The 144,179-nt window shown below is 38.5% G+C and overlaps 5 protein-coding genes, 1 long non-coding RNA gene and 1 pseudogene across 30 annotated transcripts in view; 6 read left to right on the forward strand and 1 right to left on the reverse strand.

The window, feature by feature from the left end:
• Positions 1–8,044: 8,044 nt before the first annotated feature.
• Positions 8,045–10,587, forward strand: LOC148868060 (EPIDERMAL PATTERNING FACTOR-like protein 5). 2 transcript variants are annotated; one of them, XM_088973782.1, is made up of 3 exons: positions 8,045–8,641; positions 8,833–8,882; positions 9,923–10,587. In XM_088973782.1, the coding sequence occupies exons 1-3, from the start codon at positions 8,518–8,520 to the stop codon at positions 10,169–10,171; spliced, it is 423 nt and encodes a 140-aa protein (XP_088829908.1). In that variant the 5' UTR covers positions 8,045–8,517; the 3' UTR covers positions 10,172–10,587. The 2 variants fall into 2 exon arrangements, with proteins under 2 accessions (XP_088829908.1, XP_088829909.1); XM_088973783.1 differs by having other exon boundaries at positions 8,085–8,641; positions 8,836–8,882.
• Positions 10,588–18,101: 7,514 nt separating this feature from the next.
• LOC148868061 (mini-chromosome maintenance complex-binding protein-like) lies at positions 18,102–24,496 on the forward strand. Of its 4 annotated transcripts, none has more exons than XM_088969208.1 (11): positions 18,123–18,441; positions 19,045–19,189; positions 19,845–19,942; positions 20,106–20,224; positions 21,106–21,180; positions 21,345–21,436; positions 21,543–21,745; positions 21,860–21,995; positions 22,143–22,370; positions 23,314–23,381; positions 23,471–24,496. In XM_088969208.1, the coding sequence occupies exons 6-11, from the start codon at positions 21,413–21,415 to the stop codon at positions 23,661–23,663; spliced, it is 852 nt and encodes a 283-aa protein (XP_088825334.1). In that variant the 5' UTR covers positions 18,123–18,441; positions 19,045–19,189; positions 19,845–19,942; positions 20,106–20,224; positions 21,106–21,180; positions 21,345–21,412; the 3' UTR covers positions 23,664–24,496. The 4 variants fall into 4 exon arrangements, with proteins under 4 accessions (XP_088825331.1, XP_088825333.1, XP_088825334.1 ...); XM_088969206.1 differs by having other exon boundaries at positions 18,234–18,441; positions 23,302–23,381; XM_088969205.1 differs by having other exon boundaries at positions 18,102–18,441; positions 19,045–19,942; positions 23,302–23,381.
• Positions 24,497–31,800: 7,304 nt separating this feature from the next.
• Positions 31,801–46,793, forward strand: TAFII21 (TATA binding protein associated factor 21kDa subunit). 18 transcript variants are annotated; one of them, XM_088971000.1, is made up of 6 exons: positions 31,801–32,143; positions 32,259–32,294; positions 32,490–32,590; positions 34,482–34,564; positions 44,590–44,907; positions 45,941–46,793. In XM_088971000.1, exons 5-6 carry the CDS (start codon positions 44,641–44,643, stop codon positions 46,208–46,210), a joined length of 537 nt encoding a protein of 178 aa, XP_088827126.1. In that variant the 5' UTR covers positions 31,801–32,143; positions 32,259–32,294; positions 32,490–32,590; positions 34,482–34,564; positions 44,590–44,640; the 3' UTR covers positions 46,211–46,793. The 18 variants fall into 18 exon arrangements, with proteins under 18 accessions (XP_088827126.1, XP_088827115.1, XP_088827121.1 ...); XM_088970990.1 differs by having other exon boundaries at positions 31,825–32,143; positions 32,259–32,315; positions 34,482–34,629; XM_088970992.1 differs by having other exon boundaries at positions 31,825–32,143; positions 32,259–32,315.
• A 569-nt stretch (positions 46,794–47,362) lies between these two features.
• Positions 47,363–89,087, forward strand: LOC148868063 (TLC ATP/ADP transporter). Of its 3 annotated transcripts, XM_088969209.1 has the most exons (14): positions 47,363–47,480; positions 49,642–49,920; positions 50,457–50,621; positions 57,751–57,849; positions 57,950–58,084; positions 58,207–58,275; positions 58,355–58,451; positions 58,569–58,671; positions 66,322–66,532; positions 74,140–74,253; positions 87,630–87,761; positions 87,849–87,929; positions 88,128–88,244; positions 88,785–89,087. In XM_088969209.1, the coding sequence occupies exons 2-14, from the start codon at positions 49,819–49,821 to the stop codon at positions 88,869–88,871; spliced, it is 1,512 nt and encodes a 503-aa protein (XP_088825335.1). In that variant the 5' UTR covers positions 47,363–47,480; positions 49,642–49,818; the 3' UTR covers positions 88,872–89,087. The 3 variants fall into 3 exon arrangements, with proteins under 3 accessions (XP_088825335.1, XP_088825337.1, XP_088825336.1); XM_088969210.1 differs by lacking the exons at positions 47,363–47,480; positions 74,140–74,253 and having other exon boundaries at positions 49,648–49,920; XM_088969211.1 differs by lacking the exons at positions 87,630–87,761; positions 87,849–87,929; positions 88,128–88,244 and having other exon boundaries at positions 47,365–47,480.
• Positions 89,088–92,874: 3,787 nt separating this feature from the next.
• Positions 92,875–98,971, forward strand: LOC148868064 (uncharacterized). The gene is made up of 2 exons (XR_016107874.1): positions 92,875–93,023; positions 98,317–98,971. It is a non-coding gene; the product is annotated as an uncharacterized LOC148868064 (long non-coding RNA).
• Positions 98,972–102,403: 3,432 nt separating this feature from the next.
• Positions 102,404–104,652, forward strand: SR1 (serine/threonine protein kinase 1). Its single transcript, XM_088968282.1, has one exon. It carries the CDS (start codon positions 102,914–102,916, stop codon positions 104,204–104,206), a length of 1,293 nt encoding a protein of 430 aa, XP_088824408.1. The 5' UTR covers positions 102,404–102,913; the 3' UTR covers positions 104,207–104,652.
• Positions 104,653–144,045: 39,393 nt separating this feature from the next.
• Positions 144,046–144,179, reverse strand: part of LOC148868066 (adenine/guanine permease AZG1 pseudogene) — a 2,623-nt pseudogene continuing 2,489 nt past the window's right edge. The window contains exon 1 of the transcript XR_016106806.1: positions 144,046–144,179. This exon is cut by the window's right edge and continues 2,489 nt beyond it. The product of XR_016106806.1 is annotated as an adenine/guanine permease AZG1 pseudogene (transcript).

Consider the following 144,179-nt stretch of genomic DNA (forward strand, 5'->3'; position numbering starts at 1 on the left):
TTATTAGTATTTTCATTCTTCTTTTTTTAGATCAAAGTAGTAATGTTTGATTTTTTTCAAGTCCACGACCATTATGTGCATATCGTTTCTGAATTTTGATGATGATTGAGTGCATGGTTTATGGGCTTAATAAGATCTCGCTAGACCCATTAGTCCATTTCAATAGACGATTCATTATGCATGCAGATTGCAGATGGATGTACCCCTATTGTTTATTTATTTTTACTTGTTTAACATTGGCAGGTAAAGTTTTAAACATACAAATATATAGAAGTGAACCCAGTCATTCCTACAATCAGAAGGAGCTAGGGCTGTTAATTTTGGCCCTGACCCTTTTGATCCACCAATCCATTCGCTTCAAAATTCACCCATTCTAGCAGTGGGTTATATTGGTCAAGTGACCTATTAGGATCAAGAGGAAGAGGGTCACGGTGGGTTGAGTGGAGGGTACCCATTAAGTCATAAAGGGTCAAGATCAATTAGGTGAAAGAGAGGGTAGAGAGAGAGAGAGAGGGTGAGGAGATATATACTTATATAGTATATGTCTGGCATTGATGTTGCAGATGTGTGGGTTGAAAGCATCGTTTTTTTGGAAAACAGTGTTTTTTTTTTATTTGAAATGTTGCTGTTAGATAAGACAATTCCTAGAGCAACAGCAATGCCTTATGTTTGATACCAATCATGGTTTTTAAAATCGGCCTGATGACCGAACTGGTCAGGGGTTCATTACCGATTCGAACAGTCCTTCCATTCGACCCGAACGGTCAGTCCATTTTGACAAAAAATTTAAAAAATTAAAAAATAATTCGAATGGTTAACCGACCGGTTCAGCGGTTTGCTAACCAAAATCAACGATTTTGGGGAAAAACAGAACCAGTCAAGTGATTGGTTCCCGGTTTTCGGTTTGGTTTTGTAAAATATGGTATCAGTTCTCCATATTTGTTTTCAGCATTGATACCCATTATAGAAAGTTCACGTCACTACCACATCATGTCCTTATTGGCAGTAACAAGCTCAAATTTATAAAAAATATTGAATTTAATATTACTCTAAACCACGCCTTCATGACTTATAGCACTATTTTTTTATAAAAAAAAAAAAACAGTTTCAAATATATTAACATTTTATTAAGCACCGTTTTTTCGAACGTAACGCTGATATGTCATCATTTTTTAGAGCAACGGCACCGATGACAAATAGACGTATAATTAAAACGAAACGAGTGTTGCTTCACATCTAACAAGGATTAACAAGGGACTGTTGCTAGTGGCTGGTTTTAATTTTGATATACTTGATTGACAGTGAGACAGAGATAGACAGAAAGATAGGGATACCTACTGACAAGATTCTTTATCTCTGTTTGGTGGCTTTTGTAAAAGTCGAGCTTTGATTCTGAGGGAAGGCCCCTTCCTTGAACTGTTTACTAACAAGAAAGAAAGACTCCATCCCCCCCTTCCCCAACCCTAGGGCTATAACCTGCTAGCTGCCCTCTGTTTGTATGCATATGCAGTGCTTAAAGTGCCAACTGATGGTGGCTCGGATGGTAGGTTGCCTGATTCGTCGGAGTAGAGACCTGGAATCAAATCCCGCTGCCACTGCCCACTCGGGGTTGGAAGGTTAATGGAAAGGGGATGGACTGCTACCCCTGTTGTCTAACCCCATGAAGCGAAAAAAAAAACTTGCTAATCTAAAGTGCGGGTTAACGGGTTGCCAACTATTCTCGCTATCCGCTAAGTTGCGAGCTCCTGTCTAGTTCCCCCAGCCCCAAGTCAAAGTCAGATGGTTGGCCTAACTTCCACCCGGATTTTGGTTCAATGAGTGCGGGTTCTACTTCTACCCGAGAAACTCAAACTCGACGTGCCTAAAAGGACATACACATTAGACCTTCTGTACGGTAATTTTAACTGCTTACAAGCTATCCTAGTTTGGGTCGGCCTGCAGAACAGCAGAACTATCATTTGGGAGTTGGGACGGTAAAAAACCAAGTAGAGAGAGAGATTAAGGTTCTCCAAAGTAAAACACTAAAACATGAAGACAAGAGCTAAGGAACAAAGGAAGAGTGAGACCCATGCACCACCCCACCCATCGCCATCTGTTGTGTTATCTATATCTAATGAAAATTACCACAAACTACAAAATGACACTGCCCATGCTTGCGAAGACTTGGCACAGCGACACTTCATTACTTGTTAACACAGAAGAAAAAGAAGGAGAGAATAAACCTAGAATGCGATGTGTCCATCCTTCAAACTCCAAATTAACCCCCTCCCCCTCCCGCCCCTTTCTTTTATCCCTTTCAGGGCTCTAAGAGGTCTTTTTCTCTTTCTCTATCCGTTGTCTTTCTCACTCGATTGATGTAACACTAGCTAGCTTACACCACCTAGCTATTTCCCCTTCTTACACCCACCAGCACCCACCATTCACCAACTACGAGTATTGAGCAAATAAACCCTATTACTTCAATGGGGGCCCACCAAGTACTAATTCTACCTGATATCCCAGGTTGTAGGACCCATTATTCAATTTCCCAATGTAACCAAGTCCGCAGACCATAGCTTGCGTTTTAGCGTTGGATCAAATAAATAATGTATTGTTATTGCTTTGAACCATTGGATGGGATAGCCTAGTGTCCTGTATTCGACTGGCCCCAACTCTGTAATCTCAAGTCTGAAGTCATCTGCGCGCCCTGCCTTAGATGGGTCCTTATCCTTTCTACAACAGACAACTCGTGGCCAGTCATGTGGTACAAGATAGTCTATACATGGGACGATTCCAGTTTGTTTCTCATTCAGAAAAGATAAAGCTTCTCAGAACTGATCTTCACTTTTCTTTTTTCCTACACACAACAAGAGGCGATTCATGATCGTCCTGCACCACAAGATGGTACAGTGGGAGACTTTGGGTAAACGTAAAATTAACTGGGTTTACTACCTTGATAATTAAGGAAGATCATATACTTGTTTCTTCCCAATGGCTACCCGACATTAATTCAACTGACGCTACCATATATGATATATCTTTCCACCTTATTCCTCACTCTGTTTGTTTCAACCTGAAATGGAGTGAAGGTGTTTTTTCACTCTTTTTGTTGTCAAGCTCATCAAGTATTTTGAATTGAATTATGTTTTGTTTTCCCCCCGTCTTAATAAAGAAAACTCTGTTTTCCCTGTCATGCATTAATCAACATCAAAACAGATTCAAAGAGGCAGAAACCATTTCTGAAATGTTTAATTCTTCTTTCTGAAAAAAAAAAAAAAAAAAAAGCATCCATCGATCTTACAAATTAGAGAAACAAAACAAATGAAGCCTAGCCTTAAAAGGTCTCATTTAGGGTCAAATTAATGCGCCTGCAAATAAGAACATAACATACCAGGGACACTTGGGGTGAAGAAAATAGTCCAGTGTTCCATCATTTTTCGCTTGACTGCTCGGTTGATGATACATTGATACTTACTTGAGATGCTGTAGCTCTCTCCCTACAAGAACACTGATTTCTATGACAAATGTCCTCTTGCTTGGGTTGGGGGTGACTCTAGACGTCCTTGAATTGTGTTTGTCTCACTAGTTAGGTGACATTAGGTAGACCTGGTCCCCAACCTATAAGAAAACCCCCTAGCGTTTATTTTATTAGATCATACACTCGCTGATCATAAGTCATAACTGACCCTTTATATTTTTAATCTGGTTTTATCTGATTATATATATTTGACTGGTCTATCATTAGTAAAGCTTTTACTTTTTTTTTTTCTTTGTTAAAATTCTTCCTCGAAGAATCTCTATTTGAATACTGATCAGTTATGAGCAAATTAAAGAAAAAAGTTTTTCCTTTGAAGCAAACCTATAAAAGAAGGTTTTCACAATTCACAAACCCCAACTTGGAAGTGTTTCTTAAAATACAAAGTTCATCAGAATTAATTCTTTATTAAAAGCATGACAAACGCAGCCTAATTCCCTTGGGCATGCAGTTTTATTTATGTAGTTGTTTAGATAATCATCCTTAATGCTTGTGTAGACCAAGAATCGGTCCACTCCTTTTATTTATTTATTTGAAGGTAAGATTTACACACAAGTGTGGTCTGGTGGATGGCAGGGCGGAAGAACAATATTTGTAAGCATACGGTCAACTCTGTCTTGGAGATAGCACCTTATACACTGTAGATTTGGTGCGGGATCTGTGTTCAAACCCAAAATTGACAATACACTGGAAACTGGATGTCTGGATGCTATTCTCTATTCCCCATTCCTACCCACATTACATGCACACGTTGTTGGACCAGAGAGCAGAAGACAGAGTTGACCGAGTATTTGCTGCTAAGTAGTTAGTATGGTTCATTATTTTTTTTTGTTTTTTAACAACTATATATCACCTTTTGCATCTTCTAAAATTGCACAGCAAGAATGTCAAGTTAATTACGCCTAACAATTAATTCATCAAATCCTTTGCATTCCCGAAGATATATATATATATATTAACAAGTAATTCTTTAAACCACCCAAATTCTAATTGATCTTTTAAATCGTTATTTTTAAAAGAATGGTAAAAATAATCTTACTTTATTAAAGTCGATTGCTTATTTTATTTATTTATACTTTTGGCATAGTTAATTATTATTAGGCCTAAAACGTATGTTTTGTTTTGAGCTCAGATTTTCTAATCGCGTACAAACAATGATAATTAGATGGTGAGGATTCAATATTGAATACACTCCCAAAGCACTATGCACTTTGCATTCAATGTTAATATAGATTGAATTCATTACCATCACCATCATCTGAACCTTATTTCTTCATATCTGTATAAATCAGTTACATGAATCTTGTTTGGCCAATCTATTCTATTTCCACTGTTGATTGTTAAATTTCAATTAAATTTCAATGTCACTGCCAAACGGACACAACCCTCCTCTTATAAGGGTTATGGGATGAGACGAGCATCAGCAGCGTAAAGACTAAAAGGCACCCTTAAAATTTCACAAATTAATACATTTCTATAGTCGATTGAATGAAGGGAAAATGCAGCGGTAAGCAGAAATGTCCATTAAGTAATTGGATCACCGCTCCACAGTCTACAGTGTTTACTGGGCATGCGTGCAATTAATGTAATTCATCCACTGCTGAGGGTCGTGCCATCCCATCCTAAGACGTCGGCGTCAAGCGATACCGGAATTCAGTTCATCAGCTGAGAAACCTGAAGGAGATTCCCACGTAGTCGTAGATATTGGAATATATTAATTTAATGGAGAGAGAGAGAGAGAGAGAGAGAGAGAGAGAGAGGGGTATGAGATCAGTGTATCACTTATGAGTTATCAGCTGGTCTGGTGATTGAGGGTGAAATACAAATACTGAAAATAAGCAAGGTCAAAGAAAAAACGAAAAGAGTCATAAGCAAATTCATAGGGATTGACGAACAACTTACGTCTTCCCGACAGGAGGTCTCGGGATGCCCCACATCGACGGACCGACTGCAGATTCCAACAACCGATGTGCGTGTGCGTGTGTGCTTCCCTGTCTCTTCTTACCTCCTTTTCTTAACAAAAAATATATGTAATTATTTGCTTTCCCATTGGACGGATTTAACCTCCAAATTCTTGTGAATTACCTGCCCTCTTCCCTAGCCCTAATCTGAATTAACATGATGGCATGATGTACATAACATAACAACGTTAACGTAAAAATTAATCCAAAATTAATGTGGGGCGCGTTAGTTATGATATATGAAACCACCTGTGAGGCTGTGACCTGTATATGTTGTTGAATGACTTCATTCTGATTTTGGAGCAGCTAACGCACTTCCAACTTTTAAATCATTTCAATATTCCCCGTGTAAATTTAGACATTGGCATCCACTCTCATCTTATAACAATTAAGGATAACATTTACTTAAATTAAACAAAAAACACTTTTCAATACTACTTTGGTTTTGTTATTCTACTCACACAATAATAAAGTTGTTTTGTATCCGTGTATCGTATTAGTATGATTTTTGTTGTGAACAGATCCTGTTCCATCTAACCCATAATTTGGAAGTTGTCTATGAGTAGGGTCAGGTGAGGATGATGGATAAATTAAAACACTCTGCTAAATCATATATACCACCAGCTGCTAGCCCTATCAAATGTATAGGGGGGGCTCAAAATTCACGACATGCCGCATGTATATATAGACAATTAGGTCTCGGGTCTCATTGTTCGTTCATAGCCAGACGGAACTTGGAGTTTGATATGATTGGACAACGTTTGTTTTGTTTTTGTTATTTGTTCAACCCACAATTCTCGTAACCTCCCTCTCCCGGCCAACAAAGTCATCTAGATCCAGGCCCAAGTTTTCTCTATCTTCCAAAGAAGTAGTATGAAATACTTACAGCCAAGGGTGTGGCAATTGTATTCTCCAAGTTGAAGAGTATCATCTTCAGTGTGCCCCACAATATTGTCCGAAAAAGCCCACATATTGACTTATATTTGTCATAGTATAAGATGACATTATTCATTTCTGATTTGATTTGATGTCTCTATGTTTTATATGTCCGTAATTGTTGTTCTTATCCTTTATGCTATTATATTACTGCCTTCATCATATCGTTGCTTCTTTATTTGATGTTACTGCAGTACTCCTACCACTACGTAATCATAATTCTTCCGATTAATCTTGCCCTCTAGTTAAGTATATATTCCGCCTTGTGCATCTTCTTCACTAAACTAACACCAACGTTAAAATCAATTCTTGTTACAAGATGCATCGTGTATGCTGTACTGACATTATACTTATAATTTACTAGTTTGGTGATAAATGCCTACAATTATCCTTTTTTTCAATTTAATAAATTTAAAATATATACATTATAAAACAAAAAAAAAAATCATTCTCATCCCTCTGCTATTGCTGATGGGGTCTTGGTACACCAGCATACACTCAGCTTCCACTGGACTTTTGCTTGTTTTTCGCTAGTCTACAACTCTCATTGTAGAAGGACAACCTTATTTGGCAAGTTCCACAGATGAAGCCGAAGCCTAGGCAGTCATCAGAATTCAGAGGCTCAAGGAAGATGCTTTCTGAAGGATCCTCCCAAGTTATCATCTTTTCTAATGCAAAAGAGATTTTTTTATTTAAGCTAAAAGGATCCTCAAGAAACATCGAATAGCATAAGCAGGCTTTGTTTGATCACATCTAGCATTCTCCCTCTCTCTCTCTCTCTCTCTGCTAATATATTATTAGTTTATGTTAATAGGGAAGATGTAATTATAATGAATCAAAGCTCCAAAGGCCAGCATTGCAACCAAAAAAAGGGAGAATGACCAATGAGCCCAGGATCAGAATTTGTAAGTTCAAAGTACAGTTGGGGTGGATGCTAAGTGAGAATTGATGCCAATTCATAGACGGACATTGGTGTATAAATTGAAAGTTTTTGACATTTTGAATGTTTATAGCTCTGCAGTAGAAATCAAAAACTTGCATTGGATCTATCCATACTTTTTCGAAAAAGAAAAGAAAAGAAAAGAAAAGAACCTCTATGTACCCTTGATGTTTGGTAATGGTTCCTTCTATTTTGCCAAAAAAAATAAAAAAAAATAAAAGAAATAAAATGCTTAATTTCAAGGTTGTCCATATCTTTAGCAGTGTGTAGACGTTGGGGACTCTAGCCTCCAAAATGACCATTCCCCTAGACAACAACATTATATTAGGGTTTTAATTTGTTAATGCTGTCAATGGAGAGTGAACTTTGTATTTATTTGTTTTATTTAATTATTGTTTTTCTTCACCAACATATATAAGGGCATGAGGCAACTGCCATTCCTTTTTATTTGTTCACTATTTTAACTACTCATCCAATTTCTTGGTGGCTCGAATGTTGCATCTTTGTGACCGATAATATTAAATTATTAATATATTCCGAAACTGGAAAACGACATTTTCAAACATTTCCACCTATTTATTTGCATATATGCGTCGTTTTTAGAAAGTGCAAGGGGCAATACCGTCCCTCTAAAGACGCTAAGTAGGGCTTAAACGAGTAAAACAATTACTACGTAAACTTGTTTTATTTCTAAGACATAGAATAAAACTTGCAAGTTAGAACTTGGATGGAAGAACGAACACATAGAAACTATAGCTAGAAAGGGTCGTCTACTGCTTACCCTAGTTTCCGAAGATTCCAACTCTACACGGTGAGGGGGAGTGGGAGAGATCGATGTAACTGGATAACTGCGACATGATGCATTACATTATTTGGTTTCTCTGATTCTTTTGGTAATCGGAAGATCCATGGTTCTTGCTCTCTACCTTGTTAGCCCTCTAGGATAATTTTCCAACTGAAGCAGGAGAGGGACGGGAAGATAAGAGGAGAGTTTTCAGGCGCACTGGAATATTGGTTTCTACCAACAATTGCATGAGCCGGGGCCAGGCCGATAAGTAGATCTCAACAGGTCGATAGACGGAGAAGAAGGATATCGAAAGAAAGATCAGAAGTGGGTTCTTTAGTGTGTGTGTGTTTTTTTTTTTTTTTTGTCTTTTTTCTTCTTCATGGATTTGAGGACAAGCAAGCAGAGGTTTATGTCCCAAAAGCTTATTTTCTACTGTGTGTCCATCTGTTTCTTCTCTATCTGCACTATCGTCAGCATTTCTAGCACCAAAAGTCCGTGTTTGGGTAAGAAATTAGAAAACTGTGATTTCTTCCTTTCTTTCCTTCTTTTTAAAATTTTTTTCCTGAGATATGGATATATACCCATCTCGTTGTTTCGCCATCTGTTATGTTATTTATGGTGCGATCTACAACACATACCCTGATAAACTTGTTTATTGATGATCAGTCTTAACTTTTTCCTTGTTATTTTGCAGAAGATGTCATCACAAGCCCGTCTGTTAGAAAACTGGGCTTCCATTCCCAGGTAGGTTTGCAGCTCCAGCTTAAATGGAGTCTATTAATCTTTTGTTAATTTGTCCCTCTTCTATACACCAGTGTACTCTTCTTTTTTCTCTTAGATTACGCCGATGGCACACAGTGCTCAAGAGTCAAGCTAGGCCAGGCCAAGACAGTGGGGATTCAAGATGAGAAAGCCATTATTGGTGGTACGAGCAACGGATTATCTTCCAATGGCTCGGAAATTTACCAGTAAAAGCTACCGGCGCAATATTATCCCGTTGGCTGTGGCTAGGGGAAGGAGTAGTAAGCACGGACCACTTATCCCGTTCGCCTCGAATTCCTGTTGTTTGAGGGGTGAGATTTATTTGGGCACATCCCATATTTGATAAAAGGCGGCTCCATTTTAATAAAACATGGGATGTGCCCAGATCACTCCCCACATTTAATTCTTTGTTACAAGAGTTAACGGCAAAAATGCGCCGGAAAAACCCATGGGATCGCTCCTTACTCCTTTGACGCATTATGATTATTTATGGTCTATCGAACGACTAGGGCCAAGTGGGATCACAAAGCCGCAGAACCACACAAGTGGGAGAGGTGGCACATCGAAGCAAAGCTCTTTGACGGTTTTAATGGGAAAAAAAAACGAAAGAAAGAACCAATAACGTACCGGGAGGGGGGTGAAGGGGTGAGTGGAGTTCAAAATATGAAAATTTTCCTCGTCTCTCCTCTTTTCCAAACTCCAAAGTTGGGACTTGGGTAACACGCGCCGGTAGCTTCAGCGCGGTAATCGGAGGCATGTTTTCTCGAAGCTGAAGTTTCTCCCGTGAACCATGTCTTATAGTAAGATGTGATTAGAAATGCATTGGCACTTTTGTTGGATGGGGAGGGGGTGAAAATACGTTTTTGTACAAGAATCTTAAACTCGATATAGTACTAATTGCTTGTTATTTGATAGGAAAATTTTGATATTACATTTTGATATTACCCCCCCCCCCTAAAAAAAAAAAAAGGAAAATAATTAATAGATAGTAAGAAATGATTTGAACATTCAAATTAATGCAGAAGTTGGAGAACGCTACTGCAAATGGAAGAGGAGCAGAACCTTTAGTCTCTCCGGGCAAAAGCGGGCTCTCGAACAGGAGGTATCTGAGTGGACCGGGATCTTCTCCACCTCGATGTACGTCCAAATGCGGCAAGTGTACGCCATGCAAGCCGGTTCATGTGCCTGTCCCTCCGGGAACGCCGGTGACAACAGAATACTATCCGGAGGCCTGGAGATGCAAATGCGGCAGCAAACTGTACATGCCTTAGAAGTTAGAGCTTAACAACATTTCTTTCCAGTCCCCCCCTCTCTAACCCCTCTCTCTCTCTCTCTCTCTGAGTTTATTTATAATATTGCCTATATTTACATTTTGAGTTCGTGCCCTCAATTAATTTCTCCCCCCTTGCACAGTTGCACTTGCCCAGGCCGGGCTGATTGTACCTTTGGAAGAAAGTAGGTGAGAACATTATAAACCACCACCTGCCTAAAGTATTAAACTAGGCACAATATGCAGTAGCCTAGGGAGGTCTTGTATGGGAATGGGATCACAAATTCACAGTCCTCCTCATATATATCTGCGTATTTATTAACTAATTATATTATTGGAATGTCTGATGATTGACGTGTATGAAGGAGAGATATAATATACAGTACTTTTTTCTAATGGTATACTACTTATTTCGTCCATCTTTCTCCTTAATTTCCTTCATTGTTGTTCTTGTATTTGGCTTCATTCATCTAATATTAGAAGTGGTAATAACAAATTGAATCACACATGGCATCGGTATGTGCAGCATCATCGATTATCATCATAATTTGCGTCAGCTGGATGCATGAGAATAAAGGATTATAAAGAGTTTTAGTATATATTTGAAATCGATGCACCAATTTCAGAAAATGGTGCTACTGATGTATGGTTTGGAGTATTATTTTTTATATTTTTTGGAACAATAACTTTTTTATGTTTGGTACTACTGCTCCAAAAATCATTTTCAGTACTGTTACCCATTATCCAATGCCACATCAATTCTCTAACAACAACCAGTTGTAGTTTCAAGAAATACCAAATTTGATATTACTTCAAATCATGACTTCTCAATTTCCAAGACATAATTTGAAACATACAATTTTTTATAAAAAAAAAAATAATTCCAAACAAATACCTGAACAACGATGCCAAACAGCCCATGAATATTACATGCGCTTCAACTTAACCAAACCGGCCGACAATGCTATAGGTTGGTGTTGGGAGGTGTTGGTACTTTGGTAGGTGTTGCGGCGGCAGCAGCAGCAGCGGGGAGAGGGACATGTAGAGAAAATATAATAGAAAGGAACTTGTTCCATTCTACGATATATATTCTTTATCCCACACAATAAAGTATATATGCGAATCTGTTTCTCTTTTTACCTTATTAGAGAAATTGAATGCATTTCCCATCATTCTAGGACTTATAGTCCACACACCGGAAACAAACCAAATGACACGACACGCTATTATTCCACTCCAGCGGCCCCCACCACAACAGTGCCGCCTCCGTTAGTCCTTCCGCAATCCCATGCCAATCCGCCTTGTTGGTGTCAAACGAAAAATATATAAAACAAGAGTAAACAATTACAACGTGAAGCTGAATAGCTAATCTATCTATCTATGTAATATTTGATTTAGTTACTGTAAAGTTTATAAAAATAAAATTCAAAAGTCCTATATAATAAAAGTCCTATATAGTAATTGCTATTATACTTAATTAAAAAAATAATATTAGCATTTTCGGAAAAATGCTTTCAAATTAAAGTAAATATATTGTAGTGTGGTTCAGTTGGCATCTTGGAGTCTAAGGCCCGTTCATCTTTTGGTAAGTTATTTATCCGGGTAAATTCAATTACCTAGATAATTGAGTTTTTTCTGATAAACACTTACTCAGATAAGTTCATTTTGTTTGACAGTTTGTATGCCATTATCTTCAATTAGAATGATGTACTTTATGAGTTTATTGTAAATTAATAAATGTGCATATTTGATTCATGTTTTCTTTGTAGGTTTCTGTGTAATACCCTTAAACTTGATACTTAATGAGACTCGTGTTAGTTTAGAATGTTCACAGGCAGTGGATCGGTTTGGGGAGACCTATCTTGATAAGGCTAACACTGTTGTGCCACCAAATCGGTTGGGGTGGCCTGTCTCAACTGCCAGGGTGAGACCCTAGACACATACAATGTATGATTAATTGAATCTTTGAATTAGACTAGATTTCCATTATTGCCCTAGACCTTGGAGATTAATGGGCAAAACTGGAAAGTTACACCCGACCCCTAGACTCGATTATGATACTGCACTAGGTGTCAGATTGGGCTGTCTTTGATGTATCAATCAGTGAGATCCTTAGCAAGGGTCAAAACATAGGTATGTTGGGACAGTCTGAGAATTCATCTGAGTGGATAATCATAGTGGCAGGATCAGCCCCTTTGTCGGGCAAAGATAATGATCGGGGATGTGCTCTCACTGATGGAAACCAAGACTGTCGGCAGCCGATTTCAATCGTTGAGATTTGTTTTACAAAGTATATTTTATAAGAGATATAAAAGTATATATACATTATAGTTTATAAAATGTTTGCAAAGGTTTTAATTCCCGGGATCTATATAAGTAGAGAGTGCAACACTGTTCCTTGTAGCCGAGGGAGAGGTCATCTTTTGTCGGGCGTGTTTGATCATTATGAGCTAAGAGGTTAAGTGTAAGACCATTGAGGATAATACCTGATGGGCTAATTTTGCATCTGCCCACAGTCCTTGGGTTGTTACAAGGTGGCTTGGCCCAATGACCACTTAGGGTAAGTGTTAGGCCCATAGAGACCAATTGATGGGTTTCAGAGGGTGCACTGTCTATAACAATATATTCGGCCAGGCCTTACAACAAAGGTTGGGCCGAACCCATGTGGCTGATGTGTAGATCAATGCTTGGGTCCCACGCCATACAAGGAAGCCCAACTAGGCAACAGTTAGGAATGTTAAGTGAGCACATAAACTTAATGGGCCTAAAGCCCATTTCAAACTATACTTATTTAATAAGTTAAATATGGGCAAATTCTGAAATGGATTAATAGATAGGAAAAGATCTTATCCCTATCCACTCAGAGAGTCCAGATCTAAATGTGATTTGAATATGGAAACCTCCTAATAAGATTAGGAGAAGGTTGATCAAATCAGCAAATAAGATAAGGGCTTATCCTTATCACCTAAGGAGATGTTTTGATTCAAATGAGATTTGGACCAGTAACTCCTAATTGGATTAAGAGCTGATCCTTTGGGGTTATAAAGAAGGAGGGGACGGCGGCCTTTAGGGAAGACATTCACACATCCTCTTTAGAGCTGAAAATCACATAATAAAGATTTCTACAATCCCTACGAAAATCTTTCTTGCCGCCAGACATCAAATTCGATCTCCAACTCTGTGGGAGAAGTCAAGATTCGATCTTGACATCAGTTCTTTGTGAAAGAATTGATTGGAAGTTGTGCTCACGTGCCATCCTGTTGTTTCTTGCGAAGGACAAAGTTCTTGGAGATGAACACCTCCGTTGGGAGATATTATTTCTCCGTATCAGGTATAATCATCTCCTACTCCTTTTAGTTCAGATCTGGTTCAGTTTATGATTCAAGATTGATCATTGAAAATATGATTTTCTAAATAGGGAATGTAATTCCTAGTTAAAGGGAGAGAAAAATTTTTGAAAATTTCCCCTTTATTCCGCAAGATTTGAGCGTCCATACGATAGATCCCTCATCCCTTCACAATTATCCATATTCTTTTATTTCTCAGGTAAATAAAGCAATGACTATTTTAGCCATATAAAACCATTATTAAAAGGGGCATTTTTGTCCCATTCAAGTGTTGGCAACTTTCCCCCTATGTGGAAAAGTTATTTACCCACTTAGGAGATAGTTATTACTTTCTTGGGAAGTGATGCCTATGAAAATAAACTTTCCATGATCTCTACATAAAGCTTAAAAAGAACATGGGATTCTTAGTCAATAAGAACCAAAATACCATTGACCAACTTTCCCCCCTCTCCAGATCCAAAGAAAGAAGGCCCCCTAAGATCGACCTGCATCTAATTTCAATTCAATTAACAACAGTCCTACACGGACGAAACCCATCCAAAATCTAGTAGTAATATAATTTGAGGTCTGTTACGCTATGTTTAGGAAAAGCACAAATACAAACTAAATATGTTTTAATGCAACATCGTGTATGCTGTCCATATTTGTATTCGTAAACCATCTATTTGCATTCTTTCAGAATCATATCAGATTCTTTCTAATACTTCTTGATTTGCTAAACCATCTTAATTATAGAACTAAACATAGAAAATACAAAAACTAGAAGATCAATAAATAATTAATGATTATTGTCCTTGCACTTAAAATAAATTTGTTTGAATGTTATAAAATATGCAATTTAATAATTCTAACCTCTATAAAATTATATATAATTACAAAGAGTTTGTGTATATTATAATTGTAATATATGTGCATATGCGTAATTATATAATTTCTTATATAAAATATAACCAGACTAGAGTATTAATCATATCAAATATGGGTGTATCCAAATACATCCTGCTTAGCAACCTCTTAGATGTAGCAAGTGCCTTTCTTCTATAGATTTTAGTTTGAGGTTAGGGTTGAGCATGGATTAGTTCGATTCAATTCCAAGGCAGGCCTTGAGACTTGCCTTTTAAGTGTCGATTCTAGGCTTTAGGAATCAGAACCACTATTCTATCAAAATTAGATCTAGGGTCTACCTTTGCAACCTATTATTTTTTACCCCCCTCCAAAAAAAAAAAAACTCTTCTTTAAAAGCATGATTTTCAAATAACAACAATATGGTTTAAAATTTATAGTACATTTATTGATTGATTAAATTGAGTAATTTAATATGTATACTATCATAATATCTTAATATATAGTTCACAACTCAACATTACAAACTACATTTTGTAAATATTACTTTTTACATTACTTATTTCAAGGCAAACTTGGTTCCAAGGTCAGTTCTATCAGGGTCAACCAATCTTCTTTGGGTTAGTTCAGAAAGGGTAAAGGGTAAACCCCTGGGCCATGAAACAGATTTGGTTGAAAGTTGGTTCCAAGAATTTGGAACCAAACGCTACCCCATAGCAGATTGGGTGGGATCGATTCAAGGTTGATTCCATTCAGTTCCAGGTAGAATTTACCCATTTGCCTACCCTTAATAAGAGCTATGGTTGAGTTTTCATAGCTATCGTGGAACTAAAGAAAATCAATGAATGTATTGATGTTTGACGAGAGTCATGAGACTACAATTGATATCCATCCAACACACAATTATTTTTTAGTTACAAAAAAAAAAATCTTATTTTTCTAAAAAAAAAAAAAAACAACTTAAGATGAGGAAGCTATGTGGCTGACCTTGAATGAGGTGTTAATAGTGAAGAGGAAGTATCTTTGGAATTTAAGGCAATGGTAGGCAATAATACAAAATAAATATATTGGTTGTCCTTCGTATTTAAAGTTCCAATGGTTGAACATGATATAGTATGTGCAAAGTTGAATCAAACTGCAAAGATAACTATAAAATTTTGAAGCATTTATAATGGTATAATTTCCCTCATGTACCAACCACAAAAGTATGTTTTGTTCATGGGAAAATAGGAAAGATGTGATATGGAGTGAGTTTTGACCAATCAAAATCCACCCATGAATTTTGATAAATGACACCTAATTCGCTACCACGTTTATGATTTCAATTTATTGGTCAATTGTTTTTTCGATATCATATCTTTTCCATATCATAGTTGAACCCTTTGTTCACCACTTTCTCTTAACTACAAAGCAACCATAAAAGTAAATTATATGTATGCTTGTTTTTCTGAATTTGAGAGGGGAAAAAGTTGGTCAATGAGATTTTGGTTTCCATTAATTATTTTCCTTTTTTCAGATTTATGTGGGGTCTACATAAAATTCATTTTCCCTAGGTATCACTTACTTGAATAAATGATACCCATCTTCTTGGTGGGTAAGTAGCAACTCCCCCACCTGGTGGCAAAGTTGCCAACACTTAGATGGAACAAACAATGCCCCTTTTAATAATGACCTTTTATGGATAAAACAGTCATTGTCTTATTTACCTAGAAAATAAAAGAATATGGGTAAATGCAATTACAAAATAGGGGAATTGGGTATGGGGACTTCACTACCCATCCTCATCCCTAATTGGGGATCTTTGTGAATCTCCATCCCAAACCCCATCAAAATAGGGGAGTTGGGTATGGGGATGGGGAAAATTACCATCACAACATTACCCAATCGTAGCAGTATGTGATCATAGGTCTCTTCTACGACAATTGATCCATAAACACATTTATGGTGTATCTTATTAGTATTGGTGCATACATATATGCACTACAAACAAGGAGTATCCCTTAAGTTTGGGCCAATATGGGCCCATATTAGCAAGCGTTGCATTGTATCTTATTTGACGAGGGATAAATTGGCTCGACTAGGGACATGATGACACGTGGAGCGACCTATTGACTTGGTGACATCTTAGCATCTTCAGACACCTTGGCGGTCCAAATCACCTCGAGCACCTTAGGTCATTTAGCTAGTACCAAAGCCCGAGCAACTTGCCACATTCACCGACCTACCGAAGTGCCACGTAGCCTCTCTCTAGAAGCAAGCCAGCTGTCTTCGATCTCCTCAGGATCACGTCGCAAGCCCATAGGTCTTATCTCTATCCTGCCCGAAACTGGACGAACCTGAATAAGCCTTATCAATTTACATGAAATTCATATTTGGGTAAAGAACAAGCTCTAGATTAAATGGGTTGGTGATCTTTGACACGTTTTTTGAGGCCTACAGTAGCTCACCTATATAAAGGCATCACTTCCAACCTCACAAGGTACGCACGATTTAACTCTCTTACTAGCACTCTCAAGCTATTAGCTCTCCATAAATCTCTTACACTAACTTAAGCCTCGGAGTGCCCTCACCGACCATGGGACCTTTGAAGCTTTATTCTCTTGCAGTTCGACCTAACAACGTAGCAGTTCGACATCCAAGTTGCCTTCCAGTAGAGAGCGACCAGATCGCGCTACATCAATTCGATTATGCATCCTTACTATGTGCATATGCCACATTTCTCTATTTGATTACGCATCCATATGCAATCTAAGCAAATACATATGTTTATGTTCAACAGCTCCAACTAAAAATAAAAAAGAATGATATTCAAAAATGACATTTTATAAATTAATTGAATAAATAATCTATCAAATCCACATTTATATCAAAAAAATTATTTATAATCTCAAGAAGTTTATACAAAAATATTAATAATAAAATAATTATTTTAGTATTTAAAATTTACAATTTTGCAATGATAAGTATCTCACTTTTTATATATTTTATAATTATTAATTATTATTTTAATTTACATTAAATATCAACATATTTATTATTTAAAAAAATAAAAGCATTGCTTGCAAAATATTCAAGAATATAATATTAAATTAAATATATCAAATCAACTTATCAAAATTTATATAAAATTATTTTTATTTCAGAAAGATCTAGAAATATAAATGAATAATGGAATAATTATTTTAGTAATTTAAAATTATGAAAACCTTAGAATTTTTACCAATTTTGATAATATATTTATTGTTTACAAAAATAAAAACATTGTTTACCTGATATTTGAGAATATAATATTTAGTTGAATTTTTAGTTAATGTTAAAATTAAAAATAGTAAAATAAAGTACTGATATAATAAGTAAATTATAATAGTTGCATTTTTTTGCCTTGTTCTTAAATAGAAAATAACAAAATAATGACTATGCATATATTAGTTTGTAAAAATCTATATAATATATGTTTTAGATTCATGATTGTTGTATTATCAATAAAATTATACGACCTTTATGCACTAATATATTTCTTTATATATATCATTAAAATGTAAATGTTTCATTATTTGTAACTATTTTAATGTTAAATTTGATGTTGTTAATGTATTTGTGAAATAAGTAAAAAAAAAAAAGTATTTGTGAAATGTGTACGTATTTCACTATTGGACCGAAGTATTTCCCATCTCTAGATTAATATATCCGCGTATGTATGCCTATCGGAATTATCAGATACAATGTCCATTAAGATACTTTGTTCTTAACAAGTTTTTCGGTATCGAATGGACGAATGGGCAGTACCAGTACCCCAAAAAGTTTGGCGGGAAACTGAACTCAGCACTCAGCGCGGGAATTCATCTTCCTGCCTCACCAGGTACGATTAACTTCACAATGCCTGTACCGCCGCCCCCCACCAAAACCAGAGAGAATGGTCGGTCTACCTTTCGATTGCCTTGCGAATTCTCTGGGAGCCGTACAAATGACCTTTGAGAAGGCAGTGACATCAGGCACCGACCCGGCAACCTTCGATGGCAGAGACTGGGGCGCCATCGATCTCTTTCGCTAGTTTTTCTTCGACAAGGGCGGGCTTTCTAAGGTCAAATTTATCATTTCCTATCTTCGATCCGATATCTTTGATTTATTATTCGTTTTCCTCTTGAGATAACTATCAATATCTCGTTTTGAAACCCTAAATGGTTCGTTTGAGTGAGTTCGAACTACTAGTAAACACGAGATATCTTTTAAGTTCTGTGTATTGATATCTATTTATTTTCGTTAATATATGTCTTTCGGTTGTGACATGTGTCGGGATCCGACTATCTGTAAAACCCTGGCTTAATTTATCTCGTGAAGATCGATATTACTGTTGACTTGTATCAAATATAAATAAGACTCGAAATTTCTGTGTTATAAAACCCTTCATTAGTTTTGTTCCCCTACAATAGAGGTGGCTAGGTTTGATCAATTGGTGGGAAGCACTGTCACCTAGGCGATCCTGGTTAGATCTTACTTGTAGCATTATGGAACAATTATTCTTGAGGGGCCGTGAAAATGGTTGTTCCCACCTTCTAATCGAAGCGGTTGCCATGCTATGGTATCTCCATATTCATTTTTTTAGTCGGGAATTGTATTGATTTCGCATTTATGTCCTGTTCTTTCTACTACTGTTGAATCTCACCTGGTTTAAACATTAACGCAGGTTCCTATCCTTGACCACGAGAATGTCAGATGTACATACTGGCTTGTTGGCACAAATGAAGGGAAGTAGGGCCTGACACTAATGGTCTTTTATAGGAGATCTCTTGTGCCGAAAGTTCACATCTATTGGATGATTTTAAGCATATGTATACAAGTTCCTAACAATTTCAAAGTTTTGTTGTTTATTTATAAAAAAAAATCAAAGTTTTGTTGTTTATTTATCAAAAAAAAATTCAAAGTTTTGTTGTTGGGCCTTTTAGTTAAGGATTGTACCATAGTCTCAAATAGGTGTGGTGCATTCCAGACTGCTGGGTCCTACTGTACTGTACTGTCTCAAATAGGTCTGGAACTCACCACACTGTTGGTGATGCTTGGTACTGTGGTTGTATGGTGTGTTCTTTATGATCGAGGTGTGGTACATTAGGTCAAAATGTACCAAATCAATGTTATATTAATGCACCAAAGTGTGGTGTTATTGAAACATGACAAATTGGCGTGTTCTAAAATTTTTTAGATATTGTGTTCCAGAATCAAGCTTTGCCAGTTCCAGAACACAATACGACTTAAAAGAATGCCTTTTTTCCAAGGTGCATTCTGAAACCATGTGAAATGAGATTTTACCACAGTACTGGCTTCACCTAAGATGGTTATTTCCCCAACGAGTTCCTTATTCATCTGTTGTCACATGTTCAACTTTCTCCAAATGTCCTTGTGTTGTATTGAATGAAGTTGTTTACTTTTGGTTATAAACTCGTCACATGTTTCTTCTTGATAAAGCTGTACTTCTTTACAATTGTGAAGGCACACTTCCTTCTTGGACACAATAATCAGCCAGCAGCTCTTCTAAATTAAGCATGATTCCTGATTTTGACCAAAGTTCCCTTCCATGTCTTGTTAAGGTAAATAAATCTCGTTAAGTTTTTGTTTTCTTTCAAATTGCAATAACTTCTAACCTTACAGTTTGAAGTCCTAGAATCTCATCATGTCTTCCTTCTCACTCTCTTCTTTTCATGCATACCAAAGGATCTTTTCTAAAGTTTTGGCTTTGAACTGTTTTTGCAGATATATGATTTGTTGGTGTCTTCACTTTTAATCCAGAGCTTGCAGTTCACATGGATGAATCCGATGAGTTTTCTAATGGTGTTTGTGAAAATGCTCTGGTTCACTTGCCTCCTAGCAAGGTCTGTGCCTCAGTTTTCTGTCTCTTAACAAGTGTACCAAGAAAATAGATGTTTCTATTCTGTTCATTGTATTTAAATCAGAGCTATCTTGTTTTGTATACTGCTTTGGACCCTATGCAAATAAATATCCCACATTGTTATAAATGCTGGAATTGTCATATTTGTATGAGTTAGTATGACTTTATGGTGTATTTTGTAGCTGAAAGCCACCCATAATTAATTACTTTTTCTTGGGTAGATAAAGAATGTACAGGATTGTACATTAGCAAAAAAAATGTTATGGCTAAAATTCAACCCTAGGATCTTATATGTCATATAAAAAATATTTTTAGGGGAATCCTCAGATTACATGCTTGTCTTGCGAACAAGGGTACATTATCAAGGGGGATGCAATTATGTTTGTTTTATATGTAGTTGATTCAAGAAAGAACTACCATTTTTATAAAGGAAGAAAGTGCAAGGCCTTGTGAAGTGACTGAAGCATCTAATGGCTATTACACCTTGACACTGTATGCAGTCATCTGATGGTGACTGTTATTTTGACATATGATGTTCAGTTTGCATGACCATGGAATGTTTTGTTAATTGCAAATGTGTATTTATGGTTTTATGAAGTATTTTACACCCAAAATTTTCTCCCTACTAAATGTTTACATGCTCATATTGTAAATGTGGAAGGTTTACTTTGGCCTGTTTTGTGTTCATGCTAATGTCTTCATATATCAATTGGCAAATCGTGAACTGGGAATCAGGGAATTTATTAATGCTGTTATCAAATATATGGAACCAATAGGAAATACTGATATGTTTGATTCTCTTGCAAAAATTCTAGCATAATCCTGAGTCAAATCAAAATTGCATGTTTACAATTTTATTTGCAGGTACCACGCCTTCATTGTTTTATCCATTGAAAGCTTGGAGTTCATGATTTCCTTCACGGTCCTCCCATTACTGAGGTGATTATCCTTTCTTTGACCTAAAATGATTTGCTTTTTTACACAATAACTGATTGTATTCTTAAATATATGACTTGGTTGATAATTCATGCTTCTTTTTCCACGTGCCATTTATTTAAAAAATTGTTATTCATGCCTCGAGCCAACACCACATTTGGTTATAGGGATAAGAGAAAGTCTGCTAGGGCATCTTACAGCTATTCTTGGCAATGATGGAGTAGCAGCTCACTGCATGGTATTGCATCTTCTGTCTAAGGTGATTGTTTTTCTTGTTCCTTTTACTATAATCATATCATTCATTCACCACTCCTCTCTGTGATGTGCATTTGTGGAAGGAGCTAATGTAATTTCATTTTTTGAAGGTCCATGCTAGAGTTGGTACTGTTGCAGTTGGAAAGCTCTCATTAAACCTTACAGGTTTTACAAAAGAAAGTGCATCTATTTTTGGAAATCAGCTTAATCTTGCAATCCAGAACCTCCTACCTTTTACACGATCAATACCTCTTACTGTGGAGTACCTTAATAGTGCTTCAATTGCCCCAAGAAAAGATTACCAAACAGACAGGCAAGTTGGCTCATATTGATATGTTTCTTTTATGCATCTTTTTAAACAGAGGATGCTAGTTTATTGACCATGTCTTCAGGATTTATTTATTTATTTTTTTGCGTTTCATGTCAGGTTGGTCATTGGAGTTCTGCAGCTAGCTGAAAGAACCCACTTAACCATTGATGAGACTCAACTAAAAGCAGGGACTCTTAACTCCATTGGAGTAGAAAACATGAGGTTGCTTAAGAATTTAATGGAGTGGCAGAAGGTATTTAAGATGTTCTTTTTGTTGATCCTACCTGTGAATTTGTGGGGTAATCCATCCCATGGTTGTGTATAATGGTATGCTGTCCTCAGTTTCAGTGTCCATTTGGTTGTTGGAAGTTCCTAATATTTAAGTATATGCTTATTTCAGGTTGACTATGATTTTGAGTACTACAAAATGGAAATGACCAGTGATGTCCAGATACTAATTCTCTCTGAGGGGAAGTCAAACATCTTGCCTGCAGATTTAGTCTTACCTTTCCTGCCTTCTGCCATGTCTTCTTGTGAAAATAAGGGTACAGAAGTGCTGCAAGCTTGGAGGTGGTATTTGACTACTCTAAGATCAATGCCACATTCCATAGAGCCAGAAATGCAGAAGGTATGTCTAGGTTACTCCCTCTTCTCCAGTAATCAAATTCTATGCCCATTACTCTGTTGCTCAAATAATTGTAACCTTTTTTTTTTATTTTTTTTTGGCACTAGATCTTGATTAAACCATCATAATGGTTGGGCATGGTCTCCAATGTATCTGCATACTTAGATTTTCTAAGTGGCCCAGCCCAAATCCCGGGTCAGACACAGTTGAAACTCTTCTACTTGGGTGCCTTTATTTGCATTCCCCTACTAATTGTACCAACCATCAAATTTCTCACAAGTACAAATATTTGAGCAATCTATCCATTTCTTTTACATCAAGGATACTGAATGTGACTAAAAAATTCCAAAGCTTCCTTCACTGTATTTTAAAAGCTTTAAGAAGTTTTACGTCTGGGCTTTCTGCTTCTCCTTGACAAAATTTCTTATTTTGCTCAGTGAGAAGAGACATTTTTATGTATCTTTGTGTGAAAGGCTTCTTAATTGGGTCAAGCTGAGAGCTTCTGCAGCATGGAGGAATCCTCTGGCTGATCAAGACTGTCCATAAAGTAGGAGATCTATTGGGTAGGTGTTTAGTTGCATACTTCATATCAGCCTTATACCCAATCTAAGTATTGGAATTTTACCTGATTGATAATAGCTGTCTATACGTTCATTTTTTTACTATGTACAAGTTGTCCTTGGAATAGATGCCAAGGTATCTTGGACTAAATTTTTTTCATGAATAAAAGGTCTACACAGATGAGCATTTTCCTTTTCATCTGATACTTGCATGCATTGTAATAGATGCATTAATAGCATACTTCGTGCTTTGTTTCTCAGTTTTGTCATTTGAAACTAATTAATTTGGGATGCATCTCATAGCGATCAGTCCAAGCCCTGTGCTAGCATATTCTGGGAGCTGTCATTTTAAAGTTGTGTAACATGGGTTCTAGATATGTTTGCAGGCAATAGAGGATGATCTGGTTGCTGCTAGGCAAGCAAATCGGAGCTTAGGCAGCCAGGATTTCAGCAGGTTTGCAACAGGGATCCACATTGATTTGTTTAGATTATAGTGTATTTTTTGTTGGTTTTCTTGAGCCATTGCAATCTCACTGTCTACAGGTGGTTGGCAATGGCCCGCTTAATGTCAGCTAGCTTTGGTGAAAGCTGCCTATCACTGGAGCATTGGCAAATGGTCAAGGAGTTAGAGAGGCAGAGGAGGGAGAGACGGGGGTTATGGATGGAAATGTGTTTACTGGGTCTAAGGTTTGCAGAAAGAAGGAAATGGGAGTCTGCTGTTATGCAGGTCAGTTAAGGATCATCGAGATCTGTACTACAAACGTGGGTTTCATACTTGCGGTCAAAAGAAGGATATATCCCAGTAACAGATGGCAAAAATAAAATCGCCATGCCAAGTCTAAGATTCGACGTCAACCATCTAGATCCCATAAATGCTAAGCTAAACGAAAGCTGCATATTTAATACACATCCATGACCCAACCACGCGTTGTTGTCTCAACTCTCATTCTCACGTTCTGACTCCCTCTGTAAGGTTGTCATTAGAAACTGACTTCTGTATGCTCATGTCCAAGTGGTTTTTGCTGTACCGCTTGATAGGCCTTTTCATTACTGAGATCTCTGAAAGGATCAAGCGCTTGCGGCCATTTGCTGACGATAGTTTTTGGCTTGGGAGATGTATAAATTCCTTTTTATATTTGCAGCTAAATCAGCAGATAGCAGCGTTTAAACATACTTTCAAATCTTCTCCCTTACGGATTAGGGAATGGTCATTCCCATCTCCTCCCTCCCTTGGGAGAGAGAATCCATATTCCAGTTGATTTTGGATTTGGTTCTGCTTCTGATTTTGTTTTGAACCAATTATGAGGGATTGCATTTCCCATTTCTACTGCAAATCAAATGGATCCTTATGCCTCCAATAAAGACAAATGCTATGGTTTAGGAAAAGCTTTTCCTTTTAATGTAAAGGGAAAATTATGACCCAAACCTAGGGGTGTCAATTGTATTCAATAAACCTATTCTGTATTCTGTAATCTGTATTTGATGGATTTGAATTAAATTGGGATAATTTGATTTAAGATAATGGTTACTTTTTAATGTAATTTTTACTCATTATTTTATGGTATCAAATTTGAATCCACATTGATTCGATTTATTAAATTTCTAATTTGATTAAATATATCATAATATACAATCACTCTTCAACTTTCATTCAATTAAACCTAATTTATTGATTAGGGGATATGATATCAATCCAACTCCCCTTTCCTTCATTCTCCTTAATTCTCTCTTTTCCCATTTCCATCACTCGTAATATGTGTCATCCATCTTACCCCACTTTTCATATTCCTAAGTTCTCTTCTAAAATCTCTCTTTTATGCCCCAAATCATTGGTTTGCTAAAAATTGGTCTCCACTGTCGTTAAAAAAAAACCTTTATCTACTACCTATAGGTAGTTTCCTCTTTTAAAATCCCTTGAATATAGGGGTTGGGTTGAGTTGTATGTCAACCTAGGCCCACGTTTAATTTAAATTATTATGTTTTAACAGAGTTGTAGGTAAATCCCTAGGGGTGGAACTCAGGTGGGTAGGGTTGAGTTGTAGGTCAATCTAGGCCCAATCCTAAAGGTGCAACCCTTAGGTTTAAGCCTAGGCCAACCTGATGTTAAGCCTAAATTTATCAACCCAGGCCAACCTGAGCTTAACCCAACACCTAAAAAACTTATGTATATGTTTTTTATGCCCATCTTTTATTGTCTTTTATTGGCTTTATGGCTTAAATTAAGAGTAAAATTTAGTGAGAGCATGTATAGAGTCTAATAAACAAATGCACATATACATTGAAAAAGATATCTGTACACAAACATAATACACATATGTATGTATTTGTTCAAGCCATGGTTTTTAAAACCGACTCGGAGACTGAACCGATTAGGAGTTCAGTTATCGAGTCGAACGGTCTGATTGTTCAAACGAATGGTTGGCTCATTTTGACAAAAAAATAAAAAAAAATTAAAAAGTAAAAAATGGTCAAAACCGTTCGAATGGTTAATTGCCCGGTTCAGCAATTCGTTGACCAAAATCAATGGTTTTTGGGGAAAACGGACCTGACCAGTTCCCGGTTTTTTTGGTCTGGTTTTGGAAACCATGATTCAAGCAGGCTTGGGTTACGTTAGGCTTAGGTTGGGTTCAAGCTACTAGATACCTCAACCCACGCTCATCCAAAGTTTAGGTTAGGCCCAAGCCTAGCTCGTAACCCTAAAACTTAGACCCACCTCGAGAAAAAATTAAGGCCTAGGCCCAACCCAACCCATGTAAATTTGTAGAGTGGGTTGGTTCAATCTTGAGCCGGGCTCGCTCAAGTTGCATCCCTAGATATAGGTCCTTTTTTTAGTTTAGACACATCCTACATATGTGTCCATTAGTTTGATGCTAATATGGCTCCATATGTTATACAACATTTATAAATACAAATTATTTAATAGGCTTAGATTTAGGTTACCTATTTAATTAGGTAACTTATTTATGTGGTTAAACAATCCTAATTAACTTAATTAGGTAGCATAATTATTGATTGTTATTACTAATAAAACTATAAAAGTTATAACTTTAATCCATTTAAAGTTATAAAATTAATTCAAAATTGTTAATAAAATAATAATAATAATAATTTTTAAAAAATATTAATTAAAAATCCAATAAATTACTAATATTATAATAAAATTTATAAAAAATATTAATCTTATAAATTTAATTTTGCTATATGATATTTATTAATTTTAAAACTATTTTTTATTAATTTAAGTTTTGTTAAAAACAATTACATTAATAAAGCCTTATACTAGGCCCATAGCCTAACTTGGTCCATGATCACACCTAATTAAGAATGTCATATGGCTTTTTCCACTTCATTTTCTCTCAAAAAGTCCATACATAATAAAAATATAGCATAGAAGAATAAGGATGTCAGCCCAATAACCCATAAACTAATTTCAACTTAAATTAATAGCTCTTAACTTTTCAAAACGTATTACAAAAAATACAATTGAAAGACTATGACATGGGTATGATTCAATCCGACTCAATACCATGTGGTTTATGAACCTGCCTTAACCTATAGGGTTCAACTCAATACCAATCCAACCCGACTTGCAGTGTTTCAATTGTATTTTTGTGATACTTTTTGAAAACTAAAGAACCACTATTAATCTAAGTTGGAAATTGGTTTATGGGTTCCATGGTATCACTTCTCCAAAGTGAGAGAAAAAAACAAAAGCAAATAGTGAAATTAACGTTAGGGGTTAAAAGTCGTATCAAATTACAAGAATCCCATGTTTTCCAGCCGTCATTCTTGCTTTGTGAAATCTCTTTCCCTCTTCCTCTCCTTGTTCCAAGATACTCTCTCTCTCTCTCACACACACACACACGCTGCATATGTTTATTGTGGCACCACTCATGGGAGTGGCACAATCATTGAGACAACCAACTACAACCAAGGAAACATAAGCAGCACCAACTACGGTGGACGAGGACTTGAGGAGGCTAGAAGGCTATTGGAGAAGAGACGTAGGGAAGGTGCTGATAGGAAGGCCGATACATGACTATAAACTTGATTCACAGTCAGATTAGGGTATGTTATTTTCATTTTTTTTGTCTCTCTTTCTCTATAACAATTTTTTTATTCAAATCAGATAGTCAAATTTGAATTGAATTAAAATTTTAATTATTTAAATGAAATCAAATTCCGTTAAGTATTTTAAATATTTGATGAATATTGGATCAAATTTGAATAAGTATTTATGCAATTAAATTCAAATTCAAATATGCTCTGAATCAATTCGAATTCACTTTGTTTACACCCTTAGCCAAACCCCCATCCACCCACCCTAGTACCCACTCCCATGAAGTGAGAGGCTGAAGTTATCAAACCCTAGTTGAACCGCTATATAAAATTAGAGTTTTTTTTTTTTTTTCAAAAGAGGCCCAAAGACCAATTACAATATAGTTGAAAGGGGATGCTTAATTAATTTGTGAATTAGGAATCACTTCCCTTACTTTGAAAGGGGAAGCTTAATTGGTTATACAAGTTTTGTTGGATTGACTTCCCTCTTTTCCTTGGTGAATTTCTCAAACTTTAGCTAGTTGTTGAGCCGATTTGGATAATCTCTCCAATAACTCAATTTGTTATGCGTATAGGTCTGCCAATCTTATGGCTCACTTTAGGCAAATTCTACAATGTGAATAAGAAATTGTTTGGTATAGACCACTATGGTGTTGATGGATCCACACCACACTACTTTTTACAGGCACTTTGATTTGTAGACAAATTCTGTTGATTGAAACGGTTTACACCCAAAGGGGTATTTTGCCAGATGTGGTGTGGATCAGTCCACACCTTGTGTTGATCAAGTATAAAAAGATATTACATTTTAGAAATAAGATAAATTGAAAAAAAAAACAATACAAAATAACAATGGTTAAAATAAATAAATAAATATATATATATATATATATTTATTAATAAATATAAAAATATAAAACTAAGTTATACAAATATGAATCTAATAATTGAACTCATTAAGATTAAAAAAGATTAATAATGATAAAATAATATTTAAAAAATCACCACAATATTATATTGGAATAATAAAAGGAATAAAAGTTACTAAAACATATGAAGACGATAAATCATAGGAATTTAAATTTAAAATCTTAAGAAAAATATTTAATTCAAATGAAATGTAACAAAATACACTAATTAGTGGATGAGGTGCACTTTATAGAAAAATCAATGGATGATAAATTTGGGTTTGGATGGGACCGGTTCACAATGGAGTCATTTTTTCCACAATAAATTAAGCACTTCTTTCATTTTGTGGAAGGGACCATTGCAGGCTGAGGCTTGGCCCATAAAAAGGGAAAAAAATAGCAAAACAATAAGGAGAATAGATGGAACTGAGAAAGACTAAAAAGATAAAAAACTTTGATGGGTGGAAGGTTTAGAAAAAGCGGGGCATATCATATCTTAGCAGTAGCTCGCTTGGAGAATTGCTTCAAAAGAAAATAGCTTGTGGGCAAATTTGATGAGGGCAAAGAATATTAAATGAAAATTTGCTTGAGGGGGAAGTTGCAAAGCTAAGGGATCTTGGGGATCAAGGAATATCTTAGAAAGGAGAAAGAATTTACTTAAGGGGGTCTACTGAAATGTGAACAAGGGAATTAATATATCAATCTGGAAGGACTCGTGGATACCAGCTATTGCAGGCTTTAAACCAATGGGACCTAGGCCAGGCCCTTTAGGACCTCAATTGGTGAGTGATTTAATTGATAATGATAGAAGAAAGTGGAAGAAAAACATCACATCCAATACTTTCAGTACTGTAATCAACAACACAGTCACTCAAATCCCCCTTGGAAATGGACAGTGGGAAGATAAGCTATGCTGGAACCAGGACCTGAATGATCATTTCACGGTTAGCTCTGCTAATTTTCTTGCAAACAACCTAGATTTGGAAGATATAACTCATAGGTCGACTCAAAAATCAAAGTGGAAACTAATATGGTCCTTACCCACTAAACATGAAATTAAAAAGTTTATTCCTCTTTGTAACAAATCTCCTGAAAGAGTGTTGCATGCCTTGGTTTCATGTGAGCATGCCAAAAGGTTCTAGTTTGCAAGCCTTTTCAATGCAAATATGAATATTGTGCCGAGTAATTCCAAGTTTGATGACTGGTTTCTCAACTGGACCACTAATTGTTGTGTTATAAAAGAAAAAAGAAAATCTAAATTACTTTCTTACATAGCTCTTATTATTTGGAACATATGGAAAGCTAGAAACTAATGTTGATCCATTGTGATTATGAATCAAATTTCCAAACAGGTGAAGGATCTCTCGTAGCCAATGTCGAACCCACTCCACTGCATTTGAGATTCTGGCCGCAAGGTACCTGGTTGAATGAAGCCTCTCAGTCCTCTGCTGTTTTTTGGAGGCCCCGGTTCAAGGCTCGGTAAAAGTTTACATTGATGGGGGTTTAATGCATTGAAGGAGGATCTAAGGCCAGCTTTGGAGCAGTTGTTTGAGATAATTCAGCTTTCTGCATTGCAGCTATATAGTTATGGTCATGTGGTTGTTACTTCGGCTCATCAAGCTGAATCTTTGGCAATGTATCAAGGCCTCCCCTTGGTGGGGCATACAAGGTTCAAGAAGGTGATAGTCGAATCAGATAATCAATAACAGGTTTAAAATTGATTCATAGGACTAGCCGATGGAGGTCTTATATATATATATATATATATATATTTCTAAAGACATTTATATGCTGGCTAAATCTTTTGAATCTTTTTTCCTTAAATAAGTGCTCTGCTAATCAGGTGGCTCACGTACTTGCCAAGAGGGGAATGAGGGATCAAGGTAGTTTTGGACCTTTTGGTTAGATTGTCCCCCTTGGCTATCTGCTTTAGTGGCCTATGATGTTCAGGCAATGCTCAAGCAGTATTTGTCAAAACAAAAGAAAAAATGGTATTTTGGAATTTGTCCACTTTTAGGCGTAGTCAAACTTAGGTTATGTTTGGAAGTGCTTATTTAAGTTGGGACCACACTATTAAGCATTTATTGGTGTTTAGGAGTGCTATGTTCAGCCATTGCTCATTTTTAAGCCCAAATTTTCTGTTTTTTTTTTTTTAATAAAAAAAGGATAAATTACAAAAACTTCCCTTAAAGTTTTAAAGATCTTGACAAACCACCCTTTCGTCAGTGCTTTAGAAAGAAAACTGATAAAATTATAAAATATTTCAAAATGTTAAATTGCCCTTGCTTCCCCTTCCTCTCGCAATAGAAGGGAATGGAGTGAAATCCTTCCCCCCGATCTCCCCTCACTGTTTTTTTTTTTCATTAATTTCTTCTTCTTCTTCTTTGCCCCTACTATTCCCACTCTCTTCCATTGAGTTGGAATAACTGAAAGGCACTGTTCATTTTCTTCACAGTGGCAGTGAATAGATTTTCAGCAACTGTCAGCGGCAACCTCCTTGAAGCTCTCTCATTCTCTCATGAGAACTTAAGGTTTTAGCCAAACCTACTAAAATTAGTTTCAAGCTGCCACCCAGCACAAAGTAACAGAAATGAGTAGTGAACGAAAAAGAACCTGCAATTGGCAACAATGGCAGCGAGTCCATTAGTAGTGAAACTCTCACAATACAAGAGGACTAAAACACTAAAATTCTTAAATGAACGTGAGATCAGTTCCAATGCCTTGTCAATCACCACCATGCACTTCAACCTTAGCTCCTCTAACCATGGGTAAGCTTCAGCCATGGCTGAGATCCAAGGGTACACATACCCTCCCCACTCCTCCAACATGAGATTGAAATCAGCAAAGTGCAGTTTCCCCTTGAGCGACACAGATCGAACCTCTGGGAACCACCTAATCAGTTGTAGGAGGAGCTTGTCCCTTATCTCAATCTCTCTCCCTACCGACTCAGGTCGAGGTATGATTTGGTTTCCATTATCTCGTTTGTCGTTTCCCTAATTTAGAAAATTTAAATTCGATTCTAGTTCAGGTTGGAGTCATCTTTTCTCTCCATTTGTCTGTGTGTTTTTCCTGCTTTCCTTTCTGCATCTCTCGTGGGTTTCAACTTTCAAGTTAATTTGGTTATTGTTTTTCGGGGTTTATTGAGTTTACCCTTTACCGATTTTGAGTCGAAATTGGTTGTCTTGCTTCTTAATTTTCATAAGAAATTGTGCAAATAGTAGATTTTTGCGGTCAATCACCTCAATTACAATACATTTTAAGGAGATTGACGGTTCAACCCAGGTTGGTGCATAAAGTGTGGGTTGTTGACATTTTAAATGTTTATAGCTCTACAGTGAAAATAAGAAATCTACATTGTGCCTGTCTTACATTTTATTAGAAACTTAATTGGTAATTTTGGGTATATGAATCAATCCTTTGAGTCCTTTCTTCTCCTAAATTGTTCATCATTTATGTTAATGTAGGTGCGGTGCATCGGTTGCTCCGACTCAATGACTAAAAAGAGTGGGGACTAAGGGGAGAGAGAGAGAGAAGAAGAAGAAGAGGAGGTAAACCAGTAAGGGGAGATGGGGGGAAGATTTCATACCGTTCCCTTTTATTGCGATAGGAAGGGGAGGCAGGGGCAATTCAGACATTTTAAAATATTTTATTGATTCGCTGACAATTAATCAAAGGCAATTTCGTAATTCTCAGCACAGACAGACGGAAAGTTTTTGTCGATATCAAACTTTAGGGGAGGTTTTTACTCAAAAAAAATTATAAAAAAACTTTTATGATTGTAAGAAAATTCAGGGGGAGGATTTTGTATATTACCCAAAAAAATTTCAGCTTTTTTTTATATGTTACCAAAATTGTCTCCAATAATTTTTTATAATACCATTAATGCCATTCGAATGAATCCAATCTAAAGCCTAGGGTTTGGCCCATCGATACCATCTTCTACAGTGCTCTCTGCAACCAGCGGCGAATTCTTCCATTTGGCGAACATAGGGGAGGTTTTTACTAAAATAAAATTATAAAAAAACTTTTATGATTGTAAGAAAATTTAGGGGGAGGATTTTGTATATTACCCAAAAAAATTTCAGCTTTTTTTTATATGTTACCAAAATTGTCTCCAATAATTTTTTATAATACCATTAATGCCATTCGAATGAATCGAATCTAAAGCCTAGGGTTTGGCCCATCGATACCATCTTCTCCAGTGCTCTCTGCAACCAGCGGCGAATTCTTCCATTTGGCGAACACTGAGGTAAGATTTCATTCATGGTGAAATTTTCTCTTTCCATTCACTGCGACTTCTACCATTCTCCTTCATCCTCTCACTGCGACTTCTAATCGTCTCCTTCATCTTCTCACTGAACCAGCGGCGGCAATCGTTCTAGTGGTCGAAACCGCAGCAGGTTGGTGTTTCAGATCGATTGGTATGTTCTTTTTTGTCTCCCAGATGTTTTGTTTGAGAATCAATATATGTTTTCCCCTGTTTCATGGTTAAACTCTGATTTTCATCCCTAAAAAACGGTAAAAGGGACGAATAGCCTGTCTTCAACAACATGAACGAATTTTATTTTTAGAAAGTATGCTTTTCTTTTGTTCAGATCTGAGTAGAATTGCAGAACTGCACAAGGGACATAGCTGACTCTGGTAGCAGTGTTGGTGTGCTACTGGAGTTGAGTGGATTCCATCCCATGAAGCGCAGGTTGCAGATCCGGCATCTCAGTCTGTAATTTTGTTAATCGATCTTATGTTTTTCAACTGATTGTTCAATCTGAGCACCAGTAGGAATTTTCTATGACCTAAAAGTGATCTAACTGCATTATTTGAATCATTTTCTGGCTAATGTTTGGAAAAAAAAGGTTCATAGGTCAGTGGTAATGCTGGATTCTTGAGAACCCTCTTATTGAGTACATTTTCAGAATCCTACCATATCCAATTTTGGACAATAAAAGAAACGAAGAATTGTAAACAATAAAAGAAACAAAGGATTGTAAACTTTCTTCTTCAAGTCAATGAATGAATGATAAACATGGTAGTATTCTCATCTCTAACTCATTGGGAGTGTTCTCATCTGGTTTTTTATATGCTTCTATTTTTTATTACCCTTTATTTTCTGTTTTGAACTGAATAAAAGTTTGTAGTGTAAATTTGAGTTCTTTAAAAGTCAAACCAGGGAGCACTAGTAAGTAAAGGCACGGAAATGGGAATGCCTTTAAATTCAGAGAAATATGTTACTCCCAAATTAAGACACTTGCAGTTTTAATCAATAAATTTGATTATTATCAGTTAAAAAACATTTGTAGTTTCTTTTGAAGAAAAAAAGGTTCCTTCACAGCCTTGTTGATAAATTTATTTTTCTCCATCGTCAAGGTTCCATTTGTTCATCAGAGGAGGTGAAGAAAAGTTCACTCTGAAATATGTCAGCTATATTTATGCCCCTTTTACAGGGAAACTTTGCTTTGTACCCATTTTGCTCAGAAATAAATGCAGCCTAAAGGGAAACTTGCTAATGAGATGTTGTAACTTTTTGTCTAACAAATTATCAGACCTAGAGTCTATGAGGCTATTATTCTTGGGATTTATTTTATTTTTTTCCTACTGTTGTTTTCCAAATTTAATTTAATTTTTGTCCACCTTATAGCAATTATTGTTTAATCATATTTTGCAAGATTTATTATTCCCATCTTAATGGTGATCTCCTCAGTTTCGAGTAGAGAATAACAAATACGTAAATTCAGTTTACATATCCCTCTAGAAACCCAAGAAACTCTGTTTCCTCCATGGATGATGTCGTTTTGTGATCAGTCTTATGGAGCAAAACAGCACCACATGCTTGGAATATATCTGTAGAGGGCAATATGTGTTCTTTTACTTGTCAGCATTCCCTTCTCCCTCAACTGGGCTAACAGTGGCCACATTCTTGTAGCCTTAGGGCAAGCACAGAATATTGTATTCCCAATGATGATGGGCTCTGGAGCCACAACTTTACTGCACATCCTTGAATTGATAGTACCATCTCAAAAAAACCGTTCAACCTCGAAGCTTAAATGGTTAGGTAAGATCCCAGATTATTATCTGACAAAACAAATGTTAGGTACCAAAACAAATCCTTGAACTGATAAAAATAGGGTTTTTTGAACAATCCAGGGATGGAGCCAAATTTATTTTGAAGATATGGCCTGGCCATAAGCCCACAACCCACTTTTATCCCACTGTGACCCCAAAATTTTCTTCCAAAAGAAGAAATTATTCCATCCTTGATCAACATGAAATCCTTGATATGGCCTTATACCACACATAGTCTGCTGGTCCAACCAGTGATCTATCAATTATTAAAGCCTCAGTCTTCAGGGATTCTATGTGGATATATACAATTAGTAACAGGTTTTCTACACTATTCAGTCAAGGTAATTGTTGGTAACAATTAGGGAAGGCATTTCTCCCAAAACTTTCAATAAATTTGTTCATCTCAGCTCAAGACAATAAACAGAAAGCATTACATTATGTAATGAGCAATTGTTTGTACAATTATAAAAAAAAAACAGCAATTGTTTGTACCTGTTTCTTAATCTGAGCATAACCTGTTTTAACAGAAAAGAAAAGGAATAAGAAGATGTACCTGTCTCACTGAAGAATGAAGCAGGGGTTGGTCGTTCCAGTGGTCAAGAAAGTTCAGGTTGTTCGACTGTCTCAGCTATATGAAGATTAGGGCTGGGTGGAAGAAGAAATCTAATTTCAAGCGTAAAGACATATTTGCCCCCTCTGTCACATCTAGCCATTTTAGACGTATTCAAAATTTTATGAGTTAATTATAAAAATCTTCCCAGGATTTTCTGACAATCCCTTGAACTTCCCCTGTGTTTTGACCCTAACAAAAACGTCCCCTAATGTTTAAAAAAATAGCATAATACCCCCTTATGTTAGTTTTCCACACAAAAATGCTGATGTAATGCATTATTTTTTTTATTAGTCAAATTTACCCTTGATCAGCTTCTTTGCCACTCTGCAATCAGCTCCACTATCTTCACTTTGTCTGACACTTTGACCATCCTTGGGTGTAACACCCTCTACAATTTTCCCCCATCAATCATGGGTGCCACATTGTTAGGGGGTTAATCGACGAGGCCCCGTGCGGTGCTCAATGGGATCGAGAAAGCCTACAGATGCAAGCAACAACACACAAAAGGTAACAAGAAGGCACACAAATTAGACAAAAGACAACTTGTATTGCATTAATCAGTGGTAAGCACAAGCACACAATACAGTGTCGAGGGGATCTCGTGCTTAACCTTTACACGCTTATGAGCTCACTCGACTACCTACCTCCCCTCAAAGAGTACGTTAAGCTTTTGGGGGAGTGACAATAAGAAACATAAAAAATGTGAAAAATCATGCTACAGTATTACAATAATGCCATTGGCAGTCCCCCATACAAAAGTACATGCAAAGCCCACCCATGACACACACACGGACACTGGAGTGGCGGCTGTAGGCACGATGGATGGCACTTGATGGCGCGGCAAAGAGAACACTTGTTACAACATAGTGCACCACACTAGCTGATTCTCCTTCCTCATCCTGCATTGCCCTAAAAGATGATCATAAATAAGCCTGTCATGGTTCATGGTGATTCTGGAGGACATGAATTGAAGGTTAGTACAAGGAGGACATGAAAATAGATAAGATCAAATGCTTTTGGAGCTGTGGTTGTCGTCACAAGGATTGGTGGTGATGATGTGAGTGTGTTTCCTTGAAGAGCCTTTGCACAACTTAACTAGGTATTTGATATTGTTATGCTCTAATTTCTTTCTCAGACACGGACATGCTAACCCTTTTGACTGATGATAAATGCCAGCTATTTTTTCCTGCTCATTTTGTCTTTCTTCTTTGTGCTTGTTGTACAAATGGCCACCATCTTTTTCTTCCTTGATTGGTAAACATAAAAAATATCATGGCCAGAACATTGATTCCTCCTACCAAATCTCCAAATATGATATTGTTTTTGGTGTGTGACAATTGTGCCATTGCAGTGTTGAGTCCCATTCAGAATTGGTGCAAGTGCTGTTGGAGAAGCAATTTCAGGGACAATGGATGGACAGAAGGAACAATACATGTGTTCTTTGAGTTCTATAGGATAATTTCCTTTTTGACAAATGCTACTAAGTTACTAAACAAGGAAAAACTTGCTAAAAACAGAATGAAGTTACTTGGATAAAACAGAACTGCTGCTTTGTAATCTGAGAAGAGGAACACAGGTTCGAAGAGGAGGGAGAGAAAGAGAAAAGAAGAGTGGAAGGAAGGAGAAGAGAGAAAGAAAGAAGGGGTTTGGTTGATTGATATTGCCGCCCCATACACTTCATTATATATAGTTTTGGTTCCTTACAAAAATAGGAGATAAAAGATAAAATCTTAGTCCTAATAAAACAAAAACAAAAAACATGGATAAGGCCATTCGGCCCAACTTAAAAAAGGAATTAAAATAACTAGGTGTGGGTATGGAACCACACACACTAGAGCCTAAGTGTAGGTATGGAACCCCACGCTCGTGGGTTACTAACTATTTCTACACTCCTCCTCAAGTTGGGATTAGATATTTGTCACGCCCAACTTGAGTAAATATGTTTCCAATTTGATTTTTGTGAATGCTTTGGTGAAGAGATCAGCTAACTGCATGTCTAAGGCAATGTAAGTAAGGCATACTTCTTGAGATGCGACTCGCTCTCGGATAAAATGTCTGTCAACCTCGATATGCTTAGTCTTGTCATGCTGTATTGGGTTGTGGGCAATATTAATTGCAGCTTGGTTATTGCAATACAATATCAGAGGCTTCTCATAATTAATTTCCAACTCATTAAGCAAAGATCTCACCTATAACACTTTTGCAACACCATTGGCCATTGATCTATATTCTGCTTTTGCACTGGGGAGAGTAATAATATTCTGTTTCTTGATTTTCCAGGAAACAAGATTCCCCCCACGAATGTACAATATCTAGAGGTGGATCTCCTTTCATCAACACATCCAACTCAATCTACATCTGTATACACTTATATTTTCATGTGACTATTATTCTTTAAGATTATACCTTTCCCTGGACATCTCTTTAAGTAGGCTAGAATCATTTCTATTGCAAGGAGGTGGGTGGTCTTAGGAGAATGCATGTATTGACTAACAACACTGACAACATAGGAAATATTTGGCCGAGTTAGGCAGAGATAAAGAAGTTTCCCAACCAACCTTTGGTACATAGCCCTGTCCTCAAGAAGTTCTCCATTTTCTACACTTATTTTATGGTTGAACTCAATAGGTGTGTCAGTAGGTTTCACTCCTAACTTGCCAGTTTCTTCCAATAAGTCCAAAATATACTTCCTTTGAGAGATAAAAATGCCATGTTTAGATCGAGCTACATCAATTCCTAGGAAATAGTGTAATTCCCCTAGGTCTTTCACTTCAAATTCTTTATGAAGATGCTGTTTAAGAGTTTCAATTTCACTAATATCACTCCCTGTTATCACAATGTCATCTACATAGACTGCAAGTAGAGTCAGGGAATGACCTGTCTTCTTAAAGAAGAGAGTGTCATCTGACTGAGCTTGTATGTATCCGAATTTCTCCAAAGCCAGTCTAAACCTATCAAACCAAGCTCTCGAAGATTGTTTCAACCCATACAAGGCCTTCTTTAAAAGGTAAACTTTCTTTCCTACTTCTGTACTATAAAAACCAGGGGGCAACTCCATGTATACTTCCTCTTGTAAGTTTTCGTTGAAGAAGGCATTCTTAACATCTAGCTGAAATAGTGGCCACGAGAAGTTCACAACAATGGATAGTAAAATCCTGATAGTGTTCATTTTTGCAACATGTGCAAAGGTTTCTGTGTATTCTATGCCATAAGCTTGTGTAAACACCTATCTGCATCCAACAAGTTTCTTCCCTTCAGACTGGTTAACTAGTTCCTATGTGTTGTTCTTAACAAGAGCATGTAGGAACTGCCTAACTCAGGGACTCTTTCGAGGGAGCGTGCTTCCTGAATGAGAGAGAGAGAGAGAGAGAGAGAGAGAGAGAGAGAGAGAGAGAGAGAGAGAGAGAGAGAGAGATTGTATTCCCAAATCATAATCCCCTCCTAATTTCCTTTTCTTATTTATATTTTGTTGTTACAATTCTGTTATACTAGCCTCTCCACTTGTCTAGTTTGTTATTTAGTTTGTTTTAGTGGTTGGCTGTTAGTTACATTCTTTAAAGGCTGGCGTGGCCTTTTCTTGTACACATGTATCCCCTTTATTTGTGTCCCAACAGTCCCTCCTCCCTTGAAAGCGACCTTGCCCTCAAGGTCAAGATGTGGGAATCTATTCTGTAAATCCAAGTAAGGTTCCCAAGTTGCATCGTCAATTGGGAGACCTGACCATACCACCAATGCCTCTGGTGTGATGTGATTCACTTTGCGTATCAACTTGAAATCTATTATCTGAGTGGGCTCAGTTTGAACTTGGCCATCTTCCGAGAATGATGGGAGGGTGGTTGTTGTTATTGCCCTTGTTTTTGGCTATTTTTCAATAGGGATACATGGGTTACATGGTGTAATTTTGATGTTGCTGGGAGGTCAAGCCTGTATGCCACCGACCCAATGCGTTCCACAATTTGAAATGGGCCGAAGTACCTAGAATTCAGCTTGTTCCATCGGTGGCCTACTACTGAAACTTGCTTGTATGGTTGTAATTTAAGGAAGACTTGCTGCTTAATCTGGTGCTGGACAGGCCTATGCCTTATGTTGTAGGAGTTTGCCATCCATTGTTGGGCTCGATGGAGGTGGGATTTGAGATCTTGTATGTGACAGTGCATCCGCCACCTTGTTAGTGTGCCTTGCCTTGTATTTAATGACATAATCGTAGCCAAGTAATTTGGCTATCCATCGCTACTGTTATGGGGATAGTATAGACTGCTCCAATAGAAATTTCAGGCTCTGGTGGTCAGTTCGTATGATGAACCTCCTTCCTAGAAGGTAGGGCTGCCACCTTTGAATTGCGAGAACAATTGCTATCAGTTCACGTTTGTATACTGATTTGGCCCATTTCTTTGCTGTCATTTCTTTGCTGAAAAACGCTAGTGGCCTTTCTTCTTGCATGAGAACTGCACCAACTCCTTGGCTTGATGCATCACATTCAATGATGAAGTCCTTTGTGAAGTTTGGAAGTGCGAGCGTCGGTGGGGATGAGACAATTGTTTTGAGTGTCTCGAAGGCCTGTTAGGCCTCCCTACTCCAGTAGAACCCATTCTTCTTAAGTAGACTTGTCAAGGGGGCAGCAATCAGTCCATACTCTCTAATGAATCGCCGGTAGTACCCTATTAAACCCAAGAAGCCTCGTAACTCCTTAACATTTTGAGGTCAGGGCCAATTTATCATGCTTGAGATCTTTTTCGGGTCTGCTGCTACAATGCCGTTTTCGACCACGTGCCCTAAATAGTGTACTTGTGTCTGTCCAAATGCGCATTTTGACTCCTTTGCAGGGAATTTATGAGTCCTCAGCAGTTCCAAGGTGATTTGTGGATGTACTAGGTGTTCGTCCCATGTAGCGCTATATACAAGTATATCATAAAAAAAACGAGTATAAAGTTGCGCAAATGGGGTCGAAATATGTCATTCATAAGGGCTTGGAACGTAGCTGGCGCATTGGTCAAACCGAACGGCATAACTAGAAATTCATAATGCCCTTCGTGTGTACGAAAGGTAGTCTTGTGGATGTCTCCTTCATTGACCCGAATTTGATGATATCTCGATCTCAGGTCTAGTTTAGAGAATATGGTGGCCCTGCCGAGTTCATCTAGTAGTTCATCGATTACCGGTATGGGAAATCGATCCTTCACAGTAATGTTGTTCAGTGCCCTATAGTCTATACAAAACTACCATGTCCCATCCTTCTTTTTCACAAGTAATATTGGCGAGGAGAATGGGCTTTGGCTGTGTTGTATAATTTTTCTGTCATGCATATCTTGCACTTGCCTCTCAATCTCTAGTTTCTGAAAATGGGGGTAACGATAGGGCCTTACATTTGTGGGTGTAGTTCCGGGCAGCAATGGAATGCAATGATCATGGGTACGTTTCGGTGGTAGTTCCTTAGGCTCTTTGAAGATCACTGAGACGGGCCCAATCACATATCACCGGCCCTAGTTGCCTTAACCATTGGACTTCGAGAACTACATCTGCTCCACTGATTTCCAGGGGGTGCAGATCTACCTCGAACTCATGTCCTTGTATCTTCATCTTTAATTCCATGCACGTACTGTCGCACACCAAGTTGCTCCCATTAGCTACGTGCACCTAGAAGGCTGTACATGGTTGGACCAGAATCCCTAGTTGTCTTACCAATCTTTTGGTAATGAAATTGAGGGTGCTGCCACTGTCTATCAGAACCGACACATGCCACTGATCAAGGCTTGCAGGGATACTTCTAGGTATTCCTTTGTCCATTGCCCCCATTCTTGGTTGTCCATTGGCTCTTCAATTTCTGTTGATTGGTTGACATATTCGGTTTCAGGTTGAAGGAATAAAACTTGAGGGATCTTGCAGCGATGGCCTGGCCCGAATTTGTCTCCACATGCATAACAAAGGCTCTTTTCCCGTCGGGTTTGCATCTCAACCCAGGTTAACCTCTTAGCTGAGCTGGGGCCTGAACTAGAGTTGGGCTCCTTGCCTATGATTCCTGCTCCTGATCTGGGCTCCGGTTTACCCAAGATACTTGGGTCTGGGTTCGATATACCTGGTCTGATCGCAGCTCCCAGAGGTCGATTAATCCTTCTTGCCCGATTCAGTTTGTCTTCATGTAGTCGAGCTAATGCTGTTGCTTCAAGAACGGTGGTGGGCTGCATGGCTTTTACCTCCAGCCACAATTCTTCCCTGAGTCCACCAACAAAACTGCCGACAAGCGCGTTTTCTAGCCAGCCTTGCACGTGCACAACTAATCTTTCGAACGCCATCTGATAATCTTGGACGGAGCCAGTCTGTCGTAGCTTAGCGAGGCTTTCATCATAGTTCTCAAAAGCCGAGACTTCAAATCGCATGGTTAAGGCGCCGGTGAAGTCTACCCATGTGGCTCTTGGGTGCCGTCACCAGTACCACTGGTACCAGATGATCGCCTCTCCTTCCAGGTGTGTAGAAGCTAATGGGACACGATCAGGTCTTTGTGTGTCATGGTAATCGAAGTACCTTTTTGTTCGCAGAAGCCAGGATGTGGGATCTCCCCCTGCGAAGATGGGAAATTCGCTTCTTGCTGTTCTTGATCTGCTTCGATGACTGGTGTCACTGCGCTCTTCCTGGATTGGCGCAGGTGGTGCCTGTGCTAGTCGTTCAAGCAAGGATGCAAAGCTTTCTTTGACATCAGCCGATATCCTTTGCATTTCTCCTTTCATGTTGTCGACTCTGTTCTCCATTGTGGATGACCTTGTGCTTGGCATCTTGGCTCTGATACCAACTTGTTAGGAACTGCCTAACTCAGGGACTCTTTCAAGGGAGCCTGCCTCCTGAATGAGAGAGAGAGAGAGAGAGAGATTGTATTCCCAAATCATAATCCCCTCCTAACTTCCTTTTCTTATTTATATTCTGCTGTTACAATTCTATTATACCAGCCTCTCCACTTGTCCAATCCACTTGTCTAGTGGTTGGCTGTTAGTTACATTCTTTAAAGGCTGGCTTGGCCTTTTCTTGTACACCTGTATCCCCTTTATTTATGTCCCAACAGAGCATCCATCTCTACTTGCATTGTTTCCTTCCATTCAGGTATCAAAAGGGCTTCTTGTGCTTTTCTGGGTATAGGAATAGCAGCAATACATGCCAAGTAAGACCTATAGGATTATGAGAGACAATTATAGGAAAGGAACTTGGAGATGCAATGGGCAATGGATGAGGTGCAACGATGCTTTCCTTTACGAATTGCAATTGGAAGATCAAGGTCAACTGATGGTGATGGTTGAGCATTTGTAATAGTGGGATCAATTGTGGGAGCAGTAGTAGTGTCTGGATCTGTGGTTGTAGAAGATGTTGGAATTGACTTGGATTGCTGTTGAACACGAGAATCAACATGCTTCCACCACTTTCTGTGATACACTCTCAACTCTGCATTTTTGGCAACCCTCTTCACATCTCTTCCCTTCAGTAACTGGGATAGGTAAAGGAACTTTTGGGGCTGAAACTGAAATCCCTTCCTCACTACTCTCCCCTTGAGGAGAAGCCCTATAATAATAGTAGGGCATATCCTAAAAAAGGGTGACATCCATGGACACAAAACGCTTCCCTGAAATAGGCTCATAACAACAATATCCCTTTTGATTTTATGCATATCCAAGAAAAATACATCTAGTGGCTTTGATATCAAACTTGGAGCGATGAGGTCCAAGGATTTGAACAAAACAAGTACACCCACAAGTTTTGAGGGGAATAATGAATATGTCCTTATCTAGATACAAAAGACTGAACTGGGTTTGCATGTTTAGGACCCATGAAGGAACCCTATTAATAAGGGTACACGACTGTACGGATTGCATCCCCTTAGAAGCGTATGGGAACATTTGAGTTGAGCATAATGCTTTTGGCTACCTCTAAGATATGTCTGTTTTCCTCTCAGCAACTCTGTTTTGTTGAGGTGTACGAGGACAGGTGCTTTGATGAATGACCCCATGATCAAGGAGATAGGATGCCCAGGGTTGTGCAAAGTATTCCTTGGCATTATTAGATCTAAGAGTTTTGATCTTAGTTTCAAACTGGGTTAGAACCATTTGATGGAAAGCCTGGGTCAGAGAAAGGACCTCATCTTGAGAGTGCATAAGGTAGACCCATGAAAAACGTGTATAATCATCAACAAATAATAAGAAATTTCTAAACCCTCCATGGTGAGAGTATGATAAGGCCCTCAAACATCGGTATGCACAACTTCAAAAAGAAGGTTGCTTCTTTTATTACTCAAAGGATAAGATGATCCACTGTGTTTTGCAAGCTCACAACTTTCACACTTTAAACTAGACACTTCTACTGACTCAAATAAGTTTGAAAAAAGACTCTTCAAAGACCCAAAAGATAAATGACCTAAGCAATTGTGCCAAAGCATAATCTTAATACAAAACTGAGAGACAAACAATTTCCCCACTTTACTTTGCTCCCCCTGTGAATGTTCAAGTAGGTAGACTTCATTCATCTCACGGCCAGTCCCAATCACCTTCTTTGTTTCCAGAACTTAGTTTCAGTTGATAGTTCCTTTTCAAAACTATAACTTTAATAAAAAACACCAGATATTAACAGTCCAGAAACTGATTTCAACAAAGAACAAGAGCCAGAATTGTAACTTTAATCAGAGAACAACAGTCTAGAATTTAACCTCAGCCAAGAGTGCAAACACAGTCAAATACTTTCAAAAATTGCAATCTCAGTCAAGGATTAACTCCCTGATAAACAGTCCTGGACTGTAATCAGTCCAATATTCACAGTCAAAAAGAGGTTCGTAGGGTTAAGAACAAACCTTAGAAAATTCAGATTTTTTCAGCCATACCTTCTAAGTAAGTTTAACTTGTTTCTTACTACTGCCGGTTCAAGAAGAGATGAGATCTTACCCAAAAAACTCTGATTGCCTCCTTTTATCTTGATAAAAATCCAATCTTGATTCCTCTAACCTTCTCTGATTCTTCTTGATTACCAAGAAACACTCTCCAAATCTTCGGACAGCTGCTAAAGATCTCTGGTAACCTCCAAGAATCAGGCAAAGGTAGCTCCTTTCTATTCTTCCAGCCCTAGGTAACTCTCATGTGGTTGGCTGGGTTAGACTTCACATGAGAAGCCTTAGATCGTGCTCTGATACCAACTTGGATAAAACATACCTGCTGTGTGTAATCTGAGAAGAGAAACACAGGTTCAAAGAGGGGGGAGAGAGAGAGAAAAGAAGAGTGGAAGGAAGGAGAAGAGAGAAAGAAAGAAGGGGTTCGGTTGATTGATATTGCCACCCCATACACTTCATTATATATAGTTTTGGCTCCTTGAGCTGACCAAATCTTTTGGTATGGAACCACACAAACTAGAGCCTAAGTGTGGGTATGGAACCCCACACTCGTGACTTACTAACTATTTCTACAAAGTTCAAATCTAATTAAATCTAATTAAATCTAATACACTTTTTCATAAATTTCTATCAATTTTTTGATTGGGCCTGATTTGAGCTCACCAAATCTGCTAGAACGGGCACAAGTTCGCTGGTTGTCATGGGTGTTTTGAGTGTGAGCTGCAAGCATGGAGCCATGGACTGTGAGGCCCATGGTCTGAAGGCCTAAGGCTTCTTTTTAGCACATATCTTCTCTATATTGTACCTGTTTAGAAGTTCATCCCTAGAGTGAAGGTTCAAACTATGGCATTTGGATTCTTGTCTAGAAATGTTAATTGCACCTATCACCTTTGCATTCCAACAATGTCAAAACATCAAATGCAGAACGACCCTAGGTTCTTCTCCACTTGCTATCTTTTTTCTATTTCTAATTTTTTAATGAAATTTTTTATTGGATGGAAGTTTTCATTTGCTATGACATGTTACTCATTTTTCATTTGTTAACTATATTTAGATTTAGTTAACTATATTACCCACCCACCCCACCACACACACACACACAAAAACACACTAAATAATTGTATGCTAGCATGAATGTAAAGTCGTTTGTATATCATATGTTGTACAGGTATTAAAAAGGCTGTACTAGGCCAAACAGAGGTGAAAAAGCTAGTAAAGGATGGTGGACAGGGAAGAGGGAGAGGAGGAGTTGCCAAGGGATGCAAAGATTGTAAAGTCACTCCTGAAATCAATGGGTGTTAAGGATTATGAGCCCTGTGTTATCCACCAGTTCCTGGAGCTATGGTATCGTTATGTGGTTGATGTTTTAACAGATGCACAGTTATACTCGGAGCATGCTGGAAAGTCCGCAATTGACTGTGATGATATCAAGCTAGCCATCCAGACAAAAGTCAACTTCAGCTTCTCACAACCCCCGCCTCGGGAGGTATTCTTTAGCTTTAGCATTGCTTCTCTTATAACATTTTTTTTTGTTCTTAGCCATGAATTTTAGAACTTGTTGAATTCTTGTTTCCCATTCATTTTTTTTAATGATAAGTAATCTTTCCCATTCAATTTGTAGTGGGATTTATTTTATTGTTCCTTATCTAGAAAGAAAAACATTTTAACTTCTGTCAAGTAGGGGTGCAACTTGAGTGGGCCTAGGTTGGGCTTTTGTCAAAACTTCACCAGGCCCAAACTGAAGGCCTGAGCCTGAAGCAATGCAAAAAGCTAACTCAGGCCAATCTGATTTGCATTCCTACTCTCAGTTCTCACCCCATAATCAATGTCACCAAATGTCTTCATAGATCTATGGAGAAAAATGTAATTTTAATATTTTATAGGCAAAACAGGGAAACATGAAATGAAACAACTATGTAGCAGTTCCTTATTCATTGTAGAAATATGTGTGTCTCCTTTGGATTGCTGGATAGAATCCAGTACTAGGGAAAACCTCAAAAACTGAATTTTTACAGGAAAAAAAAAGGATTGCACTAGAGGTTGGGGCCACAATCTAGAATCAGGGGAAAATCTCCTTGAGACTTCTGAGGTCTTCAGATCTCAATATTGATGTTTTCCTTTTGCTCTTTGAGCTTATTGCAAGCTATCATCTTGATTGACCTCAAAGAGCTTCTTAAGTCTATTTTGATAGTATCATACTATCATAATATTGTGTTTGTTTTGTTTACCTAGAACTGATTGATGTCTTTTCTGGTTTAATCTAGAATCTTAAGGCTTCCTTAATTTGCCTGCGGGCCTGTGAATTTGTGTTATTTATAATGCCATCACAAAGCTAGCAAGTATATAATATTAAAAAGTGTATAATTGCAATAGCAGATGCATAGGAAAAAAAAAAAAAAAAAAACTAATTGCTGTTGGAAGCCAGGTACTTGGGTCGTACAAAAATTCTGCTGTCTTCTTCCTTGTGAGTTCATAGTATTTTTTTGTTAACAACACTAACGTATCTTACTATCCACCAGGTCCTACTTGAATTGGCTAGGAACAGGAACAAAATCCCACTACCGAAATCAATTTCAGGTCCTGGGATCCCACTCCCACCAGAGCAGGACACATTGATCAGCCCCAACTATCAACTTGCGATCCCAAAGAAGCAAACTGCCCAAGCAGCAGAAGAAACAGAAGAAGAAGAAGAAGGGATCAATCCAAATCCTCCTCAAGAACAAAAGACAGACCTACAGCAACAAACTCCCCAAAGGGTATCATTTCCTCTAGCTAAATGTCCAAGATGACTTTGCAGTTTGCATTGTATTTATTAAGATCTGCTCGCTAGTCCAGTTGCTATTCGACTGATGAATTAGTTGTCAAAATCAGTTACTGGAAAAAATGATGCGAATTATATATAGCCTGGGAGGATAACATATGCTTCAACTCCAACACCAAGTCGAGTCACTCTTATCGTGGGTGCCTTGTAAAAGTAGGTGCTTTTGCTTTTTCATGGACATCCCCCCAGCCTGTCTGCCCCTCTCTCCCCAGTGCGCAGTCAGCCATATCCTTGCTTCATTGGCCATTTATTTATTTTTCCAAAACAGTATCCTCAGCAAGGTGTACTGATGTAAATGTTCTGAAAGCCCTGCCCACTATACACTGCAGCCGCACATCTCTCAATTCTCCCTGATGACCTGGTAAAGTGGTGAGTTATTGACCTGTTGTGGTGACGAGTTCACGTCTATTTTTGGGGCTTTGGGGCCTGCCAAATAAAATGTCGGATTGAAGCAAGGTTGATGCTCCCAATTGGTCAAACATGAGATCATTTCATCCATGGTGATTGTGGTTCCTAATTGTTTTGTTTAAATAGATACTTTATTCATCCTACCTTTGGCAATTTATTTCTTGTGCTCTGCGGACTGCGGCCTGTCATTTAAATGCTGGCGTGGAACAGCGTTCAGCTAAACCTTGCTCCCCTCAAAAGACCAACCAAAAAAAACTCAATTATACAGCTGAATTTACTTGTACGCAAAGTTCTTGTATAGAAAAAGACTGAGGGAGATAAAAAGTGAGTTGAATACTTCTGCCCCTTCACTCTTTATTCTTCATTCTTCATTCTTCTTGACCTTGTCTTCTCTATTTTTTTTCCTTCTTGGAACCAAGGTTCAAAGTATTACGGCCACAACTTTATTTTTTTTTAGTTTTCTTTTTCACATTGTTTCTTTTTTGGAAAGATTATAACATGTTTTTTATTATTAAAAAAATTGGTGGTCTGAAACAGCTAGAAACAAGCGTTTTGGACCCTATCTTTTTCAAAAGATACGATACGATATATCCCGTATTGAACGGGTCATAGATACTTTGAACCATGCTTGGAATCCGTAACAACCAATTATATAAGTTTACATTAGGGCGAATGACATTTTATAACCAGTAATGTGTCATGAGCCCATGGTCAATGCTAAAATTTCAATTTCCAATTAAACTGTGGAAGGAGTTCTTCGTTTCTGAAGTGAGTATCAAATCAATCCCAGAGAACTGATAAGAGGTGCAAATTATCAAAAGTGGCTTCAGGTAACCAATTCTGACGATCTCCTTGTGGCATTGTCTTTGTTAAAGTTGAATTCTTTAAAATCATCAAGTCCCAGCTAATTGAATTGAAACTGCTAGAAAATATCAATAATCCAACTCATAAACTTTAAGAGGACAACGCAAAGCTGGCGGGAGGAAATAAATACATCAGACCATGTTCTGCTATGGATCAGGTCATGCAAATAGAATTGAAGGAGAATATTATCAAAGGAACATAAAAAACTTACAAATTGCTCTCTTCGGTGAGTTATACAAGTAGACAAAGAGTGTCTCTCGTGAGACACCTTCTAGGTATTAATCTCTCTTTTCTATTATTCTTTCAGTCTTTCAATCTCTCCCCCTTCTTACTCTCTATGTTCTTATAGAGGCCACATGACCACATGAGTGATGAAACAACAAGGATGTAGTAGGAGGATGAAACCTCTGCCATAGAAGTAAATTATGAGAGGGACAAAATTGTATATGATTCTCGTGAGTGCATAGACTATCTCATATAATAGACTGGATGGTGTTCAACAAATTTAGGCATCATCCGACAACAAATAGACCAAATGATTGTATATGATTCTCATATACAACAAATTTAGGAATCATCAATTATAGTTACAATAATTAATTACATGGGTGATCTAATACACTCAAATTCCTTTAAAACTAAACAAACCACATGATTGTATATGGTTCTCATAGGTACACAAACCATTTAGTATGGTGAAGACTAGATAATGTACTAGGCTTAAAATCTATCTGACATCGAAAAGACTGGATAATTGAGTGCAATTTTGGAACATCATTTATAGTTGCAAACATCTATCCCTCAAATGATTTAGTTATAGTTACACCATCAAATGCACCTAGAACCCAATAAACCACAAGGGTCTTTATGATTCTCACAAGTGTATAAACCATCCAGTGAACGATGAAGCTCTATTTCATTGATCGTTTGAGATAAGCAGCGTACGCCTTCACAAACTCATGAGGTAAAACATCATTCACCATTCTATTAGTCTTCATGACTACAACAACGTGTAGAGTTGTAAGACAATGGTGAACTTTTAGGGTTTTTTGCTCTCTAGGAAGTGTAGATGGCATTTTTCATTTTTGTAGGATATTTTACCCTTAAATAATTGACAAATCTAGCAAAAATCAAGCTCATTTTCCTTTTTCAAAATAAACCAATTTCATGTTCAAGGCAATCACAACTCCAAATATTTGTGGTTGACTATACAAATCCTATCTCCCTGTTGTAAAGAGCTCAAGCCATGTTTTCTGCAAAGATAGAAGCCTCTAATTTCATTTCAACATACACGAAAACTTACAAAAGAAAATAGAGAAATAAATGAATGTCTTAATAAAGCGAAAAGAGGGAGATATAGAGAAAGAGAGATAAACATGAAAGACAAAGACAATGGAAGAACAAATTTAAAGTTATAATGCATGATGGTGGGATTTTAAAAAGGGCAATTTGGTAAAAATAATAAGCTTTTTGTACAGTTCACTGTTTTTGCAATTTTTTTTTTTCAAAACGTATCGGATCTTTGTCAATGGTCGTAACTTTGTTATTTTTTATGTAAAAAGTAAAAAAAAAAAGAAAAACCGTAAACTGCATGTATTTCAATTTCGACCTTGAGGCTCAGTTTGGTAGTTGTATGCGGTCATTTTATGGTTTAATCGATTTCCAAATCTGATCAAAATTCGATGAATAAATCTGGTTCTGTTCATCTAAAAAAAACCCGATTCGAATTAAAAGTTAATATAATTGGATCCACATATAGGAAAATCCGGTCCATATCCGACGGTTTACTGCCCTACGGGGTACAGGCCTTAATTGGACCATCGTTCTGTTTTGGGCAATTGGGCAATGGATAAGAAGCCCACGTTGTCCCTTGACAAAATCTTAAAACTCACTTGCGTGACGTGGCTTAATTTCCACCGCCCAAATGACAATTCCACCCCCAACGAGTCAACAGTCAAAATGAAGTGAGCGAATATGGAATTCATTTGGATTTGGTGCTTCCTTTCGGTCGGGTTGACAATCGATCGCCTGATGTTCGGACCGCTCTTGGGTCCATTCATCACCGATTCGCCCGAGGCCCGAGGCCCGATGACCGCTCTTGTTTGACCCATATCCTCTTCGTCTTAGGTCCTGCATCTCTTGCTTCTTCTGCTCGTGCTGTGCCTCACCTCAGTGCCTGTAATTGCTTTCTTTTCTCCTCGGGTGGGAAATGCTAATCTCGGAAAGTCATTTGCCTCTCTTCCGGTCAGATCGATCTTATTCTCTGCAGAAAATCTGAGAAAGGAGAAAGCAAAAAAAAAAAGAATGCTAATCGGCTCTCGCATAGGTGCGGTCGTTTCGTCAATTGTTTCAGTGTATCCTCACGAGATCTCCGCATTACTCCACTCTTCCTCGTGTTTTTTCTTTGTAAGCAATCCATCTACCCCGATGAACAATACATGTTTATGGACTCTGAATTTATATTTCTTGCCATAAATTCGATCTCTTCACGCGATTTCTACTTGAGCAACTCGAGATTTTTTTTTTTTTTAAATTTGCGTTCTTGCTTGATTGCTAAAATTATATTTGGTTGTATGATTTAGCAGTTTGTTTTTCCAACTATTAGTTTTCGTTTTATGGTTCATTAGTTTATCTTCTCACGAGGCAGGTTGGGAGAATTTACACGTCTTGTTCTCATTTCTGAAATCGGCGTGCCTTCATTTTTTTGGATCTTCTCTTACAGATATAAGCATCTATAGACAGAAAATAGATGTTCTATTGGTCTTTGCACTACTTATGCTCCGATTTTTTGTTTATTATATAGTTATAACTTTATCTTTCACGTCATTTTTTTTGATTGCCTAAATCAATAGTTTAAAGTGTATGAGCTCTTTGTTCTTCCTTATTCTGCTTTTTTTTTGTATATTTATTTATTTATTTATTCTCTTTTTCTTTTTTTGCAGATTTTGAGTGCATATTTTGTTGTTCTTCCATTACGTGATGAAGGTGCAATATCTTTAGGTCTAACAAAGCTCCCCGAGCTCTTTGTTGGATCATTAGCTCTTACATTGGTGGCTGCCCCTGTTTCTACAATTATCTTCTCATTGCAAAACCTTTCCAAAGGGAAAGTATGAAACATTTTCATTGCCTTTTTTTGTTCTTCTTCTGTTTTATAGAGTGTTGTGGGTTGGCTTGTTTTAGTCGAGTGATACCAAATTTGAACCATGACATTGACATTCGTATGGTTAATTACCTTTTCTGTTTGGGCATGATTTGCTGCAGGCGAATCACTAATGTTAAAAAGAGTGAACTTTGTTTTGAAAAGGAAGACTGGATTTGATAGGACCTTCTTGAAAGTAATCATAATTGATTACATACAAATATTAGCTTACCCACTAACTATAAACTTTCAAAGATGGTGAGAGTCTATAGGGAAGGATATTTTTATGCTAAACATTTTGTTGGAAAATATTGAATACAATTGATGATCAGAATGTTGGAAAATGTTAAAAGTGGATTTGGAAAAAGCCTATGATCATAAATTGGGGCTTTTTGGACTACATGTTGGAGAGATTTAATTTTGGCAGAAAATGGAGGAACTGGATGAAAGTATGCGTAACAACAGTGAGCTTTTCTTTTCTGCTAAATGGGAAATCAATGGGGGGAATGTTCAGCTCGAGAGGTCCGAGACAGGGGGACCCCCTTTCCCCCCGGTTGTTCATTTTTGTAGTGGAGGCTTTGAGCAGGTTGGTGCAGAGGGCAGTTGATGGAGGTTTTATGGAGGGTTTCAGGGTGGGTGAGGAGGAAGGAGTGACAGTATTACAATATGCAGATGCCACTCTATTCTTTGCTGATGCAGCTAAGGAGCAGATGGAAGCCATCTGTATGATACTCATTTGGTTTGAAGTTGTTTCAGGCCTCAAGATTAATCTTCATAAGAGTGAGCTCATGCCAGTTGGAAGGAGCAAATGTAATGCTGAGAAAATTTGGGAGCCTATAGGGGAAAGAGTGGAGAGGAGGTTGGCATCTTGGAAATTTAGATACTTGTCAAAGGGAGGAAAGGTGGTGCTGATTAAAAGTGTTCTCTCCTCTCTTCCCACCTACTTACTTTCTTTGTTCCTCATTCCAGTTTGCATGGCTAAGGTAACTGAAAAAAAAAAGTGTGATTTTCCATGGGAAGGATGGAAGCAGAAATGTAAGCTGCACCTGGTAAAGTGGAACAAAGTGTGTAGCCCAAAGAAAGTGGGGGGATTGGGGGTAAGGAAGCTAAAAAGTTTAATATAGCCTGTCTTGCCAAGTGGCTGTGGAGGTGGAATGAACAACCTGATGCATTATGGAGAAGGATTATTCTAGCTAAGTACGGAGCAGATGTGTCATCTTGGGAGCCAGCGGAGACTAGAATGTCTTATGGGTGTGCTGTATGGAGAGGAATTCAAAAAGCGTTGGAGGAATTCAGAAGAGGAATAGGATACAAGGTGGGAGACGACACAAGAATCAAATTCTGGACTGATATTTTGGTGTGGGGATCACCCTCTTTATCAGAGCTTTCCCAATCTTTATGAGACTGCTCAAAACAAAGGTTGCATGGTTGCAGAGGCTTTTGCTTGGGTAAGAGATACTGCAGTTTGGTGTCCAGTGTTCAGATGGAACTTAAATGATTGGGAAGTTGTGAAGTGGATGGAGTTGATGCAACAGCTATCTGGTATAACTCCTGGCTCCACAGGCAGAGATAGGAGAATTTGGAAGTGGGATAAAGAAGGATTTTTCACAGTGAGATCCTTCTATAACAAACTCACGGAGGTGGAGGTGGTGGATTTCCCAGAAGCTGTTGTATGGAAATCTGCAGCCCCTCCAAAAGCTGCTTTTTTATTATGGGTGGCAGTGTCGGGTAAACGTTTGACAACTGAGGTTTTGGCCAGAAGAGGGATGAATGTGTTGCCTAGCAAGTGCATTATGTGTGGGGAAGCATCTGAGGACTTAGATTTACTAATCCATTGCAGAGTTGCTCGCCTCCTCTGGACAAGGTTTTTGGGGCTGTTTGAAGCTCAGTTTTGTTTCCCAGGAAATGCGCTAGCAGTTCTTCAGAGTTGGCATCTGAAGGGGCTTTCAAAAGAAGGAAGGTAATTTGGAGAGCAGGTCCAGCTTTAGTGATCTGGAAATTATGGACAGAAAGAAACAAAAGGATGTTTGAAAATGTGTATGTTTCAGAGGATAATTTTTGTAGTGGTTTTTGGGGTAGGGTGTTTTTATGGGTAGGTCTCATAATCTGTTCAGGAATAGATCTTATAGCTCCTTTTGTAATCCTGAAGCCCTTTTTGTATCTATGCATACTGAGTAATCTTTTAGTCGATGTACAGCGTTTGATTGTGCACTGCACAGCTCCTTTTTGTGCAGATTTGGTTCTTGTTTTTTGTCTAATATATTACTTTACTTTTTTCTCAAAAAAAAAAAAAAAATTCATGAGAACATCCTCAGGATTTTCTCTCCCTAGTCTCTACTCTCTCTTTTTTTAGCCTGTGATGCCTAGACATGGATACCAACATGAACATTGATGTGGGAAATGGGGACATGCTTATCCATTCCTAAAATCCCAGACATGGAATAAAGTATTGGTATCCCACATAATATGCTAATGCCATGTTTCTTTACCTAGAATTTTAATCTAAATGTCATTTCTGAAGAGTTTTGTCTTGCCAAAATTTATTAGATTTATAAAGCACAGTTTTTATAGTTTGGTTGTGCAAAAATGCCAAAGGTTAGGAGTGTATCTAGTCTCCCCCTCCTAAGACCCTAGATAGCTGCAAATGTTGGGTAATGGCCTTTTTATTCGTCAAAAATATATCATTTACGTATTTTAGAAGTGTTAATGCCCTGAAATAACTTGTCTAGTAGAGACTGTGATCAGTCCAACTCTAGATGAGAATTCAACAAGGAAAACAGAGAATAGAAGAGGAAGAAGAGAGAGAGAGAGAGAGAGAGAGAGAGAAGTCGAAGAGAAAAAAATTCAGAAAAGAGTGTGGGTTGACTTACACATTGCCGCCCCACTCAGCTATTTATATTAAAGATTTAAAAAATAGCTGACTTACAATATTGCCCTTACTAACATAACTTATCAGCAACTAAAGAAAAAAAACTGAAATAACTAACTTGCTGACACTACTAACATGCTAACAGCTAATAAATAGTATGTTAACAGCAACATAAATAAAGACAATTGCCCTACAACTCTGCAAAATATTATCTAGAAGTGTCCACGTAGTGTTTGGTGTTGCCTTGGATATGTATTTTGTCCAACATTGACATGCTAGCCATGTAAAGGTATCTAGGCATCAAAACTTCTGCTTTAATAGAATGAAAATTTTGAAGGTAAAAGACAGGAGAATAAATGGAAAAGAAAATGGAGACAGTTCATTCATGAAGAAAGATAACAATCAAAGAATAATTACTTTTGGTCAAGATCCCAACAAATGATAAAACCACTAGGGGCCTTCCGCCAGAGTCTGGATCTGATCCCAATGCAAGGTCCCAACAGCCATTACAGCCATACATTGAGAACGTCTTGCCATGAAGGATAAGGGAGATGTTCCCGATGTATGGTTGCAATGGATATCGGGACCATGTGTTGGGAGTTGGGATCAGATCTGAACTCCTTCCTCCTGCAAAGGCGGTTAGAGGCAAAGGTGTACCTAAGGTGGTAGGGCCTTCTTGTCTGAGGTGTGAAGTTCCAAAAAAGACACTCACCTCAGTTAAGCAAATAGAGTAGTTAATCTGGTTGTGAAAAAAGTAGCCTCTAATAGATGATTGGGACCCCTCTCCCCCTCCCCCCCCCCGCAAAAAAAAAATAAAAAAACTATTTTATGGATTTTTGTACACAGAAATCATAAAACAATGTAAGAGAAAATATTACTGCAGTAAGCCAAGTGTAGTCAATGAATAGATGACAAAGGCACTAACCTCACTGACGGTCCATAAGGTGAAGTGAGGTGCTATGGTAGTACTTTGGGTGCCTTTCACAATACAACTACTGGCTGATGCATTAAGTCTTGGTGGATTTTGGAACCTCAGGTCTTCAACCTAGAAGTTGAAGCCTCATTATTTGATAAAAACAAAAGATAAATCTCCTTGAACTCCACCTAGAAGATCTAAGCAGACAAAAATGGTAATTTGATTCCCCTTCCATCTCCCCTCTCTCGGTCAATAGAGTGAAGATCCTTATGTTTTTTCCACCAGGATAGAGTGTTGGTTATAATTGAATCTTCCTCCCTTTGCAGACCTGAAAGGCATCAGAAAAAGGTACTGTTTCCACAATTCTCCTATTGTGTCAATACTAGGGAAAGAATTAATAACATGCGATCAATCCTCAGAATATATCCAACAAAGTTCTTCTAGAAAACTTGTCTATGGATACCTAATAACAGTTCTGATTGAGTGGATATCATCATGGCCATGGTAAGATTGGACCTAATCCTTTTACCTTCCTCCCAGATGTCCCTTAGAGTTGCTAAAGAGTGTTCTGATTTGTGCTAGCTTCACTTTGCTTATGTATGGTTATAGTTACCTTATTTTTGCTTGTACATTTTACGGCATAAGTGCTCTCTCTTCCTCTCTCTCTCTCTAATGTATATTGTTGATGTAATTCATTATAAACCAAATGCCTGTGTTTGTAGACTGTTCTTTAGGTGACCAAAGCCAGTTAGAAATGCTAAATTTTGCTTGATTGCACTATAGGAGCATTCCATCTTGATCTCCTTAAGGTTATTCATTTGTATTTCTTTTTTTATGCTTAGCATATTAATTATTTTTTGTTAGAATGATAAGCAGTTAGAGTAATGAGATTATCATTCTAGCATAAAAAAGAAAGCACAGATCAAATTCTTATTTTCTTCACAAGGTGCCAACCGGCTGGTGGGTAAGGTCTCCTGCTGGTTGTAGTGGAGATTTGGGATCGAATCCCGTCTGCACCTGGAATGGGGGGTTTATGGGTTTGGTAGATGGGCTACCTCCATTGTGTAGCCCCTGGGAGCAAAAAAAAAAAAAGAAACTTATTTTCGTTTCTTTTTTTTTTTATCAATAAGAAACTTATTTTCTTTTCTTTTTTTTTTTATCAATAAGAAACTTATTTTCTTTTTTTTTTTTTTTTATCAATAAGAAACATATTTTCTTCATGGTTTGATTTTCAAAGTCAATCTAGGCTTTGGGCTGTTTATATTTTATTTCAAGAGTGTTCTGGATATTGCTGGTCTTTTCTCTGTTTTCAATCACTGATTTCAGTTGGTTTTAACAATATATATTTGATAATTGTTTTAAGGTGTTTATTTTCTGGCTATATGCAAAATAGAAGGGATAACACTGATTTTCCAACCCAAATCTAAGGGAGAATAGGGCCTCTCTGCCGTTTGAGGAATAAGCCAAAAAGGTTCATCATTTGCTGCTCTTTTTTTTTTGAGAAAAGTTAACCAAGATTCATTAATAAAAAAGAGTTACATGGGGAGATGTACAAATCAGGGGAAGAACCCCTGTAAATTACAAAGGAGGGATAAGCCAAAAAGGTTGATCATTTGCTGCTCTTAAAAGTAGAAATGTGTAACTTATTATGGATGGGGTCAAGAACCTTCTCTATATAAACGCCAATGGACCATATATATGTTTTCTTTTTATGTTTTAGAGTTACTTCTTTTTTGATAAGTGAAAATTCATTGGTTTCGAAAAGATAAACAACGTTACAAGCATCGCAAGGAGAGTTGCGAGGTGCAGCCTCACCCTAATAAAAAATTACACCAAAGTATTACAATCAAGCCCAGTACAACTGATCCCTTTGTACCCCTGCTTAGCTAGAAAATCAGCCAATGCATTGGCTTCTCTCCCCACCCATTGTATAAACAGAATCATATTTCTTGGTAATCACTTGAATTTATTTATCTCAGCACTATAACACCATATTGTTGAATCCAGTTCCTTCAGCCAGTCCACTACTACCTTTGAATTCCCTTCAATCACCAAATTCCCCAGATTCAACTCTTTTGCAATCTGAGCTCCTTGTAAAACAACATATAGTTCAGCCCTTATAGAGCCTCCAATTCCCACCGGTCCTGAGTATAGTGCCACTACATTTTCTACCTTATCTTTTATGACCCCTCAATTCCAGAATGGCTTGGGTTAGCTTGGCTACTTCCATCAAAGTTTTTGGGAGACCCATGGGTCTATGTAAATGGTCATAGCTTAGAGGGCTGGGTGGCTGAGCCTGTGCCACAGTTCTGGACATATGGGCCCATGACAGGATTTAACCATTCTGTGTCATATGTAGTCCTTGGAGGTTTGGACATACTTGTGGAGGTACCATACATAAGTGCGGTGCTGGTGCACACTGCAGAAAAAAAAATACCATATTTGTTTTAGTGATCAGTATTGGTCCATTTCCAGATGAATATGATTGATACTTTAAAAAGAAATGAGCTTATTTAGTTGCATTTAATATGAATAGATCAACTACTAGTTCATCCACTAAGTTATACAGAGCAAATCTCCACCACAAATGAGTAAACATTAGAACCATTTTTAAAATTTCCTTTGTTTTAATCGTGGAATTGTGGGTAGCCATTTTGGCTTCTGATGTATAAGTTTTGGACAACATTTGGTTTCACCGTTTCAGCTGTGGCTCTACTACATTTTGCATGATCATGATTGTCATTTTAAATAATGTAAACCAATATCATCAGACCTTGATCGGATGTAAAACGGAAATCTTATTGGATCACTAGTTTACTATTTAAGTGGTGATTTAATCATTCAATTAATGAAAATTGTTAAAAAACTGGGATCTTTTTTCAAGAGAACCTTTTTGCTCCAAGTTGGGTAGATTCTTGTTTTCAGTGGATCAGGAAGAATATTGGGGAGGTTTTTCTGGTTGCATGTTCTCCAGATTAATTTCTTATCATTGCCCTATCATTTTTTGTCTATAACAGGTAGGTGGTCTCTCCCCTGTTAGATTGAGAATATGTGGTTTAAGACACCCTTCTTTTCTTTGGAACATGAGAGTTTGGTAGGAAGAGGAGGTGGGTATGAAGTGGCAAGATTATAAATTGAGATAGAAATTGCAATTGAGCTTCTTTTTTCACAAATTAATAGAGTTTGTGGTTACCAATAACAAAAGAAAAAATGCATCTCTTTGTATAATTCTTTATTTGTCTTACTAAGTTATCTTTGTGCTTCACATTTGATTTCCCTTTTTATTTCAGTGTGTGATATTTCTTTTTTCAGGCTTTGTTTTTGATACACAGGTTTTTTAGTGTCTCTCTTGTTGTGTTCTTCATTCTCTGCCATTCTTCCTCTGCTGCTGCTTCACCTTTTGGTACCAAGGTATAACAGAGATGCAGGATATTTATATGAGCTGAGTTTGAATTCTTATTCATGATCCTTTGATTCCTTTATCATGTAGTGACCTGGTGTCTCCTTTTAGGTTTCTGCTTCTCAGCCCTCCAATTTTAAGGATGATCCAAAGCTCGATGTTAATCAAGAACGTCCTACAGATTCTGGAGGTTGGAGTAACCATGGATGGTTTTACAGTTCAGTCAGAATTGGCTTGTTCCTATGGGTATGATTATAGCAGTTTTTGTGTTGCCAGGGATTAAGTATTTTTTTTCACTATCAAGATGTTGTTGAGAAATCTTCATTGTATTTAATTTTCTTCTTGGAATTTTGTCTATTTTTCTGTAGGTTGCATTGCTTAATCTTATTACTATTTCTTCAACTTGGGCTAGAATAATTGATGTTATGGACAGTGAGGTTTGTTTGCTACCAGATATCATGGATGTGACTTTTTTTTTTTATTTTTTATGCAAGTCTGATTTTTCAATGTATGCAGTCAGGTTCAAGATTGTTTGGGTTCATTGGTGCTGGTGCTACACTAGGACAGCTTTTTGGTTCATTGTTTGCTGCAGCAGTGGCTTGGTTGGGAACTTGTATGTATCCCTCATTTTCTTCCTCAACAAGAAGTTGTGGTTTTGAAATGACATTTACCAACCGCTTCTATTTAACCATTGTCCAATGACTGCTTTCTAATGAGTGATTCCTCTCAGTTTTACTCCTCTTTGCTGCTCTTCTGATGGAGCTTGCAGCACAGGCATCGAAAGGCATCAACCAGGATCTACCCCATGACTCTGAAGAACTTTGTTCCATGAGGTTTACTTTAATTCTTATATTTAAGTCCAATTCATTTTATTTATATGATAGAAGTTCTTGGGGGAAGGTTGAGGAAACATATATCTCAGAAGCAAGAAACCATTGATTGAGAAATTTGTTCTCCACAAGGAAATGACATCAATCTAGTTCTTAAACAGTTTGCGATTATTGCTTATCTTGTGATCTTTAACCATCTAAAATGCGACACACCTTGCTATTTGGGTGATGTTCTTGTTTTAATGCTTCACAGGTGCAAATACTTTTCAGTTTGTAACCACCTTCTTGCTACTGCTTGGGGGTCCTATTTGTAATAATCATGATTAGAATTTGGTAATAGGATTAGTTTTTTTACCCTTTGCCAATTGAAAGAGATTTGTTTATTCAACCCTACATTATTTGTTAGAATGTTAGAATGAAGTCTCTTTGTATGAGTGTTCGGCTGATAAGAGTCTTATTAGCCCATACTTAAGTTAAATCATCCTGTAACTGGGCCTGGGTTAATGGGCCTAAGCCTGTTTAATGTTTTAAGTTAACTGGGTGTCCCATCACTAATTAGGGGCATTCCAGTAAATTCTTGTACCATTGTACTTCATTCAAATATAAATCATTGCTGGTTGACTGAACAGTACAGTTCGATATTTCTAGCATACCAGTGGTTTTCTTCTTCACTTCTCTACTTTGAATACAGCATTCAGCACACATGGTATCAGAGCTGATTTGAACCTAGGGTTTCAGCCGGCACACCAGCTTCTACTCTCTCTTCTTTTGCTGCTCTTTTCTCATTTCTTCTTCTTCTCTGGGTTGCTGAAAAAAACAGGGTTGTAAGAGAACAAGGTATATTCGAACCTAGGGTTTCCCTTGGTTGTAGGGCTCAAGGGAGGTAAGGTCCATAAGTGGATGTCCTACTAGCTTCTTCTTCAGCAAGATAGTAGCTATTTGGCTACTAAGTGAGGTCTGTATAGGACAGACCTAGTTGATGACTGATTTCTGCAATCCTAGCCCTAGCCGAAAGGGGGAGAACTTCCCTACAACAGCAGCTTCGAAGCCCCAGCAAAACCAGCACAACAAAGTGGTAAACAACTCCAAGTTCAGGCTGGTTATCAGTCCGAAACCCCTCACCACTGCTGTACCCGAGCTCCTTCAGCATAAGTGAAGTTACCTAGGAGGCTGTCAGCCCTAGTTTGCCCAGCACTGAACTCTTTGACCAGTTAAGACCGAAGTCAGCATGTCTTCACTATCCAGAGAAGTTTCCTCCATGGATATCAGACCTGCCGCAAGGTCACCCAACCTGGAAAACCCTAATCTGCACAATTTGCAAATCACTAACGTATTGTTGGATGAATATAACTTCAGAGAGTGGTCTGTCTCAGCAAGGCTGTTCATTACCTCTCATGAACTCACAGGCTATTTGGATGGAGACAAGAAAGAACCAGATGTTGGCAGTCCTGAATACACCGTGTGGTGCAAGGAAAATGCCATAGTTATGTCTTGGTTGCTGGTCTCCATGACTCATCGGGTGGCCAGAACTGTTCATCATTTCCCTACAGCTGCTAAGATTTGGGAGAAAGTATCCGAGACATACGGCTAGAAAAAGAACAATGCTAAAATCTACAGGCCGAACCAGGACATTGCAACCCTAAGGCAAGGAGACATGCCGTAGCAACATATTTTGCAACACTGGAAGGCCTCTGGGAAGAGCTTGACCATCACTTGATTTTGGACTGGGAAAATGCCAGGGATAAGGAGAGGCATGACAAGCAGATTGAGGAGAGTAGGGCCTTCAAGTTTCTGGCTGGACTAGACCCAGTATATGAAGGTATAAGGTCACAGATTCTAGGGAGAGATGAATTACCCGAGATCCACCATGTCTACTATCTGGTGAGGAATGAAGAAGTAAGGAGAAAGGAGATGCAAGTTGACTCCCAGACACAGTCAACAGAACTATCTGGAGAACATTCAGCCCTAGTCTCCACTAAGGGAAATAGACTTCCAGACAAGAAGTCCCTTAGGTGTACTCAGTGTGGAGGTGAGAAACACACAAAGGAAAAATGTTGGGTCTTATATCCTCATCTGAAGCCAACTGCTTTGAAAAAGGACAAAAGACAACATAGGGGGCATACAACAAGTGGGAATCTTGCCACCAACAACAGCAGTGACAAGTCACAGAATACTCCAACTGTGTCCTCTTCCATCACAGGGCAGGTCACTAACTCCTCTGGACCAAGTACCTTGGGCTTCTCGGCTAGTGAGGTAGAGATTCTCAATCGGCCCGTCTGAAGAATAACCCTTTAGCATCCACCTCTCTTGCCAAATCAGGTACAGTCTCTGCCTTCAGTGCAACTAGTTCCATTGATTCCTCCTCATGGGTGATTGATTCCGGAGCAATTGACCATATGAAACATATGTTCTCCTTATTCTCTTCATACCATTTGCTGTCTGGGCAGGATAAGTTGAAAGTGGCTGATGGGTCCCTCTCCACCATCTCTAGAAAGGGGGTGGTTGTCCTAAGCAAGGGTTTCTCTCTTAAATCTGTCCTACATGTTCCTACTCTTACCTCAAATCTTTTGTTTGTTTTAAAACTTACAAAAAATTTGAACTGCAGTATAATCTTTTTTCCTTCTCATTGTGTCTTTCAGGATAGATTGACAAGGAGAACAATTGGGAGTGGTCGTGAGTATGGGGGCCTCTACTATTTTGATGTAGACACCAGCTCAGCCTTACAATCTTCTGCTACTACTAGTCCAGAAAGTGTGGAGTCAATAGCTAGGCTGCACCTGTGGCATGCTAGGCTAGGTCATGTGTCTTTTTCTTCTTTAGCAATGTTGTTACCCGAATTGTTTAAGGGAAATCCAAGTCAGAGTCTAATTTGTGATGTGTGCCAGATGTCAAAATAATGTAGAAGTGTGCATCCAACTTATAGTAATGAAATTCAAGCTCCTTTTGATTTAGAGCATTCTGATGTTTGGGGTTCTTCACCCATTGTCTCCATTGATGGCTTCCATTACTTTATCAGTTTTATTGATCATTATTCTCGGTGTACATGGATTTATCTGTTAAAAGGACGAGATGAAGTGCCATGGATAACTATGGCATTTTGCAAGATGATTGAAACACAATTTGACAAGAAGATTAAGCAATTCGGGTCAGACAATGCGGCTGAATACTTATGAAAGATCTTTGAACTCATTCATGGAAGATGCATGCATATTACACCAATCCTCTTGGAGACAGCTTGAGCTCTACTCTTCCAGCACAAAGTGCCCAAGCAATATTGGTCTCAAGCTATACTCACTGCATCATACTTGATAAATCGGATGCCATCTAAGGTATTGGGTATGAAGACCCCTTTCTCTGTTTTGTGTCCCATTCTTCCCGAATTTCCTCTCCCCCAACGGATTTTTGGCTGTACATGCTTCATACATGTGAAGGATCCAAAGAAAACCAAGATGGATCCCAAGGCTACAAAGGGAATATTTATGGGGTACTCTCCTACACAAAAGGGGTACAAGTGTTATGATTATGTCTCCAAGAGAAAGTGTCACTAGAGATGTAGTTTTTTTTAAGTCTCAACCCTATTTCCAGTCTTAGAATCCTCTTTAGGGGGAGACAAATGGGGTGGAAGAGGATTCTCATCCTCCTTTCTTTTTTGTTCCCCTTTCATCACCTTCCACTATTCCTAGCTGTGACATTTCGGGTCAATCTAGTGAGGCTCCCATTGTGCCAGTTACATCCCTTGATACAGCAGATGCTTCTGAAGTCTCCAACAAGCAAGAGAAAGAGATACTTACATACAACAGAAGAAAGAAGGGCCCTCAATCTCATGATTACAACCAATTGAACTCAGATCAATCTGTCTCTGCAATCCAAGGTAATTCTGACCCTCACACTTCATATTTGGATCTTCCTATTTCTCTCCATAAGCCTGTTCGTTCTTGTACTATCCGACATCCCATAGCTGATTTTGTTTCTTACTCACACTTATCTCCTGCCTATCACTCCTTTGTGTCTGCTCTTTCCTCTGTTCGTGTCCCTTCCAGGTACTTAGAGGTAGCATCTGATCCAAGGTGAAAAGAAGCCATGAATGAAGAGATGAAAGCCCTAATGAAAGCAAGAACATGGGAGTTGGTTGACTTGCCAGAAGGGAAAGTCTGTTGGGTGCAAGTGGGTATTCACAATAAAGCACAGGAAAGATGGGTCAATTGAAAGGTATAAGGCTAGACTTGTGGCAAAGGGATTTACACAAAAGGAATGAATTGACTACAAAGAAACCTTTGCCCCAGTAGCAAAGCTCAATACAATCCGGGTCCTACTATCACTAGTAGCAAATTTATCTCGGGAACTTCATCAGCTAGATGTGAAGAATGCCTTCCTAAATGGTGATCTTCGTGAAGAGGTATTCATGGAACCCCCACTAGGCTATGATGTTGGAAAGAAGGTATGTAAACTAAGGAAAGCATTATATGGTTTGAAGCAGTCTCCCCGGGCATGGTTCGAGAGACTTTGTATGGCTTTGAAGAAAGTGGGGTACACTCAAAGTAGTGCAGATCACACATTGTTTACAAGGAGACATGATGACAAACTTACAACACTCATTGTTTATGTGGATGACATGGTGATCACCGGAAATGACTTGGAAGAGATGAAGCGGCTGAAAGAGTACTTAGCTTTAGAATTTGAGATCAAAGACCTAGGAAATCTGAGATATTTTCTTGGGATTGAAGATGTTAGATCAAGAGAAAGAATCTACATATGTCAGCGGAAATATGTGTTAGATCTCCTACAGGAAACAGGAATGATGGGATGTAGGGCAGCAGACACTCTAATAGAACCAAACCACGGACTACAAGAATCAATGGGTGAGGAATACTGTGATAAAGAGAGGTACCAAAAATTGGTAGGAAAGCTAATATACTTATCCCTTACTCGGCCAGACATTGCTTACGCAGTGCATGTTGTCAGTCAATTCATGCACTCGCCAAAGACCCCTCATATGAGAGCAGTGGAAAGAATTTTCAGGTACTTAAAGACTTGCCCAGGGAAAGGAATCCTATTAAGGAAAAGCAACAAACTTGAAATTGAAGCATACACTGATGCAGATTGGGCTGGTTTTATTGGAGACAGGAAATCAACCTCAGGTTACTGTACATTCTTAGGAGGGAACCTGGTCACATGGCGCAATAAGAAGCAGAATGTGGTGGCTAGATCAATTGCAGAAGCAAAATACCGAGCTATGGCACACGGGGTTGCTGAATTCTTATGGCTCAGAACTCTTCTTAACGAGTTTGGTGTTAAGGCTGAGGGCCCTCTCAGGTTGTATTGTGATAATAAAGCAGCTATCAACATAGCCAACAATCCCGTGCAACATGACCAGACAAAACATATTGAAATTGACCGACACTTTGTCAGAGAGAGAATTGTTTCAGGAGAACTCTATGTACCCTATACACCATCTGAGATGCAAATTGCAGATGTATTGACTAAAGGACTGACAACAACAAAGTTCAGAGACCTACTTGGCAAGCTAAACATGATTGATATCCATGCTTAGCTTGAGAGGGAGTGTCGAAGGTTAGAATGAAGTCTCTTTGTATGAGTGTTCGGCTGATAAGAGTTTTATTAGTCCATACTTAAGTTAAATCATCCTGTAACTGGGCCTGGGTTAATGGGCCTAAGCCTGCTTAATATTTTAAGTTAACTGGGTGTCTCATCACTAATCAGGGGCATTCCAGTAAATTCTTGTACCATTGTACTTCATTCAAATATAAATCATTGCTGGTCGACTGAACAGTACAGTTCGACATTTCCAGCATACCAGTGGTTTTCTTCTTCACTTCTCTACTTTGAATACAGCATTCAGCACACAGAATTCAATAGGGACTTCAAACCTTATCAGGTTATTGTTTATTGCAACTAAAATACTAATTGAAATGCCTTAGGAGGCAGGCAGGATTATATCTTCACAAATGAGAAGGTTCAATTGTAAGTTAAACATTTATAAGGGCAATTACAACAATAATAATGTAGAGATCAGAAAAAAACTATTATGACCACCATCAATACTAGAATGGTTGAAATGCTTCAGGCAAGATTATAATCTCATATAAGCATGGAAGATAAAGATAAATGCATGGTGAGAGCATTCATCCTTAATGTAAAATCTACATGGATGATTAAAGCAAAATCCTTATAAACCAAAAAGAATGGTATATAGAAAAGTACTTTGGTTGCCATCATAGTGCATGTTTCTTTGAGGGTTGAGGATTTGTAATGGAAGAGTCTCTTAATTTTTATTTTTTTCTTTGTTTTCCCCCTTGTTAGGAGGCAAAGCAGAAAACTATGTGAATGTATGTAGATGACTGAATGACCAATGATCTTCCACAAAGAAAGTAGGTTTGCAGACATATTCCTCCCATCAATCTCTATTAGTGGGTCAAATTTGAGCCTAGGTCCTTACCATGCCTTAAAAATAGTTTCTGGCCTGATAAATCTTTTGGTAATCCTGACCTTTCTGGGATTGGAGTCATCTCTTAGATAGAGAAGGTAATATTTTCTGGCCTGATAATTTATCCAATTGGAGATGATAACCTATAGATTACAATAGTTTCTCATAATAAATTTTATTTATTATGAGAAAAAAAGATTTCCTTGTATAGCTTTATGTCTAGACAAAGATTTCCAGTATGCTTTAACTTTCAATTGATATAGTTAGCATGGTGTCATGTCATCAAGGTGGGATTGTATACTGAGTCACATGATCTTTGTAAAGCTTGTATAATTTTATCGCTTCTACAACTTGGACATTTGTCTGATGCATTTGTTGTGTAGATCATTTTCTCTTCTGTCTGATATCTTACTTTAGAACAGTATTTCCATTGTTGCTTAAAAAGAAAAAGAAGAAAGAAAATTTTCAGTATCCGTATGCATTTACTTGAAAATTTGAATGCCTCTCTCTATGGCATTCTCATTTCCTTGCGTGAACATACAAGTGTAGATACTGACGTGCATCTAAAATTTTCTGGAACTTTTAGATATACTGTTTGATATCTTTGACCCAAACTGCATTAAATACTTGTAGTCATGGTGTGTAATATCGATATCAATGAACATCTCGCCATGTAGAGTTAGAGAAAATTCGTAGATATTTCGCATATTTGTTAAGATATTTGGAAAATCTAAAAGATCAGGAAAGTTTTCTAGAAACACTGAAGTAGTTAATAAACCTTCAAGACATCAGTAGAAGAAATATAATTGCATATTTAAAGCTCAGAAAACCATAAAAAGAACTATATAAATCAATTAGGAAAAAAATTAAACAATTGTAATAAGTATGTTTCTCTTTGTTTCCCTTTTGGTCTTTAGCCATCCTCACTAATTCCTTGTTGTTTCTTTTAGGGGAATATTTTTAACAAATTACGATAAATTTAATGAAATATCGCTGATATATATAGCTGATCAAAACAAAAAAAAAATTGCTGATATATAGGCAACATATCAGAGATGTTTGGAAAAAAGGTTCCCGAAAGATTTCGTATCGCCACTGAGAAAATGGGGATATTTTGCCAACTATAATTGATATTGCGAACCATGCTGGTAGTAAGTTGGTTTTGCAACTCTTTTTTGTTTCTTGACATGGGTAGTTTTTGCGTGTAGAGAAACTGATTCTGATCAATATAGTGTGACTGATGAAAAAACAAAACCTGCTTTGGAAAGATCTTCCCCCAAGTCATCTACTTCTGCCATCAAGCCTAAGTTTTGGGTAATGCTAGATGGACTACGGCTGATAATGTCATCAAGCTACCTCCTCCATGTTTCTTTATTCCTATGGCTGGGTGCGGTCGTCTCTTCCTTCTTCTATTTTCAAGTATATTTCATCTCTTTGTTCCATGTACTGTTGATATTTCTCTTTTGTTTTTGTTTCTTCCCATCAACCACTCAAAAAATACTGCACTTATGCATACAATAGACCCCACATTCATATACAGCCTAGAAGGCCAATAATCATATACTATCACATTATTGCTGTTCCTGATTTATTTGTTTTTTTTTTCTTCTCAAAATGCTATGGTGTTAACTGATTCTTTAAGAAACCACAGAGATTATATCTTTTCTTCTTTTTTTTTTTTTACTCATATAATCTTTAGACATGGACATGACTGTTACAGTTAACATTGCTTAGGTTATTACACATGGAAATATTGTACACTTCATGAGAAATATATTTTAAAATAAAACAGAGACATCAAGATGTGCCCAACTTCGTACCTGACTTGGGACAAGGTTTTTGTGTTGATCTTCTTGACACACGAGAAATCTAAAAAAGTGTTCCATGTTTCATAAGCTTTTATATATGTAGATATGTTTTCCTTTTGCAACTGGTACCCCTGATAGCAGGGGTCATCTTTGGGTAATGATCTGCTTGCCTTTTGCAACTGGTTGAAAGAAAAAGTAGGTCCTGAGTTTCTTTGTGAGAAATTGTTACTCCAATTTTTCAGTAGCTTCTTTCGCATAGGGTTTGTGACGTTTGTCTCTTCTTGGATTTCTTATTTATTAATGCAAATTATTATGACCTATCTAAAGAAAACATTTTTCACTAGTTTAGCTTTGATCTCACAATGGAATGCCGACGCAAATGTATAGCTATTGGTTCCAAAACATTCGAACTGGTCACAAATCGATATCTTGGGGATGGTGAGTTGGTGATCACAGAGCGAGGAAGAGGGGCTTGGACTAGAATTTCTCTGAAAAAGGAAGAGGCTCTTTGGACAGTGGGTGGGTTGGAAAAAATCCTAGAAAATCGTTTCAGAACCTCTGAACCGTTAAGGTGAGCGGACAGGGGAAGAATAACCACTATCCTAGTTGCAGAAAATAGATGGGGAAGATTCATCAGACTGAGCCATTGGGAGGGAGCAAGTAGAATGCGAAGTATCTGCATTCCTGAAGAAGCCAATTCATTCGGATGGGAGACAATGACAAGTGCTTTAAAATCTGTTCTCACCAGTAAGGGAAGGACAAACTTGGGCATCCCGTCAATAGAGGAGTTCCCGAATTTAGAGCAAGGCAGATGGTCCACCAATCTGGTCCGTTTGGGAGTTGGAAGACTGCTTTCATCTGCACCAAACCAAAGGAGTTATCTTGGAGAGATGTGGAGTTAGGTCTCTCAGAAAATCTGCATTCCTCAAAGTTGTCAACTCTGAAACCCTTTGAGTCAAACAAGGCAGTGGGGTTTGCCCCATCAGAGGAATTAGTTAGCAGGTGGGCAAGACTGGGATTGGCATTTGTCTATGGGAAGAAGGTGTTGGTGGAGCGGTGGTGGCCGAAAGTGAATACAAACCCTGTATCTCTAAGCTTTGATGGTTGGTTAGTGATACACGGACTGCTCTTTCATCTTTGGACAGCGAAGGTTTTCAATCTCTTAGGAAGCCTTTGTGGCGGCCTAGAAACGATCGATGAAAAAACAAGTGGCTTCCTGGAACTTTGATTTGCCAGGATCAGGGTGAGAGGTAGAGGAGTTTACAAAGTGCCTTGTGTAGTTCCCATCCCCGATAGAGATTTATGGCTCTATTGCTCACTCGAGGTGGAGAAGATGAACGAGTTAGTACAGAGCTTAGCCGAGTTAACTTACTAGACTGGTGTCAGTACACGTGGCGCGGAAAGGGAAATTGATGCACCATCTGCCTCTAAGGTTAGGTTGAGTGTGATTCGAGACCCGACAAGCTACAGAAGAGATTTCTTCATACAGAAGCAAAGAAAAGAGCAGGAACCATAAAACGAAATCTAGCGGGACTGGGGAGGGAGCTCGGGAAAGAAAAGGAAGCTTTACTCAAATTTTAAATTTTAAGAAGAAAGAAACCCAGGGGAAGAAGGACAGTAGATGTTGGGTGGGCGTCCCTTCCAAATTAATCCATGTCTGGCCTGAGCTAGTGGGCTGAATAAAGACAAAAGCCCAGACTGAATGTTCTCACGAGGAAAATGTTTATGACAGACCTGTCGTTACTCTGTTCTTTGGCGAAGACCTTCCAGATACCCCACTTTCAGTCGGAGGGGAAGCAAGAGATGCTAATTACCCTCCAATGCCATTGCATACAGGGAGTTTGAGTTCAGATAGAGAAGATGTGGAAGAGGAGTTTGATTCAGAGTTGAGTTCGTATGAATCTGAGGAAGACATTGATGGCCGAGGGGTGGCTCTCAAAAGAGCACAATCATTATTTGAGAATAGGGAACACTGGGGCAGTGTGGAAATTCTGGAGCCGATGCTGCTTGTGAACCCAGATTATGGTTTCTCTGATCCTAGACACCTTGAGAAAGGAGGAAAGACTGAATTTGCAACAAACTCCAAACCAGGCCTTTCGTCTAACCTCTTAACTTGCTCTCCCTGTATTACTTATTCTTCCTTCTCCTCTGTACCTGAGCCTCACTGTGTTTCTTTTGTTTCTCTTGATTCAGGTGATGGTGGGCTTCTATCCCAACCCTCGACAAGTCCCCACAAACAAGCTCTGACATTGAAGACTCGCTTGAATATTGCCGATCAAGAGAACAATGGGGAAGGCACTAAGCAGCGGATAGGAACAAAAGGAACCAGCAAGGGGAAGAAGTTGGTACTTGGTGTAAAGGATGGAAAAATAGAGAGCTCAAGAGACTTCAATGGGGCTTTGTAGACCAAGGAATTGGGCCTGTAAACAGCACCGATAGAAGGTTGGTTAAAGGAAAGGAAGGCGTAGGAAAATCATGAAGATTTTAAGTTGGAATGTAAGGGGGCTTGGAGGGAATTTGAAGAGAAGTTTGGTGAAGGATACTCTAAGGAGAGAAGACCCAGACATAGTGATCTTACAAGAAACAAAGAAAGAAGTAATAAACAGAAATTTGATTAAAGCAATTTGAGGAATCGGAGGAAGGAAATGGGTAGATCTCCCTATGATGGGAACAACGGGAGGAATCCTAATTATGTGGAAAGAGGAGGTGGTTACTGGAACAGAAGTGGACAAAGGAGAGTTTACTGTCTCAGTCCTTTTTACAAGTACTTCTGATGGATTCAACTGGATCATGACTAGAGTGTGCGGGCCAAATTCTCCTTCTCAGAGAGGGAGGTTATGGGAGGAATTGGATTCCCTGCATGAGTTCGATGACTTTGCCTGGTGTGTTGATGGTGATTTCAATGTCACAAGATTCTGCAGTGAGAGCTCAAATAGTAGGAGAGTAACAAGAAGTATGAAGGACTTCTCTGAGTTCATTGCTAGACACAACCTTAGAGATCCCCCCTCAACAATGGCTCCTTTACTTGGTCAAACATGAGGGAATGGGCGATAAGTAGCAGACTGGATAGATTCCTCATGACCAATGACTGGGAGGAACACTTTCCCAATTGTTTGCAATCAATTAAGCCTCGTTGCATCTCTGACCATTGGCCGGTGGTGCTCCAGAATGCAGTCTTTAGGAAGGGAAGAGTGCCTTTTAGGTTGGAGAAGGTATGGACTGCGCATAAGGACTTTCAGCAAAGAGTAGCTTCTTGGTGGGAGGAGTGCAGAGTGGAGGGTTGGGCAGGGTTCCGCTTTCAACAGAGGCTAAAACATCTGAAGGGGAAACTAAAAGCTTGGGGTAAAGAGGAGTTTAAAAGTTTTGTGGAAGATAAGAATAAGCTAATTCAAGAGATTGATGATCTGGACCAAAGAGAGCAAACAGGGAATTTGGATGCAGAGGGTAGAAGCCGAAGAGAAGTTATTAGAAGGGAGTGAGAGAAAATTATACTAAGGAAGGAAATCTATTGGAGACAAAGGTCTCGAGTGAGATGGCTGAAGGAGGGAGATAATAACTCGAAGTTCTTTCATAGTTACACTTCAGGGAGAAGAAAGAAGAACTACATCTCAAAACTGAGGGTGGGGTAAAGAGAGGTAGAAGACAAGGGAGAAATTTCAGAAGTCATCATGCAGTTTTTCAAAGGGCTCTACTCAAAGGATGGTACTAGCAAAATTTCTCTGAATAGATGGGAGGGCCCAAGTTTGTTTGAAGACAAAAGGGTGTGGCTAGAAAGAACTTTTGAAGAGAGAGATTAAAGAAGCAATATTTAAGATGGATGGTGATAGAGCTCTGGGCTGGATGGGTTCCCTATTCTCTTCTACCAACTTTGTTGGGACACAATCAAGTCTGATCTAGTGGAGGTGTTTGCAGATTTTTACCTATCAGCCATTGTGAACAAAGGAAACATTTCAACATTCATCACCCTAGTGCCAAAGAAAGAGGGATCCTTAGAAGTTAAGGATTTCAGACCTATCATTTTGGTGGGAAGCTTATATAAAATAGTAGCGAAAGTGTTGGTGACAAGGCTAAAGGAGGTGCTGAATGACCAAATTTCAAACAACCAATTCGCTTTTGTGCAAGGAAGACAAATTAGTGACAGCATTCTAGTGGCCAATGAATGTGTAGAAGAAAGAAGACAAAGTGGCAAGCCAGGGGTGGTAATCAAGTTGGACTTTGAAAAGGCCTATGACAAAGTGGATTGGGATTGCTTGTTAGAGATTCTAAGCCTGAGAGGTTTTGGTAGAAGGTGGATGAGATGGATAAAAGGGTGCCTAAGCTTTGCTTGGTTTTCAGTCTTGATTAATGGTGAACCTACTGGATACTATAATGCAAACATGGGCTTGAGACAAGGGTGCCCTCTCTCCCCACTACTCTTCACTATGGTGGCAGATGTACTCAGTTACTTGATAAAAGAAGCAAGGGAGTTAAATTTTCTGAAAGGATTTGAGATAGGTAGGGAGGCAGTCCCGGTTTCTCACTTGATGTTTGCAGATGACATTATACTTTTCCTAGAGGCGGATTGGGAGAACATTTCCATCTTAAAAAGAGTGCTAAATAGTTTTGAGATGGTGACTGGACTCAGAATTAATTACTCTAAAAGCAGCATTGTGGGCCTGAATGTGGATGGCCCTCTCTTGGAGAGGTTTAGGGAGCTGTTGGGGTGTAAGTTGGAGAGGCTCCCCATTACCTATTTGGGAATGCCTCTTGGTGGGAACCCGAGAAGTCAAAGTTTTTGGGACCTGATAGTGGAAAAATGTGGGAAAAGATTGACCACGTGGAAGAAAAGCTTTCTTTCAAAAGGTGGAAGACTTGCACTAATTAAGGCTTCCCTTGCCAACCTGCCAACCTACTTTTTGTCGGTTTTGCGAATCCTAGGCAAAGTAAAAAAACAAGATTGTAAAACTACAATGGGATTTCCTATGGGAAGGGGGTGGTGAAAACAAGTGTCATCTAGTAGGCTGGAATCTGGTTTTTAAGCCAAAGGAAGTTGGTGGTTTGGGACTAGGACATATCAAAGAAAGGAACTTGGCCCTTCTTGGAAAATGGCTTTGGAGATATCCCTTGGAGATGGAAGCGTTGTGGACAAAAACCATCAAGAGCAAGTATGGGAGACATGCCAACGGTTGGGATAGCAAGGTCTACTTGAACCGGGTCAAAGCCTCTAACCCTTGGAAAGGTATTACTTCTACCTATGACCTCTTTTTTGATTCTGTTAGATATCAGGTGCGGAATGGAAATAGAATCAAAATTTGGACTGATTTGTGGTGGGGAGAGGACACCCTTGCTAACTCCTATCCTAGAATCTTTAACCTATCCCAATACAAAGAAGTCACGGTAACCTCTAGCCTCAACCCCTCACCCTTGGGAACAACTTGGAACCTAAACCTCAGAAGGCCTTTAAGAGAAATAGAAATTGCTGATATAGCTAGTTTGCTAAAATCTCTTAATGAGGTTTACATTTCTCTTGCTACCCCTGACCAAAGAATCTGGAAACCTAATCCTGCTGGCAATTTCTCCTCTAACTCCTTTTCAAGGCTCTAGTATCAGAAGATCAGAGGCCTCCTTTTTCGGCTAAGAAAATCTGGAGATCACACATCCCCCGTAGAGTCTCCTTCTCCACTGCCCAGTCAGTAGAAAGATTTGGCACTTCTTCCTAAACCTAGTTGGTTACAGCTGGGTGTTCCTGGAGAGGGTGGTGGACATCTTGTGACAATGGCAAGGTAGAGGGCTAGGAAAAAGAGGAAGATTTTACTGGAACACAGTGACCCGTGCAGTTTTGTGGGGCATTAGGAACAATAGAACCTTTGAAAATAAAGCTATAAAGGTTGAAGATCTAACTTCCTACATCGCACATCTCTACAACCTTTGGGTAATCAATCCTGAAGTGTTCAAAGGTCTTTCCCTAAATGATTTCCAGAGAAACCTTCTAGAAATCCTATACTCCTCTCCAAGATCTGAGTGGACTATGAGACAGGCTCTTAGAGAAGAAGGAGAAATGACTCTAAACTTTGATGGTAGTGCCCAAGGATCCAAAGGTCAAGCAGGAATTGAGGGTGTAATCTGAGGGGAAAGGGGGAATATTTGCTGGGCTTACAGTGGTCCGATTGGGAGGGATGATGCCACAAAGGCAGAGGATTTGGCTGCACTCACAGGAATTCGCCTTGCCAAACGGTTAGGTTTATCCTCCTTAACCATTAAAGGGGATTCTGCAAATACTATAGCTTGGTTACAGGATAAGGGAGGGGCCTGGAGACTAGCCCACTTCTTAGCTGAAGCCAGGGATATCTTAGGTTCTATGAATGTGAAGTTGGTCTGGATTCCTAGGGAGCAAAATTCTGTTGCTGATATCCTAGAAAAATCAGGGGTCTCTAGAGATTTCTTGTTTAGTGACAGTTGTTTGCCTTTGTAATCCTGCCAATCCTTTCTTGGCTTCATTACATCCTCTCATGTACTTCTGTTTGTTTCTTCTTTGATAAAAAAGTAATCTTTGCTTAAAAAAAAAAAAAAAAAGATAAGTGCATGCATATGTACAATTTCAAATTCCATAAAATAACTTTGCAACCAACCATGAAGGGAGTGGTGTGGAAGGAGGATAAAAAGAGGGGGATAATGGTAAATCCCAAATTCCAATCTTTGGGTGCTTGAAAGGAGGATAAGAAAACAAATAAGTTTTGCTTTCTCATATGCTTCTTGTATGTCTGAATGCTCCTTTTCTTCTATTAGTATTAGTATTAGTATTACTATTACTCTTTTTATCTGATCCCTAATCTAAGAAGAATTGCAAACAATTTCTAGCTTGCATACTGTGCATGGTACATCTTTCTAAGAAAAATTACAGAGCAAACTAAAAAACAGAGAACCATCTAAGGAATCTCTCTTTCCCACCCTCAAAATCTAATTGCAGATTCAACTCCCAGATCATACTTGCAATCTTCTAGTTGAAAAAATTTTCTTAAAGTAACATCTTCCTTCTTTTTATTTGGTAAAGTACATTTTCCTATCTTTGGTAGTATGTAGTTATAATTATCGAGTTTTTGTATTAAATATTCTCTTTCTATGGTTTTTAGACTGATCCTGTTTGATTCTTCTGGATTTTTAATTAGTTATTTCATTTTATGAAGGAAAAAATTGTACAATTTACTCTGATAACCCCTTTTTGACAAATTTTCATGGCAGAAAGTAACTGTCATTGCCATGACTGTTGCTAGTTCCGTTGGTCGAAGAAAGTTGTTTGCACAGATCAATAGCTTTATTGCTGTTTTTATACTTACTGGACAACTTACTCTAACAGTATGCTTTCTTCCCTTCCTCCTTTTGTTGTTATTTCTTGTGAGCAACTTGCTTTGTTGGGGTTAGTTTTTTATAGGATGGTTGTCCTGCTTATAGTTGCAAAGAGACCCCTTTTTGGGATTTTTCCCCTGAAGCGAGCTTTTATTCTTTGTATTTTGGTAGCTGAAGTGAGCTTTTATTCAAGCTAGAAGTATTATGCATATATGACCCTTGTACCATAAGAAGCTATATGGAAGGAATGCTAAAAATTCCAACAAAATAAAATAATATATTTGATAATACCAACAGCTTTGCACAACAAACAGATTGGATCTGGAGCTGATCCAGCCAGATCCAAATACCTCTACTGGGTTTAGGTCCAAGTCAAATCTAATCAAGGCAATCCATACTCAACTCATTTTATGTATTCCGACCAGATGTCAGGTACTCAGGTTGGATCCTGAGGTCAGTTTGGGGAGAGTGCAAATACAATGTTTAGAAATACCAGTTACAAGGTTTTACATTGTACATATTTCTATTTGCACTCTTCCAAAATTGAGCCTAAAGGAAAATGCATGGGCAGTGGTATCATATTTATCCATTAGTTATTGGGTCTAATTTTATACTTTTTTAATATAAAGATCCTTTATGATGATCTATACCTGCTAAATGTGATTATGTAGAAGACATCTGTTCCGATCCTTCCCATTTCATGCCCTAAATATAAGAAAACACTTTAAGGATGATTGATACATGAATAAATTGGGAAGTAATTTGCAAATGGTGTAAAAACACAGACATAAAGAGAGTTTAGTTTTTCCTGGAGGTGCCTAGTACTTTCTGATGCAGGATAAAAAGTTGCCTAGAATTGAATTTAAGTTGATGGGAATCAGCCCCTTAAAGTTCATTTGCATGGGAATGACTGGTAACTAATTGATGCAGTGTGCAAAACTGCCAGTACTTATTTAGCATTGATGGCATTCAATTAACTTTTATGCACATGGGGCTAAATGGTAATTCCAAGACTTGTGTCATGTGATCTGTGATATGAAATGTCATGTCACTTGCATATGACTTTTGGGGCTTTAAATCTTTCACACTTTGGATTGAGCCTCCTGAGTAGGGGGGAAGAGAAATAGAAAAGAAGCTTAAAGAAGAGAAGAGATTTTGAGGGAATAGGGAGAATAGCCTCAATTGTGTTACTATTCCCTAATCTATCAACACTTATTTCTTTTAGGAAGTGGATGATTGGTAGATGCCAAAGGAGACATCTTGTTATCTCTTATAATAGAGATGTGATTCTCCTCTGACAATGAAGAGATAAGTTTCTAATTATAAGGTGTTGATTCCTTGCTCCAATTTTGGGATACCATTATTGACTGAGATTCTAGCCCTTGTGTACAATAATTATATTCTCTCTACATATTTTCCTTTCCCTTTATTTTTCTTTTTTCAACCTTTAATCTCCACTTTCTTCTCTATCTTCTTTTTTGATCTTAAAATCCCAAGTCACAATAACATTATTGTTTGTCCCTTCTTCCTACTTTGTCTGTGTTGTATTTCTTTCTTCTCGAAACTGTTTCTACATCCCTTTGGATCCCTATTTTGTACTTTTGGTGTAGGCAACCTCTCCTTGAGCATTTTCCTTTATCAGGATTAGGGACCTTATCTCGGGGCATAAACATACAATGCACTCACTGACATTGGTAGGAGGATGATGAAAAGATCTTCTACCTCCACAAAATTCTAGGACATGTTCCGCAATCCTAGTGAGCTGCCAGAGGTTACTGGTGTTACCTGAACCCTAAGACATCAGAACAGTTTCTTTGTGGCCCATTGCTCAAAGACCTAAGGCATGTCAAAAACCTTTACTCTTTCCATGACTTTATATTTTACATGTGCCTTTTCTTTTTCTATAATGTATAGTATTTTGTTGATGTAAAGGGACAACCCTACTACTAAGTCATAGAAAGGGTACAATCATAAATGACAGATCTCTTAATTCCAGCCAAATATTATGCCGACATATCTAATCTCTTGAAATCCTTTAAAGTTGAGAACCTATTGAACATGAGGTCTTCCCTTATTATTTGGGTAAGCTTTGATGTTTAATGCTTGAAGGTGCCTACTGGATCAGTTGGTAAGTTCTCTGGCTGGTCGCAGTGGAGACTCCAGATTGAATCCCGCCTTCATCAGGGTTGGGTGGTTATGGGTTTATGGGATAGATGATTAGATGGGTTACCCTGTTGTGTAGCCTCATGGAACCCAAAAAGAAAAAATGCTGAAATTTGAAAAAAAAAATACTTGCATTCATCTCCTTCTAGAAGCTCTACACTTTGCATAAAGAAGCAGCTATTTTAGAGTTCTATATGCTGTAAACCTTCAAAATTATGCTTTCTGAAGATCTCTGTTACAATTCAGGTCTGCCTTAGAGTTCGGCCTAACTGAGTTCAGTTATGTAGAAGAAGAAAAGGTGATAAAGAAAGAGAGAGAGAGAAAGAGAGAAGAGAGAATTCTGGTTCGAACTAACAGAGTCAACTTGACCTTTCCCAGTCGGCTAGTAAGTATTTATATTATTCTTAAAACATGACTGAAAAGACCTATGTGCCCTTACTTAAGTTAAGAGCACATGTTCCAACACAACATTACAGATCATCAACATCATATACTCCCAGCTTGTTACTGTAGAGAACACTGATGTGGGCCCCACAGCTACGGTTCCACTGTGTTCGTAGGGTAGAAGATGTTCTAGTCTGCCTAGGGTTAGCTATTGGTCATTTTGTTATTTCAGTTATTTATTTGTCTTATTTTTTTCTCCATTTGTTATGTAAAGACTAAGGGCAGATCTGTCCTTTCCATGTAATGAGCATAACCTATAAATATTAATTAAAGTGGCGGCGGCAGAACATTAAGCTTCTGCTCCTCCTTTCAACCCTTGTGTTCTACTGCTTCTCCTCCCTCTTCCTCTTCTTTCCTCTTACCTTTCTTCTTATCTTCGATCCTGAAATCCATTAGGGTTCAAGACTGATAACAGTCCTGAACTCCTACTTGGTATCAGAGCTAGGGCTTCTCATGTGAGTCTAGTCCAGCCGACCACATGAGAACCATCTAAGGCTGGAAGCTGAGAAAGCAGGGTTCGTTGACTGGTTCTTGGAGATCTCCAGAGGATTAGCAGCTGTTTGAAGAAGTGTTACAGTTGCAATGAGTTGGTGATCAGGAAGAATCAGAGAAGGCTAGGGTTCGGGTAACCTTGGTAGGCAGCGAACTGCATCCTATTGTAAGTCTTTTATTTTCTGAGAGAAGTAACATCAGAGAAGATAGGTTGGACCTATCCAGCAAGGGTGGCCGAACCACTCTAGGGTTTTATCTCTCTATTCTCTAGGGTTTTGTCTTATCCTTGCGGCAAACCCTAGTATTGAACTGAACCTTGTGATCTTATCTCTGCGACAAATCCTAATAGTTCAGTTTTAGGGTTTCATCATATCAGATTGATCAGTTTAAGGTTTCATATTAACCCTAATACAAACCTTATCCGTATGGTACTGTCTGGAGTGTACAACTTTTAGGACTGATTAAAACCTCAAATTGGCTTCAGCATATCAGATTGTTCTTCAAACTGTTTTTCAGTTTTCTTTTGGGGTTTCGAACACTTCTAAAGGGTTGAAAACAGTTTGGACTGTTGCTGTTGTGTGTGGTTGTTGATTTCAGATCAGTTTTATACATATTTCATGCACATCTACTGTGAGTACAGATTGGTTCTATATTGATTTTGTGATTGTGGTTGGTAGTCCTAGTGCTGGTTTTGATTGTAGTAACCCTAATTTTGAGACTTCTGGTTCTTGACTGAAATGGAGTTTAAGAATCAGGCAGAAGGCAGTTTTGGGAATAGCAGTTATGGTGGTGGTTCTGAGACAGGTTTTCAGATTACAACTGTAAAGTTTGATGAATCAAACTATTTGGAATGGGCCCAATCAGCCATGATGGCTATTGGGGGAAGGGGCAAAGTAAGGTATCTGTTGGGAGATGTGGCAGAACCTTCCAAGGGAGACCCTATGTATACCAAGTGGGTCCAAGAAAACTACTTGGTTATGACATGGCTCTGTAATTCTATGCAGCCCCATATCAGCCGAAATTACTTATGGGCAAAGACAGCCAAGGAGATATGGAATGTGATGAAAGAGACTTACTCCCAACCCCTTAATGTTGCCAGAGCATATGAGTTGAAATGTGAGGTGAATTCCCTTAAACAAGGAGAAAAACCGGTGTTGGTCTACTTCTCTACCTTGAAGTCCCTATGGCATGAGATTGATCACTTAGAGACTCTTGAGTGGGAGAGTCCCAAAGATGCTTAGATACATAGAAAGCACATTGAGACAAACATAATGTTTGAGTTCCTGGCAGGACTGAATTCAGAATATGATATTGTGAGGCAGCAGATTTTGACCAGAGATAGTGTGACCCTCTCTTAGGCATACTCCTTAGTGCACAGTGAAGAGACCAGGAGGAAAGTCATGATGCGACCTCAGCCGCTTACAGCCTTGGTAGCTGTCAAACCCAAAACAGAGGGTGATTCAGAGAGGGACAGAAAGAAGGAAGATAAAAGGGATGTGGTGTGTGAGCATTGCAAGAAACCTAAACACACAAAAGAAACATGTTGGAAGCTGCATCCACATTTGGTCCCAACAAAGTTGAGAAATAAAAGGGGTAATGCTCATGTGGCTATGACTACTGATTCAGCATCCTCATCTGGCACGAGAGGCACACCATTAGAGACCTTAGCTGTAGTTCGGGTTGCTCTGATACAATTGGAGAAGGAAGTTGGCAATTCAACTCAATTACCACAGTCATCATCAGCTCCGACCACATCGGCCTTTGCACACTCAGGTACTCGAGCCTCAGCCTACCATGCCTCCGCTCCAGGTACTACTGAACCGTGTTGGGTAATAGATTCAGGTGCATCCGACCATATGACTAGCTTGCCCTCTTTGTTTACTACTTATTACTTATCTTCTGGTAGGGGTAAAGTATCTATAGCTGATGGCTCTCTTGTCCCTATTTTTGGCAAGGGTGACATCAAACTGTCGGATACTATATCCTTGTCCTCTGTCTTGCATGTTCCTAAACTGGATACTAACCTCCTTTCTGTTAGTAGTATTACCAAACATTTGAACTGCTCAGTAACTTTCTTTCCTGACCGATGTGTTTTTTAGGACCTGGAGACAATGAAGGTGATTGGGACTGGCTGTGAGACGAATGGGATCTATCTGCTCGGGGAGAGTTCTCGTCGGGAAGAGTTAGTGGATAAGAAGTTACTTGTTTCTCAGGTTGTGAGTCCGGTTATGCTTTGGCATAATCGATTGGGTCATTTATCTTTTCGGTCATTGAAGAGTCTGTTTCCTATTTTGTTTGAGTCAGTTGAGTCATCTCAGTTGAAGTGTGAAAGTTGTGAGTTTACTAAACATTGTAGAAACTCTTATTCATTGAGTAATAAAAGGAGTAATAGTTCTTTTGATATTGTGCATACTGATGTTTGGGGGCCATATCACATTCCTTCTATGGGTGGGTACAAGTATTTTTTTGTTATTTGTTGATGACCACACCCGATTTTCTTGGGTTTATCTTATGCGATCACGAGATGAGGTGCCTGCCCTGACCCAAAACTTCCACCAAATGATCCTAACCCAATTTGATGCCAGGATCAAAGTGCTTAGATCTGATAATGCAAATGAATACTTTGCTAAGCCATTGGCATCGTACCTCCTTAATCATGGGGTTATCCACCAGAGCACTTGCCCTCATACGCTTCAACAGAATGGGGTTGTAGAGAGGAAGAATAGGCACATCTTGGAGGTGGCTAGAAGTATTATGCTTACCTCCAATGTCCCTATTCGCTTCTGGGGTGATGCTATCCTTACGGTGGTATATCTTATTAATCGGATTCCTTATCGGGTTCTTGATATGAAACCTCCTTTTTCCCTGCTATACCCCAATGAGGAGTTCACTATTCCCCTCAAGACATTTGGTTGTACCTGTTTTGTTCAGCTTCTCGATCCTCATCACTCCAAGTTTGAACCCAAGGCCTCCAAATGCATCTTTCTTGGTTATGCACAAAATCAAAAGGGTTATTGTTGTTATGATCTTGTCTTAGGGAAGAAGTTTGTATCCATGGATGTCACTTTCTTTGAGGAGACACCCTACTATTCTCGGGTCTCTCCTCAGGGGGAGAGTAGTGAGCGTGGAGATTTGGGTCCTTTTCTTCAGGGGGAGTGCAGTGAGGACAGGGTTAATACCTTTGCGGCTGTTCCCTTACCTATTCCAGTTGGTGATGAGGGCTGTAGTAGCGAGGGTGGTCAGAGGGATCGGGAGTTGAGAGTCTATCACAAGCGATGTAGGCAGGTTGATCCCGGTCATCAGCAGTCTCAGCCAGCTCCAATCTCTTCTGCGGCTCCAAGTCCAGATATTACAGTCCTAGGGCCCACAGAGACTCCTTCCATTGTTGCTACCTCACCCTCTACAGATGACCTTGACCTTCCCATTGCCCTCCGTAAAGGAAAACGGCATTGCACCACAGCTACAACCCACTGCATCTCCCAGTTTTTGTCCTATGATCACCTATGTCCCTCCTACAGGTCCTATCTCACCTCCGTTGCTGATGTCCCTATTCTGAGAACAGTGTAAGAAGCCCTATCAGTCCCGGAGTGGAGAGGTGCAATGCAAGTTGAAATGGATGCCCTGTTGAAAAATAATACCTGGGAGCTAGTTGACTTGCCCAAAGGAAAGAAACCAGTTGGATGCAGGTGGGTATTTACTGTGAAGCACAATGCGGATGGTTCCATTGAGAGGTATCAAGCTCGGCTAGTTGCAAAAGGGTTCACTCAGACTTATGGTATAGATTACTTGGAGACATTTGCCCCGGTAGCCAAGATGACCACCATTCGGGTTCTATTATCTCTTGCAGCAAGCTACACTTGGCCTTTGTACCAAATGGATGTTAAGAATGCCTTCCTGAATGGGGACTTGCAGGAAGAGATTTACATGCAGTTGCCTCTTGGATTTTATGATACAGAGGCAGGTAAGAAGGTCTGCCTGCTCAATAAGGCATTGTATGGTTTGAAGCAGTCACCTAGAGCTTGGTTTGATAGATTCAGACTAGCCCTTGGGAAGTTCGGTTATGTACAAGCCCAGTCAGATCATACACTGTTCATCAAGAGGGTGGAGTCGTCACTGACACTACTTGCAGTTTATGTTGATGATATTGTGGTGACAGGAAATGACAACCATGAGATTGAGTCCCTTAAACAGCTCCTTCATCAAGAGTTTGAGGTGAAAGATTTGGGTACACTACAGTATTTTTTGGGTATTGAGGTTGCTAGATCTAAACAGGGGATCTTTGTCTCTTAGAGGAAATATGTTTTAGATCTCTTGGCTGAAACTGGAAAGCTAGGTGTCAAACCTGCAGATACACCCATTGAACTGCTTGAAGACAAAGTTATGTTCCAGCGGTTAGTGGGAAAGCTCCTATATCTATGCCTCTCCCGACCAGATATCAGTTATGCCGTTAGTGTTGTCAGTCAGTACATGCATTCTCCTAGAATCACGCACCTTCTAGCAGCAGAAAGAATACTAGCATACTTGAAGAGATGCCCGGGTAGAGGTATATTGTTCAAGAACAATGACCACATGAAGGTGGAATTCTATACGGATGCCGATTGGGCTGGGAGTGTTGATGACAGAAGGTCTACCTCTGGATATTGTGCTCTTGTGGGAGGTAACCTGGTTTCTTGGAGGAGTAAGAAACAGAGTGTTGCCTCCCGATCCAGTACTGAAGCTGAGTGCAGGTCAATGGCTAATGGAGTGGCTGAAATTCTTTGGCTGAGATCACTACTTGAGGAGTTGGGTATTGAGTATGAGAAGCCCATGATGCTGTATTGTGATAATCAAGCGGCTATTAATATAGCACACAACCTAGTGCAGCATGACAGGACTAAACATATTGAAGTTGATCGACACTTTGTACGAGAGAGGGTCTCATCACAAGAAGTGTCTCCCATACATCACCTCCAATATGCAACTGGCAGGTATCCTCACCAAAGCTGTACTATGGAAGAAGCTAGAGGCAGATCTATCCAAGTTGGGAATGATAAACATTTATTCCCAACTTGAGGGGGAGTGTAGAGAACAATGATGTGGGCCCCACAGCTACGGTCCCATTTTGTTCGTAGGTAGAAGATGTTCTAGTCTACCTAGGGTTAGCTATTGGTCATTTAGTTGTTTCAGTTGCTATTTATTTCAGTCTTATTTTTTGCTCTATTTGTTATGTAAAGACTAAGGGCAAATCTGTCCTTTCCATGTAATGAGCATAACCTATAAATATTAATTAAAGTGGTGGCGGCAGAACATTAAGCTTCTGCTCCTCCCTTCAACCCTTGTGTTCTACTGCTTCTCCTCCCTCTTCCTCTTCTTTCCTCTTACCTTTCTTCTTATCTTCGATCTTGAAATCCATTAGGGTTCAAGACTGGTAACAGTCCTGAACTTCTACTGTTACATATGTAGTCCACTCTTCCCCGACTCAAGCCTTTTGTAAACAAGTCAGCCCACTGATTTCTTGTATTAACATGTGTAGTGTCTAGCTCTCCATTCAGCACCTTCTCCCTCACAAAGTGATAGTCAACCTCAATGTGCTTGATTCTTTCATGAAACACTGGATTAGAGGAGATATGAACTGCAGCCTGGTTATCACAATAGAGCTTCATTGGAGTGTTAATGTTGTACCCTACTTCCTGTAGAAGGTTCCTTAGCCACACTAATTCACAAGCGGTGTGTGCTATAGCCCTATATTCTGCTTCTGCACTGCTTCTTGCCACAACCGTCTGCTTCTTACTTTTCCATGTCACCAGGTTATCTCCCAGAAGCGTGCAATAGCCTGTAGTAGACCGCCTATCAGACATAGAACTGGCCCAATCAGCATCAGAATACCCTTCTATTTCAAGTTTTCCCCCACTCTTGTATATCAGACCGCGACCCGGAGCCCCTTTTAGATACTTTACAATTCTCAGAACCACATTCCAATGAGGAATCAGAGGTTTTTGCATAAACTAGCTTACCGCACTAACTGCAAATGAGATGTCTGGTCTGGTAATGGTTAGGTAGTTCAGTTTGTCCACAAGTCGTCGGTATCTGCCAGGGTATTCAAACACTTCACCCATATCACTGCTTAGCTTGGTATTTGTGTCCATGGGTGTTTCAGCTGGTTTGGCACCCAACAAACCTGTTTCTTCCAGCAAATCAAGCACATACTTCCTTTGACACAGGTTAATCCCATACTTGGATCTCGCTACCTCTATCCCCAAGACGTATTTCAGTTTACCCAGATCCTTTGTCTGAAAGTGATCCTGCAGATAAGTCTTCAGCCTGTCAATACCAATGTTTTCATTCCCAGTAATAACAATATCATCTACATACACCACCAACAGTATTTTTCCTCCCGGAGAGTCATGACTAAATACAGAATGGTCAACTTTGCACTGTTTCATACCAAACTTCTTTACCACCTCACTGAACCTACCAAATCATGCTCGAGGAGACTGTTTAAGCCCATATATAGCCTTCCTTAGTCTGCACACCTTACCATCCTCCCCCTGAGCAACAAACCCTGGAGGTTGCTCCATGTAGACCTCCTCGAGTAAGTCACCATGCAAAAAGGCATTCTTGATATCAAGTTGATATAGTGGCCACTCATACATGGCTGCAAGAGACATCAGAACACAAACGGACCCTATCTTAGCAACCGGTGAGAAGGTCTTTGTGTAGTCAATGCCATAGGTTTGGGAGTACCTTTTTGCAACTAATCACGCTTTCAGGCGTTCAACACTACCATTAGGCAGATACTTAACTGTATAAACCCATTTACAACCAACAACTTGCTTCCCAGGAGGAAGAGCAGTGAGGTCTCAAGTATGATTATGATGAAGGGCTGAGAGTTCTTCCATGGCACGACACCACCCTGGAGAGGCAAGGGCTTCCCGGACATCTTTAGGAACAATAACTGATGATAACAATGTAACAAATTGGCGATGGGAAGCGGAAAGGTAAGAGAAACATAATTAGAAATGGGATGAAGGGTGCAAGTACGTTTACCTTTCCGCAAAGCATTGGGTAGATCAATCTCAGATGCTAAGTGCGGGTCTGGTGCTGGATCCGTCGACGGAGATGTAGTCGGAGGAGTAGTAGCTAGTGCACGTGGGCGATGTGTATACACATGACGGATAGGTGGGCGTTCAATAGGTGTTGGCATCGGAGGCAAGGATTTGGTCACGACTGGAACAAAGGGAGGAGGATCGACAACGGGAAGTGGAAGAGGAGGTGATGAGGAGGAAGAAACATCACCAGACCCCAAAAAGAACGGAGTAGACTCAAAGAAACTTACATCAGCACACACAAGGGGTCGTCGAGAACCAGGATGGTAATACCTATACCCTTTCTAGGTCCGAGAATAGCCAAGGAAGATGCACTTGAGAGAACGGGCATCAAACTTGTCGTTCCCGGGACCCAGATTATGGACAAAACAGACACCCAAAAACTCTCGGCATTAGAGGGAACGGAGACAGTGGGAAACAAGACCTGAAATGGAGAATGACCATCAAGGATGAATGTGGGCATCCGATTAATCAGAAAACAAGAGGTAAGCACTGCATCACTCCAAAAAGGTTTGGGAACATGCATGTGATGCATTAGGGATCTTGCTGTTTCAAGGAGATGGTGATTCTTTCTCTCAGCCACACCGTTTTGTTGTGGCGTGTAGGTACACAAGGTCTGATGTATAATGCCGTGTTGGTCCAGGTATTCCTGAAATGATGAGGATAAATATTCGCGACCATTATCAGAACGAAAAACTTTGATATGGGTACCAAATTGGTTATGAATCTCAGCATAAAATTTTTGAAAAATGGTAAACAATTCACTTCTTTCTTTCATTAAATAGAGCCACGTCATCCTTGAAAAATCATCCACGAAAATGACAAAATATCTGTATCCATTATATGACATCATTTTATAAGGACCCCAAACATCTGATTGAACTAAAGAAAAAGGACTCGACACACGGTTATCAACCCTAGAACTAAAGGGAACACGATGGTGTTTCCCAAACTGACACGACTCACAATCCAAAATAGAAAGCTGACTCAAGGACAGAACCATGAACTTCAAGACTTTTAGCAACGGGTGACCAAATCGGCAGTGCCACTGGAGAGGAGAAAGAGATAATTGGAGAGCTGTTGAAGTTCTACTACCACCACCGTCAAGATAATACAGTCCACCTACTTCATGCGCTCCACCAATCTTCATCCCCGTCTTGAGATCTTGAAAGACACACATAGAAGGATAAAAGGTAATGGAGCAGTTAAGTGATTTGGTCAGCTTACTAACAAACATAAGGTTAAAAGGCAATTTAGGAACATACAAAACTGATGGGAGGGATACAGGATCTAGGTCAACATTACCAACACCACAAATTGAGGATGTGGAACCATTAGCAAGGGTGGCAGATTGTGATGTTGAGCAATGAGATAAGGAGAAAAACACACCTGGAGTTCCAGTCATGTGATCGGAGGCTCCAGAGTCAATGATCCAGGGATTGGGTGTAGATACCAGACAAGCCATACCTGAGTGAGCAAAAGTTGTCGTGTTCTGCTGTGATTGGATAAACCTCTCATATTCATCACGGGGAACGCTCACCATCTCCTTCATGGGACCATCTGTGGATGTAGGAGGCAACTGGTCAGATGAATGATTCTCCTGTCTAAAGCTGGAACTTGAGTCACCGGTCGCGGCATGATTGGCCCAGGTTGAGGGAGGACCATGTAGATCATAACAATAGTTGATGGTATGTCCATCCATACCACAATGAGTGCACTTCCTCGGGCCTAAGCTACGTCCTCTACCACGGGCTCCCCCTGAATCTCTGCTCCCAGTACGACCACCACCACGATTATGAGTAGACCCACCATTGCCATTTCGGCCATAAGCAGAACCACTACCACCACCACGTCCAGACTGAGCTCCCCGAGCTCCACCTCTACCACCACGGCCTCTCGATGCAGCAAAGGCAGATCTATCTGAGATATTAGAGTTCTCAGTAGATCCGATAGAAATCCTCCGAAGTCGAGCAAATACCTCTTCTAGGGACGGAAGAGCTGATCCCCCTAATATCTGAGCCCGTACTGGTTCATATTCAGACTTTAGTCCCACCAAAAATCTAGTCACATCAAGCTGCTCTCTCTGTTGTTGCTGAATCTTGACATCAGAAGTGAGAGGATGATAGACATTCAACTCATTACGTATGTTCCTCATGTTAGCATAGTACTCCTCAAGACTCTGATTGCCCTGTTGTAGATTAAAGTACTCTTGATAAAGCTGATAAACTCTGGTTGTATTGTCCTGCCCCGAATACAATTTTTCACATGGTCCCACACATCTTTGGCAGTATCAAGGAACATGAAGTTCACACTAATCCTGGGTTCCATACTATTCCACAACCATGTGATGATCTAAGCATCCTCTTGCTCCTAGTCTTCATACTCGTGTGAGTCAGAGGAGGGTTTCTCCTCTCTGATATGTTTTACCTTCTTCTTTGCCTTCAGAAAGACTTCAACGAATTTAGTCCAATGCACATAATTCTCTCCATTTAACTTAATGGAGGTCATCTGAACATTCAGGTAGTCTGTAGGCACCATCACACTAGGTTTATAATCATTATTGTCTCCCATTATGTTATCACCAATTCTGCACACTTGCTGAATTCTATTATCACTGAGATTTGCACACTACACACCACTAGGTCACACCTGTCACACTGATTGCAGCACTAATTGTTGCTGGGATGTGTGCTCTTTACACCACAAACCCTAGATCACACCTGTCACACTGATTTCAGCACTTGTTGTTTGATGAAAAGTGTGCTCACACCACAAACCCTACTCCTACAACTACCTGAAATCTCACCACTATATGATCATATCTCTTCCTTCAAAAAGCACAAGGAAACCAACATAAACCCTAGCTTACTGGCCGAAACCCTAGCATATGGTATGAAACACACCTCCTAGGATAAATCTGTTTTTTCTTGCCGAAATCTGTTTTTCTTCCTGATTATTCCTTAATTCTGGTCTCATTTTGGCCTTCAAGATTTGCCCTAAAAGGAGGATAGAGAGATTGTCCCTAGGATAAATCTCCCATATGCAAAGATAGCTACTTCTGAGCCCCATGTGTAAAAATCTCTATACATCATAGGATATTATTTCTTCATGCTGAGGTAGGAATTAACTATCAAGATTCTTTTTATGGTCCCACTTCTCTAAACTAAGTGATATTATGTTTGTCAACTCAACTTGCTACAGGGGCGTATTCTTACAATTGCTGGGGTTACTATAGCTCTTTGCTCAGCTCCATTTGTTGCTTTATCAAATATGTTAGCAATTGTCATCTGGCCAACTTGGACTGCTGTTGCTATTTCTGAGACTATGAGGAAGGTTAGTGTCACAGAATTGCTTAAGTGGAAATGCAACTGGGTTCATATTTGGGTGGATCTGTTAAGTTTGCTTTTTGTTCCTTTGCAGGTTGTTACATATGTTGTAACCAGACCTGGAAGGGAACTCTTATTCACTGTTGTATCACAGGAAGAGAAGTACAAAGCCAAGGCAAGATCCCTTAATAAAATATGCTTCCAGAAGAATAACATATCTCTGCCCAGTGTAGCTATTTCTTATATAGGCACAGATGAGGATGTCTTGCTTCCCAAGTTCAAATTTTTTATGTTCGAATTCCATTATTCAATTAGAGCTTGTAAATAGCAAAATCAGGTGCAAACTCATTTAAACAAGCTTATGTTATAGCAGGTATGTATAGATGTAGTCGTTCAAAGGCTTGGAGATGCTACAGCTGCAGGAGTGTACAAGCTGCTTTTTGGCACTTTTAATAGGAGCACATCAATTGTTTCTCTCTATGGTTTGCCTGTATGTGAACAGACTTCTCCTTGATTTTGTGTTCAGACAAGATGTCTTGTTGAAAACTTGTACGGGTGACCTGTACTTGTGGCTTCAACCCTGCCCAATCATGTTAGAGCTGTGGTTTTGGTGCACTATGTTTTTAATAAATAGGGCGAACCCTATTTGAAACAAGAATCGAGTTAGATTCTTTCTAGAAGTTTCCCAGTTCAATTTTCCTTTTTATTGTGGTACGCTGTCTTTGCAGAAACAGGCAATGCCTAGATCACTGCTCTCAAACTAACATTGCTTAATTGTTGTATATCCATTTTTTGCTATAATGATCATGTCAAGGTAAGTTTAACAATGCCCCACCATTAACCAAAACGAAATAATACTGAAGTCTCTAATTAAGCCATCTGTATGTGATCAACAACTGCGCTTCTCTTGTCATTCTACCAGTCGAACATGAACCAGTGAATCAAGTCATTAGCTTGAATGCCAGGCTTTTTTTTTTTTTTTGCATTGCTATTTTTAGAATTTAACTTTGCTGCCTCGTTGATATTTCAGGTCTGCTTCTTGTGGATTATTATAGCATTCCATTTGGGACGTCGCCAAGAGCAACTGTCCAGGCTCCAGATTGTATCCACAACGTAATATTTTCTCTGAGGATGAGAAAAACTGAGGCAGACTATTTTTCATGTATAGGGAGATTGCGGCACTCTTAAAAGTATTTCTCTCATAGTCTCATTATCGATGATATTAATTTTAGAAGGGTGCTACTTCCAGCACGATGGTCCTGTCAGTGCAGGAGCGTAAAACCATAAAACACGGGTCTTTTAATAATAATAACACCCTTATTGCGCTTTGTCATTTTGTATTTTATAAGTCCATAACAGCCGGTCAGCTATAATGCAAGGGTTAGAGGTTTGTTAGTCCATAACACCCTTATTGCGCTTTGTCATTTTTATTTGCCCATTTATGCCTTTTGTTTTTAATAAATAAACTAGCGGGCCCCTGTGCTATGCACGGAAAAATGATGTTAAGGTTTGTTAGGCTTAAAAACCCGAGGGTAAGGATGGGAATTTTTCCTATCTACATTTGATTATCCGGTTTCCCCAACCAGGCGGGGATGGGGATGGAGACTGCCTTAGCGGGGATAGGGTGGAGATGGGATTAACAGGAATATCTGTTTGGGGACTGGGATGGGGACGGAGAGTGAAGTCCACACCTCGCCCTGACCCTGATTATATATATTAAATATATAATATTATTCATAAATAATATAATAATATATTATTTATATTATATATCAAAATATATTTAAAACATTATTTGTATTTTAATTTTTTTCTCTTTTAAATAAATATCTTTTTGAAAACAAACTTTTAATTAAAATTTTTGGGGATTTAGGTCCACGATGGGGAACCCGTCTCCATCGGGGATCAGGGGTGCATGCTAAATTTTTACCTAATGGGGATTGTTTTAAAACTTGGGATTTGGACACGGAGTATGATCTCGCTGCAAACCCGCCCATTGTCATTCCTACCTGGGGGATCAGGGGTGCATGCTATATTTAGTTGAAACATAGCTGTTCTAGGAGCTGTTGTTATGCTTTCACCAAACCATGGCACCATTAAAAGGCCACGGCAAATTTCACCTGAACTTTATATGTCATTACCAGAGTCGATGGCCTAGGTGGGCTCCTAGGATCTCCTTATCGATCAGGACTTTGGTTTATTTCTCAGCCAAATAATAAGGCTCTGAAGTCTGCAGAAGTGGAGGGTCTCGGACGGTCGGACGTAGTTCACATTGACCCTTTTTTTTTTACCCTGGAGGTGGGCAAATTATTTAATTTTATCCATGGAGGAGAGGGGGAAATTGGTCAAATTGTGTAGGATTAAAATGTTCTTATTTAAAAAAAAAAAAAGAATCTTTTAGTAAATTTGTTCACTTACCCATCTAGCAAAAAAAAAAGTATTTATCCGGATAACATTCTTTCAAGTAACATTTATTCTGATAAATGCATTTGTTCATATAAATAACTTATTACCAAACAAATGGGGCCAAAATTTAAACTATAACATACTTGGATCTGGTTCTAGACCTTATAGTTTGTCAACCTAATCGATGCATCAATCATTATACCATACTTGAATTACCTTTTAATTAGAGTTTCTTAATTGCTTTAGTAATAGGGTCGGCATTTATTTTAGTTGTTATTTCAACGAGGGAGTTACCCTCAAATTGAATGGTACCTGATGTAGGAGCACATGGCAAGGCCCAGATTGCGCCATATGGTATCGGCTGAATGAGATCTTGGCTGTTTATCTCTAATTGCCTTCAACCACTTCATGGCAAGGTCAAGTACAAAAGGGGGTGCCCAACTCAAGGTAAATCCATCTTATTCACTCTTGCTCTCAAGAGGCTTCGTATGACCCCTCGTCTCAAGTTTGGTTTGACCCCTCTTTAAGCACATGACTAACTTGATGGTCGGAGTTTCTGCCCCTAGGATAAAACCTGGGGCTGCTGACGTGTTCTCTTCTCCTATTCTTAGGTTGGACTCATTGGCTTCGACCAAAAGTGAAATTACCTTGTTACCCTCGCCCCCATCCTTGGCAACAACAGCCTGGTGCGACAAACTTAGCTCGGGAACATTTTTATAAGCTAAGGTATTGTTCGAGCTAGGGTAGCCTAAATTCTAAATCAAACTGGTAGTACTAATTTTCTAAAAACCGGTAATTGAAACCAAACTAAAGCCAATCAATTAGCCAGTTGATCGGTTTGATTTTTTGATTTTTATAAAATATATAATAAATGACACTGGACTTGCACCCCTAGGTAGAACCAACCCATTGACAGTCCCAAAGTTATCTAGAACAGGACCTTGAGTACTTGAAAACTTTTGAGTGATATTTTGGTATTCAACAAGAATATATCAAAGAAGGTTTGATTCACACTTCACTTGAACTGTTTTTTAATTTATATAACTGGTGTGTTCATTTTTATGGGTTGATAGTTCAATGATTTGACCACTTGGGTCAGCGGGTCACTGACCAAATCAATGGTTTTTGGCTGAAAACAGTTTTAGGGTGAAATGGAACTAGTTCTTGGGTCAACTGGTCCATCCATCCGATTTGGTCCAGTTTTCAAAACATGCTATAATCAATAGAAAGAAATCTTGTTTATCATATTTATTTCTCCTTGATATGATTAATATAAAATACTAGTGTCTTTTTGTATTTTTCATATTTTTGTGTTTTTATCTTTTTTTTTTAATTTTTATTATTTAATTCTGACATCTATGGTTGAACATTTGAAAAGGTTAAACAGTTGACCTACCACCAAATAGGGAAATAATTTCATTTTTGGGTCGGTTTTACAATTTTATTATTTTGTGTATTTTTTTTGTATTTGTTTATATGTTAAAGTTTTATTATTTAATTATGACATCCAAGGTTCAAAATATTGATATGCCTGATATGCCGATAGGGGTGTATCGGGCATTTCAATACTTGTATTTTTACTTATTTTTTCAAAACTGGTTCAGGAGAGCCGGTCTAGGACCCCTCCATCCCCTGAACCGGTCAGACCCCCGATACACCCACTGTAGGGGCGTATTGGAAGGATCCTGGAATGATACATACGGTCGATATGTAATGAGACTTTGACATCGTAGGTTAGGCCATTTGACACCAATGGTTGAATTTTTTACGATGGAAAACAGTTCCATTTTTCAGTTAGTTTTAAAAAAATGGGTTTTATATTATTAAGTGTATTGAATACAAATCTAATTGATAGAATTTATTAATGATAGAATTGATTGAATATATATATATATATATATATATATATATATATATATATATTCACGATATTCGAATCTTAATTAGTTCTAGCTAGCGATTAGAAAGAAAAAAAAAAAAAAGATTTAAGAGAAGGGCATTAAGAGGGTTGAGGGTGCAACCCAGCCTTATATATTTAGCCCCTAAAAAAAAAAAAGAAAAGAATTTGTCCGCCAGTAGAATTGTTGTATTATAGGTATAGGATGCAATTATTAATCAATAATAATAGAGCCAATAATGCACATGTACAGACAGCGATATAAATCTACTATAACTAAATATAATTCATGAGACAGTGAGCAATAATATTAATATGATATACACAGCCGCTCAGTCACATATACACATCACATGTTTGGTAGAAAGGCTCATCAAAATGGTAGCTATCGTGCTATTTATTTTTAATTTTTTTTTGGGTCATTAAGACAAACAGAGAGCGGACAACCAGGAAAAAAAAGCAGAAAAACAACCACAGACAGAATCAAAGCAGCGAAAAAAAGAGGAAATTAACTTAGAAAAGCAAAAACCTAAGGTTTTAAAAATCGATTCGGAGAATAAATTGGTCAGGGGTCCGGTTTCCGGGTCGAACAGTCTAACCATTTGAACCGAATGGTCAGCCTATTCTGACAAAATAATTAAAAAAAAATGAAAAACTAAAAATGGTCAAAACTGTCGAACGGTTCAACTGTCTGAGTCAGCAATTTGTTAACTAAATCAATGTTTTTTTGCAAATATCCAGTTTTGAAAAAAAATAGAACCGATCACTTGATTGATTCCCAGTTTTTCCGGTCTGACTGTTCGATTTTAAAAACCATGCAAAAAACAAAACACAAAAAAACTAAGTTACCAGACAGAAAAACTTCTTCAGGGGGGAAATAAAGGATCGTCATCCTTTTTCACTATGTTGAGGAGGCAGCCTGGGGCAGAAGAGGCAGCATTCACACAATCTGGAATTCTGGATCAGGTAGGCAATATTATTGAGCACTTGGAATTTTTTTTTGACACTGGTCCCTTAAAATACCTCCAAACTAGCTTAAAAAAGATTTTAAAAATTACTTTTGACAGTTGTCAAAATATTTATCAAATACTCATTAAACTTACTTATTAGAGTGTGTCTACTAGATCCACAAGGCAGGGAGAACCAGAAAACTTCAGACCGGAAATTTTCTTTGAGGGCCAGCTAGCTTGTGAGCAGAAGCAACAGAGGCTCGATCCACACAATAAAAACTGAACTTCACATCTGAAAAAGTATATAAATATTGCCAGGCTTCAGGTTCACAATAAAAGGATTTCTAGGAGAGCACTTCAACCACATTAATCGAGTCACAAAAAAAAATACAAATTAAGTTCCTGTAAACCAAGCCTTTTAGCAGCCAAGCAGCATTCATAAACCGCTGAAACTTTAGCAAAGAAAGCAGAAACCACTTTACAGGGACCACAATTTGCAGAAACAAAGTATCCAGAAGGATTTGCAAGCCAAAAACCAAAATCACTGCTCCCAGAAGAGACGAAACTGCCATCAGTTAGAGCTTTAAAACCAGAGCAGCTTTCCCAGCATTTCAAAAAATCATCTCCTTTAAATTATTTAGAACCGGAACAGCCGGTTGCTCATGGTGGGTAAGCTTTCTTCACTTCCATTATTCATCTGCGAATTTGAAATAAGGAGACAAGAGAATTAGGCAAAGATTCCCCAAATACACAACCATTCCTGGATTTCCAAATGACCCATAATATTCTTACTGATAATTCGAGCACAAAACCTTCTGGATCAGTTAAGGAAAACACTTTGTCTAGCCACCAAGCCCACCAATCTTTAAAAGACTCGAAACCGAAAGCCTCTACAGAGTCAACTGAGAAACTAATATTGCTCTCAAACCAAGTGGCCCGGGCGGGCATGATCACACTGAAATCGAGCATGAACAATATTCTCAAAGGCTTTTCCAATTAACAACCTACGTACATTGATCATCTACAATAATGTTTCTTTTTACCGGGTTATGCTATTTTGACAGCATCTCCAAACAAACAAAGTGCTTTAATTTTGGGGACTTTTAGGGCCAAATGGCTAGTTTCAGTATTTTAGGGGGTTTTCACAAAAATACCCCTCAATCAACAACTATCAGCCTATAAATAGTTATATAGGGGGTATTTATGTATTTTGGCTTTGGGGGAGAAAATGACAATAATGCCCCCCCCAATATCTATATCCTATAATATAACAGCTAGTTTTGAGGCTTTGGAGGCATTTGGGTAAAGTGATAAATGACTTTATAATAACCAAAATATTCCTCCCAACAATTAAAAATGGCTAGTTTTAATGGTATTTTGGGTAATGGAATTATTTTCAATTTTTATAAATAACCTTATCCTCCACCATTCTCATCATACAAATTTAACAATTTTGAACTCTCTTCTCAATTCTTAATTCTCATTATCTCATATTCTCTTAGTCTCTCTTCTCATATTGTCATAGTTGTCATACACTTAACAATTTAAGAGGCTTTGACTTTTGAGGCTTCAATTGTTGAAATCAAATTGAGATTCTGAATCGGTAATCCAGCCACAACCATCTAGGTAAGTACAATTAAATTAATTTTTATTTTTTAGAATTAAAAAAAAAAAGACTAATTCCTCCTCCCGAAACCAATTCCCCAATAATAAGTTTATTAGCCCGATTTAGAAAGTATTTTAAATAGAGGGGGTTGAGAGAAAGGGAAAAAGAGTTGTTTGTCGAAAATGTAGGATTGACTTTAACTTCAGTAGCAATGGTGTTACTGTCCACTTGGGTAGATATTTGCTCTTCCATGAGAAATATGATAAAAAGATATCTACTTTATATTGATGATAAATTACAAGACAAAGAAGGGCATGAGACTACTACACCTGATGAAACAGATGATTGAAGTCAATGAGATGGAGTAGTTTTTCAATTTTATTTAAGTTATTTATTATTTTTTCAACAATGTAATTTTTTTATTTTCAATTTGTAATTTTTTATATTTTAAATGAAATAAAATTTCTATTGTTTTTTCCAATTTGTTTCATTTTATATTTTGATAAGTATTTTTTTCATTTCTTTTGTTAGATCTTTTTTTTTTTTCAATTTGTTTTAAAAAAAATTAAATATTTTAGTTTTATTTAAAAAAATAAAATAATAAAATAATTTATTATACAAGACCGATCCCTCAAAATATCCTAAGGGAGGCAAGTACGACCCGAAATGACCCACGGGCTAATACAACATAACCTGCACTTTGCACGAACCACACACAAGGACCCGTTTGACTCTTTAACATAGTAAAAAAAAAAAACCAAGACTTACGTACGTTTAACTTGTTAGTTGAGTGATGTTATTTTTCCGATAAAATGTGCATTGTAATATAATACAACTTCATTCATCTCTGGACAATATATTTGGATACAGCATGGCTTAAGAAATCCGGATACAATCAGGTCCATATAAAAGATCGAGACTAGCTACCAATTGACCACAAAATATATAACCATCTATATATGTGGAAGCATGGAACAATCACATCGACCCTGCTTGGGAACGATCCACTGCCTTGTATCAAGTCTGAAATAAACCAATTTACATGGGCGCCCCTGAGTGTGCCCAACAGACACCCCACGGCCCATAGGAACATTTCCCGATAAAACATTTTCAATGGGGCACACTTTATGGGGGTGTCAATGTGAACTCGAAATAAACAGGGTGAGCCCGAGAATTAAAGATTTTGAGATGTAACGTCATGTACCGTATTGGCAACGGACCAACCTAACCACGACAAGTTAAAAGATTTTGAGATGTAACGTCACGTACCGTATATATAATAATGATGACGAATTGGTGATGAAAATTGATAAGGAAAAAAAAATATAAAAAATAATTATAGGTAATATCTATAAGCCATTAATTTCTGATACTTCTTTCTTCCTTTTCTTTGAGCGTTCCTTCTGTCTTTTTCTCTCAGTTCTGGTGGGTGGATGGAGTTGCATTGAATTGCTATTTCTTTTGTTAGTGGTTCTTAATTCACCATTTGTCAATTGCAGAAATTCTTTTTTTTTCCTTTATCCAATAGTAGTGTATATTCTGTTCTTTCTAAGAAATTGTTTATGCGCTTTCTAGTTTGGTACTGTTAAAGTAGTTAGGAGAAGGCTAAGATAGCTTGGTACTGTTTATGCGCTTAATTCACCATTTTGTTCTTTTTTCTCCTTTATCCATTCAAGTTTCTTGATTGAATGGAAATATATTTTATATAAAAAGTAGTTAGGAGAAGGCTAAGATAGTTTTCTTATTATCAATTTTTTCTTAATTGAAGTTTTTCTCATTCGTTTTGTTTCCTTTCTATGTCAAAATGTCTTTTCATAAAATAAAATATATAAATACAAAAATATTCCCAATGCAAAGCTGTAAAAGCTATTCCAATGGGCTTTGCACTGATGGCTGAATGCTTGCCGCATCATTATTTTATACAGAATTTGAACGAAACACGTATACACATAATTAGGAGGGTGGAGAAGGTGGGGTTGAAAGTTGGTTGAGTTGGGCTTATGATTAGGGTTTTCACACATTAATTAGCTTTATGACTTAGATTTCGCCTCAATTCAACTCAACCTGCCTCAATTATGGGAAGGAAAGAAAGTTTATCTGCAACATCAATTATTCAAATACGTTCCTCCTATTAGCTATTAGCTATTAGCTATTACTATTACTTGCTGCTGCGCAGAGGATCTAGAGCAAAATTAAGGCATTTCCAAACACTATTATATAATTGGGAATGGAACGTCCTTTGCATGTCCTAACACACAAGTCCAACTGGATGCCCTCATATGACTCTTCCAATTTTTTTTATAAATCTATCCCAGAACGCCTTTCTATTACAAAATTAATTAGATGATGGAAAATGCCACCTCTCTTCTCCATTTTTTTAAAGGTTTCCTCTTTGATCACTTTGATGGATAAGATTTTTCTTGTGGTAAATTAGCCATCTCCAATGTAGTAGGGTGTATTGATGTTTGGCAGGGTATTTTGTCATTTCATGGTTTTTATTTGTATTTGAAATGACGATTATTTCATGGGGATAGATGCATAAACCTATATTGTAGAATGACAATAAAGAGGATAAAGAAGGAAAACTAACAACACCAATGTTATGTTATGTGTAGTGTTGGCGGAAGCACTCCAATAATATTAAATGGTTTTAGGTCAGTAGATGATTTTTTCTAAATCTGAAGTTTTTTTCACTTGTAATTCGCATCTGCACCTAAGAGAGTGGTTCCATCCAACTTACATATTAATTAAACAAGTTGCTAAATACACCAAAAATGCCAGCTCCTGGTATGATTTGTTATTGCCCCATGCGGGAAAAAGAGATTATGCTTAAATCTGTTATCATAGCCATTTTTGCATATATAATGCCTTGATTTCTCCTCTCAAGTCTATTTGCAATAAAATTATTACATTGCAATGTGATGGAATTTCCTGCAAGCAATGAGAATCCTACCCCACATTGGAGATTAGCTATGTGAGCAAGGTTTTTGCTTGAATTGAAGGAGATCCAGATTCCATTGTAAGAGGGAATTCTAGTCGAGCAAGAGCTCCAATTGGGATGGAAAGATTCATTGGTTGAATTACGAGCGGATTTGTAGAAATAAACTGGATGATGGTTTAGGGTTCTGTGATCCTCACTCATTTAATTTGGGCCTCCTTGTGAAATTAACTTGGAGATTAAATAGAAATGAAGAGAGCCTTTGGGCTAAAGTGATTTCAACAAAATACATTTAATAACAATGACTTTTTTTTCTTTTTTTTTTGAGACGTCTTCAATAATAAAGACTTTTCAGTGAGGTCAACCTTTTCTTTTGCAAGATTTTTTTCATTAATAGATGCCCTTGCAGGTGGGAAGGAAGAAATCTTAAAAAATATAGGAAGTTAGCTTTGGAAAGTTGTTCATGAGGGTATTTCCATGGGTTCAGACCTTGCAAAGAGGTCCCTTCTTCCTTCTAATAGCTGTCAGCTATGCAATAAAGAGTCTAAAACTGTCCTCCATGCACTTTGAAGTTTTCAATGCTAGGACCGAATCACAAAGGAACGATTTGATTTTTTTCTAAATGGTTTTTCTCAAGACTGGAGAACCATTCAAAAAGAAAAAAAAAAATCTGACCTTTAAATTCATCTAGCTTTTACCATTTGGCATATTTGGAAATCCAGAAAGTATTTATTGTTGGATGATTCTAACTCTTCTTGTTTGTAGGATATGAACTCAATTCACAAAGATGTGATGATGGAATTGACTATTTGGAATTTGACGCCATGAATGAAAGGTTCAGCCGACCCCGCGTTAGCTCCCCTTTTTTTGCAGCCTGACTTGGGAGTATTCAGATGGTAGCTTTGCTTTTTTAAATTTATTTTTTTCTTTTTTTTTTTTTTAAATAAACAGAAATGTACTATACACGACAGGGGTAGTACATTCCCAAAAGTCAACAGAACAAATAAGAAGAAGATAAGAGGGAAGGGATGAGATGTTAAAATCTAGAGAAGAAGAAGAAGAAAGAGCCTCACAAACCAGCCAGTCAGCCGCTTGATTTGCTTCTTTGAAAACATGTTGATAATGAAAATCTCCTTCGAACGTATCTCTTCTCCGTAAGCAGCCCAAGAGATGATAAGAGATGAATCTCCCTCTATGATGATAAGAAACTCTCTATAGTTTGTAGCTTGGACATGGGCTTCCAATGCAGCCCAAGCTTTAGCCAGGTTGATGGAACAAGTATCAAGTTTATATGCTTTGACAGCTAAAACCTTATGAAGATGGTCTAGGATTATATAGGCCACTGAACATTTTTCATTACTATTGCAAGAGGCATCAAAGTTTATTTTAATATAACCATATTTTGGAGCACTCCAACTAATTTGTTTCCACAACTTGTGAGATGTGGTATAGGTACTGAATTTATTCTCATCAAAAGTTTCTATAAACATATTTAGAGCTATATCTAACAATATTGAAATGAGAGTAGTACCATCATTAAAAGTTTTGGAGTTCCTATTTTTCCAGACCACCCATAAAACAAATAAAGCTAGTTTTTCCTTTACTAATAGAGTTTTGCTTTCTTTTTTAGTGCACATTCTTATCCACCAATCACTTAGAGTAGTACCATCATTTTAAAAATATGTGCAGTATCTTACACAAGCCCACAAAAACTATAAGAGCCATCAATATTAAGTCCTCTTTTTCTCAAGTGGCTTTTAGTAGATAGTCTATCATTAAACAGAAAAAATATAAATAATTTGATCTTTGGAGGGCATTTCAAGTTCCAAATGCTACTCAACTAATTAAAGTTACTAAGAGGGATTGAAGTAGAGGAACATTTAAGTAAATAAGCTGATTTGATAGAGGTCTCCTTAGGATTGCACCTCTAAACCTTTTTATCCTCCATGTAATTAGGGGCAATATGAATAGTCTTAATGTCTTCCCAAACATTTTCAGTGACCTCATTTTTAATTTTTTTCCTTCTTACTTTTTCAAATTTCAAGAGAAAAGAAAGCTAGTTTTGGCACAGTAATTAGAGACTAGAATGGGAATTGCTTTGCTGTTTGGTTTGGTCGGTGTTCAACTTTTTCGGCTAGCTATATCCCTCATCTTAGCTCATGCAGCAGTGTGGCCTCAATAAACTAATTTTGGAATCGAATTGCCAGAGTGATTAATTGTGCAAACAAGAGAGTTTCCGCCTGTAAGGTGCCAACTCTCCTAACTCTTGTTGGTCATAGTGGAGATTTGGGATTGGGGGATGGAAAGAGAAACCAATAAGCTCGAATGCAGAGGGTGTATTCAGGGTATAAAAGGATGAAAAAAAAAAAAGAAAATAACAAATTAGAAATCGCTTTCTATGTGTTGTATTGATTAATGGTTTCCTTCCCCTCGCTCCCAAACATCTAAAAAGGTAATGCATGGCATGGTGCTCAATTAACGTGAATTTTGTTATTGACATGCATGTTATCTATTGGGAATTTGGGATCCATAACAATAATGGACTTTAAAAAATTGAATAAAGAATTAATAGAAAAAATAATAATAATAATAATTCAATGACCGTTAGACCCCGACCCTATATATCTCTGATTTTTAATGGAACAAAATCAACTTAAAATAGAAGACTTTTTTTACTGATATAACAATCTCAAAAGCAAATGAAAACAGAAACATTGATGTTGAACACTCCCTCTAGCAAATACGTGACCATGGAAGATGATGAGGAAATGGCACAACCATATCAAAATGCTAAGGTTATAATATAAAACCTCGTTATCCATGTGGGCAATACATAGCCAAGTATTCTTCTTTTAATTTTTGTATCTATTCCATTCTATAATCTACTCTATCCCTCTCTCTCGTTAATTTATAATAAATATCATTATAAATGTCCAAGCGTAAACCAAATACCAGCTACCGCTGCCAGCGGCCAATGCCCATACTGCCAGTGTCATATATAGAATATGTGGTGGTTGGTTTCTTAGGTTTGGAGATGTGTGCAGCCTTGGTTTAATTTTTTTTTTTAAGGATGGCTGAAAATATAACGTTGTATTTACCTTATCCGAACTCGCCTTGGCTTGTGCCTTTGCTCATTCGTCGAAACATATGCGTGTGTGAGAGAGGCCCATTCGGCGTAACCAAACGTGGCTGAGTCGAGATTTGAGATTTGAGATACAAAACAAATAGCCAGCCGAGCCGAGTCCAGCTCTGCTAGTTGCACCCACTTTCATTATATCAACTTTTCCTTGCAAGTTGCAACGCTTTACAATTGCGGAATTAAATCAATCGACCTCAAAAAATAAAAAGGAGTTAAAGCTAGGCTCTAGTGGGTGGTAGGGGTGATTATAGGCCGGACTTTGCACTGATAAGGATTATAGTTTAGGCATGGGCCCAGTCCGGCCTGTGATTTTGGGCCTAAAATATAAGCCTTTAGCCTAGGTCTATACGGGCCTAAGTTGGGTCGAATTCTGATCCAGTGTTTTTTATATATAAAAATAACATATATCATTTTATATTAAATGATATATCATGTATATAGACCTGTTCTTGGGCCCAAGCCCGGCCCTAATAAAAAGCTCGAAGTCTGAAGCCTAACCTAATAAAAGATATTAGAAATTTTCTCTATTCAATAATCAATATAAATCAGAATTTATTTACATTAAAAATATATAAATTCAAAATTTATTTATATTAAAAAAATATATAAAGAAGGGAAACAAGATGTGGAGAAGAAGAAAAAATATATAAAGAACCAGAATGTGAATTACAATGAGCTGAATGGGATTTTTATTCCCAATGGGAGGAAAAGGGGAGGGAGTGTGTAAAGTTTACATACCTTGTTATTGGGGGGTAGGGGGCATTTTATAACCACTTCGTGCACTCACTCCGAGGCTTCTGTCAGGTCGGGTATGATTACTTCTGTGCTTCTGTCAGTTCGGGTGTCATCCCTTCTGCTGGGACAGAACCGTCACTGCTTCTTGTCGGAATCGTCTCTGTAACTGGATATGGCGGTGGCAAGTGACGGTGGCAATTGGCCGTTTGAAATGCGGCTATCAAGTGTCAAATCCCGAGTCAGTCAGGTGCGCCGCCACTGGATACATACTTCCTCAGTGTCAGGCATGGTACGGTTGTTCAATTGGGCATCCTGGGGGCGAAGTGCTGGAGTGGTGAGCGAGGTGAAGCCCTGAATTCGGATAGAGGTGTGTCCCGAACTGTCATGGGGCAGGCTAGTTTGGGTTATTGCCCTTTGTGTTCGTAAGGTTCGGGGCCTAAGGGAGAGCTTGGGCTCCTTACGGGGAGTTCGGGCTCCTCGTAGGGAGTTCGGACCGCTGGTTCCTCCTTTCGAAGTTCACACTTCGGACGTACTATTGTGCCGAACTGTTGTTTTTACCACATATTGAGTGATTATGAAGTCGGGCCAAATCTTCCTTCATCATCAACGATCCATTCCAATTCGATTCTAAACCCTTATTCCTGTAAACCAAATATGCCTCTTAAGAGCCTTGAATGATCAATCAATGCAACTTTATTAAATATTTTTATGATAAAATTATTGTGGATTATTATGAGCAGCCCTAACTCGGGTTAAGAAGAGTAATTTTGTTGTAAAAAATTTAATAAGTTTGTTGGTTATTGGGAGGAGTAATTTGGTAATGGTTCAAATGCTTATTTGAACAACTTGTGTATTAATAACAATGATTTAACTAATTAGAAAAATTAAATAGAAAGTGGGTTTTAGAAGGTAAAACTCATTTAATAAATTGCGTTGATTTTTAGAAAACATCCCGATTCCCGGATATTATTATAACAATTAATTATTATTATTATTATTATTATTATTTAAAAGTGTAAAATATAGATATTTATTACATCAGCATCAGCCTGTTCACGGAATCTGTTGAAGACCCAAATAAAAATAGAAGTGGTAAGTCGTAACCAAAATATAAGGCAAAAACCGAGAGTGGTGGCAGAAGTTTCCTCCTTTGTCCTTTGAGAGAGATGAAGTCCAGAGTCCTTTCCAATTTCCATAGATAGATAAATACCCCTCCGGCAGTCCAGCTCCCCGGCCCCGAGATAGATTCGGGACCGTCCATTATCCAATACCAATAGTAATATACTAACAAACGACCATTTCAGAGCCGAGACTTCTCTGGAGACGCACAACCCTCTCCTACTATTATTTTTAAGGGTTTCCCTCCTTTCCCTCCCTCTTTTACTCTCTTCTTTCCCATTTATATATCCAACTCCAATTCCCAGACTCTCGCTCCGTGTCCCATCTCTTCCACCCAAACACCGACCACGGCTCGATCTCTGGTTTTCCATGCCAGAGATCGAAGAGACGGCCGGCAAAGTCATGCCGGAAGCCTTGTTCGGAAAATATGAACTCGGAAAGCTGCTCGGCTGTGGTGCCTTTGCTAGGGTCTACCATGCGAGGAACATTCGAACGGGACAAAGCGTAGCCATCAAGTCCATTAGCAAGCACAAGATCATCAAAGGTGGCCTTGTCTCACACATCAAGCGTGAGATATCTATCATGCGCACGCTGCGCCACTCCAACATCGTCAAGCTCTACGAAGTCCTCGCCACCAAAGCCAAGATCTACTTCGTAATGGAATTCGTCAAAGGCGGTGAGCTTTTCTCCAAGGTTGCCAAGGGTCGTCTCACCGAAGATCTCAGCCGTCGTTACTTCCAGCAATTGATATCCGCCGTCGCTTACTGCCATTCCCACGGTGTTTTTCACCGCGATCTGAAACCTGAGAATCTCCTCCTCGACGAGAACGGTGACCTCAAGGTATCGGACTTCGGACTTAGCGCCGTAACGGAACAGATTCGAAACGATGGGCTGTTGCACACACTCTGCGGTACGCCCGCATACGTGGCACCCGAAATTCTATCTAAGAAAGGTTACGACGGGGCCAAGGTGGATATCTGGTCCTGCGGCATCATCCTCTACGTCTTGACTGCCGGCTATCTCCCCTTCAACGACCCCAATCTCATGGTAATGTATCGGAAGATTTACAAAGGAGAGTTTCGGTGCCCAAAATGGATGTCTCCGGACCTCAAACGACTCCTTTCCCGCCTTCTCGATACCAATCCAAACACGAGGATCACCGTTGATGAGATCCTCCAGGATCGATGGTTCAGAAAGGGCTACAAAGAAGTTAAATTTCAGGAGGAGGATTTGTTCTGGGAGCTTAAACTAGACAAAGACGAGTACCGAAGCGACATGTTCCTCAACGCTTTCGATTTAATCTCCTTCTCTTCGGGTTTCGACCTGTCCGGTCTGTTTAACAAGTCGGATGAGCGGGAGGAGGACCAGAGATTCGTATCGGCTGAGTCACCGGAGAAAATAATAGAGAAGCTCGAGTTGATTTCCAGCAAGGAGAACCTAACAGTGACAAGAAAGAAAGACTGGCAGGCCTTGTTAGTGGGGCAGAATGATAATTTTATTGTCGCCGTCAAGGTGTATCGGTTGACTGATACTCTGGCTGTGGTTGAGATACAGAACCGGAGCCGTAGCGTACGGTCATACGAGGAGATTTGGAGTAAGAAGATTGGACCTGAGCTGAGAAGTCTTATTTATCAGCCAGAAACGCTGGTTTCCGGTCAGTAATCGATACATCCGCGCTATTCACTACTTCCAGCGGGGTGGGTGGGCACTGGACACCGAGATGCCCTCCTTGTGATTCTTCGCCGGGAATCCTCTCCGGAGGGGGTTGTGGGCTGCCGGCAACCGTGTAAGAGGTTGATTTTAAGTATGTATACAGTTTATAACTTATATATAAAAAAGATGAAAATATTTATGTTTTGGCGTTGATTGGGGATAAAAAGGAAGTATTTGGGAGAGCATTGGGCGAAACCAAACAACGAAAGGAAGAAAAGAATACCAAATTCACCGGGTAATGTAATTTTCATTTATTTTTACCCGGTTTTTTTGTTGTTAATTGTTTTCAATAAAGTATGTACAGAGGAAGAGGAGTATTGTTATTTCAATTTTGGTGAAGGCTGTGTATCACTGTGTTGATTGTTTTGTTATAAAAATTTAGATATTTCTTTGTCTCCGGCGAGTGAAGGGGTGCGTAGTGGGAACACAAGACTGTATACGCATCATGCATGTGCTGACATTCTTCCCCAGACAGACTCCAGTCTCCAGACCTGCGTAGCATGCTGGAATGGTCAGTCATCGATAATGGCGCTTGATCTGATACCAACAACTGGTTCCGACATGCATGATGAATTGCAATCGGGATGAACTGGGACGAGGTAGGGAGATGTTTCCGATGCACGGCTGAAATGGCTGTTGGGATCAGATCCCAATTCCTCAATTCCTCATGTTCAATGTATCCGGTCGGTTTCCCAAAAATAGATGACGTTGGAGAGTCGGGATCTGCTAATCACAATTCACAAAACGAAACAGGGGAGATGCTTCCGGTGTGCAAGGCATATACGGATTGTGGCCAGCTTTTTTGTGGTCAGCAGATCCGCGCTCTGCTATGATTATTTTATTTACTTTTTTTTTGATAAAAAACGAAATATATTAAAGGGTAAAATACAAAAACGTCCGCTGAATTTTCTGAAAATCATAAAAATCTCTCATTTAGTTTCACTTTAGTAAAAGCCTCCTTAAAATTTTAAATAATTCAATAAAAACCTCCCTTCCATTATTAATTTAGACGGTAAATACATAAAATTACGAAATTGCCCCTGATTAATAGTCAAGGCATCATTAAAAACATTTTTAAAATGCCAAAATTACCCTTGTTCGATTAATCTCTTTTTTGCGTTTTATTAAGGTTAAATTGTTTTAGTATTTAACTAAAGCAATTGTAAAGGAAAAACCAAAACCGCAGCTTAAAATTAAAATTAGACTTAGATTGTTTAAGTATTGAACTACACTCAAAACATAAAAGTTGTTTAATACATTAAGAAAATTCAACAAAATTTAAAAATATATATCTTTGAACCTCCTACCACAAAAGCCTTTTAGTTCATGGAAAAACTAATACTCAGTTTGGAAGGAGTTTAAATACAAATTTGTAGAGTGCAAAACCTTATATTTTGTATATATTTGTACTCAAGGTTCAAAATATCAATACATTAATAGGGGCGGTTTAAAGCTCCTCCACCCCCTAAATCGATCAGAACCCCAAAACACCTCCTATAGCAGCTTCCCATTATTTTCATGATAGATGACACTAGAGAAATCCGATGGGTTGACACTTTTCCCCCATCAAGATTGTCTTTTGCCATAGCCCACCATCTCCGAATCCATCGTCCTCTTCAGTGTCGATTTCGAATTAGTCGTGGGAAGCTGCTTTGGCATTGCTACCCACAAAAGAATTTTCATTGGCAAGGACAATCATCAATGAAGAACAATTGCCCGAAAATGAAAGCTTTTCTCTGTGAATGGAATATTCTGAGCAATGGCACCGCCGCAAGTGGTCTTTGGGTTTTTTTTTTTTTTTGCTTTGAAAAAGAATTGAAACAAAGTGTAAAAGATAGATTATTCAAACAAGGGTAATTTTGGCATTTTAAAATATTTTTAATGATACCTTGATGATTAATCACGGGCAGTTTCATAATTTTATGTATTTATCATTTGAATTAGTGGCAGAAGGAAGGTTTTTGTCAAATTTTTTAAAAGTTCAAGGGAGGCTTTTGTCAAAAGTTAGACGAAAAAGGAAGGTTTTTATGATTATCAGAAACATTAAGGGAGGTTTTTATATTTTATCCTATATTAACACCCCCCCCCCCCCCACCCCTCCCCTTATAAACTGCATCTTCCCCGTGAATTTAGCATGAATATATAATCAGGATTCATGCTTTACCTGTACGATAAAACAACAAATTCTGAAGTGGGCTGAACAGCCATTGTCCAAATACAAAGGCCCTTGACACTTGACTGCAAGGGCTTGGGACAGAAAACCTTTTAACAAAAGGGAGAAATACACTACAGTACACTGCAAAATTCTAAAGTATAGCCCCCATAGGTATCCCTTTAACAAAAGACACACTAATGCTCTTTATCTTTCACATCATAGCCTTTTCCAGCACTTACAACATGATTTGTACGGGTACATCTCACCCTTAGAGAGACTGGAACCCACTATAAATCTGAGACACACCGACCATGCATGAAATGTGGGGTGGGGTACTCGCTATAGAAGAAGAAAGCGAGCAGAGTGGAACTCTAAGGCCCTCCCTCCAAAATGCGATTTGTTTTCCTGTAGTCTGTACAAACTACAAAACACGTGCTTGTGCTAGTTTCCAAAATTGATTCCATTAATTTGTTAAATTTTGGATGGTTGGCATTTTTTCATAGTTAGTAGACCAGCACATTCGGTCATGATTGAAAATAATAATTTCAAATTAAATTAATAAAAAATGTAGCCCACTAATTATTAGTGGAGACAACAACGTTTCTAGTGGGTCAAGCCACTTGCCAATGTTTCACGTGATTTCAAAGCAGCATACTCGAGTTACACGTATTTTTCTTCTTTTCTTGTTTTACAACCCAAGCGAAATATTGTCGACGCCACTCAATCCTACCTTGATCGGATTGGATGACATATGAATCATGTGATTGACAAGTTCCAACCTTACAGGTATTTTCGATTATGAAAAATGGCCAAGTATAACTCACGGACGTCATAGAGAAAAAAGGGAAGCGAAATTTTTCAGCATTTCTCCTAAATTTTCAAAACGTCCAGAAGAGAACCCGTAATTTCATGGTTTTTAAAATCGGACCGGACCGAAAGAATCGAGAACTATTTTTCCTGAAAATCAAATTAAAAAAAAAAATGGTGAATTGGTCAACAAACCGCTGATTTGAGCAGTTGAACCATTCGAACCATTCAATAGTTTTGATCATTTTTTATTTTTTATTTTTTATCAAAACGGGCCAATTGTTCGGTTCGAACAGTTGGACCGTTCAACTCAGGAACCGGACCCCTAACCGGTTTGTTGTCTGAGTCGATTTTAAATAGAACAATGGGTGTAGTAGATTACCATTTTACCCTTTTATATTTAACCCATGTCAATAACATCATCGTCTTCATCGGGGAGGAAGAAAAAAACGATGATTGACTGTTCGACCACCAATGGTGAAGAAAATGGTTCTCTTGGCACAAGGCCTATGCTAGGGTTGGTCTCCTCAAAAACCCTAGCGATGTCTACTATGACCGGATATCTCTTTCAGCCTCGACAATTTTTGGGCTCCTGTTCGACTGGAGCTAGGGATGTCAATTGGACTGAATTTGGTCCAATATGATCTAGTCCAATGTGAATCCATTATAAATGGACCTGGTCCAATCCAATTCAATGTATGGACCGTCCAATTTATTCAAATTCATTTAGATTTATATTGGTCTCAACCAAAACCCACTCCATTGACACATATATTCTTATCTTATATCAATGGACCAAATATTGGCTTAACCCAACCTAATCCAATATAAATTTGTTACGAATGAAACAGGTCCAATCCAATCTAATAAATATTTTGGACCAAATTAATCCAATCAAATATGTCTTGTTGGTCCGTCCAAATTGATTTTAGATTAGATAGGGTCCAATCCAAAACCAGTCCATTGACACCTTTAATCGGAGCGGTCTGAATATCTTGTCATCCGTCCTCACCCTATTCATGATCTCATTTAGTTCAATCCAATTACTCATACGGTACCATCGACGGGTGCACTTGCTTATGGATGTTTGGAAAGTTTTTTACAATTAATTGCAAGGATAACAAGATTGATCTTAATGGTGGCAATTTTACGCTCTCATATGACACCAACATTGCTCGCCAGACAATGCTTTCTAATTCCATTGCCATTGTTTGTGCTGCTTTAAATTGCTTACTTGATTTCTACAAAGTCAAACACCTTTGTGGTTGTATAACCAATTGTGGTAAAATAACCGAAACCCCCTCCTCTCCTCCGCCTACAACTCCGTCATCCTCTTCCTTTTTCAAACTCCCTTCTCCTCTCTTCCACCTACAGCTTCGTCATCCTCTTCCTCTTTAAAACCCTATCCTCGTCTCCTTTGCCCTATCCTTTTGCTCTTCAAAACCCCCTCCTATCCTCCACCCCATCATCATCTTCCTCTTTGAAACCTCCTTCTCTTCTCCTCTTGTTGGAAATAATCTCTATATTTTTCCTTTTGCAAATCAGGAATATCTTAGCCAATAAATAACAAGTATGCAGTAATAAAACAAACAAACAAAAACAGAGCAAGTAATAATAGTAGACACCAAGTTTTTACGTGTAAAATCCCTCAATGTGAGGGTAAAAACCACAAAACCGAAATCGAAACCATCCACTATCAACAATAGTAATGGGATAAATGTTTTTTCTATCTAGTGACAACTAGATGATGAAGATCAAGAAAGTTATTGGATTCCAACAACAAAAACATCAATAAAATGAACAACAAATAAGAAATCTCTCATCAAAAGTGAAAACACAGCAATGGAAGCAAGAAGAGATATTAAAAACAAATTTGTCTTCTTCGTTTCAGCCCCTATAAAACTCCTTTTTCTTCCAAACTCTTATTTTCAAAACTCTTTTGTTCTCTATTATTTTCTAGAGAGTTGTTGAAGTTTAGAGTGAAGAGTGAGCTCTTCCAATTCATTGGACACCAAAAAGACATATTGGCTTGCAAGACAAGCCAAAGAATACAAAAGACCCTTTTTACTTGATTTCCCCTTTTGTCCTTTTTCACTTTTATTTCATTTGTCTTTATTTATTTGTGGGTCCCACCTCATGAGGAGGATAACCCAATAAATCTCCTACTCCGACTCATGAGAATGTCTTCTTCATATTCAAACTTGTCAAGCCTCTGCAAAAATCAAACTTGTTCTTGGGTAAACATTTAATCATCATATCTAAAACATTCCTATCCGTATGGATCTCTAACTGCAATTGCTCCTCATCAAGAACATATCTAATCCAATAATACCTAACATCAATGTGCTTGGACTTGAAATGAAAATCTGGATTCTTAGCTAAGTGTATAGCACACTAATTATCACAAAGAACAACATATTCGTCTTGTTGTATACCCAATTCTATAAAGAATCGCTTCATCCATAAAATTTGCTAGCAATGTATTCAGCTTATGTAGTATATAAAGCAACACATCTTTGTAGTTTGGAGTGCTATGACACTACTCCCCCTGCAAAAGTAAGTAAAAAATCTGATGTAGACTTCCTAGAGTTAGTATCCCCATCTATGTCTACATTAGTATAGCATTCCAATACTATCTTACCACCACAAAAGCATAAACATAATTCAGAAGTGCCCCTGAGATACCTAAAAATCCACTTAACTATTTTTCAATGCTCTTTACCTGGATTGTCAAGAAATCTACTAACCACACTGACTACATGTGCAATTCAGGCCTAATGCAAGCCATAGCATACATCAAATTTCCTACGGCTGAAAAGTATGGCACAATCATCATTTCTTCCTTTTCTTTTTCCCTTGAAGGACTTTGTTCAAGACTCAACTTGAAGTGACTTGCAAATGGAGTGTTAACTGACTTGGCTTTGTCCATGTTGAATATTTCTAATACTTTCTCAATGTACCTTTCTTGTGATAGCCATAGCCTTCCAACTTTCCTATCATGAGAGATTTGCATTCCCAAAATCTATAGTTGTTTTCTTGTACCCATTGTCCATCATGAATGATTCAAATTTCTTGTACCACTACCTAGGTGCTTGTTTTAATCCATACAATTTTTTTCTTAGCTTACAAACCATGTGTTCTCTTCCCTTGACTTCAAACCCTTCTTGTTGCTCTATATAGATGTCTTCTTCCAAATCACCATGAAGAAATGCAATTTTGATACCAAGCCACTCAACCTCTAAATTCATACTTGTTGTTAGGCCTAATACTACTTTGATTGATAACACATTCACAACTAGAGAGAAAATTTCATCAAAATCAATGCCCTTTTTTTTTTTCAAATCCTTTCACAACCAACCTTGCTTTGTACCTTGGTTGTAAGCATTTTTCTTATGTTTTCAAATTAAATACCCATTTGTTCTTGAATGCCTTTTTTTTCTTTTGGTAAATCCATCAAGTCATAAGTGCAATTCTTATGCAATGAATCTAATTCTTCTTACATTGCTTTCAACCATTTTTCTTTTTCATTACTTTCTATAGTTTCCTCATAACATTGTGATCCACTTACATTACTGAGCATAACATACTAATGAGGAGAGTATTTTTTTATGGCACCCATTCCCTAGTAGATCTTCTCAATTGTAGTTCTTCTTCTTGAGTTTGAGGTTGCTCTTATGGTACTTGAGGAGTTTTTATGGGTTGATCCCCCTTTTCATGATCAACTTCACCTAAGTTGTCACATAAAGTGCTATCATTATTAACCATATTATCTTGTAAATATTCTTTGTTTTCACCATGCACAACAGAGGAAGGAATCAGATCCAAATCAACAAAGCTTTCAAGCTTTGGTTGTGACTTTGAATGTTTTCAAACTCAACTATTTGATTTTCAAGAAATATCGCATCTGTGCTTCTTATTATCTTTTTTTCAACTAAATCCCATAACCTGTACCCAAATTTCTCATTTGCATAATCCAAAAAATGTGTTGATTGGACTTTCCATAAAGTTTGGACCTTTCGTCTTTGGGAATATGCACAAATGCCTTGCAACCAAATACCCGTAAGTGGTCATATGAGACATCTCTCCCTATCCATATCTTTTTTGGCAAATCTCTATCCAAAACAATTAAAGAACACAAGTTAACTAAATAACAAGCAATACACATTGTCTCTCCCCAAAAAGATTTTGGTAATCTAGCATGTGAAAGTATACACCTAATTCTTTCCTCAATGATGTGGTTTATCCGTTCAGCCACACCATTATGTTGTGGAGTCTTAGGAACTTACTGTTCATGTCAAAGACTGTTGTTTTTGCAATATTCCTCAAATGGATCGATGTATTCACCTCTATTGACTGTACGGATGCATTTGAGGAGTTTTCTTGTTTCTCTTTCAACTCTAACATGAAAATAGTAAAATATCTCTAAGACTTTATTTTTATGTTTCATGGTATATGCCCATACTTTTCTTGAATGTAACAAAGTAAGAGGCACCACCAAGAGACTTAGCTTTCATGTCACATACATCGGAATGAATCAATTCTAAAACATTTTGTTTTCTATGAAGAGGATTTAAAAAAAAATTATTTTGTTTACCAACAAAACAATGAACACATGAATCTAAATATGTACCTTTCAAGCCCGAGAGGAGTTGTTTCTTGGTAAGAACTTGAAGTCTTTTCTCACTCATGTGACCAAGTCACTTATGCCATAGGTTGGAGGAGTCTTTTTCTGTAACATTCAGTTGCCCCTTGCATAAATGAGCTCTCATTCTGTAAAGAGTAAAACATCTTCACCCCTTTGCCACTATAAAAAATCTTTTTGGTGAGTTTCCATTTTCCTTCACCAAAATTGTTGTTATAGCCTTCTTCATCTAATTTTCTTGCAGAAATTAGGTTGAAGCAAAGATCCAATATGTGGCTCACATCCTTGAGAACCAATTTACAACCAACATTGGTCTCTGTTTATACATCACCTAACCCCACAACTTTTTATGTGTAGTTGTTGCCCATTTTTAAATACCAAAATCACCTGATTTGTAAATGGCAAAAGTTCCTTGTGTGAAGTAGCATGGTATGATGCACCAGTGTCAATAAACCAATCAGTGTCTTGGCATGTAAGGCTAAAACAAGACTATTCACATCCTTCAAAAACCATAACCTCACCATATGAAGCAACTGCAGTCGTCTCCTTTCCTTCTGCATTCTCTCTTGAAGTGTCCCGGCTTATTGCAATAATGGCAAGTGATATCTTTTCTTGACTTAGATTTACCTCTAGAATTGTCACGGTTGTATGGACATCGGCTTTGACTTCTACCCCAGTTTTCTGTAAGAAGTGCACCTAATTTACTAGTGTCCAATGATTTCCTTCTAATTTCTTCATTGAGCAAACTATTTCTTACCATACTCATTGTGACTTTTCCTTCGGGTGCAGAGTTACTAAAAGACATCACAAGCGTCTCCCAACTTTCTAGCAATGAACTCAGTAATAGTAAGGTTTGGAACTCATCATCCAACACCGTTTTCATTGAAGCCAACTAATTTACAACATCTTGCATCTAGTTCAAGTGTTTGGTAATGGACGAACCCTCTTTTTACTTCAAATTTACGAGCTTCCTTATTAAGAAAGCCTTATTAATGGTGATTTTCTTATCATACAATTCCTCCAACTTTGTTCCAAAGAGGAATGGTTGAAGTTTCATTTTCCACAAGATGATAAATGCTATCATCCAACCTTTGTTGAATGCATGCAATGGCTTTTAAGTCAAGAATTTTTCATCGGTCACTTAACATATCCTTGGGCTTGCCTTGTTCATCTTTCAATGGTGCATACAAGTCTATGGAGAGCAACATACCTTTCATCTTTGATTTTCAAAGAGACCAATTGCTTCCATTCAATGAAATCATCCTAACCGAATTTCTTTCCATAATTTGCACAAGAACCAAGAGCTCTTATACCACTTTGTTGGGAAAATCCCTATATTTTTCCTTGTGCAAATCAATGATATCTTAACCAATAAATAACAAGTATGTAGTAATAAAACAAATAACCAAAATAGAGCAAGCATTTTTTATGTGAAAAACCCCTCAATGAGAGGGTAAAAACCACAGGACCGAAATCTAAATCATCCACTATCAACAATAGAAATGGAATAAATGTTTTTTTCTATCTAGTGACAATTAGATGATGAACATCAAGAAAGCTATTGGATTCCAACAATAAAAACATCAATAAAAATGAACAGCAAATAAGAAATCTCTCACCAAAGGTGGAAATACAACAATGGAAACAAGAAGAGATGCTGAAAATGGATTTGTCTATTTCGTTTCAGCCTTTGTAAAACTCCTTCTTCTTCCAAACCCTTCTTTTCAAAACTCCTATGTTCTCTGTTATTTTCTAGAGAGCTGTTGAAGTTTAGAGAGTGGAGAGTGAGCTCTCTCAATTCATTGGACACCAAAAGGATGTATTGGCTTGCAAGACAAGCCAAAGAATACAAAAGGCCCTTTTTACTTGATTTACCCTTTTGTCCTTTTTTACTTTTTGTCTTTATTTATTTGTGGGTCCCACCTCATGAGGAGGACATCCCAACACCTCTACCCCGTCTTTCTCTTCCTCTTTGAAACCCCCACCTCTTCCCTCTTCGCCAAGGAACTCACCTTGAGATTTGGTCCAATGGTAGAGAAGACGACAAGGAGGAGTGCCATTAGAGCAATGACAGAGCCTCTAAAGGCTCAGCAACACGACAAGGAAGACGTCCATTGAGGAGACCTTTCCGACGAAGACTATGGTTTTCCAACACCACCCTGTGCTAGTCTATTGGGTCACAGAGAATGGCCAGTGCCACTCAACAAAGGCAGCTTTTGTGTTCTTTGCAATTTTGAAGTATTTTTATCAAAATCTCTTTTTTTTTTATTTCATTTTTAGTTAAAAACTTGAAACCTGACTGAAATATATATTTTTGAATTTTTTATTTTTGTCATTCTTTGAAATTTACACTTTTTTTTAAATTGGTATGATTTTTTGTAATTTTCGAAATTATTGTTTTTATATTTTTTTTTGTTTTGAAATTGGTATGATTTTCTACAACTATCATTTGTAGATTTTTTTTTTAGTTGAAACATATAATTTTTCAATTAGTTTTTTCTCATTTTATGTATTTTTCTGTAATTTCTATTTTTTAGCTAAAATATATATTTATTAATTTTTATTTTGTTGTAATTGTCTTCTACAACTTTTGCTTTTTTTAGTTGAAACACATATATTTTTTATTTTTTATCATTTTATGCATTTTCTGTATTTTTATTTTTTGCTGAAAATATATTTGTGATTTTTGTGCAACTTTTTAATGTCTTTTATAGTTTCTCTTTTATACTTTTATTTAATTATTTAATTATTTTTCAAAATTTTTCTACAATTTTATGTTTTACACTAAATGTACAAGGCAGTTGGGCGCATAAGGGCATTTTAGTCATAAAGGTATATTTAATAAGGTTGAATCATCATTCAAGGGCAATATCATCATAAAAATTGTATTTATGCTGGCATTGACAACTTCTATCACTGAATACTAATGGTGCTCTAATGGATAGTAAGTTTTGAAAAACAAAAGCTCATTTACATGGGGTTTCATAGAGGTTTTGAAAAGTTATGATAAGTTTAAAAGAAATGTTGAAAAACCATAATGAGTATTATACAATTTCTCAAAGGGGAAAAATACTAATATCTTTACCGTTATATCCAATGAAAAAGTTACAAAGAATATTATACCCTAACGAGCAAATTCGCTTTCTTCTCGCTTCTTCTTTCCAACTTTCAATTCAACTGCTGACTCCGACTCCCATAACCCAGAAACGATGAGTAAATCAGCCTACCCATAACCAGAAGATGAAAAATAGAGCAATGTTGATTGTTGCATCACAAGTTATCTAGTTAGGATGTACAACAGAACTAATCCAACTAGTTATGTGAGCAGTTTGGATTGATCTAAGTTGGACATGAGCACATTATCCTCAACATCCCCCGACAAGCTGAAGGTAGGTGAAACAACACGAAGCTTGGATTGGAGGAAGGAAAACCTAGGACCGCCAAGAGGTTTCGTGAAGATGTCTGCAATTTGATCTTGAGAGGAGATATAACAAACATGTAGAGATCTGGTGGCAACCTTCTCACACACAAAGTGAAAGTCTAACTCTATGTGTTCAATGCGTGCATGAAAAATTGGGTTAGCCGCTAGGTATGTGGCGCTAATATTGTCACTCCATAGAGTGGGAGCCTGGGAAGGTGTCACACCCAGCTCATTTAATAAGGAGCATAGCCAAATGGTCTCAGATGTTGCGAGGGCGATGCTGCAATACTCAGCCTCCATGCTGGAGCATGAAATAGTGGTGTGCTTCTTGGAAGACCATGAGACAATATTGTCACCAATGTAGATGAAAAAACCACCGTGTGACTGCCTATCATCGAAGCAGCCAGCCCAATCAGAGTCAGAAAATATTTGGACATCAAAAGAAGCACACGGTTGAATGCAAAGGCCTGTATCAATAGTATACTTGACATAACGAAGGATACACTTAACAAAGGCCCAATGAGTAGTAGTAGGAGCATGCATAAATTGACACACCTTGTTGACTACATAATCCAAGTTAGGGCGAGTGAATGGCAGATATTGAAGAGCACCAACAACACGCCTATAAGTGGTGGGATTCGGAAGGGCATCACCATCATTGCAAGAGAGTTGAGTGGAGGACGCCATAGGTGTTTCAATGGGCTTGATGCCATCCATAGAGAGAGTTTGTAATAGATCTTGCATATATTTTCTTTGAGAGAGAAAGAGACCAGATTTGGTGTGTATGGCTTCAATACCCAAAAAATAATGAAGTGGGCTGAGATCCTTGAGTGCAAAGCAAGAGCCCATTTGCTGAAGTAAAGTGGAGATGGCATTCGAATTAGGCCCAGTGACAATGATGTCATCAACATAGACCAATAGAGGGACTTGCGTAAGCGACACACATAATTTGGATGATCATGATCAATAAAATCGGGTGGCTGTTGCATAAACCTCTTCAGATAATTCTCCATGTAAAAAGGCATTTTGTATGTCTAGCTGGTGCAGGGGCCAGTGTTGAGAAATAGCAAGACTGAGAATAACCCTAAGGGTTGTGGGCATAATAACTGGGCTGAACGTTTCACTGTAGTCTAGGCCTTCACGCTGATTGTACCCCTTGGCAACCAGTCGTGCCTTGTAGCAGTCTATAGTGCCATAAGGTTTTCGTTTGATACGATAAACCCACTTACAGCCTACAATGTTAGCATTGGGCTTGGGCTTGACCAAATCCCATATACCATTCCATAGTAGTACATCGAGCTCATCCTGCATAGTAGCTCTCCAATGGGCATGGCGATTGGCAGATGAGAAGCATGTGGGTTCCACCTTAGATAAAGGATACCAAGTAGAGACCAACGAGTATTTCTTGGAGGGGCAAAAAATGCCAGCCTTGGCTCGTATAGTCATAGGGTGAATATTTTGGGCTTGCAGAGGTTGTAGAGACACAACAGGTGATATGCATGGACCCATGGAGGAGGGCGAATCCAAGCTGGACGAAGATGAACCTAGGTTGAGTACAGGCCCATTGTCGGAATTAGTGGGTGGTTCACTAGATGACAAATCTGGGAGAAGCATGGACACATTATTAGAAGCAACAGACCCATTTGATGATGAAGGCAGTAAAACCTGCGGCACTAAGGGTGTTGTGGACCTCTCAGAATTTGAAGTGGATGGGCTTGAAAAAGAACTTGAGTCATTGAAAGGAAAGGAAGTTTCATTAAATTGGGCATGCACAATGATGAAGTAGCGCCCAGTTGCAAGATCCAAGCATCTATAACCACGATGAAAGGGGTTGTAGCCCATAAAAACGCATTGCTTTGATTGATAGTCTAGCTTGTGAGTCATATAAGGGCGAATATATGGAAAACATAAACAGCCAAAGGTTTTTAGAAATTTGTTACCTGCAGTCTTATTGAAAAGAGTTTTATAGGGAGTTTTGCCATGGAGAGCACGAGTAGGCAATCGATTGAGTAGATACACTGCAATCTCAAAAGCTTCAACCCAATGAGTGCACGGAATAGAAGCACGATCCAGCAAGGTAAGGCCTGTTTCAACAATTTGTCTGTGCTTGCGTTCGATTTTGCCATTTTGTGATTGCACATGGGGACAAGAGAAGTGATGGGATATGCCTTCCTTTTCCAGATAGGAACGAAAGCTACAAAATTCACCTCCCCCATAAAACTGAAACAGCTAGATAGGATGGCCAAGAAAGCATTCAACATGTTGTTTGAATTTAATAAATACACTAACAACATCTGATTTTTGAAAAAAGAGGGAAAATCCACAAATATCGAATTGGTTTGTGGAAGATGCAATCGGTGACTTTTCCCTTGTAGACATGTTGAGCAGAAGGAAGAAGACATGCTAGATACTAGAAGCTTAAAACGACTCACAACATGCTTAACTACTGCTAATGATGGATGCCCGAGACGAGAGTGCCAAGTATCCACTGAAGTCCGAACACCGAGAAATGCAGCTTTATTTGATTCATTAGCTTTATTCATATACAGAGGTAGACTGTAAAGACCATGCTTAGTTGTCCCTTGAAGTAGAGGTGTTCCCGATCACCGATCCTTAACAATACAAGTGTTTCAAAGTAAACATCATTATCAGAAGCAAACTGAGCCACGGAGAGTAGGTTCTTTTGTATATTAGGCACATGTAATATGTTTTTCAAAAGTAAAGAATGAGAGGCAGATAATATAGTACTAGAACCAGTATGAGATATTGCCAAACCTTCACCATTGCCAACAATGACCTGATCAAGACCAGTGTATTCTGAATGTAGTTGTAGTTTGCTTAAGTCTGAGGTTACATGATTAGTTGCCCCGAAGTCTGGGTACCAACAGTCATCCTCATTTGAAGCATTCAAAGACGTGTTATATTCTGCCAGTGCAGAGTCATTGGGTGCAGCAGTCTTCTTGGACTTAGGTTTAAAGCGTTGATTGTACCGATGACAACACTAGAAAGCCGAATGATTGCGACCCCCACAGGTCTAACATGGGTTATTGGCATATTTAGACTTACCAGTGTTACTGGAGTCATTGGAATCTTTTTCAAACTGTCAAGGCTTTGGGCTGGAATTCTTGGACAAGTAATTAGCAGAGAGGGAAACGAAGATAGAGACTGTATATGAGATTCAATTCGAATATCCTGGTTGATCAGAAGAGCTTGGAGTTCATCAAAGCTGAGATCATCGGGTCGAGTCTGAATGGATGTGACAAAGGCATCGTATTCAGCCCCGAGCCCATTTAAAACATGGTGAGTAATATCCGAGTCTGAAAGAGGTGATCCAGCAGCTGCCAAACTGTTAGTGACGTTTTTTATTTTTTGAAGGTAAATATGCATGGAATCACCATCCTTTTTGACAAGTAGAAGCAGGTTCCAAAGTTGGGTAATTCGAGCCTTTGATTTGAATGCATATAAGTTCTCTAACATGCGCCAAACATCTCGACTTGTAGAGCATCCAACCAGTGGTGCAATCACTGGTTTAGTGAGAGTAGCAAGGAGCCAGTTGAGCAAGATTTGATCTTGTTTGACCCACGACGAATGAGCTGGATTGGGTGTAGTGTTATCTGAAAGGTACCGAGAGGGACATGTGAGAGAACCATCTACATGCCCCGTTAGTTCTACTCCGACTAATGCTGGAATTATTTGAAATTTTCAGAGTAGATAGTTACAACCATCCATCTTTACCTAGATGGTGTTTGGGAAACTGTTGTTTCCAAAAATAACAGGTGTAGAGGGCGACGAAGATGGATGAGCATTAGTTGATGCAACTGCACCGAATTGAGTGAACATGGTTTCAGACTGATGAGGCTCTAATACCATGAAAGACAATAGGAGTTCGAAGAGAAAACCGATCACAGATATTGGGTGATTCGGTTGTTCTATTTAAAATGATAAATAAGAAGATAAGTTACAATAGAACTGAACTTAGAGTTTTACTCTGGTTGATTAGTGGATATACAAGTTATCTAGTTAGGTTGTACAATAGAACTAATCCAACTCGTTACGTGAGCAGCTTGGACTGATCTGAGTTGAACGTGAGCACATTATCTTCAACAAATTATATATCATAACTTTTCAGAGAAACCCATGTCAATGAACTTTTATTTTTCAAAACTCATCATCCGTTAAACCACCATTAGTGTAAATGCAATTTTCATGACCAAACTATCCTTGAATGGTTAATCAGCTTTTTTATGACTAAAATGTCCTTAACCGCTAACTATCTTCTACATTTAGTGTAAAACATCAAAATTTGCAAAAAAAAAAAACATAGGAAATAATAAAAAAGTTAAATAAAATATACAAGAGGTTGTAAAAAAACAAATTTTACATAAAAATATAGGAAAATTGCAAGAATTTTCAAGAAAATGCAAAAAAAGTTGTAAAATTTTCAAAAATTAAAGAAAAACATAATTGCATAAAAAAAGGAAAAATATAGAAGTTTTAGAAAATACATTAAATGATACAAATTGGAGAAAACACAAAATTATAAAAAGCTAAAGATATATATTTCAACCAAAATCAGAAATTGCATAAAATAGTAAAAACAAAAATTATATATTTCAGCTAATGCCAAAAAAATACAAAAAATAGTAAAAATATAATAGTGATGCTGCAAAAAATCACATGCTTCCTTGTTAGAGGATAGCTTGGTTGACTAGTGCCGAGGTCAGTGGATCAATCTGCAAGATAGACAAGATCAAAGTGTCCAGGGGTTTAGACCCGGGGAGAGCACTCTGGTGCTTAAGTTAGCTAAGCTAAAGTGTGCAAGAGAGTAAGAGAGTATTGAGAGATCTAAAAGAGAGACAATGCACTTAATTGCACATACCTCGTCTAGGCACGGCAAGCGTTTTCAGTCTACTATATTTGAGGCGCATTCATCCTATGTGGATGGTGATCCTTATCTAGTCTCTCTGAGTCATGAGGGAGCTGAGGTCGTCCACACCAAGTAGGTAACGTGCCGACAGCTAACTCGGGACCATATGTCGCATTACCCCGGATAAGGGTGATCCGACACGTAGGTCGATAGCTTGATACTCGAAAAAGTTAGCTAATCAAGGCCTCAACTAACTCAAGTCAGAGTCAAGCCAGCCTCTCTAGCTCTCCCAAGGTGGTGTGTGCTGCCATGTTGAGGGGCGTTCTATTGTCCTCTCTAGGTCGAGGTCTAAGCTGGGCAAGTCGGTTTAGGTCATCTCTGATCTAGCTGACTTGCTCTACATGGTACTGAGGTGTCATCAAACATTTTGGGCTTGCCACGCTTCTAGGGGTGGCCATGAACTGAGTTGTTCACGATATGTTCAAGTTGTTCAAGCTCGACTTGACTCAATCTAAACAAAGCTTCGAGCCTAATATATAGGTTTGTTTACTAATTGAACTAAGCTCAAGCTTATAAAGCTCGGCTCATGAGGCTCGCGAGCCTAATCGAGTATATATGTACGTAGGGTGTCACCTTGGCTACTGTGGGAGACCTCAGCTCAACACTTCAGCAACTGAGAGAGACCTTAGCTCGGCACCTCAACAGTTGAAGGAAACCTCAGATCGACACCTCGGCAACTGAAGGAGACCTCGACTCGGTACTTCAGTGGTTGAGGGAGACCTAGGCTTGATACTTCAATAGCTAAGGGAGACCTTGGCTCGGCACTTTAACAATTAAGGGAGACCTACAATTAGAGACAGTTGAGCTTGAACTTTCAAGCTTTTGACTTGAGTCGAGTTCGAATAGCCAGATATTCGGCTCGAATCCATCCTTGCATTTGTCTCTTCGTGGTTGGTCGGCTGAATCACCCTCCATCAATATGTATGACCAAAAAAAGTTACAATCGTAGAAAATGCATTCAATAAAGGAGACCTACAATTAGAGACAACTAAGGTCGAAGTTTCAAGCTTTTGACTTGAGTCGAGTTCGAATAGCCAGATATTCGGCTCGAATCCATCCTTGCATGTGTCTCTTCGTGGTTGGTCGACTGAATCACTCTCCATCAATATGTATAACCAAAATAGTTCCAATCGTAGAAAATACATTCAATGATAAAAAAAAATGCATAAAACACATCAAATGATAAAAATATTTTCAAAGAATGTATATTTCCTCAAAAATAAGAAAATCGAAAAATTGTAGAAAATTATAAAAAATGTAAAATATAATAGACCGCAAACAAAAATACAGAATATTTTGCAAAAGAAATTACATAAAAAAACGTAGAAAATGGAGACGTTCTTCGACTGTCTAACGCGAAATTCTACCGTTGTAAGACCTCGATTTACAGAGAATGTAGAAAATTTTGGAGCTTGAAGATGAGAAAGTTTTTCATCCCCAACAAATTCAGGATATGACGCCGTTATAGCTATAAATTGAAAATTTTGGAGTTCGAATCTATTCAACACCATCGAATCTTTTAACTTTTTCGGACGCATCAACACTAGAAAAATGTTTCCGTACTGATGCTCTAAAGTCTAAACTAGTGTTCTAGTAGCTTACCAAGTTCTCGTTATCCCCCAACGGCATTATCTCCGGCGAGAATAAAAGCTGTCGTAATCATGACCGCCGGTGATCCGAAAGTTCTTCAAGTAACCCTAAAGTTGAAGACGACGAAGTACTGATAAAAGATTGAACCAACTACACTAAATAGATTCGATACGCTTCAAACAAAGCCAGCCCCTATCATAACTACCAAAGGAATGTACCCAAGTCAATTCGTCTACCATGGTCAGAAGGCCAATCGAATGTTCGGCAATGTGTTGCCGCTCTGTCGATTCTTGAAGGGTTGTGGTTTGCAACGTGGAAGACCACGTCGGTGATCGAGGGGTAGGTTTTCTGGTGATTACGCTATCGTTATAAGTCATAACTCTGACAAAAGCACTATCAGAATCAAGCTTCCCTTTGGTGCAAAAAGGTTGTCCCAACTCTGCCGCTTTGCGCCCCACAAACGCCTCATAGCATATCCCAATCGTGTATTCAGAACATCTTCGCGCTGAAATGTACGTGTGGGGCGTAGATGTGATCTTGAGAAGCCCCTGTTCAAGGCAGGTAATACCTACCACAAAGGTGATGGAGGAAGTGATCTGGCTCTCGTTAGATCCATGAGCAGTAGTTGGATTTCGAAATCTACAGCTTAATTAACTTTCTAATGGGGCTTCTCCAGTGACATCCGCAACAAACTTGATCTGCAACGACACCTGTGGTTATGGAGAAGAACTGAAATAGAGAGATAAAGGCGAAGAGGTAGAGGAGACAGAGAAGGGCGGAGGCATAAAGCTGAGGCAAAGGGTAAAATGGTAATCTATTGACATCATTAGTCCTTTTAACGTCAAATTACTGACATGGTTCTTTGATCAATTTGAAAAGTTTTGGTGATCAGTTTAAGAGAAATGCTTTAAAAGTCATTATGAGTTTTGAACAATTTTCCTTAATAAAATGATTTATATGCAAAATTTAAAATTCAAATTTCAAATAGTGTATTAATGCATGTCCATTCATATTATGATATGCCCTATATTGTATAGATATTTTAATCATTAGACATATCTAAGCACCCATGATCTCTCCCATGAACCCTTGGCAATTGTTGTAAAAGCTTCTTGTAATACACAATTAGCCCCGCGATCTCAAACTCGTTGGAAAAATCCACATCTAGAAGCATCTTTCCTACAACCAGACCTTTGGATCCAACTACATTGATGAACTTGTACGGGAAAGATTCGATCCTAAGTCTCTATACTACAATCCAGCAAAGTCCATTTCTAATCAGCTAGTTGGCACCTTGCTTCATTCAATCTCAAGGAGAAATTCATCACCACATTGGAAACACTAGAAACAAATGTAAAGTGAATCAAGAAAATCAAATCGAAAAATCAGATTAAGCAAACTGATCGATTTGATTTCGGTTAATACATGTCAAAGGGCCTAGGTGTTATCCCAGTGGCAGAGACTCCGACAATCAAGTTAGCTAAGTGATAGAGAGGGTTCAGACTAGGCTTGAGACGAGAACCTAGAGCTTAATCTTTAATAACTAAGGATAATTTTCTTGGGATTCTGAGTGCAAGAGAGTAAGGTGCCTTTACCTTATCACCCCCCCCCCCCCGCTATACCTTGAGTGATTAGAGGTAGTTGGTGATGTACAACCAAGATTAAATCTGGTCAATGCCATATGGCACGATCCAAGGCCTGCCAGGTATACCTACATCAAGTGTAACTTGGAAATGCATTGAGAATTTCTCACAACTTGAGCTTGTATAAACTGGTTGTCTTTATTAAAATTAATCCATAAAATATCATCTCGAAAAAGAAATTGAACTATATACCGCTTTCTTTATTAGAATCAATCCACGAAAACATGAGATACAGATGGAGAAAGAGGACGTCCTACAATAAAAACAAAAAAAATAAAAAAAGGAATTACCCACCTATCAATGACGATGGTCCTCCCCTATCTTTTAATTGGAATTTAAATGTTTGGAGAATCAATTGTCCTCCAAAATTAAAAGTCTTTTTAGTTCTTCTCCTAAACAATAGGCTCTCATCGAAACTATTGGTTAGAGGAAGAGGAGGACTTGGATCACGTTTTAAAAAATTGTAAATTTGCTAGGCAAACTTGGCAGTTCCTATCTCCTTCTTTTGACTCTTGAGAGACTGAATGACACGCACACCTCTCTAAAAGAATGGTGGTCCAAGATTAACTCGGGGGAAGATCACCTTTATAAGGAAAATTGGTGCTTTTACTCTATGGAACCTTTGGTGGAAAATTGGAAGAACAGAAATAAAAGTAGTTTCAATAAATTGACTGATCCCCCTCAGTCCTCAGATGGTCTTAAGAAGGGCGGCTGAGGCTCACTTAGAAAGTTAGAATACTTAAATAGTTCCAAGGGGAAAGAAAACGAAAACTTCTGAGGTTGGCGCGTTTAAAATAAACTTCGATGCCTCTTCTTGTATTGAGAATTTGAGGGTGAGGTGTGCTCCGTAGCCTTCATTACAAGGAAACGCATTGGAGAGGTTGTAGATCTTAAAGCTTACTTGGGCGTACAACTATTAACTTGGCAGAGACATGGGCTGTGTGGGAAGCTCACAATGTGACTCTGAATTTCAAGGACTATCCTATAATCATTGAAGACAACTCCAAGCTGGTGATTTAATGTCTGCAATGACTGCTCGATCCTCTGTGGAGACTAAGAAATATTATTCAAGGATGTTGGGAGCTGAGAGATTATTTCCAGAAGGGCTTCGTGTTCTACAAAGCGAATCAGGCAGGTAGCTGCTTGGCTCATGAAGCTTTATCAGCAGTAAACGGGTTTGTTTCCTGCAACCTTTGTGACCTTCCTTGGTGTGTAGAACCCCTTTTGGTCTTATCAAAAAGAAAAAAAAGAAAAAAAAAAAAAAAACGTGAGAAAGATTCAAATATTTTCCCAGAAAAGAAATTAGAAAGCTTAAATATACACGTTATTGAAAAAGGGTAAACCGGTGAAGCATATGTCATGACTCTATATTCTTTTCATTCGAGTGACCCAACTTGAAGGCCCAGATCAGATCATCACGAGATAAGATTATAAGAAAAGTATCTTGGGCTTTTGTCAAAAGGGCCTTCAGACCAAAATGCTAACTCGAACCAGCCCGAGTTGCATCCCTAACCATGTCCCGCGATCCACTCCGATTATGGACAGAGTTTAAGAATAGGCTGGGCTGGACTTTTACAGGATAGTAAGAGCGTTTTGCGCAGCCTGGCCCAATTCGATCGACCCTTCTCCAACCCTAACAATAATATATCGGGGGGGTCATCCGGGTTTGCCCAATAAATTAATAAAATTATTGAAAATAAGTGTATATAAATTGAGGTGACTCACATTTACATGTGATCTCGGGGCATCCGGGATGATGTATAAATCGAGGATCACATCATTTTGCTTGTTTTGAGGGTAATGTCTGCTTTATGTGATGAAGGTGATTCAGATTTTGTACTGTCAATGTGGAGTTCTGATCTGCTAGCTCTTCACAGAGCGTGTTTCACACCGATTTCACAGTACTTATAAAGTTTTGTTCATGGGAAGATGTTTTTAATGCACCGCTGAAATGTGATGTGAGGTCGGTGTGAGGCGGGCTCTGGGAGTCGCAGATCCGAACTCATCATTGTGTGTGCAGACATAGGAGAGTCCCACAAAAAGTGCAAATTTGCTATTAGGTGGGGGCAAAATATTTGGAATTGCACTTTCAGTACAAACAAAAAGCCCTAATCACAAATCAAATCTAAATAAAGGACCTTACCAACAGGCCCAAATCTGAAATCTCCACTGCAACCAGCCAAAACACCTTACCAATAATTCAATTGATTGCATGCTGAGGAGTCCAAAAAATAAAAATAGTTGCATTTGATTACTCTGTTAGGTAATCAATTGTACTCACACCTCATACATGGTGAGTCACAGTCTTATGATGGTGAGATGTGTGGACATAAATGATGTTGAAAGTTCCCAGTTAACTAATTTGCTAGCGATTAAGCCCAGTTTATTCAAAATAGACGGAATGTCTAATACTAATTAATAGTGGCCAGAGAGGACTATTATAGCTTGCTGGTTTTCCTTCCCATGCATGGTGCAGGGCATATATCACTAAATATTTATAAACCAATTTCGTCACATTAATATAATCACTAGTGGGGCTCTTAATTCGATCCCATATCAACGGCTAATTAACCAGCACTATGATAAATTCCTGCTGAATTTATCAAAAAAAATGATTTTTTATTTTTTTTATTTTTTATTTTTTTGAGTTGGAAAGGCCTGAGGGCAACTTTCATTCACTCGTAAAATCTTGGTTTACAATAGTCTCACTGGGAGATAAATCAGAATTAACCAAAAGAGGAAGTGTCACCCACCCAAAAGTAATATGCATTGACACCAATTTTAGCACGTTTTTAAACAATAACTATAGTTGAATTTCCTCTTGGCATGACAAACCAAGACTGGTTCAAAGCAAAGGAGAAGCCACCTGCAGTCCATAATACAAGTGTGTATGGACCAAGATGAGAGGGAAGATTCTTCTAATAGGCACTGGATAGGTTCTATGGCATCTCCTTCTAATTAACATGATTTTTCGAAAACCTAGCGACATGACCAACTTCAGGCCATAGAGTAGAGCTTGAGATTCCCCCACAATAGAAGAGCAGAAGCCGCTAGGCTAGCCACATGATTACCAAAAGGAATCATGGCAAACAACACCAATCCAGAGGATGAAGGAGCAGTTGCAGCATCCACATTCAATTTCACCATACCATGAGAGAGGGAGGTTCCAGGATCTGATATCTATAGAGGAGGTGGAGCTCGAAGTTGGTGAAGCCCCACCACTTGCCAAAATTTCTGATGGTTCTTTGAATCCCTTCTTACCGGTTTCTACTTTCTAAAGCCATATATCATTAATTAGAAAAGTAAACTGCAAAGGAAAAAAAAAAAAAGTGTACAAATTCTGAATCTGCATTCATGCATCGGAAGATGTTATCTCAAGCCATATAAGTGGAGTTGAGGATTTGAAGAGGGTTTCAAAAGTATTGTTAATGTTGGTGGCGTACGTTCAAATTAATTAAAGTGTATGATAATAGCTCTAAAACTACTGTATGTACGTATTTTCGCGATCGTTTGTGTGCGGAGCCGGAGATAGCTGAAACATTGCTGCGGCATGCATGCTATGGCTCAGTTTGGATATTATGTATTTGCCTTGTATATATTCGTATTTGTATTGTTTTCAAATTGAGCCTAGCCTAGCTAACGAGAAAGTTCATAATTTATCCATTTCATTTGAGGTGAATGGAGGGGCTCCCCCTTCCTTTTGGCGGGTTGGTTGGCATCATGAACAAAGACGTACGTTTATGGGTTATAAGACACGTTTTCGATCCGGTTAAACCTACGTCCTCTTTTGGTTTAATCTTGACTGCTGTCGCAGCAGCAGCAGCATTTCTTAAGACCTATACGATGAAAATTAAAACGTCCACGACGCTTCCAATAAAATTCAAATTTGAAGTTAACTGGATGTACCTAACAGCAGCTTGGTGCTTGGGCCATAAAAAAAAATAAAAAAAAAAAGAATGTTCAATTTTAATTTTTTATTAAAATTGTGGGTTAAATATTGAAGCAATGAATGAATGAGAGCGGATTAGATGGAGACAAAAACATAAACACCCGACTGAACTATCACAATTGAACATAACAATGTTCAGTATAGCTGGGCATCAGATGGGGTCCACAATGAGTACTGGCATGTTCAACTGAGTTAAGATAAAAATAACTAAGAACAAGAAAATAATTTGGGATCAAGAATACTGTCGATGGTGGTGGATGCCATCAGACGTATGGTATTTATAGTTGAGTTGTTTATCTTAAAATGGAGTTCTACAAGAGTTGGGAAATGTAGAGATAATCACTGAGTGGGATAGTTACAATAGGATTAGGATAGATATTATCCTAAGTAGCTGATAGAGATTATCGTAGGAGGATAAATCTGAATCTCCAGAGGACTCTTGGTTCTGAATTATCCTTAACATGCCCCCGCAAGCAAAACGGCTTCGTGAAGACATGCAGCTTGGACCGAAGATGAAGAAACCATGCTGTTGGAAGAGCCTTAGTCATGATGTCGGCTATCTGATCTTTGGAGGAGATAAATTTCACCAACAATTTTTGTTTGAGAATTAAATCTCGTAAGAAGTGAAAATCAACCTCAACTTGTTTGGTGCGTGCGGCTGAAACACCGGGTGTGCAACTAGGTGTGTAGCACCCACATTGTCGCACCAAGCAATGGGAGGGGATGTGGATGAACAACCCAAATGTGCAAGAAGGGACTAGATCTATATAAGTTTTGTCACCGAATTTGCAAGGGCTCGAAATTTTGCTTTTGTACTGGAACGAGCTACTGTTGCTTGTTTCTTGGCACTCCACGCAATGAGATTGTTTCCCAAACATACACAACATCCACTTGTGGGTTTCTAATCATCAGGGCATTTGGCCCAATCTGCACCACTAAACACATGAAGCTAAAGAGAAGTGGATTTGGTGAAATGAAGACCAACATCCAACGTGCCCTTTAAGTAATGGAGAATTCGTTTGACAGCAGCCCAATGAGCATCTGTGGGGGCAGGAAGAAATATGCAAACTTTATTGACCGAATAGGCTATATCTAGTCAAGTGATAGTGGCGTACTGGAAGGCACCCACAATACTTCTATATTCAAATGGATCTAGTAGAGTTACACCCTGAAGAGAAGATAATTTGAATGATGAAGCCATGGAAAAAGCAATTGGTTTGGCATCTACTAATTTGCTTCACCAAAGCAAATCCAGGATGTAGCGTCGTTGCATAAGGACCAATCCTGTGGAAGTGGAGTAGGCTTCTATACCCAAGAACAAGTGCAAATTACCCAAGTCCTAAAGTGCAAAGGTCTCCGAAAGTGAGGAGATGATGCAAGGGGCATCATGAGGCGAGGATCTAGGGATTAATATGTCATCAACATAATTCAAAATAAATATGGAGACCTTACCCTTCCTATATATGAATAAGGATGGGTCAGCCTAGGAGTAGTGAAAACCAAGACTGAGAAGAGCAGCACTCAGTTGAGAAAACCAAGCTTATGGAGCTTGTCGTAGTCTGTTTAGTGCTTTGCGTAGTTTGAAGACTACGCAAACTCCACGAATTTACGTTTATAGATGTCCTCAGAAACAAACCCAATCAAAAGGCATTGTTAATATCGAGTTGTCGGATTTCCCACCCAAAGGATACGGCCAAGGCAATGACTATATGGACTATAACGGACTTAACCATGGGATTGAAAGTATTAGAAAAATCAAGACCCAGTACTTGGTTGAAACCCTGTGCCACCAGGCGAGCCTTGTGACTGTCGATAGAGCCATCGAATTTACGTTTAACTTTGTAAATCCATTTTGTTCCAATTACATTCATACGGGGATGGTGCGAAACAAGATCCTAGGTATTATTGTTTACGAGGGCACGGTATTCTTGTTCCATAGCGTGCTGCCAGTGGGGATGCTTGGCCGCACTAGAATATGTGACCGGTTCATATTGTTCCGGTGTGATGTCAGCAAGGAGAGCATCCGTAATAGAATACCTAGTGGTAGTCATCGCAAGAGATGCTGTGGAGCTCATTGATCTGTTGACCATTGGTATGAGTTCTCTATAGAGGGGAAGGTGCAGCAAGGGTAGCATCAAGCCGTTCTTGAATCAGTCTGGTTCGGCGATGCGGCTCAAAGGTAGATGATGGATCATTGTTGGGAGCAAACTCAATGGATAGAGTAGGAGCAGCAGGGGTCACCAATGGCACCAAGGATCGTCGATGGAGATCTGATGATAGAGAGGAGACATCACCGGATGGAGTAGAGACGCCAACTGACGATGGAGCTACTACTCGTAGGTTTGGTGGACCTGTAACTGTTCTGATAGGGGCACCTGAAGAAGTGGTACGATCAGTACTGGAGCGGTTAATTGGGAAGAGTTGCAGACCCGAAAACTATGATTCGTCAAAGACGACACGCCGACTAATGTATTCACGTCCACTGGTAGGATGCCAACACTTGTAACCCTTGTGAGCAGCACTATATCCCAGAAAAATACATTGTTGTGACCGAAATTCAAATTTGAGGCGATTATACGGTCGCAGAAGAGGATAACAGGCACAACCAAAAATTTTAAGAAATGTGTAATCCGGGTTTCGCTGAAACAGTACCTCATATGGAGAGCGACCACAAAGTGTCAGAGTGGGAAGCCGATTGATCAGATATACTACCATATGTGCGACGTCAGTCTAGAAGGAAAACGGGAGAGAGGCAGAAGCCAGTAGAGATAATGCGGACTCAACAATGTATCAATGCTTCCTTTCAATTGTACCATTTTGTTCATGAGTGTGTGGGCATGCCAGACTGTCAGTGTCTGACACAGGCTTAGCCTTGCCTATGCTTGGCAGACTTACGTTAAGGGACACCATCATTATTTTTGCCTATAAGATTTTTGGGAGAATTGATGTCATCTTCAAACAGACCTCCAAAAGCTTAGCATACTCTTTGAGGAGGGGGTGGTCGACCTCCTTGGGTACCTAACCTTGGCACTCCTAGACCAACATCCCTTGCAGCGCAACCCTGGTTAATGGCTAGCATGGCTACCAGGGTTCTTCATGCGCGCACACATGCTCATGGGGATAGTGCATGGACCGGCACTGCGCTACCGGCACTCAAGGGAGGCTTGAAATTCGGGCCTGGCCTAAGCATGACCCTTCACCATGCTAGCCCCTTGCCCAAGCTGAATGAGCTATCCCATTGCCCATAGCGCACGGGTGTGTTTCGGCCCAAGCAATTGTCTATCATCATTGGCACTCATGTGCCTACATCATCGGCATACAGGAGTCCCTTCTCATCGGCGCCCAGTCGCCTCTCATCATGGCCATCCCCCTTTAGCACGTACGAGGTGCCTTCCAGGGACCGGCCAGAGCCAGTCGAGTGCCCCGGCCATGCAAACTAAGGTCATATCCAGTGCTATTGAACATGGTGGAGCCATCACATCGAGCAACTCCTATCCCCAAGTACACATAAGGCTTGTCTAGGCCTGCCTTGGCCTAGATGCTGCATGGGTTTCTTCCGTTGCAGATCTACCCCTGTAACAGTTGGTATCAGAGCAAACTAGCCAATTGTTGTCGTAGTTGGTATCAGAGCGAAAGCACACAGAGCGAGTTGAAGCGGTCATCCCGACAAGCAGCATTTCGTGGGGTGCAATCCCTAGGCATTTCCACTAGGGTTCAAGTAAATAGCATTCATATCAGGCCTGGCAAGAGGCCATTCATTCGTGTCCCCATTCCAATGACCCCAAAACAGTGCCCTTGCGGGGGCAGATGCATTGGTCATTGTGCTCATGCGGGGGCAGACGCATGAGCCAATACATGGAAGGCATATTGTGGCAATTCGAGTGGGGGAGTGCCATGCTTTTTCATGGACATCAGTTGATGTTCATTTTAGTGAGTTGTGGGTGGTGCACCTACATCTTGGTTTCATGATGGATGAGCCATTGTGTCGTAGCTTGTCAGAGGCATTACTGAGGCATGGACAGCAATCCAAATTGGTTTGTCGACAGTTGGTCAAGGAATATCACTAACGGGGCAACTTTGCATCATGGGTCCTCGGTTGAAGCCACAATATTGGAATGATAGGAAAGTGGGTACACTGGCTATTGGAGCATGGCGACCATACACCGGCAATGCATCGGAGGACATGCTTAGTTCAACAATAGGTTGAACATTCGCAGCAACAACAATACATCACAAGGCGAGTGCATGTTCGGAAACATCATGGGAAAAAGTTGCCACACTTGCACACATTGTGGTCAGATCTCCTTGAGGCAACAACACATCGGGGTCCCCTCGGAGCGAAGAGGTAGCCCGAGTCAGCATCGTGAAGTGTAGTTTCGAGGGCCAAAAGTGCATAAGTCATGGACTAGGTTTGAGTAACCCGCACACGACGAGGTGAAGTTTGTAGGCCAGCATGGTGAAAGGGTACCTAGGACACATCACCAACAACAGGAGTAGACCTATCTCATCGTGTTTGGTAGCACCACCGAAAAGCTACCATGAAGATAGTCGAGCCTTGAGGTAAAGATGATACATGGGGCGGACCTCCGCGAAGCACACACATTCAATTTCTTCGAGGGCCCTTCTCACACATTTAAATGGCATAGCCATTGCGCAGTTTGAGTAACCTTAACACAGGGGGTGAAGTCTAGGTAGGCTAGCATGGTGAAATGGTTTCGTCCCCATAAATGGACACCAACATAGGTGAGACCCGGGTTGGCCAAGCGAGCCCAGGAACTGGCATAGAAGTGGATGGTGTGAGACACAGACGTCCATTAATAGAAGGAGCCATTGTTGAGGACGACAATGGATTGAGTGGAGGAGCTTGTCACAGTCTAACACAGGATTAGCCTTGCCTATGCTTGGTAGGCTTATGTTAAGGGACACCATCGTTATTTTTGCCTATAAGATTTTTGAAAGAATTGATGTTATCTACAAGCAGACCTCCAAAAGCTTAACGTACTCTTTGAGGAGGGGGTGGTCGACCTCCTTGGGTGCCTAACCTTGGCACTCCTAGAACAACATCCCTTGCGAGGCGGCTTTGGTTAATGGCTAGCATGGCTACCACGGTTCTTCATGGGTGCACACATGCTCATGGGGACAGTGCATGGACCGGCACTGCACTACTAACACTCAAGGGAGGCTTGGCATGCAGGCCTGGCCCAAGCATGACCCTTCACCACGCCAGCCCCTTGCCCAAGTTGAATGAGTTATCCCATTGCCCATAGCGCATGAGTGTGTTCCGGCCCAAGTAGTTGCCTATCATATTCGGCACTCATGTGCCTACATCATTGGCATACAAGAGTCCTTCTCATCGGTGCCCATTCGCCTCCCATCATGGTCATCCCCCTTTAGCACATAAGAGGCACCTCCCATGGACCAGCCAGAGCCATCCGAGTGCCCCAGCCATGCGAACCGAGGTCATGATTCAGTGCTACTAAACTTGGTGGAGCCATCACATCGGGCAACTCCTAGCCCCAAGCACACATAAGGCTTGCCCTGGCCTGCCTTGGCCTGGACACCGCACGGGTTTCTTCCACTGCAGATCTACCCCCGTGACAAGACGGTGATAAATTCCTTCAAAGTCGAGGTACCGGGAGAGAGAGCAAAATTTCCCTCCCCAATCATATTGAAAGATTTTTATTTTCGTTCGGCAGCAAACATTCCACATGTCGTTTGAAGATTAGAAAAGCATCCATAACTTCAGATTTCTTTGTGAGTGGGTACAGCCAAGTGAATTTCGAAAAAGCATCCACAAAAATAACATAATATTTGAAACCTTTATTAGAAATAGTTGGGGTTGGTTCCCATACATTAGAATAAACAACTTCTAACGGATGTCATGCAGTAAATTGTGAAACTGGTAAATGTTGTCTATGACAATTACCCATTTGACACGACTCACACACAATACTACTAGTACGACTCTGACAAGGTAAACCAAATTTGGAGATAATCAGACTCACTACTCTGAATGCAGCATGACCTAGTTGTTGATGCCATCCTAAAAAGGTAGTGCGTTCTCCGACGAACGAAGTTGCTTTATTGTTGACTTGAGTCCCTCCAAGAAATTTATAGAGTCAATCTCTAATGGTTCCTCTGATGAGAACTCTCCCCGTAAAATCCTTCATAAGAAAGAAATCACGATGGAATTCAAGATAAACATCATTGTCTTTGGTAAATTTGCTCACAGAAAGCAGATCTTGGTGATGTGAAGAACATGATAAATGGAGTTGAGAGAAAATGTATGATTATTGAGTATCAATGATGAAGATCCGGAATGTAAAATTCGCAAACCTGATCCATTACCAACGGTAACCTGATTCGAACCCATGTACTCTGATCGATTTTGCAGATTGTCTACATCTGGAGTTAGATGATGAGTGGCGCCTGAATCTGGATACCATGTGGGATCAACCTCATTTCCAACATTTCTATTATACGCAACAATGTCTGAAGGAATCTGTTGTTTCCCCTGATAGGATAAGTCATAGCGCCTCCTGTAGGTAAGAGCACCATGGCATGGTTTGTTGCAGACTTGACAAATTATTTGGGAAAAATTTCCTTTCCCACGACCAAGTGCACACCATTGTGAGACATGGCTCTGATACCAAGTTAAAATAAAAGAACTGAGAACAAGAAAATAATTTGGGATCAAGAATACTGTCGATGGTGGTGGATACCATCAGACATGGTATTCATAATTGAGTAGTTTACATTAAAATGGAGTTCTACAAGAGCTGAAAAATGTACAGATAATCACAAAGTGGGATAGTTACAATAGGATTAGGATAGAGATTATCCCAAGTAGCTGATAGAGAATATCCTAGGAGGATAGATCGAAATTTCCAAAAGACTCTTGGTTCTGATCATTATCCTTAACAAACTGCGATAAATAGTTCAGCCGGGTGTGTATGATTTTTGTCTCCAGCTCATCCCGACTGTCAATGCCTTCCCTTTAGTTGTAGCTCCATTCATTCGTATAAATGGACTTTTCATGCATTAGATATTATATTTTATGTGTATATGAGATTTATATAAGAATAATGTTTATAAGATCTCATACGTATTGCCAATATTCAATAATCATTAACAAATAAGCAAGACAACAACACGCGCGAAGAAGAAGAGATTTCGATCGATTTGAAAAAAAAAACACTCGATCAGCAGCAGCAGCAGCAGGTAAACTGTAATGCAAACAACCACCACAACAGAAAGAGGTGGGTACTGGGTAGCAAATTATGAATTAACTTTAATACAGACAGACTTGTATTCTTAAGTTAGCTATGATCTAATCGCCAGTACACTCATGCATGGACCTAAGGCAATATGGTTGAGCATGCAGGAGCTTGCATACGTGGATCTAGCGATCAAAGAGCGAGCGGCCAAGATTTGGGCCGGCCTTGCTCAAAAATTTACGACATTTTATGATTAGTTTGCAGCTGGTAGTGGTAGTAATAAACGATGCATGGATAATATGGAAATAATGTGGGTGTTTAAGGGGGAAGAAATTAAATGGTGTCGTTGAATTTCAAGTGTGGCATACAGTAAATATTGTTTCCGGCCGATGATCGTGAAAGAGTATAATATATATATATATATATATATAGAGAGAGAGAGAGAGAGAGAATGTAAATACATATCTAAAATTTATTATGGCTATCAATCATATCACTTGATGATCATCTGTTTTGGAGTAAAGATGAAGCTGGGAGATGGATGTTTAAGTTTCTAGCGAGATGATCTAATCACTACATGCAAGAATTAATTCTGGAATCCTTTAAATTATAATAGCTATTGATCGAACTCCGATCGACCGACCATTGACAGATGAAAAGGGCAGTAGGTTGGAATAAATTAAAGGTGCGGCTGGGTCGTTGTCGTTGATGGCTACATTACATATATCCATGCCGGATTGGCAGGCAAATCGATGTGGATAAACAAAAGTAGTGGCATTATGGAATACGTGAGGTATTAGCAACCTCGCACACATCTTTCTTGGGTTATCCGTTTTCCACATCATCACTAATGAATTTCACGTCACATATATATACTATCCAAGAATATGTTCCTCTAAACCCTCTACTCTACCATTTTCAAAGTGACGAACGAACCTCAAGAAATAAATATAATCCTTCTTGGGATTGGGCTGGGCTGGACCCGCTACCAGGCCCATTTTTATAAGTCCTCGATCAACTCCTCATGAATCCAAAAATGCTTATTTTATCACCCAACAAAGTCAAAAACAAGTATATGTGGTCATTCGCCGTCGTTCAACAGGTTGGTTGATGAAAGTCATGAAACACATACACACAGGCAGGACACAGCAGTGGGAAAATGGAAATGGTGCGGAGGAGATAGTGGCCGGGTCGGGTGTTAGCATTTCTTGCAAGCTTGATTGGCCTGCCGTTATTATATGTTAAAAGCGTTGAGTGGTTAATTTTGGTAATCCTACTTACCTACGAATAGGAGTGCTAATGGATCGGTTTTTGATTGGACCCATCCAGATCAAAATTAATTTGGATAGATTAGACGGATCGGCAAGACATATTGTATTTGATCAGTCCAGACTTAATGGTTCAAAGTATTTATTGGATTGGATTCGACCTGATCCATCCATAATCAATTTATATTAGATTGGCTTGGATTGAGCTAATATCTAATCATCCATTAATAAAAATAAGAATATGGTGTCAATGGATCAGGTTTGAGATAGATTTAATTTAAATTAAAACAAATTTGGATAGATTTAGACGATGTAGACATTGAATTGGAATAGTCTAAAATATTTATTGGATTGAATTTGACTTGATCCATTTGTAATAGATTCACACTGGAATGGTTTGGATTGGACCAAATCCAGTTGACACCCCTACCTACCAAATCCACTCAGATAACGAATTGTTTTCAATGTCAACCAAACCTACCCACTCAGAGAACGAATTGTTTCCAGTTGGCCTTTGGGTAGATTCAATTTAGTGGGGGTTGTCTACTTATTGTCTTTGTCTGGTTTTCACGTGTATTATTTGTCTTAATCATTTTATCTATTATTTTATTATTCTGCGTTTGTTACAAATTAAGAACGTCAGCATTCAACATTTGGATGAGATATTGAAAAAGTTTCTCTAATTAAACCGACCCCCTCCTACCTACCTGCATCTTTTCCCGGCCACGAGACGACTTCTTTTAGCCTGTGTTTGTTTGATTTTAAGGAAAATATACGTAGGGAAAGAAAGGGAAACCCATACGAGATTTCCTTACCTTTTCTTTCAAACCAAACATATATCCCTCCCAGGCTCCCAATAATTTTGGCCATCAAAGTTCCAAATCTTTGATGTATAGATAATTCTGAATAAAAAATAAGGTTTCTGTATCGCCAGATTAAAATACTGTAGAGGGGTGGAATGTTGCCATTGAGCAATTCATTTATTTTGAGGCTAAATCTACTGTTAACATGGCTGTTACCACTAAACACAAGGTTTTGCACTGTTTATATTTGTATTCTCACTCTTTTCAAATTGACATATTTTGCAAAGTATTAATACAAATAATAGGAAAACTAAAGGCTGCGCTTGTTAGGAGTGTAAACCTCGTCAATGGTGTTTTGCATTTAACCGTTTGAATAAAATGAGCATTGAAAAATATGACTATCGATGTAGTTTTTACATCGATAACTGAGGTAAAATTTTACTATAAGTGATGTTTTACATTAAGATGTAAATCAAACTTTCATTCAAATGGTGATAAAGTCAAACCGCTGATAACATTTTACACCATATCCAAATGTCAACAAAACTGAACCGGTGATGATATTTTACACTAATAACGTTTTACATCGCAATATATCTTACACTTTGCTAAATTCAAAGCCAAATGCAATGAATTCACTAAGGCTTTATCAGGGCGTGGGTTGGTTTGGAAATTCAGATATTGAAACCAGATTTCAAAGTATCGACATGTATATATCAGCCTCGGCCTCTCTGAATCGGTTGTGAAAAAATAAAAAAATAATAATAATAATAATACAAAATGCTGTATTGATTCATCAGATACACCCTACTGACGTATCGGACTTATCAATATTTTGAACGTTATAGTCACATTTCAATCCTAAAACCTCCCTTAAAAAGCATGGGTATTGTTGGTAAAAGCCAATCACCTAAGTATTGAATCTTTTTGGGATTGAGCAGATGCGGAGTGTTGGATGCTGAAAAGTGATCGATTCGAATCTTTTTGCAGCATCAATGCAATGGAATGCAAGCAAGCATTTAGCCCCAGTGACATCACAACTCTATGGGAATAGGCCTAATCCATTTTTAGGCACCATCGAGCTGCCACATGGAAGATTCCTGAGTCAATCAGGATTCCTTTTTCTTCCCATACATAGCAAGGATTGGAGGAGAGGTATGTGGTTTTAACCAACATGACAACTTTTGATTGATATAAAATTATAAATGATGGTTCAATGAGATTCCAATTTTTATTAACATTAACAGGGTTGGTTCGTAGTGTTTAAATTTAAACCGAAGTAGTGGCATGACATCCATGCATGGGAATTGGGATGTTCATGCATGCAAACTGCAAAGTGGAACAAGATGCTACAAAAGAACAAAAACCAATAATTAGATAAAGGTATAGAAAGAAAAGATGCTACGGAGAGATGGAAGAATTTTTGTAAATTCATAGAGATAGATGGGGTATGGTTGATTAAAAAATTAAAGGGATTTATACCACTAAATAAGAATGTCGTCACACGTTGCGGGCTAATATGATGGTCTTCACTCTTAACGTGTTTGCCCACATCACTCTCCAACTTTAGGTTCGTTGTCAAAACTTTGCTAAGCCAGAAGTAGCCTCCACCACGTGGCACAAGAATGTTTCCTTTTTTCCACCTTTACAACTTTATAGAGATGGGCTAGAGCAATCGGAATGTTCTGGATTTAATCATGGAGGTACTTGACTTACAATTGGAGCATTTTGGCGTTGTGAATGAGAGAGAAATTGAAAACGTCAGTAGCTTGAAATTTTAGAAGCCACGTAGTAATCACACGGCATGCCTTTTTTTGTGTTGGCATTAATTTGACAACAATGTGCTTAAGACACACGCTAATACTATATGAGCTAGGATAGTCATAGTCCTAACTGCCCATGATTTGGCCCCTCCAGGCTCCAGCAGTAATGCTATTTTAATAATTACACTTATATCAGAATATTGGAAGTTTTGAACCATGATAATGATTATGATAGTAAAAAGTTGGCAAAGTCGTCGTAGGTAACTGTAAGCTTTTGAATTCATATGTACATGTTTGGAGTGTTGACAAGACGTACAACAACCTTGGCAATCGCATAAAACCAAAATTATCATATTACTACCCATCCGGCCCCACCTCGTCTTTTGATTCTTACGGTTTGTATGTTCTTCTTTCACAACAACCTTTGCAACATTTTATATGTGTTTTGATCATACAAGTTTATCGGTGGGGTGTTCTTTCGTATAACCACAAATGTTTAATTTTAAAAGTTTTTTTTTTTTTTTTTTGTTTTTTGTTGTTTGGTTGAGCATTTCAATTAACATCCCATGAACCTATCTTTTACCTCAACTTACAGGTAATTATTTCATTTTAATAATGTCTTATTTGGTTTGAAGGAAAATGTAGGAAAAAGAAGGGAAAGATAGGGAAAGCATTACAAATCTTATATTGGTTTTTCTGTCTTTCCCTTCCTTTTCCTACCTTTTCCTTCAAACCAAACATAGCCTAAATGTTGGGCCATTAGGAGAAACTAGAATTTGAAGTTGCCCCAACGCTTCATGTATAGAGGGGTAGACTCAAATCAAGTCTAGTCGAGCCAAATATTCGGTTATTCAAGCTCAGCTCGCCAAAAAGCCTTTAAGGCTCAAGCTCAAACCAAGTTTGAGCTAGAGAGTTGAGCTCGAGTTTGGCTCAACTCAAAACCCCATAAGCTTGAACTCATCAATTGTAAGCCAAGCTTCATATAAAAGTAAAACATTATAAATGTAAAAAAAAAATTAAATATAAAGAATTTAAGAATTATAAAAATTAGTTGTTATTATTATACATATAAAAACTAAACATATTATATATAATATTTTTATTTTTTTATTTATACATATTTACGTATATTATTTTTTATATGTATAATATTTTTATTATATATAGGCTTGATTAGACTCATGACCCTTACGAGTCGAGCTGTATTAGACTTGAGCTTGAATAACTCATCAAAGGTCTGATTCGTTTCCATTGCTATTCATGCACATAAATCCAAGTGTTTCTATTTTTTAATGTTTATTTGATAAATGTTAAAACCAAATAATGCTTCCATGTACAATAAATGCCAACACTTAAGTGGTGCTGATGCCACCACACTTTTCTAATAAATTCCCACAAAACCAAACATAACATTTGCATTTGGTAGCGTGTTGTTGATGTATTATCACATCATATATGAGATTCATTTAAGTTATAACAATCAATACAATAATTATATTTGCATTGTATACCAATTTGTATCCGTATCCATTAATCCAAAACTTTTCAACAATGATATTGATGGCTTTAAAAGGCATCAAGGAATATGAGATTGTACCTCAAGCGTTGACGATTCTTTTAATATGATACAAAAGAGTCTTGACTAATTTGTCTACCTTCTTTGTTGCATTTTGTGTGTTATTATTTGATTTCGTAAATTTGCTTGACCTAATTGAGCGCTGCACGGGATTTCATCGACTAAACTCTGTGAGGAAGTGGTGCTGTTGTGACTACCACTTGGTCTTTCTTGTCCTAGTACGCACCTCTTCTCTTAGCTGTTGTATTAAACGGAGCCGAGGTGATCTAATAAGTATATAGCATGAGATGATTGTGGATAAGGTATTCTCTTCAAGTTAAGTGTCAAGCATGCATATTTCACAAATGCAGATGCCACCCAACTGTTTGGTTGGGTGGAATCGGAATTCCATTCCCATTCCAATTCCTGTTGGAATGGCATTCCCCATTTGAGGGAATGGCCATTCTCTGCCCCTCTCTTAGGAATGAAATCATATTCCTGCTGATTCCAATTCTCATTTCATTACTGTCTAAATGACCATTTTGATTCCAATTTCAAAGGATTTCAAATCCGATTCTAATTGTGAAACAAACGATAACCCTGGTCGTATTACATTCCAAACATAACTTTAATTACCTTACATTCGTTTAATTGAAAAGATTCATTTAATTTTAATTGGTGTTGAGGAATTAATTGCATTTTCCTTCCCCTTTCCATGCTAAGATACTTGACTCGCTCTAAAGCATTAGTGAATTATACTTAATTAGTGCCCATTTCAAGCGGTTTATGTCTTTCTAAGGTGGGTTCTACGTGGAGAGACTATAAGTAGACGTGGCAATCTGGTTGGATGGGTCGGGTTTGGGTTGGGTCAAGGCATTTTGGGTTGATTTCGGGTCAGATTGAATTTTGGGTTGGGTTGTCAAATGCTAGATCCTAACCCTAAATGTTCGGGTTAGGATTGACCCATTGGGTCAATTCGGGTCATCCCAAAAATAATTAAAGTTTTAAAAAATAAAGAAAAATTACATGAAAAATGTCAAAAATAAAAGAATTAACCTTAAAATTCCAAATATAAAATAAAAACTTGAACATTTAACAATTTAAAGAGTAAACAATAAAAAGTAAAGACTAAATAGAAAAAATTAAAGAGTGAAAACTTCTAACAATGCATAAATAATCCCAGTTAGACTTGACAATCATGTCAGCGGATTGACCCATGGCTCAACCCAACCCAACCCAGTTTTTTCATGTCGGGTCGGGTCTGGACATTTTCACATTCGGGTTGCTAAATATGATACCCAAACCCTATTTTTTTCGGGTTGGGTCGGGTTCGGGTTGGGTTGTCAAATGCTAGACCCTAACCCTAAATGTTCGGGTTAGGGTTGACCCATCGGGTCAATTCGGGTCATCCCAAAAAATAATTAAAATTTTAAAAAATAAAGAAAAATTACATGAAATTGTCAAAAATAAAAGAATTAACCTTAAAATTCCAAATATAAAATAAAAACTTGAGCGTTTAACAATTTAAAGAGTAAACAATAAAAAGTAAAGACTAAATAGAAAAAATTAAAGAGTGAAAACTTCTAACAATGCATAAATAATCCCAATTAGACTTGACAATCGGGTCAGCGGATTGACCCATGACTCAACCCAACCCAACCCAATTTTTTTCAGGTCGGGTCGGGTCATTTTCACATTCGAATTGCTAAATATGATACCCTAACCCTATTTTTTTGGGTTGGGTTAGATCGGGTTCACGAGTTGGGTCAACTTTTTGCCACGTCTAACTATAAGATATGTTTGATGAAAAAGCCAAAGAGCCCATATCAACTAGCTATCAGTCATTTGAAGGACTGTCCAGTGTCCACTTCAATCTCCTCGGATTAACTTAGACCAAACGCATCAAGGCAGCTGAATCATCAACCAACTTGGCTAAACCTTCATCTCAGCCCTGTCAAACGGGCCCATGTTAATAGTTCCACAGAAATGATAATATATGAAACTCCACCCTTGTCACGTATTATTTATAGCTGTAACTCATGCAAAGCCATCCTGGTGATGGTTGAAGATGAAGCAACGTCATTTCCATTCTAAATTCTACAAAGATATGGTAAAACATCAATAGGGTTTGATAGCAATAAATATATAATAACTACTACCTAGCTAGCTAATCTGCGGATGACAGGGGGGCCTCACCCTTGCTCCCTTTTTTTTTCCTTGAGTTTTAGAGTGGTTTTTTTTATGAGTAAGGTTTCTTGTTCTATTATCAATTCAAAGTTAATACACAGAGTGATTTAGAATATGATGTCTTTTTATTTTTTTATACGAAAAATATATACAAATTTTATTATCTGAAAGTGTTAAATCTTGGCTTAAATAGTACCCTGGTGAAGTTCTAGGGTGGTTTTAAATCATCAAAGGATGAGCGATTGGGGAGAGATTGAGAGGGGGTCAACTTAAATTAGCTACCGGATCTGTGAAAATTGAAAATTATTCATAAGCAGGGTGGTGGGTATTATGTTATTATTATTATTTTTTTTTTTTTTTTTGTGGGGAGTGGATTTATGATTATGCTTCTTAAAGTAATTTAATTCAATCTGTTTTAAAAAAACAACGGGGCTGTTTTGGGAGCGTCTGCGCATGACACGTTATCATTAGTGTGGATAAGATATTTTTTGTAATCAATATTCTTTATTAGTGAAAGAAAACAAGCAAGGACCTGAAAACCAAGTAAAAGGTGGAGTTAATGACAAGTTGCCAAAAGTCAGAAATTCATCATGAATTCAAATACAATGTCTCTAACATCCGCATGCTCCATCCATTCATGATGCATCTCTTCTTCAGCACTCACAAAGTCTCCAACCTAACCTACCTGTTCTTTGGTTCCTGAAAGTTTCAACTCTAAAGTCTAAACCATTCAGCACTTAAAAAAAGGAGATTAATATTGCCTCTTTCCCAGACTATTTTTCGGTTGGCTTCTGTCTCTCTTTCATCTTTAGGAAAAGCAAACCACGTTTGGGTTCCAACTACAGTGCCCTCTGTTTGGGGGACCATCTGAATCAGAAGAAAGGGACTCAAAATAATTTAATTAAGTCTTCAAAAACCCTGGGTTATACCCAATTAAAATACCAAAAAGAAAAAAAAAAAAAAAAAAAAAAGCAAATGAACACCACCCCTCCACGCCTCTCCCAATTTAATCAAGGCTCATCATTCAGTAACTGATACACATGATACGATCAAGGACTGAGATCAATACTCCTCATATCTTTGATTTATTTTATTAGATAATAAGAACAAAGTTCAACTGGGGGCCTGTTTTTCTAATTGATGACATGGGCTCATTCGTTAGTTGGGCCCCTTTTATTTTACATAGGTATTAAATTCTGTCCATATAAAATATGATGAAGGTTTCTTACACCCTTTCTTTGCTTCATATGATACCAAACATCTCTCTCTCTCTTCATCCCAAAAAACCTCATTTTTCTCTATATCCAAACCAATGATCCTTCTTTTGCCATATTAACTAAAGAGAAAAGGGAAAAAAGACACCCATTTTGACTGTTAAATATAGATAATCTAAGATCGTTGTTTCAAATCAAAGAGAGTGTTTTGATTGATGAAATCTAATTGATCGCCTATTGCTTTCTTCACGCGTACGGGACGTGCGAACCTTATGTTATCATGGTTCTGTTACGTAAAACCCAACGAACCAGCTTTATACTATCATGGTCCTGTAGTTAGGTATCAATCAGACATCACCACCCACTAGCCACCAACCGATGGTGGCTCAATTGGTACACGTAGCAGAGCCAGTCGGGATCAAATTCCGCTGCCATCAGAGTGGGGATGGGGCATCGGATAACCCCGTTATTTAGCTTCGAGAGGATGATAAAAGATGAATATTCACCTCTTCAATTCATTCATTACCTCTCTCCCCCATGAATTAACCTAATGTTGTGAACTGATTGATAACTATACCATGCATCTTAATTAATTTCCAATTGATTAAAAAAAAAAAGTCGAAAGTTGAAACACAGTCGCCACCATATTTTTGCATGGAATAACTAAATTAATCTCTGTAATAAAAGCTTAATTACTTACTATTTCGTCTCGACGTCTCCCCACCCCCCATTGATCCTCTATCTATCTAATATCTATTCCGGTTCCGGATATGCTTTTTCT

The sequence above is a fragment of the Nelumbo lutea genome, chromosome 2, assembly GCF_056320005.1.
Source record: "Nelumbo lutea isolate HS-2025 chromosome 2, American lotus-T2T, whole genome shotgun sequence".
Taxonomy (NCBI): Eukaryota; Viridiplantae; Streptophyta; class Magnoliopsida; order Proteales; family Nelumbonaceae; genus Nelumbo; species Nelumbo lutea.

Excerpts from the sequence above, each read along its gene's own strand:
- TAFII21 (XM_088970989.1), top strand. The coding sequence starts at position 44,641 with ATGGTGGACAGGGAAGAGGGAGAGGAGGAGTTGCCAAGGGATGCAAAG. Across the intron at positions 44,908-45,940 it reads CACAACCCCCGCCTCGGGAG|GTCCTACTTGAATTGGCTAG; the intron begins GTATTCTTTAGC and ends ACTATCCACCAG.
- LOC148868060 (XM_088973782.1), top strand. The coding sequence starts at position 8,518 with ATGGATTTGAGGACAAGCAAGCAGAGGTTTATGTCCCAAAAGCTTATT. Across the intron at positions 8,642-8,832 it reads CACCAAAAGTCCGTGTTTGG|AAGATGTCATCACAAGCCCG; the intron begins GTAAGAAATTAG and ends GTTATTTTGCAG. Across the intron at positions 8,883-9,922 it reads AACTGGGCTTCCATTCCCAG|AAGTTGGAGAACGCTACTGC; the intron begins GTAGGTTTGCAG and ends AAATTAATGCAG.
- LOC148868063 (XM_088969209.1), top strand. The coding sequence starts at position 49,819 with ATGCTAATCGGCTCTCGCATAGGTGCGGTCGTTTCGTCAATTGTTTCA. Across the intron at positions 58,276-58,354 it reads TTGATGTTATGGACAGTGAG|TCAGGTTCAAGATTGTTTGG; the intron begins GTTTGTTTGCTA and ends CAATGTATGCAG. Across the intron at positions 66,533-74,139 it reads CTTCCTTCTTCTATTTTCAA|AAAGTAACTGTCATTGCCAT; the intron begins GTATATTTCATC and ends TTTTCATGGCAG.
- LOC148868061 (XM_088969205.1), top strand. The coding sequence starts at position 21,413 with ATGGTATTGCATCTTCTGTCTAAG. Across the intron at positions 22,371-23,301 it reads TAGAGCCAGAAATGCAGAAG|ATATGTTTGCAGGCAATAGA; the intron begins GTATGTCTAGGT and ends CATGGGTTCTAG. Across the intron at positions 23,382-23,470 it reads GGCAGCCAGGATTTCAGCAG|GTGGTTGGCAATGGCCCGCT; the intron begins GTTTGCAACAGG and ends CACTGTCTACAG.
- SR1 (XM_088968282.1), top strand. The coding sequence starts at position 102,914 with ATGCCAGAGATCGAAGAGACGGCCGGCAAAGTCATGCCGGAAGCCTTG.